Raw genomic sequence first — 109,999 nt, 5'->3', positions numbered from 1 at the left:
AGACCCGCCACTGCCATTTGCCTGATAGAAAGTTTATGATTAATTTGGGGCAGCAGACCCGCCACTGCCATTTGTCTTTTAGAAATTAATGATTAAATTGGGGCAGCAGACCCGCCACTGCCATTTGCCTTATAGAAAGTTTATGATTAAATTGGTGCAGCAGACCCGCCACTGCCATTTGTTTTATAGAAATTTATGATTAAATTGGGGCAGCAGACCCGCCACTGCCATTTGCCTGATAGAAAGTTTATGATTAAATTGGGGCAGCAGACCCGCCACTGCCATTTGCCTGATAGAAAGTTTATGATTAAATTGGGGCAGCAGACCCGCCACTGCCATTTGCCTTAAAGAAAGTTTATGATTAAATTGGGGCAGCAGACCCGCCACTGCCATTTGTCTTAAAGAAAGTTTATGATTAAATTGGGGCAGCAGACCCGCCACTGCCATTTGCCTTATAGAAAGTTTATGATTAAATTGTGGCAGCAGACCCGCCACTGCCATTTGTCTTATAGAAAGTTTATGATTAAATTTGGGCAGCAGACCCGCCACTGCCATTTGTCTTATAGAAATTTATGATTAAATTGGGGCAGCAGACCCGCCACTGCCATTTGCCTTATAGAAATGTATAATTAAATTGGGGCAGCAGACCCGCCACTGCCATTTGCCTTATAGAAAGTTTATGATTAAATTGGGGCAGCAGACCCGCCACTGCCATTTGCCTTAAAGAAAGTTTATGATTAAATTGGGGCAGCAGACCCGCCACTGCCATTTGTCTTAACGAAAGTTATGATAAAATTGGGGCAGCAGACCCGCCACTGCCATTTGTCTTATAGAAAGTTTATGATTAAATTGGGGCAGCAGACCCGCCACTGCCATTTGCCTTATAGAAAGTTATGATTAAATTGGGGCAGCAGACCCGCCACTGCCATTTGCCTTATAGAAAGTTTATGATTAAATTGGGGCAGCAGACCCGCCACTGCCATTTGTCTTATAGAAAGTTTATGATTAAATTGGGGCAGCAGACCCGCCACTGCCATTTGCCTTATAGAAAGTTATGATAAAATTGGGGCAGCAGACCCGCCACTGCCATTTGTCTTAAAGAAAGTTTATGATTAAATTGGGGCAGCAGACCCGCCACTGCCATTTGCCTTATAGAAAGTTTATGATTAAATTGGGGCAGCAGACCCGCCACTGCCATTTGCCTTATAGAAATTTATGATTAAATTGGGGCAGCAGACCCGCCACTGCCATTTGTCTTAAAGAAAGTTTATGATTAAATTGGGGCAGCAGACCCGCCACTGCCATTTGCCTTATAGAAAGTTTATGATTAAATTGGGGCAGCAGACCCGCCACTGCCATTTGTCTTATAGAAAGTTTATGATTAAATTTGGGCAGCAGACCAGCCACTGCCATTTGTCTTATAGAAATTTATGATTAAATTGGGGCAGCAGACCCGCCACTGCCATTTGCCTTATAGAAATTTATAATTAAATTGGGGCAGCAGACCCGCCACTGCCATTTGCCTTATAGAAAGTTTATGATTAAATTGGGGCAGCAGACCCGCCACTGCCATTTGCCTTAAAGAAAGTTTATGATTAAATTGGGGCAGCAGACCCGCCACTGCCATATTGTCTTAACGAAAGTTATGATAAAATTGGGGCAGCAGACCCGCCACTGCCATTTGTCCTATAGAAATTTACGATTAAATTGGGGCAGCAGAGCCGCCACTGCCATTAGTCTTATAAAAAGTTTATGATTAAATTGGGGCAGCAGACCCGCCACTGCCATTTGCCTTATAGAAAGTTATGATTAAATTGGGGCAGCAGACCCGCCACTGCCATTTGCCTCATAGAAAGTTTATGATTAAATAGGGACAGCAGACCCACCACTGCCATTTGCCTGATAGAAAGTTTATGATGAAATTGGGGCAGCAGACCCGCCACTGCCATTTGTCTTATTGAAAGTTTATGATTAAATTGGGGCAGCAGACCCGCCACTGCCATTTGTCTTATAGAAAGTTATGATAAAATTGGGGCAGCAGACCCGCCACTGCCATTTGCCTTATAGAAAGTTTATGATTAAATTGGGGCAGCAGACCCGCCACTGCCATTTGCCTTATAGAAAGTTTATGATTAAATTGGGGCAGCAGACCCGCCACTGCAATTTGACTTATAGAAAGTTTATGATTAAATAGGGGCAGCAGACCCGCCACTGCCATTTGCCTTATAGAAAGTTTATGATTAAATAGGGGCAGCAGACCCGCCACTGCCATTTGCCTTATAGAAAGTTTATGATTAAATAGGGGCAGCAGACCCGCCACTGCCATTTGCCTGATAGAAAGTTTATGATTAAATTGGGGCAGCAGACCCGCCACTGCTGTTTGTCTGATAGAAAGTTTATGATTAAATTGGAGCAGCAGACCCGCCACTGCCATTTGCCTTATAGAAAGTTTATGATTAAATTTGGGCAGCAGACCCGCCACTGCCATTTGTTTTGTAGAAAGTTTATGATGAAATTGGGGCAGCAGACCCGCCACTGCCATTTGTTTTATAGAAAGTTTATGATTAAATTGGGGCAGCAGACCCGCCACTGCCATTTGTCCGATAGAAAGTTTATGATTAAATTGGGGCAGCAGACCCGCCACTGCCATTTGCCTTATAGAAAGTTTATGATTAAATTGGGGCAGCAGACCCGCCACTGCCATTTGCCTTACAGAATGTTTATGATTAAATTGGGGCAGCAGACCCGCCACTGCCATTTGCCTTATAGAAATTTAATGATTAAATTGGGGCAGCAGACCCGCCACTGCCATTTGTCTTATAGATATTTATGATTAAATTGGGGCAGCAGACCCGCCACTGCCATTTGCCTTATAGAAAGTTTATGATTAAATTGGGGCAGCAGACCCGCCACTGCCATTTGCCTTATAGAAAGTTTATGATTAAATAGGGGCAGCAGACCCGCCACTGCCATTTGCCTGATAGAAAGTTTATGATTAAATTGGGGCAGCAGACCCGCCACTGCCATTTGTCTTATAGAAAGTTATGATAAAATTGGGGCAGCAGACCCGCCACTGCCATTTGCCTTATAGAAAGTTTATGATTAAATTGTGGCAGCAGACCCGCCACTGCCATTTGTCTTATAGAAAGTTTATGATTAAATTTGGGCAGCAGACCCGCCACTGCCATTTGTCTTATAGAAATTTATGATTAAATTGGGGCAGCAGACCCGCCACTGCCATTTGCCTTATAGAAATGTATAATTAAACTGGGGCAGCAGGCCCGCCACTGACATTTGCCTTAAAGAAAGTTTATGATTAAATTGGGGCAGCAGACCCGCCACTGCCATTTGCCTTAAAGAAAGTTTATGATTAAATTGGGGCAGCAGACCCGCCACTGCCATTTGTCTTAACGAAAGTTATGATAAAATTGGGGCAGCAGACCCGCCACTGCCATTTGTCTTATAGAAAGTTTATGATTAAATTGGGGCAGCAGACCCGCCACTGCCATTTGCCTTATAGAAAGTTATGATTAAATTGGGGCAGCAGACCCGCCACTGCCATTTGCCTTATAGAAAGTTTATGATTAAATTGGGGCAGCAGACCCGCCACTGCCATTTGTCTTATAGAAAGTTTATGATTAAATTGGGGCAGCAGACCCGCCACTGCCATTTGTCTTATAGATATTTATGATTAAATTGGGGCAGCAGACCCGCCACTGCCATTTGCCTCATAGAACGTTTACGATTAAATTGGGGCAGGAGACCCGCCACTGCCATTTGCCTTATAGAAATTTATAATTAAATTGGGGCAGCAGACCCGCCACTGACATTTGCCTTATAGAAAGTTTATGATTAAATTGGGGCAGCAGACCCGCCACTGCCATTTGCCTTAAAGAAAGTTTATGATTAAATTGGGGCAGTAGACCCGCCACTGCCATTTGTCTTAACGAAAGTTATGATAAAATTGGGGCAGTAGACCCGCCACTGCCATTTGTCCAATAGAAATTTACGATTAAATTGGGGCGTCAGACCCGCCACTGCCATTAGTCTTATAAAAAGTTTATGATTAAATTGGGGCAGCTGACCCGCCACTGCCATTTGCCTTATAGAAATTTATGATTAAATTGGGGCAGCAGACCCGCCACTGCCATTTGCCTTATAGAAATGTATAATTAAACTGGGGCAGCAGGCCCGCCACTGACATTTGCCTTAAAGAAAGTTTATGATTAAATTGGGGCAGCAGACCCGCCACTGCCATTTGCCTTAAAGAAAGTTTATGATTAAATTGGGGCAGCAGACCCGCCACTGCCATTTGTCTTAACGAAAGTTATGATAAAATTGGGGCAGCAGACCCGCCACTGCCATTTGTCTTATAGAAAGTTTATGATTAAATTGGGGCAGCTGACCCGCCACTGCCATTTGCCTTATAGAAAGTTATGATTAAATTGGGGCAGCAGACCCGCCACTGCCATTTGCCTTATAGAAAGTTTATGATTAAATTGGGGCAGCAGACCCGCCACTGCCATTTGTCTTATAGAAAGTTTATGATTAAATTGGGGCAGCAGACCCGCTTGTCTTATAGAAAGTTATGATAAAATTGGGGCAGCAGACCCGCCACTGCCATTTGTCTTAAAGAAAGTTTATGATTAAATTGGGGCAGCAGACCCGCCACTGCCATTTGCCTTATAGAAAGTTTATGATTAAATTGGGGCAGCAGACCCGCCACTGCCATTTGCCTTATAGAAATTTATGATTAAATTGGGGCCGCAGACCCGCCACTGCCATTTGTCTTAGAGAAAGTTTATGATTAAATTGGGGCAGCAGACCCGCCACTGCCATTTGCCTTATAGAAAGTTTATGATTAAATTGGGGCAGCAGACCCGCCACTGCCATTTGTCTTATAGAAAGTTTATGATTAAATTGGGGCAGCAGACCAGCCACTGCCATTTGTCTTATAGAAATTTATGATTAAATTGGGGCAGCAGACCCGCCACTGCCATTTGCCTTATAGAAATTTATAATTAAATTGGGGCAGCAGACCCGCCACTGACATTTGCCTTATAGAAAGTTTATGATTAAATTGGGGCAGCAGGCCCGCCACTGCCATTTGCCTTAAAGAAAGTTTATGATTAAATTGGGGCAGCAGACCCGCCACTGCCATTTGTCTTAACGAAAGTTATGATAAAATTGGGGCAGCAGACCCGCCACTGCCATTTGTCCTATAGAAATTTACGATTAAATTGGAGCGGCAGACCCGCCACTGCCATTAGTCTTATAAAAAAGTTTATGATTAAATTGGGGCAGCTGACCCGCCACTGCCATTTGCCTTATAGAAAGTTATGATTAAATTGGGGCAGCAGACCCGCCACTGCCATTTGCCTCATAGAAAGTTTATGATTAAATAGGGACAGCAGACCCACCACTGCCATTTGCCTGATAGAAAGTTTATGATGAAATTGGGGCAGCAGACCCGCCACTGCCATTTGTCTTATAGAAAGTTTATGATTAAATTGGGGCAGCAGACCCGCCACTGCCATTTGTCTTATAGAAAGTTTATGATAAAATTGGGGCAGCAGACCCGCCACTGCAATTTGACTTATAGAAAGTTTATGATTAAATAGGGGCAGCAGACCCGCCACTGCCATTTGCCTTATAGAAAGTTTATGATTAAATAGGGGCAGCAGACCCGCCACTGCCATTTGCCTAATAGAAAGTTTATGATTAAATAGGGGCAGCAGACCCGCCACTGCCATTTGCCTGATAGAAAGTTTATGATTAAATTGGGGCAGCAGACCCGCCACTGCTGTTTGTCTGATAGAAAGTTTATGATTAAATTGGGGCAGCAGACCCGCCACTGCCATTTGTCTTAAAGAAAGTTTATGATTAAATTGGGGCAGCAGACCCGCCACTGCCATTTGCCTTATAGAAAGATTATAATTAAATTGGAGCAGCAGACCCGCCACTGCCATTTGCCTTATAGAAAGTTTATGATTAAATTTGGGCAGCAGACCCGCCACTGCCATTTGTTTTGTAGAAAGTTTATGCTGAAATTGGGGCAGCAGACCCGCCACTGCCATTTGTTTTATAGAAAGTTTATGATTAAATTGGGGCAGCAGACCCGCCACTGCCATTTGTCCGATAGAAAGTTTATGATTAAATTGGGGCAGCAGACCCGCCACTGCCATTTGTCTTATAGAAAGTTATGATAAAATTGGGGCAGCAGACCCACCACTGCCATTTGTCTTAAAGAAAGTTTATGATTAAATTGGGGCAGCAGACCCGCCACTGCCATTTGCCTTATAGAAAGTTTATGATTAAATTGGGGCAGCAGACCCGCCACTGCCATTTGCCTTATAGAAATTTATGATTAAATTGGGGCCGCAGACCCGCCACTGCCATTTGTCTTAAAGAAAGTTTATGATTAAATTGGGGCAGCAGACCCGCCACTGCCATTTGCCTTATAGAAAGTTTATGATTAAATTGGGGCAGCAGACCCGCCACTGCCATTTGTCTTATAGAAAGTTTATGATTAAATTTGGGCAGCAGACCAGCCACTGCCATTTGTCTTATAGAAATTTATGATTAAATTGGGGCAGCAGACCCGCCACTGCCATTTGCCTTATAGAAATTTATAATTAAATTGGGGCAGCAGACCCGCCACTGACATTTGCCTTATAGAAAGTTTATGATTAAATTGGGGCAGCAGACCCGCCACTGCCATTTGCCTTAAAGAAAGTTTATGATTAAATTGGGGCAGCAGACCCGCCACTGCCATTTGTCTTAACGAAAGTTATGATAAAATTGGGGCAGCAGACCCGCCACTGCCATTTGTCCTATAGAAATTTACGATTAAATTGGGGCGGCAGACCCGCCACTGCCATTAGTCTTATAAAAAGTTTATGATTAAATTGGGGCAGCAGACCCGCCACTGCCATTTGCCTTATAGAAAGTTATGATTAAATTGGGGCAGCAGACCCGCCACTGCCATTTGCCTCATAGAAAGTTTATGATTAAATAGGGACAGCAGACCCACCACTGCCATTTGCCTGATAGAAAGTTTATGATGAAATTGGGGCAGCAGACCCGCCACTGCCATTTGTCTTATTGAAAGTTTATGATTAAATTGGGGCAGCAGACCCGCCACTGCCATTTGTCTTATAGAAAGTTATGATAAAATTGGGGCAGCAGACCCGCCACTGCCATTTGCCTTATAGAAAGTTTATGATTAAATTGGGGCAGCAGACCCGCCACTGCCATTTGCCTTATAGAAAGTTTATGATTAAATTGGGGCAGCAGACCCGCCACTGCAATTTGACTTATAGAAAGTTTATGATTAAATAGGGGCAGCAGACCCGCCACTGCCATTTGCCTTATAGAAAGTTTATGATTAAATAGGGGCAGCAGACCCGCCACTGCCATTTGCCTAATAGAAAGTTTATGATTAAATAGGGGCAGCAGACCCGCCACTGCCATTTGCCTGATAGAAAGTTTATGATTAAATTGGGGCAGCAGACCCGCCACTGCTGTTTGTCTGATAGAAAGTTTATGATTAAATTGGGGCAGCAGACCCGCCACTGCCATTTGTCTTAAAGAAAGTTTATGATTAAATTGGGGCAGCAGACCCGCCACTGCCATTTGCCTTATAGAAAGATTATAATTAAATTGGAGCAGCAGACCCGCCACTGCCATTTGCCTTATAGAAAGTTTATGATTAAATTTGGGCAGCAGACCCGCCACTGCCATTTGTCTTATAGATATTTATGATTAAATTGGGGCAGCAGACCCGCCACTGCCATTTGCCTTATAGAAAGTTTATGATTAAATTGGGGCAGCAGACCCGCCACTGCCATTTGTCTTATAGATATTTATGATTAAATTGGGGCAGCAGACCCGCCACTGCCATTTGCCTCATAGAACGTTTACGATTAAATTGGGGCAGCAGACCCGCCACTGCCATTTGCCTTATAGAAATTTATAATTAAATTGGGGCAGCAGACCCGCCACTGACATTTGCCTTATAGAAAGTTTATGATTAAATTGGGGCAGCAGACCCGCCACTGCCATTTGCCTTAAAGAAAGTTTATGATTAAATTGGGGCAGTAGACCCGCCACTGCCATTTGTCTTAACGAAAGTTATGATAAAATTGGGGCAGTAGACCCGCCACTGCCATTTGTCCAATAGAAATTTACGATTAAATTGGGGCGTCAGACCCGCCACTGCCATTAGTCTTATAAAAAGTTTATGATTAAATTGGGGCAGCTGACCCGCCACTGCCATTTGCCTTATAGAAAGTTATGATTAAATTGGGGCAGCAGACCCGCCACTGCCATTTGCCTTATAGAAAGTTTATGATTAAATTGGGGCAGCAGACCCGCCACTGCCATTTGTCTTATAGAAAGTTTATGATTAAATTGGGGCAGCAGACCCGCCACTGCCATTTGTCTTATAGAAAGTTATGATAAAATTGAGGCAGCAGACCCGCCACTGCCATTTGCCTTATAGAAAGTTTATGATTAAATTGGGGCAGCAGACCCGCCACTGCCATTTGCCTGATAGAAAGTTTATGATTAAATTTGGGCAGCAGACCCGCCACTGCCATTTGTTTTGTAGAAAGTTTATGCTGAAATTGGGGCAGCAGACCCGCCACTGCCATTTGCCTGATAGAAAGTTTATGATTAAATTGGGGCAGCAGACCCGCCACTGCTGTTTGTCTGATAGAAAGTTTATGATTAAATTGGGGCAGCAGACCCGCCACTGCCATTTGTCTTAAAGAAAGTTTATGATTAAATTGGGGCAGCAGACCCGCCACTGCCATTTGCCTTATAGAAAGATTATAATTAAATTGGAGCAGCAGACCCGCCACTGCCATTTGCCTTATAGAAAGTTTATGATTAAATTGGGGCAGCAGACCCGCCACTGCCATTTGTTTTGTAGAAAGTTTATGCTGAAATTGGGGCAGCAGACCCGCCACTGCCATTTGTTTTATAGAAAGTTTATGATTAAATTGGGGCAGCAGACCCGCCACTGCCATTTGTCCGATAGAAAGTTTATGATTAAATTGGGGCAGCAGACCCGCCACTGCCATTTGCCTTATAGAAAGTTTATGATTAAATTGGGGCAGCAGACCCGCCACTGCCATTTGCCTTACAGAATGTTTATGATTAAATTGGGGCAGCAGACCCGCCACTGCCATTTGCCTTATAGAAATTTATGATTAAATTGGGGCAGCAGACCCGCCACTGCCATTTGTCTTATAGATATTTATGATTAAATTGGGGCAGCAGACCCGCCACTGCCATTTGCCTTATAGAAAGTTTATGATTAAATTGGGGCAGCAGACCCGCCACTGCCATTTGTCTTATAGAAAGTTATGATAAAATTGGGGCAGCAGACCCGCCACTGCCATTTGCCTTATAGAAAGTTTATGATTAAATTGGGGCAGCAGACCCGCCACTGCCATTTGTCTTATAGAAAGTTTATGATTAAATTGGGGCAGCAGACCCGCCACTGCCATTTGTCTTATAGATATTTATGATTAAATTGGGGCAGCAGACCCGCCACTGCCATTTGCCTCATAGAACGTTTACGATTAAATTGGGGCAGCAGACCCGCCACTGCCATTTGCCTTATAGAAATTTATAATTAAATTGGGGCAGCAGACCCGCCACTGACATTTGCCTTATAGAAAGTTTATGATTAAATTGGGGCAGCAGACCCGCCACTGCCATTTGCCTTAAAGAAAGTTTATGATTAAATTGGGGCAGTAGACCCGCCACTGCCATTTGTCTTAACGAAAGTTATGATAAAATTGGGGCAGTAGACCCGCCACTGCCATTTGTCCAATAGAAATTTACGATTAAATTGGGGCGTCAGACCCGCCACTGCCATTAGTCTTATAAAAAGTTTATGATTAAATTGGGGCAGCTGACCCGCCACTGCCATTTGCCTTATAGAAAGTTATGATTAAATTGGGGCAGCAGACCCGCCACTGCCATTTGCCTTATAGAAAGTTTATGATTAAATTGGGGCAGCAGACCCGCCACTGCCATTTGTCTTATAGAAAGTTTATGATTAAATTGGGGCAGCAGACCCGCCACTGCCATTTGTCTTATAGAAAGTTATGATAAAATTGAGGCAGCAGACCCGCCACTGCCATTTGCCTTATAGAAAGTTTATGATTAAATTGGGGCAGCAGACCCGCCACTGCCATTTGCCTGATAGAAAGTTTATGATTAAATTTGGGCAGCAGACCCGCCACTGCCATTTGTTTTGTAGAAAGTTTATGCTGAAATTGGGGCAGCAGACCCGCCACTGCCATTTGCCTTATAGAAAGTTTATGATTAAATTGGGGCAGCAGACCCGCCACTGCCATTTGTCTTATAGAAATTTATGATTAAATTGGGGCAGCCGACCCGCCACTGCCATTTGCCTGATAGAAAGTTTATGATTAAATTGGGGCAGCAGACCCGCCACTGCTTTTTGTCTGACAGAAAGTTTATGATTAAATTGGGGCAGCAGACCCGCCACTGCCATTTGCCTGATAGAAAGTTTATGATTAAATTGGGGCAGCAGACCCGCCACTGCCATTTGCCTTATAGAAAGTTTATGATTACATTTGTAAATTGGGGCAGCAGACCCGCCACTGCCATTTGCCTTATAGAAATTGATGATTAAATTGGGGCAGCAGACCCGCCACAGCCGCTTTTCTGATAGAAGCATATGTCATTATTTATTTGGAATAGGAAGCCCCGCCCACTCGTGCAACGTTTGCACCTGGCTGCATTCCACAGCTCCAAATTCTTGAATACTTATTAAGCATCTGTGCGCTGACCAATTAAAAGAATGCAACGCGTGCTGGACCACGCCCGCTCACGCGCTAATGCGGTCCAGGCTTCTTTTCATTGGTCACAACAATTGCGGTCCAGGTGTTTGCTTTAATGAGTTGCTTACTGAATTTGGGTCGCGCAGCTAAAGCGAAAAAGAAGTTTTTCTTCTCACACAAAAGATCATTAGGCCAAAAGCCATGGAGGTAGGACAAAAGCAACAAAAGGGCAAAAGGCGTAGACGGCCCTTTCTTTGAAAAAAAAGCGCATTATGTTCTTATTTACCGACACAAAATTCACGACTCATGGATTTATCTTTCACGATACTTTGAAAAGAAATGCGAAATACTTATAGAAATTTATACGTTGACGCCCGTTTGTATTTTATTTCATACGTTTTATAATTTTCAAAATGTTTTTATTTACCAACAACAAACATACGGGGTAAGGTTTTGAAACAAACATACGGTGTAAGGTTTTATCTTTCAAGGTACTTTAAAAAGAAATGCTAAATACCCTGACAACCGTTTGATAATTATTCACTTGGACAGCAGACTCGCCACTCACTTTTATTATAGAAATGTATACTTTGACACCCGTTTTATATCTAATTTCACACGGTTTTTTGTATTTCAAAATGTTCTTATTTACCGAGAACAAACATACGGCGTACGGTTTTATCTTTCAAGGTACTTTAAAAAGAAATGCTAAATACCCTGACAACCGTTTGATGATTATTCACTTGGACAGCAGACTCGCCACTTTCACTTTTCTTACAGAAATTTATACTTTGACACCCGTTTTATAATTTCACACGGCTTATTTTTTTTCAAAAATTCTTATTTACCGACAACAAACATACGGCGTAAGGTTTTGAAACAAACATACGGAGTAAGGTTTTGAAACAAACATACGGCGTACGGTTTTATCTTTCAAGGTACTTTAAAAAGAAATGCTAAATACCTTGACAACCGTTTGATAATCATTCACTTGGACAGCAGACTCGCCAATGTCACTTTTCTTACAGAAATGTATACTTTGACACCTGTTCTATATTTAATTTCACACGGTTTGTATTTTTTTCAAAATGTTCTTATTTACCGACAACAAACATACGGCGTACGGTTTTGAAACAAACATACGGCGTACGGTTTTATCTTTCAAGGTACTTTAAAAAGAAATGCTAAATACCTTGACAACCGTTTGATAATTATTCACTTGGACAGCAGACTCGCCACTGTCACTTTTCTTATAGAAATTTATACTTTGACGCCCGTTTTGTATTTTATTTCATACGTTTTGTATTTTTCAAAATGTTGTTATTTACCAACAACAAACATACGGCGTACGGTTTTGAAACAAACATACGGTGTACGGTTTTATCTTTCAAGGTACTTAAAATGTAAAATACTTTGACTCCCATTTTTATGTCTTTTTTTTAGATTTGGAATATAATTTAGACCGTACTGCTCCGTACATTTCAATTTCAATACCAATCAATGGAATTTGAATGGAATTCATTTGCTCACCTCGGTTTCTTCTTAGAAAAGATACAACTCACCGAGTCTGTCCATCTCCAAAATCGTCATTCAGATCATTCGACACACAAATCACAAATTCATTCCAATCGCAAGATTCCATTCCACAGTTGGTTTTCAAGAGTCACAAAATATTCAGGCTCAGTGCCAAATGTTTAAAATTAATAGTAGGCCTACTTTTCAGTTCTGTTTGTCAGAAGTTGTTCAAGTGTTCGAGCCTTTCGAAAAGTACTTGTAGAAATGCAACGCCGGCACTCGAAGTTCCGAAGTGTACAGGTAAGTGTCTCACCAACTCCGCCGAGTTCCCACCGTGAGTTACGGCGTTGGACTGGGGCGTGGCCGCTAGTTTTGGAAGCATCCGGCCGAGCATTTCTGTACTCTAAATCCAACACGAGCAAATAAGAAGAGAAACTGCCACTCAAGCCTTGCAAGTGCAAGTTAGTCACTTGCACAGTGAAGGCGAATGGGTAGTGTCTTATTAGCTTCAGTGACGAAAACAATTCAATGCCGAAAAAATGGCAAAAATATACCCAGCGATACGTGGGTTGCGCTGGAGATCCTTCCCGTGTGAACTCCAATGGGGGAAATGAAGGGATCGTGCAGAATGCAGGCCACGTGCGCGCATCTGAAAATAAGCTCTTGATTTTGGCGAGTGCTCCATGTATTGCTACGCACTGCATATTCCGCGATTCTCTCGTTTAGTTTTTGGCGAAAACATTTACATAAATTACTAAAGTGAATAATTTTAAAGAAAATATAAGGAATGCCTAACTTACGCAAAGAATCATATTTGTTTTCAGAAAGGGCTGGTCCCTACTTTGATTTAAGGGAAATTATTCAGAGGGAGTAAATGTATCTGACTGAACTGATGATTAGCCATTGGTCAGATTTTAAGAGGTGACCTCGGCCTGTTACAGCGCAGTATCAGTATCTGGCCAATTTGATTGGATAACCAGGCTATTATTTAAGCAATAGACCTTTCTTTTGTTTGTAAACATTGGTGCCATTTTACATGGGCTGCCGCAAGCGCATAAATTGAAGCTGTGGTTGGCAACATATTTTTCCAGAAAAATCCAAAAAAAGTCCCCATAACGCCCTCAATACAAAGTAAAAAGGCATGTTTTTAAGAATTATGTTGTGGCTTTGTTGACAATGTTGTATTTCCATCAATCAAATAATGTTTTGGTTATCTGTAATAACTCTTCTTCATCTTTGCAGTGTTGGACCTTCCATAGTTTTGCAACCCGCGGTTGGACGTGTATATTTTTGATTTTTACATATATTTTTTTTGGACTCCAATGATTAGCCTAGTGCGGGACTCAAGAATGTTGCAACCTGACGCCATTTCAGCGGTTGTGTACAAAGTCTATGGAGAGGCCAGACCATTTTTTAAGAATTTCCGAACAACATTAGAAATGTTTCTCAGTCCCAGCTTTGTCATTTTTGTACTTTTGTTCATTTGTTGGCCGAATAAATAATACAAATAATAATAATGCCGTCTTTTATGTCGTCATTTTTGCAATTTCTGACCTTTATTAAAAGTGTTGTCAGGTTGCAACCATTTACAAGTAAGTGCGCCCTCTTTCGACTACGTTTTCGTCATGAAACAGTCGTCGAAGATATTCAAGATGGCGACTTCCATACGCAAGCTGGCGAAACTCATGAAACTGCGGAGTGACCACGTGGGAGAGGACGATTCAGACGAATTTGATTCCAGTTCGGCGGAAGAAAGCGAGGATTCCGATGCTGAGGTTTATCTTTATTAATAAATTACCTTTGTTTGAGAAAGAAAGTCGTTTTTGGATCAAAGATTTCGGGGAATATTCGAACTATATTCGGTACCCATAGGAAAGTGTAGGATGGAACGCCGTATTATCGCGGTACTTATCACGTTTCTCGTTCGGAATAGAGATTGCCCACTAACCTTCCAGAATTGTCCTGTCATATGTGTAGTATAACTCTTCCTTTTTAAATTAATATAAAAAAATCTGACGGGTGGTTGTGATTTATTCCGTGTACGATGCCTGTGAAAATAGACATGCGCGGCGTGTGCGAACGGAGGTGGACTCCCTATTATCGCGGTATGCGGGAAGTGGTTTTTATAATGATCCCAACTTTTTTGTTCATAGTTTATCTTTGACCAAAACACCCCCAGAATAAGGTCTGATATTTTCCCTGTAACGTTCAAGTTGATTCCCCGAAAGGAGAACACAAATCCATGAGGCAAGTCTACTGATAGGCGATTGAGGGCGCCATTCACTTAACACGGTGTGCCGTTTTATTTTCGCTAACGCGCGGTGCTTATTTTGATTCCGTAAAAGTTGTTACGATTTCGCGCTGCAATTGCAAATATCGTCATTCGACTTCATTTTAAATTTGCAGCTGAAGAATGGGAACCAGACAATGGAACTTTCATGGACAGAGCACAATTAAAGATTTATGTTAAAATATAAATGGTACCTTTTAGCAGACACGGTGAGGGAAAATTTTTCAAGTTTTGGAAAACGTTAATATTTATTAAAATCGTTAAAAGTCCCGAAAGACACAACATTTTTTAATCGTCCTTTTTACACAACTCGGTAGAAAATCCTTGATGACTGGTGAACTGGATAAAAATCGCCACTTGAAGGAGTTTTGACACTGTAAAAAGAGAAATTTCCCATGCCGCGATAATAGGGATGCCGCGATAATAGGGAGTCCGACTATACATGTAAACAAAGCGTGACGTCATTGTGTCTTAGGTCCATCCAGAATTATATTGTCTAAAAACTCACCGAGTACACCTTATCCCTATTCTATGGCCACGCAATGGAGTAAACTCTATGCTAAGGGCCATACAAATGCGAGCACAAAAGTTGGTAAAATGATAACATTTTTTTCATGGAAATATTTCGGCCTGCTGATACTCGGCATGGGGGGTTCTTTTATACTCAAGCATCCCACTTTTTCACAAAAATGAGGACTTCCCAATGGTTCCTTTGTGTTAAATTTGTCGCTTTATTTGATAATCGAAGTGGAAAGAATGCACACAATTTTACAAAATAATGCAAATTAAGAGTGGCAAATTAAAAGACAAATTTCACCAAAAGGAACCATTGGAAAGTCTTAACTTTGGTTAAAAAACGTTGAATGCTTGGATACAAGAATCCCCATGCCGAGTATCGGGCTGAAATATTGCTATGAAAAAATGCCGTCGTTTTACCAACTTTCTGTGCTCACATTTGTGCGGACCTTAGCACAGAGTTGTAGGGCATGCAAGCACACCCCCGCCCAGCCAGAAAATGGACCTTAGTGTATGGAACTTTCGTGCGAAGTGGTCCCCAGCTTAGTAGGTCACGGCAAACAAAGCCACTTCCAGCGAGATCAGCACTTTTGAAAATAGATCTGACATAACTTCCAGAAGTTGGTATCTCCAAGATTGGTTTATTCAAGCAAAAAAAAATCAATTATGCACATAAACCTGGAAATATATTTGTTTAAGGGTTCCAATTACATTGGGAGGATTAAACAATTAAAGATATATGAGAAGCGATTATAAAACAGAAAGGGAATTCATTTTAAATATTAATCAAAAGCTTCAGAAAAATTACCCTCCACAAAACACACAAAAATGATTGAAATCAGAATAAACAAAATTGGCCCAAATATTAATTAATTAAAGCCCTTTTCACTATAATGATTGTACAAAAACGGTGCAAACATTCTACTAAAATTTGAAAAGATAATTTCTGCAATGTAAATTTAAAGAATATAAATTTCAAGCACATAAAAGGAGCGCAACATTTGGACTTATATTGTATACCCCCTCTTAAAATTGACGATTCTTTGAATAATACAAACGTTTATCCAAACATTTATCTGATTGTACTCTTTGTGAGGTTTCCCTCTCAATTCTGAATCGGTCTGGGCAAGGTCCATCTCCACAGCTGCCATTTTGGTCTTGTTCCCTGAATGTTTGGGAACAATTTTGATTTTGATTGAGACACAGGCACCAGTCTGTCAAGGTTATGTTTGGTTCCCATTGCGCACGGACAGGCTTAACTTAAACCGACGGACAAGCTGCCAGACTAATTTTCCTTAATAAAACAAAGTACATGATTACGACTTTACTACAAATAGCAAAAAAATTGTACAGCACAGTTCTACACAGCACTAATTATGCAAATCATACCTCATGATGCTATTTAAAGGTGACCAGTACTTTGTCCGAGTCACCATTACATCAAAATGCATAAATAAGTCTATTTAACAAAGGCTACTTTTGGTGATACGATATTAAATCTGCATACAATATTAACAGCACAAACAAAAATCTTAAGCAATATAATTACCTATTGCTACAATTGATACGTTTTACAGTCTTCATAAACAAGGTGTTTTCACTTATCATTTTTGTTGTTCTTATCTGAAGAGTAAGTCCTTTATAAACGATCTCCAAAGTATACAAAATAATTGAGAATTTGTAACTTAATACATACATGTATTCCATTCATTGTTCACCTGCATGTCATGCTGAACCTCAAAACTGTTATATAAATAGTATACACTCATATGTAGACAAAATGGGTGTCGTGGTTGCCATGGCGATTGTTTCAAAACTTTTCCTACCCCGTTTGAACCTAGCTGAATTCTGATTTTTTTTATCTCGTTAGTCACATTCTTTTCGCTTTTGATTCTGTTCCAGTGATTGCCTCCAGTTAAAAAGAAAAAGAAAAAAAAAGCAAGGGTCTTGCAATATTTAGGCTCATTGTACGAAACAAAGTTTAATTAATTTTTTTTTCAAGGTTTGAGTAGAATCTGAAACACTGTTTACAATTGTTTTCAATTTCGGTTAGACTGGTATACAATGAATTACCTTTCAATGTGACCTCAAGCATTTGTAATTAAAATTAAAATGCGAAAACCAAAAATGGAAATATCTCAATCGTGTTATGGACCAACTTTTATATTTCTTACCACACAAAATAATATCCTTCATTAAACAAGGCCATGAATAGTACAAAAGTTAGCGAATAACAAATGCTATGTTTCACAAGATTTGCTGTTTTTGGTCAGATATGAAAGCCCATAAAAAAATTTGGGAACTATAAATTTAAATTAGTTTGCAAAAGACTGAATAGGGTGCGCTGGAATTGTGTTGAATGGCATTTTTACATTTCCGCTCGCTACCGATGTTGAAATCAAAACGTGTCCATGGTAAGTTAAAGCGAGTCACATCGAACATGGGTAGGGAAGGCGATACGTTCACACTAAGACTAGCGTTTACGTGGGTTGGCAGTAGATTGTGGATTTTCTACCTCGGTACAGCCTCTCAACCCCGTGTAGAGCGCTGGATACGTGCAGAATGCATGGGCTTTCTTGAAGGTTGTGTAACAACCAGAGGAAGAAACAGTTCTTATGCAGAGAATGTCCTCTTTTTTTGTTTTGTTTTACTTTTCCCGTGTATATTTTCCCAACAATTAGTAATGAAATTGAAGATTACTTTGAAAAAGCAGTTTTCCAAGGAGTTTGCATCCATTCAATACTTTGCTGAATGCACAAAAAGGACCCCAATTATTGAAACCACAGCCCAAGGCAAATGAGAACCACAAATCTCCAAGCTGGCATCCAAAGCTGATGCCGAGTTTTTGGTAACGACATTTGATTTCATCCAACAGCGTTATATTATCAGGTGTGCCAATCCAAACATGTACGTGTGTACATTTAGTTTGCAGTATTCAATTTAGTTTGAAAATTCAATATCAAAACACAAATTTGTGAAACATATTTTATTGTCTCCAGCTTTGGCCAGCGGTGTGTTCCCTCATGCAAACATGTGTTTGCGTTCGTAAGCAAGACCCTTCAAATGAGCTCACCCTTAATAGAATGACAATGCAATCGAAAAAACAAAACTGTTTTCAAAATGGCGACGCCCTGTATGTGATTCCTACAAGCATCAGTGTTCAGAAAGCAGCTTTTAAACTCCTGAAAAAAATGTGGTCTGAACGTGAATGTTGAAAACGGATATGCCAGTCCCGACAGAATCATTCTGTGCATTGCGTGTGCTGGCCATTTTGGAAAACGTAGCTAACAACAATGTGGCCAATGTTGGCAGACGTTAGCACTGTTTGTGCAAGTGGAACGCTCCCCAGGGCCCAATTTCATGGATCTGCTTACCGTTAGGGTTAGGGAAAATTCCTGCTTACTGTAGCAGAAAATTCCGTGCTTATGGTAAGTGTATTTTCACTGGTTAGCAAGGAATTTTGGCTTGTGCGCATGCGTACATGTACATCCCATAACTAACGATTGTGTGTTTACATGGTTACTGCAGAATTATTTTGCCAGCGTTGTTAGCACAGAATGATGACCGTAAGCGCGGAATTCTGTGGTTAGCAGAGCCATGAAATTGGGCCCAGATGATACATAACCCTGTTTGGAGCCAAATTCAAAGGAATTATTCTAAAGCCAGACACGTGACCAAAGCTGGAGACGCAGCCGCATTTTCACAAACTCCCAAAGTCATTTTAATGACACCCATAGCCTATAAACAGTGCCCTCTAGCGACCGATAAAGTAAAGCATGCTACATCTGCTGTCCCTCACTGGTTGTAGTACTTTCGTTTGCACTGCACGGAGCAGAAGATGTTGCGATCCTTGGGGAGGAAGGAACGACCGACGAGCGAGACGGCACAGGAAGAGCACTTGAAGCAGACGGCGTCCGCGTGCCAGAAGTTATTCTCATGGTTCAATCGCTTGCTGTCTGCCTCGATCTTCTCGTTGCAGGTGCCACAGTACTGGAGTTGGAAAAAATACAAATTATGTCATTCCTTTTTCTTTTTTGAACGAAATAGTGTGATTTCAACCTGAGACATCCAGAGTGCTCTTTCAGTGTTCTTTGTAGTCTGGATCCCAGACCAAAAGATTCTGATAAACCATGTGCCCAGTGACGCCAACAGGCAACTGTTGGGCAACTCAAACATTTAAGCATCTTTAGCGTGTGAAATGGCCGCATTAAACTTTACATGCCAACACTTTTAAAGCCATTCATATTTCAAAAATCCTAACATAAGAAAAAGTCCTGACCCCCAAATCCTGACGTCAGGACAAATCCTGATATCGGGACAAATCAATCCTGACATCAGGAAAAATCCTGACATCAGGAAAAATCAGGACATCAGAAAGAAATCCTGACATCAGGAAAAAGCCTGACATCAGGAAAAAACCTGAGATCAGGCAAAAACCTGACATCAAGAAATATCCTGACATCAGGGAAAATCATGACATCAGGAAAAATCCTGACATCTGGAAAAATCCTGACAAACATTACTCGCTATCTTACCTTTGCGAATAGCTTGTCATAGCACGGCAAGCAGTAAGGGTGGCTCTCCCTGGCCACGTAGCGTCTACCCCCAAGGACAGTGTCGCAGTTCCAGCAGCAGAAATGATCAATGTGCCAGCTCAGCTCCTCAGCTAGCGTGTACTTCTCAGAGAAGATCAGCTGCAAAAAATAAAATCACAAAATCACCATACGTCAAGTTTTTTTCCCTGGTACTGCCTCTAGGACAATAGACCTTTATCATGCTGCCACCATTTCAGTCATGTTCCCTGTATCCAATAACAGTAGTGAATGATATTTTTTGTGCAAAAAAGAACCAGACTATTTTTCCTTCCAGCCCCGCCTTTGTAACGGTGATTTGAACGGCAAAAATCAAGATGGCTGCAACATGATCATGGTCTATTCATACTCAACACCAAAGTAAAATCGAAGGGCATTTCGTAAGATCAACAAAAGAAGATTCAGTACAAAATCTGTGAAGCACTGAGCTTCACTGTGGAACTCCATGCCAGAATCATGTTTTCCTTTCGTTTAATTTATCCCACTTCAAGCAAAATGTCAACAATTGTCAACATTTAAAAGGCCTGGTTGGCTAATTACATGGATGCTCCAAGATGTTCATTCAGTGCCACCTGATGTACATATTGTAGCCTGGCTGCGTGAGGTTGCTGTTCGCACTTTGTACAGTGCGTACGTGCACCGCGTGCTCAACGCGCTGATGCTGTGTATGTTATTTACGTTAGTGACCGACCATCATTCAATGGACACTACCGCCGAATGCCTTGACCAAGGCTAATGACTTGATGGAACCTTGACAATGAAACCTTGACATCACGATCCAGATACATGTATGAGCAAATTTTGTCAAGGTACATGTACATGCCGGCAATGATTGAACTTCTTGACTCATGGGCCTGGATAGGTTATACTGCCCTCTGTTGACACAAAGTAACTAAAAGCACTGTTGTGAATCAAGACTCCAAGAATGGTAGGATTACCCCTAATGCCTATGAACGGGCAAATAGTGGCCCACTGTGTAGGCCACATGCAAGAAGAGGCTTCCAGTGAATAGCCATTCTGAATCAATTGAATAGAATTTTGTGCACTCTGGGACCAGCTTTGCAAGGCTATATTGCCTTGCCTTATCTAAAGAAACTGGTAAAGAAAAAAAAATGTTAACTGGCCTCTTATGGTGAAAATTAGAGGCAATTACATGACGGGCTGTTGGAAGTCTTCTGTGCACTTTGTATTTCCCAGTTAATGGCGTGAGGAAAAAAGTAGGAAGTTGGCAATGGGTAAGATAATAATTGCGTGTCCAGCTTAATTGCAAAAGCCCTGGGGGGTTTACATAGGGGATTATGAAGGGAGGGGAAAGACTGGTGGTGAATTCTGGCAAGCAGGCTGGGCAATTAGAATGCTGTTCCTCTCAACAGTACGTCATAAGTGCAAGTTGGAAAGATGTTCTTTTCAAGTTGAATACATGGATGCGGAGGGAACGCTATTGTGTTTATACTACCCCGGTAGTAGCGGTACATATTTACATACATATTTATGAAATATATGCATACTGTACCGTCAATCACAAATGAGTGTGATGTAAGAAAAATATTTAAAACATTTGAAACTGTGGTCCAATGGTTATGGTGTTCGACTCGTGTGCCGTGGTACATGGGTTCGAATCCTGACCGTGGGAACATGGTGCTTGCGCTCCTGAGCAAGGCGCTTTACCATTATTGCTTTGTCCTTAGGATGGGACGTGAAGCCGTAGGTCCCGTGTGTTGTGTAATGCACGTTAAAGAACCCAGTGACACTTATCGCTAAGAGAAGGGGTTTACCCCGGTGTTTCTGGCAGTGGCTGCTTAATGCGCCGCAGCACCTTGTAAACCATTATAAAGGTGCTACATAATGGTTCTCATATTTCCGATGTACTTCATTTACCTGTCTCTAGTAATAGACATAATTTCCAGCGCCTTGAGTACCTAATTGTTGGTAGATACGTGCGCTATATAAGACTTCAGTATTACTATTATTATTATTTCTAAACTACGCTAAGAGGTTGTTTCACAAAATATTATGGTGCGTGTACATGTTTTAAAAGTTACATCACATATATAAGTGTAAATCCAAGAAAACCATTTACATTCTAGAGCATACATTTCTTTAAAACTGCATAAACCATCCGACCACAGCGAGCTTTGCAGTTGAGCCAATGAGATGTCTGCACTAGTAAGTAGGAGGTTGGGAGGTTGTGGGTTTGCATCCAACCGAAGTAATCGTGTACATTTTCCTAGAAGGCTCTTCGCTTGTGTAGGGCAAAATATCTTAATGCAAATTTTCACATAAACTCATTGATAGCATTACAAGCTACTATGTTTGATTTGGATCTGACCACCGAAAATGTGGTGGTTTGAGTAATTGAGACATCTTCACTATACGTACATGTAGAAAGCAAGGGGTCCTGGGTCGAGTTTCACCCAAAAAAGCTTAAAGGATCTCGGACAGCACTGAGTATAAAGTGCTGCTAATATTTAGAGAGCAATTTTGTTGAAAACTTTTACAGAGCAAACTCTATACTTTTGTAAATTTTGTATGGCCAAAACTACTTCTTTAGGTAATGATGAGTATTAAAGAAAAGCCTTATACTATGCAATGCAAAGTGATATTTGCGTAGGCAAAACCCAAAATCAAAATGCACATTTTGGTAGAAAAAGCCTGGTTTACCTCATCACATGCTGCGCAGCGGGGCTTGAGCAGGTCGGCGTAGTGACGTCCACAGAAGATGTCCTCGTCCTTGTAGAAGTAGATCAGATCCACCAGGAGCTCGTTGCAGGTACGGCAGCGGAAACAGCCCGGATGCCAACACTTGTCGTTACCGGCACGCTCAGCGAAGACGGCTACATCACCACCAGTCATGCCCTTGGCGCACCGGCAGCACTTCTGTAAGGGTGACAAGGGGGGGGAGGGGGGGGGGGGAGAGGGGAGGTGAGAGGAAACAACCTGTCAAAACATCTGGAAAATGGATGTTACTTAGAGCTCCCGTATGGGAAGTAAAGTAATTGGGAAATTTCCTGACAGATTTTTTTTTTTTACCAGAATGACTGAGCTGACCTCCATGTATGTACTATGGTTGCAGACCAGTTAAAAGGCCCAAAATTGCCTTTGCCGCCCAAATCAAGATTTGTGTACCAGTACCGTCAGTTTCTCTCAATATGGACTCCACGCGCCAACAAAGAGGGCGCAATTTTACCTCTTTTGAGAGCTCCGCGGACAGAACACACAGTGTGAGCATGCTGTACTGTTCTGGTTTGCGCAAGAAGTACGCACGACATCCTAAATGTGCAAAAGCTATTAGCCACAGTGGCGTCATCAGCGCGCACTGAATACGCTCAAACTTTACAGTCTTTGAACTTGCATTTCTGAGACCTTGTGAGGTGAAATTGGACCAAAGGTTGCTACATTTTGCTGAATATTGTGATGCGACCCAAATCAAGATTTATATACTGTCAAATTCTCTCGAAATATGGAGATTTGTAAGGGGGGGGGGGCGGGGTTTGCAGTTGTAGCAATTGACAATTGTGCAGTGAGGCATGAGGGAAATTAACTAACACTCACAGGGGTTAGGCCAAGGATTAGGAGTACCTGCACAATTCAAAAAATTCAAACTTTACTTCGTGGTTTTGCTGTTATTTCAAAACTAATTAGACGGACACTTTTTTGGGGACATACTTTAGATGCCATAATGGATTCTTTCTCTCAAAATATGGAGAGTTATGGGGGGTTTCCAATCGTAGCAATTGACAATTGTTTAGTGAGGCGTGAGGGTCCAACACAGAGATTTTGGGCAGTGTGAAGGTACCTCTCGACAACCCTTACCCATTTTGTCTCATCTGCACCGGCCTTGGGTGTCTCGGCAGCCTGGAGGGCTTGGGCATCTCCCCCTACCCCCACCGATGCCTTGCCTGGTTGGTGCTCCGTCCCCGGCACCACATCCGGTGCCCCTGGGTGGCCGGGGGCCGGCGCGGCTGACTCCTCCAGGGATAGGTTCTGCATCTGAAGCTGGGGATTAGCGTCCGGTACCACTGGCTGAACCTGTGTGGGTGAGACAATGATCAGGAAAGCTGTTATGAAATACATGGTTAATGTCAAATGATTCCTAGTCAAACTAAATTGATAAGTCATCATGAAACCTCCTAAGCCTGGTCCCTTCCTGCACATTGTGATGTAGGTGGTTCCATAAATTTGAGGTCCAATTTTGTTATGTCCCTGTTACATCTGATATAAGATTTGTAAATTCATGACACATTCTTTAATGCCCTTTTAGAGTGATTACACGTATGTAAAGCAAAGTACAGGCCAAACATTAAACAAAAATTGTTTGAAGTCAATTTTAATGATACTTGCCTGTCAAATTATACAAGTAAGGGGCACAAAAATGTCACACTTTTGGACCCCAAATTTATGGAATGAACCATAATGTACGAGGCTACTGATAACCAGCCATGCAACCCCAAAACACCTGGCTGGTTTGGAATAGTTAAACTAAGTAAAGTCCGAAACACCAGCACTTTTTTGGGGGGGGGGGGGGGGAGGGGGGGTTGGGTTGGAGGTTGAGGTAGGGTGGGGATTTTGACTGTCAGGGAGGGGAGTGGTTGGGGCCATGGTCAACAAACTTTCACCACCCAACAAAACTACAGTTGGTAAGTTACACTACATGTAAATATGATTCCCATAGCAACATAACGAGCCCAATAAAAGTCCAAAGGACATTCCCAAAAATTGGACAAGAGGGAATGTATTTTGGTAATTTGTATCATCTGTCTTCATCCTGACATAGTTTTGCAGACTTGCAGGCTACTCTACAAGTCTACATGTATACTGCATTGGGTAAGTTCCCCCCTCCACCCACTTCCAGAAATAACACAACATAATGCTCTAAGCTGTTAGTAAATCTGGCTGTCAACCTGACAATTCTTTACGCCAGCTCAAGACAGATTAACTGAGATTAAGCTTGTTATGGCAATCAAGTGTGACCATCACTTCCTACTCACAAAGCCTTATTAAGCTGGATTAGCAGGTATTTGCTACTACATGTACTCTGTATTTGGGGTTGTGGTTCCAACCATGTCCCAACAAGGATTTACAGTTACATGTAAAACAGGTGAGTCAAGTTGAGTGTACATGCTGAGTGTACATGTACAGTACATGTACATGTAAACCCAGAAATGTACTAGCACATTTGTTTATGGTGTAAATCGAGGATTTTATTTCGTTCCTCTTCCCTTTTCCTTCATTTGTATTAACTTTTTCACAACAGTTCTCATTGGTTTTGCACACATTTTGCAACCTCTATTAGGTTTCTGTCCTCGATTCACCGATGATGTTGCACGTGTGTGTCCTCGATTTACAGCATAAACAAACACACTACACACAACCCAACACGAGAACAAAGAAATGTCTCCACAGGAATACAAATTCCAGAATACATGTTCTCGTGTAGTAAAGTTTTCGAGTTTGAAATTGAAGTTTCAAAATGCTCTTATTTTAACCAGAATTAATTTCCTGGGCTGAAATTTGGACTAAATATCCCTCTTCTAAAACTCTTCCATTTGCGACAGATCAACCTACCTTGGAAATTCCTAGTTTTTGAGTAAAATCCATGTATCTATTTCGTGAAATTCTTGTGGAGACGTATTCATCTATAGAAATGTTCTTCTGGAAACGTATACAATCTTTTGTTCCCTATTGTGTTCATGTCTCCGTAAGGTAGTAAATTCCAGCACAAAGAAATGTCTCCACAGGAATACAAATTCCAGAATGTGTGTATGTGTATGTGTACACACATATCTGTATGTTGCACAAGGGCGTCGTTGCTTCTCAAAAGTGGGAGGGGGGACATAGGTACATGTACCTGTACCTTGATGAGCACTAATGCGAGCGCGAGCGGGGAGGGATTCGGGGCCCACTCAAGGGCCCCGAAAATTTTTAGATTGTAGACACTTTGTGGTGTGATCTTAGGCAATTTGTGACCGCTAAAACTTTGAGCTAAATTTCATCTTTTTAAACATCATTTTTGAATTTGGTGTCATTGAATCAGCTATTCTGAGCTACAGAATCAATAAAGTACCGGTAGGCTATAATTTGTATTCGGGGTTGAAAAAAGTGGGGGGACGAACGATATGATATCCCCAACTTCAAAACATGGGGGGAATTCCCCCTCCCCCCCCCCTCCCCCCTCCACTGATTGACGCCAGTTTACTAGTTAAAAGCTCATGTACATGTAGGTTTTCTGGTTATGCGAAGTACATGTATCAGTAAAAATTATACAGCAATCTCCGGCTAAGTCGGCACTCTTGGGACCCGAGAATTGTATCTGCATAAACTGTCTGCATAATGCACTGATGAACATGATAATACACAACAATATCGAACTCTTCAGAGAGCACTTTGCCTAATGCATCAAGACCGGTAAGTGCATGTCAAGTATCAAGCACATTCATTTATGAAGTAGCATTCCGATAACATACACCATGATGCTTGCCAAAACGTAAACAGAACAGCAACATGCTTTTGTGCATATTACCAACTAAAATCGCAAACTACCGGTATAATAACCAGAGAAATCATGTAATTTTGTGTCATAATTTTGGTAGAAAATCGGGTATCAAAATGCAGCTAACAAAATTCCCTAACGGAACATAAATGCAGTCATTATAAGACGATGAGATTCAAAATTAGAACCCCTCCAATGAGTGCGGACTTTCTCTTTCTGCAGTGTTTCTATGCAGCTTAGAATAAATTGCTTGTTAAATCACCATATTTCGTGGTTATTTCATCTGGCACACTACTGGCAATGTGCGATTCACATCCAAATGTTGGGATATGTGTACGTATGTAAACATGTAAGAAGTATTACATGTACATGTAAACGTGTACATGGATGTAAGGCCAAAAAATAAAGTATCTGGTTTCTGGTGTGCGCACCCGTCGCCATAGCCATGCGTGTCGGCAAAATGAAAAATTTTTTTTTTCAATGAAAGATGATGTCTCAAAACCGCCAAACTCACTGGTTTGACTGGAATCCTGCTGAGCACTGCACAATTTTAACGTGTTTTTAGATTGCGTTATGGTCGAGAATAAGCTTTATGTGGCCTCTCTGGACTCCCATATATTTGCACTAAGTTTAGTCGGGCACCATTTGCAGTCATCAGCCGACATTTGAAGCAAAAAAGTCAGGTAAAAAAAAAAAAAAAGCCGCGTCGCCGCACCACTTTTTGGGCAAGCTCCATACCAGAAACTGGAGACTTTTTTTTGTGGAATAAACAGCTAATTTTTCCCAGCTGCATATCCTGTGCAGAGCCTCTCAACCCTGGTCCCGACCAGCATTGGATTTTACCCAGGTGTAGAGCCCAGGACCCATGTAGAAACAGAGTCCAACATGGTGATTGTGGACCCTTACCAGGGATGAGAGTGGGGAATACTGAATAGAATTTGAAACTTTGTATGGTGGTGGTGTATACAATACTAGTGAGGTTTGCGGTAACACCATGTGGAAGAATTTCTTTTGGGAAATGTGTATCTGAAAAGAACCGGTTGGTTGTGAAACTCGACGTTCCGATCAGTATGCTCTAATCGTCTTCAGGACAGGCGAGTGTCTCTCTCTTGACATGCCTGAAGTCGATCAGAGCATATGGATCAGAACATTGCGTTTTACAACCAACCAGTTCTCTTCAGAACAACACTTCTCTAACGATTGTGAAACTTGACGCTCCGATCAGTATGCTGTGATCGTCTTCAGGAAAGACTGAGGATTGAAGACTGAAGACGAGTGTCTCTCTCCTGAAGACGATCAGAGTACACTGATCGGAATGTCGAGTTTCACAACCAACCGATTCTTTTCAGAACAACACTTCTCAAAAGATTGGGAAATTCGACGCTCCGATCAGAGACTGAAGACGAGTGTCTCTCTCCTGAAGACGCACAGCATACTGATCGGAACGTCGACTTTCACAACCAACCGGTTCTTTTCAGAACCATACTTCTTCTCGAAAGAGATTCCACATGGTATTACAACAAACCTCACTAGTATGCTGCTGAACCCTCTTTGTCAAACCCACCTGTCCGATGCCCACAGCCTTCTCCTTGTAGTCCTTGACAAAGTCCAACATCCTCTCAGCCTCCTCCGTGTTGAGCTGCTGGCAGAGCTCCGGCTGCTGGTCATGGTCAGGCAGCTGCCTCTGCATCTGCTTGGCCCGGTGCTGGGCTCCCTCCGTGCCTTCCACTGGCTGGTTCTCAATGGGGATCATCTCCATGTAACGCTTGGCCTGATAGACGGGATGAGAGAAGACAGGGGAGGGTGACATGGGATGGGAAGACAAAATGAAGCTAACAAGTGACAACTGATGACGACTATTTTAAATGATCAAGTTAAGAACTGGTTTAGACAATATTTCATATCATGACTTTAATTCTGTAAAGGCCGGTTCATACACGTACTTCACGTGTTTTCAAGCAAAGGCGAAGTGAATTTCATAACGTCAAAAATTGAAGGTCATTGTGACATTCATCGTCACCCTCACTGAAATTGGTGTGAAATATGAACCAGGCTTAAATATAGACAGGTGACCGCATGTTAAGTCCTAAGAACAACCGCTGACACCAATATGTAGCGTGTACATGTTGCTGTCATGAAAATTAATCATGTCACATCAATATGGCGTTGCAAAAAGTACGGTACATGTACCTGTATGAATATGTAGATCTTACAAACTTTTGGAAAGCACTCAGAAGGTTACAATTAAAGGTTGACATGGTTGAGGGGAAGGTGCGCACACAGGAATATCGCACATGAAAAAAAATGTGGCACACGCACAGCAAAGCTTTGCCAAGATAACTAATGTGTCACTCGAGGAAACTTTCGGTGAATTTCATGTACAGGTACATGTATGAGGTAAAACAAATAAACATGTAACATGGTTTATTTCAGGTAGATAGTCAAGATCAGCTACGCCCTAGGAACTGCATTGTTTGTCAACTTCCAATACCGTTGGGAGCTAATATCGACTATCCTCCCTCAAACCATAGGTCTATTATTTTTCCCCAGCAAACTGGTACACACTTTTGGACTTGAAAATTATCTACAAAGCAAAACTTAGAAGACACTTGCATGAAGCATGCCAAATATGCTGTCCACTGCTCGCGACCTCCTGTACTTCAGATGCACACTGTTCCACCGGGAAGTCATCTTGGAAGTCTAAGTCGCTCTCAAAACCAAAGAGAATATAAAAACACTTCAATGCAGTGTCACGGTACTGCAATCGTTGCGTAAGAAACTGCACTGTGCAAGTACATAAATGTACATTCACTCTTGAAGAATATTGGAGTTCCTGTACACGGTGAATCAAGTCTTTTAAGTTTTAAGAAACTGGTTAGGGTGGTTCAAGACCGCAAATCTGACGTCTTGAAGGTCCTTAAGAATTGGGCCACCTCAGACAGGATGTGACTTCATAGGAAATGATGACAGTGATGAATGGACCATTAAGTGAAGACCAGAGCACAGGGTCAGGTTGAAGCCGCTCCGGCCAAACCCAGCGGCCAGTTCTCTAGGATGGTCTACGGATGTGAAAGGCTATACTCTGCAGACACACCCAGGTATGAGTACACCGGTACATGCATAACTTGCATATGGGCAATTCCACAGTTACTCACGTTACATTTTCGTAACGCGAGTGACCGATTTTGTGCGTCTTGTTTATCATACATAACACATTTTTCTGGATGTCATCTTTGGTGCTTAGGTAGGTCTAGGTCTACTCTATCTACCATGGGGATAACAGTTATGAAACCTTTTCAGTAAGGTTATTACAGCCCAAGAAAACTCAAAAGTACATCCAAAATGTAACGTGAGTAACTGTGGAATTGCCCATATGTACATAAAGTCAAGATCGGCTACGCCCATTGGGCCCTCCTAAAAATGTTCTCGTAGGCCTACACGTTTATGTAATTATTATTATTTATACAGTATTAATTTTTACTGGTGATTCCAGCTTGCCAGCAATTTGTAGCTGCATATCATTATTTCTGTATCTTTTTTGCATATTGTCGTTGGTTGTTTGGTCTGGTTTAGGGGGGGGGGGGGGTTTAATTTGTCTTTCTGGTTTCAGTTTTTGGTCTTGGTGTATCTGTATGCAACTGTTTTTTTCTGTTTCTACTGTGATATTTGTGTGCATTCTTATACGACTATTCATCCTAGCTTATAATTTTTTTTTTTAACATTATGATTTTTTTAGTGATTGATTCATATTGTTTTTCTTACTGTCCTTGGTTTTATAGGCTGCTTTTTATACACCACGGATTGCTTATTTCACCATCAGAGGGATTGGATTTGGATGTTGTACATGTATTTTGGTCAGGCAAGGGAGGGGGGGGGGTTCGTTGTTTTCTGTTCTGTCCTGGGGTATCTACATGTGGTTCAGGTTTTTGAATTTGAATTACTATAGTGTTTAGTTTCCCATTTTTTTTAAAGAGTTTTAAATAATCACATTATTAATTTTAATTTAATTAATATTCCTATTTTATTTATATAAATTGTTTGATTTCGTCTAGCTAGCAGGGACGGTGTTGTTTATGTTCAGTACTGGGGTCTGGGGAGTCTACATGTGGTTCAGGCTTTTGAATTTGAATGACTATGGTGTTTGGTTTTCCATTTTTTAGAATTTAAATAATCACATTTTAAATTTTATTTTAATTAATATTCATAAATATATAAATTGTTTGATTTGGTCTAGCGAGCGGGGAGGGGTTGTTGTTTATGTTCAGTACAGGGGTGTCTACCGGTACATGTGGTTTCAGGCTTTTTAATCAATATTGTGTTTAGTAATCATTTTAGAGTTTTAAATAATCACATTTTCAGTTTAATTAAAATTCCTGTTTTATTTATATAACTTGTTTGATTTGGTCAAGCTTGTGGGGAGGGGGTTGTTTTCTGCTCTGTCTGGGGGTGTCTACCGGTAAATGTGGTTCAGGCTTTTTAATTACTAATTGTGTTATGTTAGCCATTTTTGAGTTTTTAATAATCACATTTTCTAATTTAATCTATATTCCTTTTATTTATAGTTTGAAAGCGCCAGGGAGAATTTATAAAAATGGATTCGGCGCTGTAGAAATTTACATTAAAATAATTATTATTACAACAATGCTCCTGAAATGAAACAAGTTTAGGGGAGAGCAGAAGGCACATGATATGATATGATATGATAATTTATTGTCCACAATAAGCATGCGGAAATTTGCTATCCACCAGCATTGCAATTTAAAACAGAGAGACAGTACATACAGATACTTATACATTTGCAATGTTGTCCGGTATAGTGGACGTACAGTGTATGCAGGGCCTGCATCGTGGCATTCAATTGTGTGTTGCATTGTCCATTGAAAATCTCGCTTTTGAGTTTGGGGGTTTGAGGAGTTTCAGGAGCTCTCATTATTTCTTGCGCAGTGTTCCCAAGTGAGACCTGTATCAAATTGAACCGGAAAGTTTCCATGTCCAAACGAGGATGATATAAACTGCTTACATGTACATGTAGTTTCTTTTGTGTTACCCGGTAGTGTATGTACATGTACATGTACATGTAGGATCCATGATTTTGAATGCACAAAATGTATTATCTGGAAGGGTTAGGGATGAAAGCAAACACGCAAACGCCCAAATAGGAAAATGTGCACATACAAATGATACAATGTGCACATACAGTGTACATGTATGTGTACATTTACATGGGTGGGCCGTCACTGTTTTCTCATGGGGAAGTGTTTCATTGCTACCGAGTTGTGGGGACTTTCTGCTGTCCCCACAGCATATTTGGCCCCCATAGTACCGTGGGACAACTCGTGTGTAGTCCCCACAGTTACGGAACAAGTATGTCATGTACATACCGGTACATGTGTCTTCATGACACAACACAAAAGGAAATGTTCCATATTTCAACAACTACAAATTCATTTTGACCTGTGTCGCTGCCACAAATCACAAGAAAAATCCCAGATCTATTCCTTCTGAAGAAATTCAGGAACATGCACAATATGTACCACACACACACTGGTACCTACCTCTGAATGATGCAAAACAAGGCTGTAAAATCCGGCAAATTGGACCAAACACGTGCCAAATGCAGTCCAACCTCAAGCGAGGACCGCAGCAATTTTCCACAGGCTCTCAAATAGTTCTCCAACAGCACTTCATTTTCAGGAATATAAACATGATACTCCAAGACCTGAGAGGATATTTCTGGTAACTACGCGAGGAATGTATCTGTCGTCTTGGTATTTAGGATGTGATAAGATAATGTCATGTTTTCCTCCCACGGTGCAAATAAGATGCGCAGTATGAAGTACTTCAACTGCTGGCCGATAGAGGAGACGGGCGAGGAAAAACCCTAACCCTCCTCAATCCTCCAAAATCAACTAGGCCGTTTTGGAGGATTTTGGAAGATGGGGGCCAGTTCATTTTGGAGGATGCACTGTGTCAAGATCTTAAGCTGTAGGCCTACCTTGTGTTGTTTTTGCTTAGCCACTTGTCCCCCCCCCCCCCCGGCAGATTTTTAATGAGGTTTTTTCAGTAACTATTTTAATAAATGGTTAGAGAGTTCTGATGAACAAAAAAAAAAGAAAACCAGCTCCAAAACCATTGCAATGCAGCATGAAAATCGGCATATATTTTCCAATATGCATGATAATAGTCAGTTTTGAAGAGTGCCCTTATTTGGAAGATGGGCACCAGCCTCCCCCCTCCCCCGCAGGGGAAAAAACCCACAAAAATTAGGGTAATAAAATAACTGTGGGAGAATTTCAAACATTGAGTAATCGGTATTGTGACTGTGTTGTGATTTTAAGTGATCTGCCCGGCTAGTGGAGCAAATACAAACAGCCTTTACAATCACAAATGCATGGGAATTCTAAAAATATTTGGTAGTATTTGCAGTACACAAAACCCACATCCTGACTGCATGATCCACGGAGTAAAATGCTTTCAAAGCCCATTCAGGGAGTTTTATGAAAGGCCTGCATTCAAAACTGTTTTGTTGTGTACAGATTCAGCCAAGGGGGGAAACTTCTCAATGGTTCATATAAGACCAATACTGAGAAATCCCAGGGGAGTACAGTACCATGGAGATACAAAAAAGCTCCATGGGAGTACAATGTGTACATGGGGGGTACATGTAGTTGTACTTTAAGTGAATGAGTAACACGTGAATGTACCGGTACATGCGGGGCCGACCATATTGCAGCTTTTTGGGTTGAAATTGGTAGGCCTAAAACATGTACAGTATGTGGTCTTTTAAATTTGTTTAACACAAATATACATTCTGTACCAAGTTGTCCTTTCAGTCAAGATCAATCAAGTGACTGTTTACAACAGTTAAGAGCTCCCAGCACACATAAAAGCAGGATTGACTGGCTGTGACTCAAATGTAAGACAGCTGTGCCAACCAGTTGCCTGCTTTTGTCTGTTGACCGAATCTGACTAGTCAGAGTGCTTGCCCTAAAATAAGATCTGACTGTTGGTGACTAGCCTATCAGGTGTGAAAGGCATGGTAGGGGAAGTGGATGGAACTTTTTGACTGTCTGTGACTGTTTTAACAGTAGGAGGGTTAGCTAAGTCCGAGGTGTTGGTTGGATTTGACGCACTCCATTCGCTTCCCATCAGGAGGTAGCAAATTCAGTCAATACAAGGGATCATGTCCTGGAATATCTTGCTTGGGGCTTTTCCTCCCATTAAAAATGAGCATTTCTTCACTTCTTTATTGTCTCACTCTCTCTCTAGGTTCTTTCAGCATGTTCAGGCTTCCAAGTCTTGTGTACACTGCATGTGAACTTTAAAGAATTTCTGGTTTCCTTGCCAGATAAAAATAAAATACAAATACTGGTTAATTGGAAAAAAAAAAATGAAAGATGACCTTGCTTTCCATTTCATATTACAAAATGTAATTTGTCATACTCCATGTTGCATGTTTTGTCTTTGCCACATGTTAGCACATTTTATGTGAACGTACCAGTAAAGTCAATTGTTGGAAATCACCCAGGATTGATAAATCATCACAACTGTTGTCCTGAAACTGAAGTAAAAACATGGAGAAACTATCTTGATTCTTTTATTAAATTTCCATTTTCAATCCATTTAAAATTCCCTGGAGATGTCTTACATTTGTAAATCATCCCACATGTGGAAGTGTATAGCCTGGCACAGGCATGAATCATCGATAACGTGGCTTGTTCTAGCACAATTTTATGGCCGATGTTTATATTTTCAATATTTATGAGAGCATCACGTACATGTATGACATGTGCAAGTTGGCTTTTAGTTGTGGAATATTTTATGATGTTTTGTTTGGAGCTCATGAACGACGTGTTTCAGTCAAGAAGATGATAAACCATGCCCATAAGACATGTACCAGCAATTATTCCACGTCAATGTGATAAGTAACCCTAGACAACACTGCAGAAACCAAACCACACAAATGCAGTCATCCCTGCAAAGGAAATATTTGCAATTTGAAATGTTCAATCTGTTTGGAGTATTAACAAGGTGATCCGGGGATTGCACGTTTCGCCTTTCTTCACAGTTGATCCCTATATATTTTATGTTCTTAATTTTTTACCACTTGAGACCAACCTCAAATGACCCTACTGTACATGACCTTTGACCTCCAATTCTGGAAGAGTTGTGATGAACCCCTACCCAAGGTTCACTCCATCTACCTTATATCAAAATCCATCAAATTCTGTAGACAAAGAAACATTTGAAGCATATTTGAACAATGATCACTAACGACCCCTACATGACCTTTGACCTCGGTAATCCGGTGAAGAATTGTGTTTTCCCACCCAAAGGTGACTGCATCCAAGTTTCATCCAAATCAATGAAAGAATGAACGGACGTTCCAGCGGATGGGATCAAGTTCCAGAGTAGGAGCATTGTTATCCTTTTAGGAGTAATTGCAGAATACCCCGCCACTCGGAAATACACCCCTAAATTCTCTGGCTACGAGGTTAGAATCACTGGAAAAGAAACAATACAAGTCCATTGCCAGCTCCGCGGATACTGAGTGGGGGTCTCCTTGAGAACGAAGCAACACAAAATGAATTGGGTTGCTGAAATTTTTTTAAGTCCAAACCGACTACCGGTACCCTGTTGCCGGCTTTGCGGATACGAAGTGGGAGTCCATGCTTGAGAGACGAAGCAACACAAAAGTAAAGGGAGTTGCTGAATAATGTTTAAGTCCAAACCAACTACCCTGTTGCCGGCTACGCGGATACGGAGTGGGAGTGCAGTGGAGCATGACATGTAGTACATACATGTAGCGCTGAGAAGGTTTATCAACCGTTGGAGTGGGAGTGCAGTGGAGCATGACGCATAGTACATACATGTAGCGCTGAGAAGGTTTATTGAGGACAATCAACCGTGACTCCGTAGCCGGCTACGAGGTGCATAGATCGAGTGGCGGGGTATTCTGCAATTGTGCCTCCTTTTATCAGGTATACAACTTGAAAGAAACAAAAAACGAGGAAACTCCAATCTTTACTTTGTACAGTGTTTTTTTTAATATTTAATGGCATAAGTGTGAAGTGAAAAACGAGGAAATCAGCTGAACCGAGGAAAAGTTACATTATCTTTTTTTTCTAAAGATTTCAGTTGTGGGGTACCGTTCCCTTTGATCAAATAGTTCTAGACGGCTTGAATGAATGCTTATTGACACAAAATGTCCCCCGCGTCTAACCTAAACGAGAGGGTTTTTATCTTTCCTCAGGAACGATTAGGCATTAGGTTAGTTTCCTTTCAACCAGGACTTTGAAGTAGGATCGTGAACAATCCAAAAAACGCAATTTTGGGGGCCAAAATGCACCTTTAATACTTGTGACTTGATTCACTTGTGTTTTACTTGTTTTGGACTTCTAAAAGGGGAGTCAGGTTGGTGTAGCGGTACTTTCCTCGCCTTCCACCGCTGTGCCCCGGGTTCGAATCCCGCCTTGGCCAATATGTGGATTGGGTTTTCAGTCCCTACCTGATTCCGTGGGTTTTCCCCAGAATATTCTTCTGGGCTTTTCCTTTCACCTCTAAAACTGTAATTTCTTCTCATTGTCTTCTCTCCACAGGTTTCTTCAGACTTGCGATTTACAGTGCCTACATGTAGGGCGCTTTTGAAGAATCCTTGGTTTCATTCAATACCAGAAATGATTAATAATAATAATAATAATAAAGGCTTCATCGTTCAACAGGGTGGCTTCACACGTACACGTCAGCAAGATGAGCATTTCTTTACACAGCTTAGGACACCGGTGCAGAATGTTAATGAAACCTTCAACTTGAACAAATCTAATAACATTTTTTTTATCGAGTGTGCTACGGTACATATTTGTACAGTGTAGTGAAACAAACAACGCAATGACACATGAATGGCATGTACCGTATGTATGATGCCTTTCTGCAGAGCATGTGGTACACTACAGGTCTATATTTCTCTGTAGACCATGGCCCAATTTCATAGAGCTGCTTAAGCAGAAAATTTGCTTAAGCACGAAAAAACATTGCTTAGTAAAATTAGGTTACCGGCCAAAACTCCATGTGATGTACATTGCTTGTGACTGGTATTTAGCTGTTGTTTACTTAGCATAACAATCGCATGGAGTTTTGGCCGGTAACCTGATTTTATTAAGCAAGATGTTTTTGTGCTTAAGCAAATTTTGTGCTTAAGCAGCTCCATGAAATTGGCCCTTGCAGATGTACATGTACACGTCTACGATCAATCTCTGTAGGTAACATAAGCAGGGCAGATCCAGGTCAGCGCTAAGTATTAAATTGATTGAATTAAGTGTGTTTGCATCCGGCCTGTGGTCAGTTGGACATGTGACCCTGAGATTTGATCCCTTCATCTGTCAAACCAAATTTACTGGCAGGTATTAGATGTCATTTCATTTTCCAAATTCAATTTTCAAGGTTTTGGGAGGCAGAGACTTGTGGTTGAAAAAAAAAAAAAACTGCATTGAACTGAAATCTTTTGCGCAATCAAAGTGAAATCTTTTCAGGGGTGTGAGTGACCACTTACAAAATAGCTGAAAATAACTGGAAAAAAGGTGTAAAGAAGCTGAACTTTGCAAATCTCCTATACTTTTGTACACAGTAAGTGAGGGGAAAAGCTGAAAAAAGCTGAAATCCAAAAAGAAAAGAAAAGCTGTAATCAGCTTTAAAGCTGAGATTTCACACCCCTGTCTTTTGCAATGTGCATGTACCAGTACATACATTGTACATGTACATGTATGGTAGACAAGTATGCACATTCCAGGACAGTTCACACTAGGCCCTATACATGTACTTAAATTTCCAGAATTATTACATACACTGCATTCATGGACATGAACATGTTATGTACAATGTACCGGTACGTACACAGGTACCAGTACTACCAGTTCTTACCGGTACTTGAAAACTAAAACGAGCAGATCACATACCGGGTACATATATCCCTTTTGGTGTTTTTGTTGAGAATTTGCATATTAATTTCAGAGTTGTTGGCATTTTTATTATGAAGCAAAAGTCTTGTTTTTTGTTTGGCAAGTTGGGTTTTTTTTGGGGGGGGGGGTTGTCTCCCCCCCCTTTTTTTTTTAAGGGAGTGGGGGTATACAAAATATTTCTGACTTTTTTATTCTCACTATACACATTCTCCCATAATAGGCCTATTCCCCAAAAATATTTTTGGAGTTCTCAACATGTTTGCCATTGACCATGCCCATTTGTACAGCATAAATTTACATTCAGACCTGTAGGCTACTGTGTACAATTGATTTTCTTCGTAAAACATTTTTTTTCGTGAACCATGGTCACGGTCTGCTGTCATCTATTGTTGATGCAATGCACGTGTGTGCTGTAGGCTGCATAGGTCTACGTGATGTATTGCATGTACGTACATGTACATGTACTTGTATGACAAATCAGATAGGAAGGTAATGTGTACTGACAACCAATTGAACAGCCAACAATTTCCTGCCTGATAGTAGGTGTAAAGATTTGCTGTACGGTATGAAAAAGAGGATACAATGCATCTAGACTTACACGTAGATGCTACCAGTACATGTAAAATGTTCTTCTGTAACTTTGTACTTCAACTTTGAACATTATTAAAAAATTAGCATTTTTCTTGTACATGAATACAAGATACATGAACATGTACTATGCACGGTACATGTATGACTCAGTCATGCATTTTTTATGAAATGTTTCTTAACGTCACTTACATGTACAATGCTTTATATGTGGCACAATTATTGTATAGCATGACCTAATTCCAGATCCATTGCTGAAAAGATAATGTTGTACATGTACATGTACATGTACCTACATGTTCACCATTTTTTTGCACATGGAAATCAGTCATCCACCAAAGAAGTCACTCAGATCAAAATAATGTACCAGTATCAAAATTGAGAAATACTGAATGCACAGTGTGTGTACACGTGTGTATGCAATCAGCCCAGTGCCCTGCAGCATCACTAGGGCTATCACTGAAGTCACACAGGATGCCCACAGTCCTTGCACACATCTTCCACTAAGAAATGCGCAACTAGAAATAATTTCCCCCTAAAGGCGTGAAAATTCCAGCCAGTTGATCAGCGAACTGCACGCCGCGTTACACCGATCCCTCGCGGCGGAGTGATTAGATCGCGCCCGGCTTTTGTGTGCGACTAATCTCATTTTTGCCCGTCGCGCTCAGTCAGGCCGAAGGGCCCATGAACAGTGGCAGTGTGTGCTGTCAATTATGTACGCATAGACACCCAATGCACTGCACTACGCGTAAGATCTAACAAATACAGACCAGTGCACTGTAAGGGTTTTTAAAAAAATGTACAGCAAAAAAGACACAAGATTTAGAACATTATCCAGGGGTGCTGTATGAAACTTAGTAGTCTGTACTTCTCATAACATACACATGAACTTGTATGCATATTCTCGGTGCAGTTGGTGTCGGAGGACGTGATACCGGTACATGTTAGGCCAAAAAGTTAGGTCTCTTAATAAGTGCGCGCGTCGATTTTAATCGTGGACGTCAATCTTTTTTTTTCTCCAAAATGTTCCGTGGTAGCTCCAACAGTGCCCTCTATTGCCGCACCTCCTCAATTTTTTTTAACAAAGAGCACCAAGGAATGGGAAATTGCACCAAGGCAAAGGATCGAGAGCACCAAGGCAAATTATGGAGGACACCAATGTACATGTACATGAAGACACCAAATAGCAAAATAGTACCCCACCTTGTCTGTACAAACCAAGCTTGAAGAAAAAAAAAAAAGCCGCGTCCCCGCGTCAATTCCGGAACTTTGGTCTGACCACAGACCGAATATTTTTTGGGGGGGCCTTACATGCACTGGCTGTTTTTATGTTCACAGGCATGGCTGACGGGTTAAGACATCAAGATTGCCTCGACTTGTCTCCGGGTGACATCTAAACTCTCTCATCCCTCATACCTTTTGTACACACACACAAAGTCCGTAAAGTCTGTGGAGGCGGACTGTGTGTTGATCTTGAATTGGCTGCTGTACACAGCCTATTCTTGTACAATTTATGCTTGGGTGCACACCCCAGAGTATTGAAACAAATGAGGTTTCAGAAAAAAATATCGTACAAATACTGTTGCAATTACCGGTACCCTTGCGAAAAAAATGTGAATCAGTATTTGTGGCGTTTGGCTGTATATCATAAGTTGGCTGGAAAATTTTGCCTTTTGCGAAAATCGAAATTTTTCGAAAAAAAAATAATCCCGGCGCAAAGTGGTTAATACAAGCAGGCCCTCGACCTTGAAAATGAATGAAGTTATTTCCTTTCAAGGTGATTAACCCTTAAACATGATAATAAATTTAAGCAATTCAACCCGTGGCAAAGCAGATCAGTATCAATTGTGTAGGGTAACACAAAAGTTGGCTTAAAAAGAGAGAAGCAAATATGCTTAAACTAAAGAAACTGGGATATGTACATTGTATCTCTATGCAATTGCAAACAAAAAGTTGTTGCTGGTTGCCGTCTATGTTTGCATGCATCTGCCTTGGCCATGGGTGCTTTGATTGGACGCTTGTCCAAATGGCAAACACATAAAACGTACATGTGTAGCCTAGCTTGGATAATCTTCATGCATTCTGTTGCAATCATGCTCATCCTTTATGCCTCGATACATTCTTAACTCCCATTGAAGAAACTCTCAAGATGCCCTATTACTCGGGCAGATGCACTTTGCCGTTGATTCCTTGCTGACAATTCAAGTGCATCACATGTCTGCTCTCTCTCTTTACATGAGAGCTCTCAAGTGAAATTCAAATTAGACTCGTGGATTGTATGTGGATGGGTGCCTCCCTTGAAGCTGGAATGGATTCAGGGTTGATTCTAATGGCCCCCCAGCGGGGTTGATTTCCTAATGGCTGAGAATCTGCAGGAATGCTCCCAGAATGGGATCAGCACTCTAAATTCATTTAAAGGTAAAGGCCTACTGTATGTACCGGTATGTATGTGTACATGTTTGCACATCGCCGAGTCCGTGGAAAAGTTGTTGGTAGACTTTACTGTTTTAGGCTGGGCAAAAAATAAACCAGTTCTCATCCATGTTCGCTTCCTTTTTTTCCCGGCCGCCTCCTTTTTTTCCCTTCTTTTTATTTTCAAACATTTGTAATATATTTTGCATACATGCACACATATGTACCGGTATGCATATTGTCAATTGTAGCTACCGGTATGTAGAAAGACTAATGACTCCTTTTGACACAATTTTGCATCAGCAAAATAGTCAAGAAAATTGAAGAATCCATCTGCCTTCTTGGAAAATCCGCTATCTTGGGGGGGGGGGGGGGGAAGCGCCAGCCTCCTTCATTGTTTTCCAAAAATGCTGGACTATAAACAACTTTCTTTTTTTTTTACTTGAACTCACTGGAACATGTACTGTTTCTCATTTAATTTGGTGCAAAGTTACAAGAACAGAAATAAAATTTACCAAATTTGTAAACTACAGGTCCAGAATCTCATTCCTGTTCAATGCTGCAGCAAGCACCGTACATGTATAGAATGTATGCAGTATGATGCCTCATTTTTCACTTCCAAATCTGCATGTTTACAAGTATGTACATGTATTTATATTTGCGTACTATGGCAAATTTCACGGACCTGCTAAACACACAGATTCACTCAGCATCTATAGAAACATTTTTGCTATGGGGTTACCAACCAAAATACCATGCGATGTACACAGTGACTGGTTCCCAGTTTTTTTTATTTTGCTGAGCAAGTAAATCTGCACCCAAATATTTTCTGCCAAAAGCAGCTCCGTAAATTTGGCACTGCAAAACTATACACAATTTTTGTTTGCTCATCTGTTTTTGAAAAGTTGCACAAATTTTCTAAATTTGCCCAGGTTCTTCAAGACGACTTGAAGCAATTTTTTTCAGTCAAACGCATGCAGCATTCAGACATGCCCCTTACAGATAACAAGTCCCCAATACATCAGGAACATGATCCGTGTAGAAAATAGCGCTGGACACAGCCCTACGGCAATCAGACTTTTTATGTCACACAAGATGTCATCTGGAACTTATTTACTTCAAGCCAACGAAAAGGAAAAAAAAAACAAAAAAAAACCAAGCTTCAATTAACGTCTCACCATGTTCTCGGTGGCTCCCTGCGGTATCCACTCAAATGTGACGTGCTTGCTGGGGGAAGCATTGGCAGTCTGCACTTCCTCGGGCTTGGCCATCATCTCCGTATGCTCAATTGTCATGCGCTCGATGGCGTACTTCTTGTACTTGGTGGAGTCAAAGAGCCGGCCCACCTTGCGCACCGTCTCCTGCTCCTGCACGACGACGGCATGGTCCTCAGGGGAACACTTGCAGATCTTACAGATTCTCCTGGAAAAAGATCAAATAAAGACACACAGATGAATGGGATAATGTCAGGCCCCGCGTCTATGTGCAGCAAGAGACTTTTTGAGATTGATACGCTGAATCAGGCAGCAAACATGCAAGTCCTTAGAGAACCGGAGTACATTAAAGGTAAAGCACACCATTTGCAAACATGACTGTAAAAAGTGTAAGTGAATAATACCGGTAGTCTCAAGCATCCTGTGAAATCATGGCTCTTGGTGTGCTGTCATTTTTGAGAAAAGTGGAATTTTTGTACGAATTTCCAACGATGGTCGGCCGACCATCGTTGAAAAAAAAAACAGACTTTTTTTCAAATACTGCCCCCAATTTACCAAAATTAGTTAGTCCACATTTTGTTTGCAATCAGTTACACACCTGTGAATGGTTGCAAGCCAGCTGAATCTGGTTCCCTGACCTGAACATTCCCTGATGTCTACATGTATACATGTAAATTGCTATGTTTCGTCTGAAGTGGGGTCAGGGAATCAGACTATAAGAACAGCATTTTTTTTCCAAGCGTCTATGAACACAAAACTTTTAACAGTTCAGTGTAACAATAGTTGCTATAAAAAAAATAACCCTTAAATCCATCAATTCTGAAACTTACAATGTACCTGTAACTTTGAAGGTACATGTAACGGACACCATTTACACAAAAAAGAGGGGTTTTTTGCCGATTCAAGGAACAAAAATAATAAATCTGAATCAGGTTATTTAAAACTTCAGCTCAGAAGATGTCAACTTTTTGAAAAATATAGTGTTATATAAAACTGAAAAACGTGGTACAAAGTTTTGTGTGCTTGGCAATTTCCTCCTCTGTTTCAACTACAAAGTTGCATGCTGGAAGCCTGGAAAAGCCATTGAAAACTCCTGAGCTGGGAGACCATTGACCTGAAATATCTGTTTCATTTGAAGCATTAACTTTGTTCTTCAGTGTATACATGTAGGAAATAGTCATTCAACAGTTTGAATCAAAATTTGGGATGGATGGCTACATGTAGATTAAAACAATTTTGAAAAAAGATGGAAACTATTAAACTTTGACTATTCTGAATGGCCCCTAAATATCCCAGTAATTGTCTCAACTCTTTACCTCCAGAAGTGGAGTTCCAGGCCTGTGCAGGCATCCCCACACTTGAGGCACTGTGCGCCTGAGCCTATCTCATGTCCAAGAACCACCTGTAACAGAACAATCAAAAGGAAACAGTTACGCTTAAATGCTCACGTCAAGTTGTGTGCGCAATTTCAGCAGAAAAGTGCAAAGAAGGGAAGTTGCCCCCCATACAAGTGTGTGTTTGCCTGCAATCGGGGACCCCCTATTATCCCTCTGTTGTTTGTACTTAAACTTTTTAGGAAGACCTCCCACACGATGTGGGAGCCTCCCATATTGGGGACGTTTGGGAATGGACCGATCCAGTAAGCACCGCCCCATGGTGTTCTGACCAATCACAGTCGTGATTTATGTCCGACGTGCGTGCACTAAAGTCCGACATGCGTGCACGCGCGTATGATGCGCGCGGCAGGAAAATGCAGTGTGGCATTGGAGAGGAGCACGTGTTAATTTGCCCACGTGCGCACTGGGCGGAGCTTACTGGATCGGTCCATTGGGGACCCTATTGACCTCCACGGTTCAACGTCCCCTACTGAATACAGAAGGTTACATTTACATTACATTGGGGGGGGGGGGGGAAGGCTCAATCCTTTGGTATTGCTATGGAGAAGAACTTTTTTTTGGAAGAGTGAGGTGGTACCGGTACTGTAGTCAAGGTACATTGTACATGTAGCAGTACACATATACATGTAGCAGTACTTGTCATAGATCATGTACAAGTCCATCACAAGTCTGGTCACAAGTACATGTACATGTAACAGGGGATGAGCAGTAACACAGATGCAGCTGTTGCTGCGCATGCAAGGTAGATGGAGCCTGACCCTGATAAAAGGTTGTCAAACCACACCCACTATGCATAGTGTGTCATATGTAAAACAACATGCAAATGTAGTGCAACTGAATCGATAATTGGAACAGCTTGTTAGATCACGAAGGATAAATGTTCATTGTGTACGGGTACATGTATGTTACTGGCACCTGTTGCAAAGACTCTGTTCCTCCATGTAATTTTTTGAAATCATTAATTAAAATGAATTCTACAACCTTAAGCAGTCTTTTCTAATTCTAAATGACCCTATAGACGCCACGTAAATAAATGCACTTTTGTGCATTCACAGTGCATTGCAGTTAATCGCCATCTAAGTTTCCACGTTGCATTTCGCTGTCTTCATCGTTGCTCTCCCCAAAAACTCCCCTCGTAAACTCCAAACCTTGCCCTCTTTCCACGACACTCCTGTTGATTTTCAACATTGCTTAATTAGTTACAGAGCTGTAGGTGAGTCCAATATAAACCTGATGGATTTAAAGGGAAACTACAACATTTGCAAACATCGAAAATAAAACGACCAAGTTTTTAAGAAATACCTTACAGGATGTTGGTAAATGACAGTCTAAAAGCATCCTGTAAAATTGTGGCACCTGGTGTGAAGTCATTTTCAAGAAAATTACATTTTGGTATACATTTCCAACGGTGGTCGGCCGACCACCGTAGGAAAAACCTAACTATTTTTCACTACTGCTCCAAATTTACCATTTTCTTCAGTCCAAATTTTGTTTGCTATTGGTTTCATGTTCATGAATGGGTGCAGGCCAGCTACATGTAGACTGGTTCCCTAATACCGTACACTTTTCCGGCATCTGTAAATTGATCCATTTCATCTTCAGTGGAGTCAGGGAACCAGACTACTTGAACATTCTTGTTTTTCTTGGCTTTTCCAGCATTTTCGAAAACAAAACTTCAAACACGTCAGTGTAACAATAATTTGAGTATTATACTAACCCCTCAAATAGTTCATTTCTGAAAATTAAAGCAAAAGCCAATGATGTACATTCCCTTTAATAGGTTGTACTTTGTTGTACTTTGTATAGGAGCGGGGCCTGTAACTTTAGAATCAACACAAAGACTACTTGCACTTTGAATTTGCTCATTCTCCCATAAGCAACTTTAGTTTGAGCCTAAAATGGAAATTGATACATGAAGAAATGACTCAACTTCCTCCTGACTTACAAATTCAAGATATCATTTCTGGATGCCAATGTATTTGTTTAATCGAAACTTCCCCTTTCAAATTAAAACTGATCGTTTTCACAAGAAACAAACTGTCAACATTTCTAAAATGAAAGTATTTACATACACATGTACATGTATGTCCAATTAAAATAAATTTGAACTTTTTTTAACGACCGAAAATTAAAGCTCTGGTGTTCGGAACCAGGAAAATGCATTATGAGTAATGATAACCGGTATCTATTACACCTTACCCAGTGAACGGTTAACAGCATCAAAGCAACATGTTATTGTTTGATGTTTCCGACTCTCTCAATGAAAACAGCCCACTGGCTAGTACTTAGCAAATAATGTTAATGGTAGGAAAGCTCGGCCATTTGTCAAGTTTCTGAAAGGGTGAATTTACATTTGTTTCATGCAAACTAACGGTACCTCAATTTCATCATGTGTCCAAACGTGTTTAACCCTAACCGCCCTGAATCCTCCAAAATCCTTTTTGCAAATCGGAGGAATTTGCAGGATTGAGGTTACATGGCAAAAGTGGGTTGCTGATTTCGGAGTACGCACTGTGTCAAGGTCTTGGGCCGGACCTTGTGTTGTTTATGCTCAGCCGTGCATAAATTTAGTCCTTGATTATACTTGGCATCCTCCGCACTGCTCCAGGATGTCACTGCCTCTGCCTCAGCCTATTGACAGACATAGCCGGAGGATTTTGCAGGATTCAGGCAGTGGGCACCCCTCCATGGACCATATTCAAGAAATAGCGGAGGAAGTTGCAGGATTGAGGCTATATGCTACTTTTCCATGAGGCCAATTGGAGGATTTTGCAGGATTGAGGCTACATCCTAGCAAAAAGGCCTAGGGAGTTTTTTAAAGGGAAAATACATGTACAACATTTGCAAACATCAAAAAATAAAACTACCAAATCATTTTGAAATACATGTACCCCTACCTTGCTGGACTGTTAATGAATGACAGTGTAAAGCATCTTGTAAAATCATGGCACCTGGTATACTGTCATTTTCAAGAAAAGTCGTATTTTTGTATCAATTTCCAATGCTGGTCGGCCGACCAGCGTTGGAAAAAAACTGGCTTTTTTCAAATACTGGCCCCCATTAGCCATCGCATTTGTTTGCAATCGATTACACACCTATGAATGGGTACAAGCCAGCTAAACTGGTTCCCTGACCTTACAATTCCCAAATGTATGTAAACTGCTCTGTTTCTTCTTAAATGGAGTCAGGGAACCAGACTACAGGAAAATGATTGTTTTTCTTGGTTTTTATAGCATTTTCGAACCCAAAACCTCAAAAAAGTCAGTGTAACTATATTTGCTATATATTTCCAACCCCCCAATTCCATCATTTCTGAAAATTACAGCAAAAGCAAATGATGTATATTCCCTTTAAAAGACAAATGGATATTTTGGCAGCAAAGAACACTTTCACTCTGTACCATTTTATTTGGAAAGTGTTTGAAGAAACAAACATGTTCAATGTGTACATGTACAGTATATGTAATTTATAAGATGCCATTCAATATCGCGTGCCTTACCCGGTACATAAAAGTACCATGGCACATACATTGCACAACGAACACATTCATGACACACACCTACATGTACATGTACATGTACATGTACAAACATGTACAGGTATACAGCATAACTCTCAAAGGTCACACAATATTCCAGGGTCCTGTGTGCAAAAATTTTTTCTGTGTACATTACAGCAGACACTATTGTGCTAGAACTGATAATGATTTTTAAATCTCCACACGATACATAGTGTTCATAAAAAATATGTACTGGAGATGTAAATGTTACCGTACAGTATGTTTGTGGCGTGTGGGTGAGGGGTAATCTTGGTCCAAGTCTGGGTTTTCCTTTTTATTCCCCTAACAAGGCATCCAGTCCAAGTGTCATGCTCTGTAAAGATGGCACTGGGACAGAGGTTGCTAGTAACACAAAGTTTCCCAGGTAGCATTGCCAAAGTTCCTAAGACTGGATTTGATTCATCCTGTTGATAGCACCTTTAACTGCAGGCAGCTTTACGGCACTTGTCAGAGACTGACTGCATATGGGGAAGAATCCAGTATTGGACCCAGACTAAGGGAGGGGGAAGGGTTTACAAAATTTACAAGTTGTATGGGCTCCCTGTGCGAAGTTGTGAACAGCAGAGGGTGTTTTTGGACCACTTTTGAGAGTCCCATGGACGGGACACAACGCATGTGCATACTGGTTCGCCGTGTAAGCATGAAATGTACGCATTTGCGTACGCATTTGCGTACGCATTTGCGTACGCATTTGCATGAAGCAACAGTATCTCCGCGTGAGCCTCAGGCGTCATCTGCAATGCATTCGAATGTTCATCATGTGAACCAGTACCATCGTAAAGGTGTACATTGTACGCCGGGCTTTAGACTTACCCCCATTCTGTTTCCATACACATGTAATAGCCTGGACTCTCAATATCCAATACCGCACACAAAAGACTTGGTGTTTTGAGCAGAAATGGGCCCATAACTGAGACAAACCCAATCTCCAGAAGTCCAAGGAAGCCCTGGTTTTGAGAACCCCTTGTTAATTAATCCTGGCAACATTCACTGGCATGCCAGCATTGTTAAAACAGGGTCTCTGTAATGAGTTCTCATTTGTAGTCAATGGATTACATGTAGTCATTCAAAAGATGCGTGTACACATTACAGTATACATGGAGAAATGATTTTCTGCTTCAATGGAATACATAATGGAATTACCATTGTCTTCTTTAAATGACTTCCAATAATTGATGGCCTTGTTTTATGCACTTCTGTCTTTAATACTACAACAGGTTATATGTACATGTACATGTAACTGGCTGCAGCCTGCAGTATACATGTTGTTTTTTTCCCAACAACACTGAACAAGGCAAAGCCCATTGCAATATTTTACCAGAGAGGGGTGCTTTTAGAACGCACGATGCACCGATTGCCATAACTTGCTGTATCAGTCTGTCAGCGGCCAAACACCTCAGTGTTTTAGTAGCCAATGCACCCCTTGCACTGAGTACTGGTACCACCCGTTGTCCAATGTGAGCGATGTAAATTTAATGTGAATTTGCGCGCCAACCAATCAAAGTCGACTCTACCGTTACATGTGAAAATTGTGAGTGTGTGACGCCATTTCGATCAGAAATGTTGTCTAAAGCTGTTGATTGGTCAACTTGGCTCAGGGCATACAACAACGGGTTACCTGATACAAGGAGTTACCTGATACAAGGCGCCTGCTGTGAATGGTCACAATCTCAAGGTCAGGACGCAGGATTTTGCATAATTAATCACCAAATCTGCATACCACAGACCTTTGCTGTGAAAAGGTCTCCATAGACCACCTTTGCACTCTCTCGTAGAATCTTTTTTTAAATTTTTGTGTTACAGGCTCCATGTGAGGTCCCATTTCAAACATGCTCACATCTTACAAAAATGTTGATCTCATCTGCAATTTACCAGTCAATGAATGAGACTTTTGAGAGCATTGAATGACTTTAAATTAACCACTTTTGTTTCAATTAAATAAGTGGTTTTTTTGCAATTCAATCTGCAAAACTATAGGCCTACTTTTGTACAAAACTAAGATTATTTTTTTTAAGTAAAATGTCTGAGCCCCAAGTACATTTCAACCTGAAATTCAAGCCCTGCAGAAGGTGACTTTAAGGTCAGACATTGCACTCTTTGGACCCTTCATCACTTGCCCGAACTCAAATGGACAGCTCAGCTCATTACGGTAGTCCCGTAAGTTCATTCAAAATGACAAACTTTAACACTGCAACAATTACACCTCAAAATTTGATTGTGATGCATGTTGTATGTCTTCTTTATCAGAATACAAGTACAGTGTCTAAATAGTGTGTATTTTGTGTACCTTATGAATTGTATTGAAATACTGTGAAAGCCCTACATAATGCAGAACTCCTTTGGGGACAGCTGTGTGGACCCAATGAGTTTGACCTTCAACTGACTAGGGAGTATTCAGTCTGCACTGACAACTAGGGAGTACTCAACTGCATGTACATGTATTCCAGCTCCAACAGGACAGCTTACCACGCAGACTGTACTACTGTACTAGCAGCACCAGTAATATGTGAAATCTCGTTATCACACATGATGGGAATTGAACACCTGATGCTACTGGGGTGATGCATGTATTGAACACTGTAGGCCTACTGGTCACTGTACAATTCCTGGTGAAAATAATTAATTATTTGGCCTGTAGTTTTATTTTTATTATGCAAATGTATGTGCAAATACAATGAGCGTCTTGCAAAATTGGAAGTGTTTGTTCATACAAATTATACATTTTGATCCGCGGTATCTGCATTATTTTGAGTGTAGTTTTAAGCGTCGTGCGTATGGTGGGTAGCAAATTGGAAATGTTTGTAAATCTACAGTGAGTTCATAATTATTATTTTATCTACATACACCTGCAATGAATGACTTTATTGTCTTTAAATTGAATATCACTTTCATAAAAGACTGAAAGAAACCAAAATGGCACAGAGGGAATTTTGTAATTATCTGCAGTCTCCAAAATAGAAGATTGTGTACAAAAGGGTAAGTTCAACTAACCAACAGAAAGCTTTAAAAATGGCAGCAGGCTACTCCACTCTCTCCCAAACTCTACATATTTTTTAGCTGTGTCCATCATCATGTGTCATGCCAAGCCAACACACTCATGACAGTGAATGATTTGCTACAAATTTGAATATGGTATAAAAGTCAACATACATAGTGGCTATCATTAACCGCAATAGGTAGGCCTATTATTATAAAATGACATTGCAAAAAACATCGTTGCAAATTATATCACAGTTCTGCCGTTCCATCCAGAGCGCTTCGATAGCTTGATTGGTTAAATGTTGGACTACCATGCCGAAGGTTCCTGGATCGAATCCACACTATGATTTTTTTTCCTTTCTTGGCTTTTTAAATCAAATCCTTTAATTGGAAAGAATGTAGTCCAGATGCCACTTCCGCGTTTGTGTACAAACTCTATGGATAGTCAAGAACATTTTCAAAGTATTTCCTATCAAAATTGGAAATGTTTCTCAGTTTTAGATTCATGTAGATTCAACATTTTGCAATGATTCACCTTTATTGAGATGATATGATAAAAAAATGGCGTCAGGATGCAACATTCTTTTCCCTACATTTTTACTTGAACTTTATAGATTTCATTAATTCTTGCTATCCGTGGTTTTGCAGATTTTTTTTTTAAGGGAAATATTAAAGTCCGAGAACCATTTTGTTGAAAGTCGGGATCCAAGAGCCAAATATCCTGACATTGAATATGATCAGGTCAAGGAACCAGACGGTCGACTGCTGTAAAGATAATGCTGTAAAGAAAAAATGGCAGTGGGATTCTCCATTCTTTCCCCGAATTTCATGACTTGTGCCATGCGTCATGGAACATTAGTCATGCCACTCGAAAAATAATTTGCATGTTTAAAAGAAAGTAGGTTTTGGAAAGATTCCCATTTCTGGCCATCACTAATTTTCCCCTTCAGTGACTAGTATCACTATCAGCCATCAGAAAGTGATCATATATCTTAAAAAGTCAAAATTTGCATGGGGAAAATATTGAAGTAAATTTTCAGACCAGTTACTGTCAGTCTCATACTCATTGGTATGTGCACTGTGCATATAGGGTGACAAGTGATGGGCAGATATGGCCATTATGGGAATCTTTACGGGAATAGTAATTTTGTACTTTTTTTGTAGTAATTTAGCTTGAGAATCATCTAGAAAGAAATGATTGGCAGCGCATCAAACTTCAAATCTAAGCTGATGATCAATGTAACACGATGGACATTTATGGCGCTGGAAATTCTTGCCAAACCTCTTTCTTGCTGGTGTCAATCTTCGCTATGGATTCGTACGGTGAGTCTCCCTGTTCATGTTGTACATCTCCCATCTTTACCGATATCTTCTCCTACTTGTCGCAGATTGCACCAACTTTCTCAAGTCCAGTTACAGGGAGCCCAGTTGTCACTCACCACATACAATCTACACTTCCTGACAGTACTTTCAAGTGGATATTTCCGATATGAATTAACAAATTTGCCCACACGACGAGGACTACAGGTTCCTACTCCTAGGAAGTTGATACGATGTCCATGTCCGTGTTGCATGTGTATGCACGTACATGTGTATACACGCTGCGCCATGATCCAGCGCGCTATCGTTATTACTACGGAAGCCTGAAAAAGTCCTTTAATCAACAATAAGTCGTCTTCCAATATTCTTTGATTCATTTTCTCACAGCAACGTTATTTCTGATTTATATGGTTTCGATAAAGTGCATGCAATGTCCCAAGAAGAAAACAAATTGGAGTGTGAGTCGACTGGAAATTATTGTTGCAATAGTGGTATTATCCTTATAAGCCACCGTACATGCCTTTCGACGCGACGACTTCGCTAGTCCCGCCCTGCATCCTGTTTGGGGGGCCGGGGGGGGGGGGGGGTACGAGCGAACGCGACGACGCTATCATCAGTCAGTGACCTTTTGTAGCATGCATGTTCATTGTTGTGAGAGTAGGCTGGGGGCCAATAACCAGACGAACCCATAATCGAAACATTAATGTTAAAAGCCGAGTTATGTTGAGAAAAACTGGGTGTGCCCAAAATTTCGTCTCCGGCTGGCTGGACGCGCCGACTCTGCCGAGGGAATTTTTCCGACGACTCGTCGACGCGTTGAGTTGCAATCATAATTAAATCGCATATAAATTGAGATACTCGGATAGTAATTTCTGATAAAGCTGAAACTACCTCCATGGATAAAGCATGGAGGAATTCCTCCATGGATAAAGCAACGAATTAGGATGGGTTTAGTTTAGCCCGCCCTTATAACAGCCTGTATGCATAATTATAAACCGCCTACACTGGTACTGGTCCGTAGCATGATGACCATCAGCGTAGGGGGGGGGGGGGGGGGGCTATCCAGCTCGGGGAAGCGCCCCCCATGGGCGTCGCCAGGATTTTTTCGGGGGGGGGGCAAAGCAAAATTTTCCCCAAAATTCCTTAACTTTTGCATTATATTCTCAATTTATCATTTTTCCGAGCGCGAGCAGGGGAGCATTTGCCCTACCCCGCAATCAAATAAACAGCAATATGGCTTCACACCTCTTTTTTCCTTTTTTTTCCGTTTCCGGGGGGTCCCTTGCCCCCCGCGACGCCCATGCCCCCCCCCCCCCCCCCGGAGAAGCATTTGCAAATTCGGAGGTTTTTTTTTACTTCGTCTTCGTCTTCCAATTTTATGAGCGAATAAATAGCGCCACTTTTTCATGAAATACTCATCGCCCTCCCCCCCCCCCCCCACCCCCCGCCAGTCGCTTTTGGGCTCGCCAGTCGCTTTTTCAACGTGCTCTGGTCAGTAGTTGGATAAAAACAAAACACCAATGCGTGTAAACGCGCCAGTGACGTCATGATTATTAGTTGCAGGGGAGGGCCAGGTCAGTGGAGCTTTTAGGTACCTCACTTTCGGAGGGGGGTGGGGGAGTGAATGACTTTGAATAGGCCTGGTCATGAAAAAACTCTTGAATGACCTCTTAAAATTCTGAGAGGGCTAAAAGGAATTGAGGTGGGGGATGGGAAGGAACAAAGGAATGCTGCATTGGGTAAAGATCAAGGAGAGTGAGCAATAGCTGCGACGGCTAGAGGTAGGGGAATGTGCCGCCCCCCCCCCCCCCCCCCCCCCCCCCCCACCACCACCACTCGGCTTCGCGCGCGGCGAGGTGTTCAGTACCTAGCGCGTAACATTTTAATACTAAGCGTATTTCATTAAAATGTCCGTCATGGACTGTATTCAGATTTCGTGTAAAGTCCTGAGAGTGACTCTCAGTGAATTGTAATAAACCGACATCATAAATCAACGGACAAGAGTCCAGGAAAGAAAGTAGGCAAAAGTACAGGCCTAGTCATTGCATCCGTAATTAATTTTATCGGTTCTTCATGAGGGCGCTATTCACAATCCTGCGGACCCGACGGATGATCGACGGCTGGCAAAATGTAGTTTCACGATATTTGGCTCATCAAAACAGCTCCCAGATATTCATTGCGATATATAACGTCAATGTTGATATTCTTGGGCGTGGAACTTCCTTGGTACCGTGTCAATACTCGGGATGTGGGAAACCAAAACGATCGGGGGAAAAATATTGACCTCAAAAAAGTTAGATTTTACAGTCAACAGGAAGGGTGAGTGTGGGGAAACAAACACCATATTATTTTAAGCAAATGGAAGAATAAAACTGATTACTTTAACATGAGGTTTTAAAATCATAAACCGGTTTGAAAATAGTTTAAAAAATAATAGTTCAGGCTTGTCAAAACTAAGTTGTTCTTGATTGGCTGTGCTATAAAATACGTAGAGACTGGGATTGACATCAAACAATAAACGATCCGTAGAAGTAAAAAATAATTTCACATTCTGAATGCATGAAAATTCATGATTCTGTTTCGTATAATATTGCTTTCCATCACAAAATATTAGAAACATTTATTTTATATGGTTCCCTACCGCTTTGGGTTCTGTGTATAGCTGTATGCGAAGAGGCAGCTAATGATTATGTCTCAATATGAGGTGATTTAGCGGGTTTTTGCTTTTGCATGAGGTATTTTCCCCCGTTGTGAGAAATTCTATCGGTTACACCTATCGGTAATTTTCAAGTCCGGGCGATACTCGCAACAAAACTTCCCTTCCCATCATTTTGTTAGTTCTAAAAAACTGTAACTTGTTTTAGGCCTAATAGCAGTGCTTATTGTGTTCCAGCCGCACATAGTTCTGTGGCAAATATTCTTTAAATTCTTTCGACTTCTTCAGTCATTTTTCTGTCTACAGATTTAGGAGGGTTTATCACGCATTTCATGTATCATTCGTTACCTTTAATTTTCCCTGAGATCAGATGACAGAACTCATCGACCGGAAACTTTGATAAGTTTGTATGCGCGTTTTTAAGTTTCAGAGAATTATCATGACGGAAAACTCCGATTTATTTCCCCGAGGTTCTATCCATAAAACGAGGTATTTTACCTCTATGATACATTATTTTCGAAGCGTGTAATAAAGGGAATACTAAATTAATTATCCCACCAGAACCGGGATATTTTGGACCTTCTCAGGATTGACCGGGGCTGGGGACGGGGTTGTGGGGATACATTGTGGGTAACGCTTACTCCCGGTCCGTAAGAAAATAAAGCGGTGCCGGTTCATGTATGCGCGCCGTTTAAAGGAATGGACATTCAAAAAGCAAACTGCCCAAATATTACAAAACATCCCACTTGATTGTAAGTAAATATAATAGGATCAAGTATCCTGTGAATCTATGTTGTCAATTACAATCAGTTCCTTGCGATGGTTCGGACCATTCAGTTCAGACCAAACCATACAGCGATAACATGTCTCTATTTCTTCAAATACTGCCCCCTATTGACCGAGTTTATTTTCACATTTCGATTTATCAGCGGCTGAACAATAATTTTGCGGCCCAACACAGGGGCGGATCTAGCTTTGTGGAAAGGGGGGGGGGGGGGGTTCCGGGGGCATGCCCCCTGGAAAAGTACGATGCTTTCTCCAGCACTCTGTCGCAATTTGAGAATAAATGTAGGAATTTCATAGCATTCAATAATTTCGCCCAATTTTACTAGTATAACATTAGTCAGCGGCTAAACGGTGTGGGGCCGGGGGGGGGGGGGGGAACAATCTGCCACTGTAACAATAATTCAGTTGTCGATATTGTGGTGAGTTCCTGGAATCAGTCTACCCACAGGGCAAATCATTTTTTTTTTGTGCGCAAATGTAATTCCAAAATAAAAATTTGTTTTCAGAAAAAGGTAGTTTTTTTCCCCCGTTAAAACAAACAAATCGTCAGCAACACCACGAAATAACACCCATGTACATACCAGTAAAAACTAGCAATCGGAGAAAACGGCATCTCAAGTTGAACGCCTTCTAAAACGACACTTTGCGTAAAAAAAACAGAGCCTATTTTCAGTTGGGTTTCTCGTTGTGGACACTTGATGAATTGAATTTATAAAATCTGCTGTTTTTCACCAGTTTGTGTATTAAATCAACAAGAAATGAGAGAAAAATGGTGAGTGTTAGTGAAACCGAAAAAGCTGCGAAACTGTACATATTCGTTTTCGCGAAGTTACACTCTTCAATGTATACAACACGAGGAAAGTGCAACTTAGGTCAGCGCGCGCTCGTACAAGGAGAGTGTTACTTCGTGAAAACGTTTTTGCTCACATTTGAACAGAGCACGCGCCATGCATTGCAATGGTAAATGGAACTTGAGTGTTCGTTACTTCGTGAAAACGAAAATTGTCGCTTTTTCGCAAAAGTTGCCATGGATAATTAGCGTGATTTTTAAAGTAAAGCTCCGGAAGCTTTGAAACTTCGTGCAAGGGTAGGCCTTGATGAATAATGTTTAAAAATGTAAAAAACTGAAAATCGAATTTTTTTTATGGTTTTACACGTAGAGTGTTACTTCGTGGTGTCGGTGACGAAACATCCATGCCTCTGAACTTCATGAAAAATGAGACAAGGTTTTTGTTTTGTTTCATTTCATTTGTTTGAAGTGAATGTTCACTTTTAAAATGCTGTATAGTTACTGAAATCTGAGGGCGCTGTTGCTCTTAGGCATGAGATTAAAAGTTTTCAGTTTTAAGAATTTTCTGTCCGGAATGTAGGTCTGATGTCCCTGAAACTGTGCTAGCGCTGAAGATGTTTGCTGATGAACGATTGCCTGTAGGCCTATATCATGTCGTAAAAACAAACTAAAATGAGAGAATTAAACCCGTAAATGAGGCCACAACCCAAAACACACAATGATTGCATTACGTACTCACGCAACTAAAACATTCCATGCATAATGATGATATCAATGTTTGGCTCATGAAAATTGGAATCGAATTTACATAAAAAGCATAAAAACACCACCCCATACCAAAAGTTGAAATGGGACATAAAGGTTGTATTTGAAGGTGTTCATGGGAAAAGTTCTATTGCATTGCACTTTAATATCTACCTGTCCTTCGGAATAATCTTTAGCAATGCTGCAGTAGTAATGGAATCCCGATGCTGTCTCGATGAATAATGCGCATGATTCAATAACCTCTTGGCTTAGTCTAAATGCGGTCCCGCCCGAGGAGGATCAATGGCTGAACGTTGGCCGGAACAGCCCCGGGAATTATCGGGCTGCTGAAAGTGAAACGACACGGAAAATTCCCCAACACGTTCTTACGCATATGAATAATTGATCGTTTCCTACTTTCGAGGAAGGTATTAAATAATGAACGTGAAACAACTGTTGGTCTGTGGATGCCAAAAAAAAAAAATAATGGCGTCATGGAGGCTGCCGTAATTTTTATATTTTTGTGGTTGCATATTTCATCTTGTGTTATTGTTATTGTATAAAATGTAATCTCCCAAAACTCTAGCGCCTAACCTAATTTAACTTCCATATTTGTATTTAGCAGGGCAAGACTAAACCATAGATTAGATAAAAATATAATCTTGGTTAGACATGGCTCTGGTTTGGGATTGATGTTTGGCCGGGTGATTAAATTGGTGGATTTGATGGATAGAAAATTGAAATGTGATATGCTCAGCTCATCCATGCATAACTATAGTGCTTTATATCTCAGTTTCCAGCCCCGTAGAAATCGAATGTTTTATGGCACATCTTTAAATCTTGTTTTGGACGACGAAATATGTTTACGATGTAAATGCATCGTCCTGAAGAAATTCGTTGACAACGTTGATATACGGTGTCCGTCGTGAGTTTCACAAAACGTATTATTCTATATCCCTTTAAGTTTAATTACAATAATATTGCGTGACAGTCAAGTGCACTGCAGTTACTGCGGTGCATCATTTTCTTGTATGATTCATTGGCCAACAATGTTCAAGGCATTTTACCCTTTCTGCTTCTCTTAAACATACATCGTCATGCGTGAAAAAAAGAGTCTGCGTTTGAAGAAACTGTTGACCCTGGTCCAAACATTGGAGCCCGGAGGAAGGTGACAGTTTTTCAGCTTTGATGTCATAATAGAGTCCAAGTTACTGCACTGGTTCCACTTCCACCCACGGTGATAAACAGCTTGATTCTGTATCTCTCGGCAATGTACTCTTCGGATATAGGCCATTCCATTTCATATGTGCCTTGCTGATGTTAAAATCCTTCTCACTGTTGGTACTTATCCAGGCTCCTAAATATTTAAAGTCTTGCACGATTTCTAGGTCACTTCCATGTAGAGTATTAATTGCTGAGATGGGGTTTCATTGAACGCCATGGCCTTGGTTTTCTTGGCATACGTTCCTATAGTCCAGCCTTTAGTGCAGCAGCTTCTATTGCAATGCTGCATTCCTGAAGGTATCAGGCCCCTTCATAAACATACCTTGTTTATATATTTTTTTTCCTGAGTCGCATCACGTGGAATATATTCAACAGACGGCTAGGATATTATATAATATTATACATTATAGCTTGAGCATATTTTTATCATAATCAAATGAAATCGATCTGGCTAAAGCATTTACGCCCATTTTTTTTCTGAAGAAAGAAAAACACCCAGACGTTAGAGATATCATAAGCCTATTCTGCAGACGACCGCGCTTTTGAAGTCATAATTCTTTCGGATTGAATGTATAATTTAACACGTTATTTCAACTCTGTATAAAATTAAACAAACAAGGATGTCCTTTTGTTTAGAATGTGAAAGTCGCTGATCGAATAGAAAAACCGCATGTGAAAAGGATGCATACATTGTTGGGCTCACTTTCATTTTTCTGTGAAAAAAGTGTTTCTGAGGATGTCATTGTTTATACATGTATATTCAGTATATACATGTATATTCAGGCCTACACAGGAGAAATTATTGCCATAAAAATATTATGTTCATGATATATCCGTTCTTCTTGTCCTTATAACCTCAGCCTCCGATCTGAACTCAAAACAGGTCCACTTTTAAAAATGGAGATATCGTACTTATACGGGCATATTTTGTGGTGTGAATATAAAATCAATTCTATATATTACTCATCACATTTTAAAAATGATTCCTATTGCAAAATAAATGGTTTTGCTTTCGGTTTTCATCACGTAAAACTACAAAAAGGTATGAAATACATCCCACTTAATATCGGGTCAAGGCTCACCAACTTTTGCTAATAATAATTTCTCAAAAATATTTAGGCAATTGGTATTTCGATCAACACTGGGCACGAAGTAAGCCTTTTAAAGGCTTTTTTTTTAAGGAAAAATGATTCATCCATCCTCTGACGAGAAAATGTCTTCATTCACGTTTCAGTTTCGTAATTTCCTTTCTGGCTTTAGATCAAGTAATTTTGTTACACTCAATATCTCAGTTAAATCACATTCATGCCAAGCTGGACATTCCAGATACTGCACTATGCATGTAATGCACATGTACGCGTATACCAAGCGCCACTTGGTTTCACCTATTTTTAGATACCACCTCCGGATCCTTATTCTGAATAATATTAAAGGTACATCTAGATTTCGTTTTAAAGCTTTCTCGATTTAAGACACTATACAGTGTGTATCCAAAAAATAATATATATATAACGTAAAATGTGTAACCAACATAGATAATATAGGTATGGTTTGAAAGATACGCCTTTCCACATCAAACGTCCAAATCTGATAATTTTTGACAGAGTTATTAGTAATTTTCCAAGAGAGGTCAGAATGACCATGGGACCAAGCTTTCAGTTTTAGGCATTGGGACAAAGGCCTGATTTCCTCTGTGTGGATGTATGCTCTATCACCTCATGCTAGAAATGTTAAGCATGTAAACATGTTTACAAACTGATAGCAAGAAAGTGTTTAGAATTGTGTTTACTCGCTAAACACATTTTTTTTGCAGGCCAGGCAATTATCCACACAGAGGCAATTAGGCTACCTTCATTTCCCAATGCCTATTTTGAAAACTTGGTCCCATGGTCAATTTGACCTCTCTTGGAAAATTACTCACAACTCTGTCAAAAATTATAAGATTTGGACGTTTGATGTCTCCTTTTAAAGTGGAAACGCGTATCTTTCAAACCATACTTATGTTATCTGTGTTCATTACACATTCTACGGTCTGGCATTCCGTTATTTTTTTTGTTGCATTTTTTTGATGCACACTGTACAGTATGAATCCAACATGCGATTCAGGGATGCCACTTGTCGTGTATCATGCTGCCGACAATTGTTTGAATATAGTTCATTCCATTGAGGATAGGCCTACTGACGTTTTAAATTGAGCTTGACTATTGAAAGTTAGGAGCCCAAGTAGGCGATAAAATATGTTACATGTACTATATACTAAAACAAGAAAGTCCATGATCATTCTACATAATTACATGTAAAACGTCGTAATTTGTGTAGCAAATGGTGTTACACACTAATTGGATGTACCTTTGTGTCGTAATACATTTCACTGTGAAACGGTGTCGGCATCTTATCACAGGCTGATTAAAATAGTAACTTGAAACCTCATCAGTCACAAATACTTGCCTATTACCATAAAGCTCTCACACTCTCACACTTTCTAATCCATCGGAAGTCATAAAGTAATACAGTGACACGTATTATGTCATGATTAAACGATCTTCATGATAACGGAGTGTCACAACAACAAAGATTTGTGACGTTTCTCAACGGCTTACAATTATAATTGCCAAACTTCATCTGAGAATCCAAATAGACGGAACATGACGTAATAGCGCAAACGTTTTCCACGTCAACTTACCGTAGTCCCATCAACTTTCCAAACTGTTTTCATATCTCAAACTCAGAAACAGCAGATTGTCCAAAACATAATATTTTTAAGGCACATTTTTTTTTTAAATTTTCAAATTAAAACTGAAGGTTGGCTTACCTGTCTGTCCTCACTTTCTATCTGCTTATCTGTCGACATCCTTGTCCTCAGAACTCTAACTCCAAGGTTGAAACCGTTCAGATAACTACTTTGTCCGTGTAAAAAAACCTTTCCCTTCCAGCAATTAAATGTGAAGGGTCCGAGCAGGTTCGTATTCACAACCGTCCTGAACTGGAAGCCTTTCTGCCCCGTGTGACAAAACAAAGTGAACCACTACAGAGCACCTTTGCGGCTGATTATCGCAATGAATTATCCATGACTTGATGCACTTGTAATGATGATCATTTTGGTATGGTCCTCTCGAATGGGCGGTCTCTGTTGTGTCCTAATTCGGCCGTACAGCGAAGCTAGAGCATCCAGCCCACGCATCCAAACACTAATGTCCTTACTACTGGCTTGTGGAATGTTTTTCCACAACCAGACACGCACCGCATACTACCCTGACCTTCCCTAGTCCCACGCCCGCCGTGGAATCTCTTCCGCTCGTCTGACAACCACAACCGGGTATTTCATTTTGACGTCAGCGAAACATTTCCCCCAATTAAAGATAAACAGACCGCGATTATTAATGGCGGTTTAATCCTCTCTGGATTAAACAAAAGTCAACCGTGCAGTAAGTATACCTTAGCTTTCAGAGTCGTGCGAGCAAAAGTCCGATAATAATGTTTCTGGGCCTTCAGGAAATCATTGGTCTTTAGGGGGAATTAGCCTTAATATCTTAAGTTGGCGCTGATGTAGTCTTGGTCCAAGTTGGATTTTGGATTCCCCCCCCCCCCCCGAGCTCTTGCAAGCTGAACTGGCTCGGGATTTCTCGGGATATTTTGTTCCCACAAGCAGTCATGTGGTTGCTAAGGCAAAGCTACTCCGACTACGTACTCATACGCTATTATAGAGCAGGGAAATCCATGCGCTCCCAAAAAACATGGTCGTTTGAACGTTGTGTTTCTCAGAAAATATACTCAGTATGATTGAAATGTTAAATTATAACGGAAGACGACATTCTAAACTTCATGTCAGTGAACAAATCGCGGTCATCGATGCCGAAACGTCATTTACCGGTTACTGGTATAGCTGACCTTCAAGTCTGGAAGAAATCGTTCGAAAACTTCCCCAAATGCATGTATTGACCTCAATTTCTAGGAATCTCCAAGTTGTTATTTCACGAGTAGTTCAACACTTAAATCATCTAAGAATATTTCGAATTTCAGCTTAAGGCTGTTGTTGCAAACGCTAGTGTACCAACTAGAACCATCTCCATGGAAAATTTCGACGAGGATTTTCCGCCGACACAACCGACGTGCATTGTTCAGGCGCTATGGTTGACCGAGTATGGTAGATTAGTATATTCATTAGCGTCAGGCTCGGCGTGTTTTGGCGTGGGTCTCGGTGTCGACCAATGGAAGCCGGCAAAAAAGGGTGATATTTATCAATTAATAACTCGTGAAGGAGGCTTTTCTCCAAATTTATACTGCATACCATGATAGGAACCTTATTAATATATATATATATTTTTACATTTGACATTTAAAGGAATACATTGTAAATGGCGCGCTCCAGTTCAGAAATTGCGCACTTTATTCGGAACACGCTCTTAATTCGAAAGATGAAATTGGTTAATTGAATACTTGGCCAAAAAAAAAAATATTCGGTCTCTGGTCAGACCAAAGTTCCGAAATTGACGCGGCCACGCGGCTTTTTTTTTTCTTCTTCAAGCTTGGATTGTACGGACAAGGTGGGGTACTATTTTGCTTTTTTTGTGTCCTCATGTACATTGGTGTCCTCCATAATTTGCCTTGGTGCTTTCGATCATTTGCCTTGGTGCAATTTCCCATTCCTTGGTGCTCTTTGGTAAAAAAAAATTGAGGTGCGGAAATAGAGGGCGCTGTTGGAGTTACCGCGGAACATTTTGGAAAAAAAAAAGATCGACGCGCATGATTAAAATCGACGCGCGCGCTGACCAGAGACCGACTTATTTTTTTTTTGGCCTAATGCTAGAAAATTATCAATTCAATTTGAAAAACTATTTTTTTAAAGGTGCCACACCCAAAAAGGACGTATAAACACCGACTTTAAAAAGAAGTGTTTTTTTTAAATTGAATTTTATTTATAAATATTTTCCATATTCAACAGTTGTATGGAACAACCGCTCACAATTCAGTGTAAAATGGCACCTGTCAATATCTTTCCTACAGAGTCCTCACATCCGATGGCATTGGGTTTCAACAATACCATATTTTTAGGTTAAGGTTGCAGCACAGCCCACGTCTAGAACGGATGCTTAAACAATCGGCTTTCCGGTTGATTTTGGAAAACAGCAACGGGAAATATTGGGTGGCCGCGTTTGCCATCTTCTCACAACCTGTCAATAATAACCACACACCAGACTTGCATACGTTTTGATTTCAGTGGCTTGGTTTAATGGGCGTGATTCACATAAGTAAATGTGCAGCAAAAACTGATTGACAAAAAAACAACAGGTCAACAATAATATAATCCAGATCATAACCTAGAATAAAACATACACTTTGTATACTTTACTACAAACGAACCACAACTAAGGAAACGAACTCTTCACATGCTCTTCTGTCTTTTTTTTTGGCCAGCGGCTTTTGTTCAATGAAACAGTTGGTCAAAAGAAAATATTCCAAAATATATCACAATCACAATTGCCCTACAACTGAGTTTTAATACAATCAAATTTTAAATTTTAGGCGGGTCATCATCATGGGGCTTCATTAAGGGCCAACCCAAAAGTTCATGATTTGGGGGTCACCCTCTTGGAAATTGTTTGAACATTACCCCCTGAACGTCAACAATGGAAAAGTCACTTCTGTAAAAGCTTGCTATATATAGGATCATTTGCATGTATCCCAAAAGTAACCTACCAAATTATTATCAAAAACATTACTTGGATTAAAGATCGTACTGGTACTAAGCACCCCGTGAAATTGTTCCATCTGGCTTGCTGTCGTTTAGAAGAAATCAAGAAATTTTGGTGATTTCCAACAGAGTCAATTGACAGATTTTGGGGAATAACAAGTACTATTGACGATAATCGTATTTCTTTATCAAAAAATTGTGCATGGTTTTTCACTTTTTTTCCGTAAAAAGTGTTATATCCACCGAGCTGAAACTCCTTAACAGTCCTGAATCATCCAATTTCAATACAATTTTGCGCACCCCCTAGGGAGTTAGGATTAACAGGTTAGGTTTTGAACATTCTTCTTTGGATTTCGAGTGGCGTTATTATTGAAAACGAAAAAATGCATGAAAAACAAATGACCCTATACGCCTTTACGTACATAATTACTCTTTCACACAAATTAGTGTTGTATCATCACATCAAGTTTGGAACTTTTAAATCATTAATGCTCAATAATTACAATGTCAACCCTTGCAAAAAAAAGAAGAAAAAACAACAAACAAAAACACTTTCCACATTTAAACACGTCTTCAAAAAAGAACAAATTGATCCTAATTGTTTCATTATTAAAGCTATCTGAAACAAATTGAAGTACATTTTTTTCTTTACTGTTCACAATTGAGCTATGGGTCATCGAACTTCAACTACCACCACTAAACATAATTCTTATCCCAAACCAAAAATGGCATAGAGGAAAGTAAAACGATTTTTTTTTAATCAAAGAAATTTTATGCGACACGTTTTAATGCTACTACCCTGATTTTAGTTTTTCCACTAGATCACGGGATCTATTTGACACTTTCTCTTTAAACAAAACTGAACAAAATGATTTAAATTTGAAAAAGCCTTGTTTTGGTACAACACGATTCAAAACGAATAAGTTATGACCACAAGTTGCACAAGTTGCAAGTCAACAAAAACAAATCACAATACAGCCACACACTTATTTGGTCATTTTACAGTACCATCATACATTAAGTAATGTTAACACTTAAGTAGTGCAAATAAACACTAGGAAGTAGGTGACACAGTTCTACACAAAGATGCAATTCTTCTTGAGAGAGAAGTTAACTAAATCAGACAAAACAGAGGAGTTTGAATTGAGATTTGGCTAGGAACCTTCAAGAACCTTCCCAAATCCGAGATGGTGCAGAAACCAGTTCTTTTCAAACCATCATTCAGCTCTCTTTTAACAATCTTCAGGTTGTCCCACAAAAAACTTAACAGTCGAAAACCCATTACTAAAGGTATACTGCATATGACTTGTGGAATATTTTCAAATTGCCTCTTAAGTCAGATAACCAATCTACCATACAATTTTTCATTCAAATTGATGTATTGGAATAAACGCTATGCTTCATCGAACTCAAGGGTTGAAAATCGTCTTGGACCACTTTCCTTGAAAGTGAGAAAGCGCAGTTAGAGAAACACACAAAGGATTTATTTCCTTTGTTCAAGAGTAACGTGTGACTGGCTTCGATCTGTAAACCTGAGAAATAAAAAAAGTGGCCCAAGTGGTTTTTCAAGTCCGCTATTGTGATTGCAACAAAATATCCTAATGAAACCAACTAAAAAGCATTTGGAAGACCAATTATTCTACTCAGCAGTACATTAGATACAATTTTGAATACTACCCCCACTTTTCTGAAAACATGCCCGATTCGACTGATAGATTTTTTTTGTGGGACAACCTGTAAAACAATAACATGTGAAAACTCACATAGGGCACACTGTGTCTAGAACAATCTCTTTGCATACTGTGTGTGTAGTTACTTGAAACATTCAACTGACCAAATCAAAACGACATCGTTTAATAAAATGTAGTACTTTCTTTAAAACAATAGGTTCCGCTTTAAGTTTCATCAAAAATACTTTTGTGGTAAACCTCGTTTTTTTTGTCCTTTAAACACTGTGAATACTGTTATTAAAGTGAAGTCCGCCAACTAATTGTAACATTTATTGTGAACACATATATTTATCCAAATGACAAACGAAACTAACTCATTTGGGAAGAAAATCCAGATATGAGATATGCCTATAACCTACGCACTTGGGGAATTCTCTCTTACGTAAAAAATGCCTGCTTAATTCACATATCACAGACGAACTTTTGGTTTAAGTTGTGTTTGCCCCATAGAGCTACATGTATATTAAATTACTAGAGCGCTAACTCCTCATTGTTGAAGTCGTCCAGGGCGCAGACATTTTGAATTCATGTGCGTGTTTGCAGAATAATGAAATTAGATGGATTGCATTTTGAAAGTGTACTCTAAATGCAACGCGCAAGTAGAACATAGGCAAACTTCTTAGGCGCGTGTTACGGTTAAAAAAACACAGTTAATCATCTGCAGCGGATACCCACACGCGCTGCGCTGTTTGTGTAGAGCAAAATGACACGCTCATTTGCTGATCATGCGTTTCGATTCTGGGCCAATCGGCTTCGATGATGCACCGGTATGGAATACAAACGAAGATATGCAAATAGCCGTACAAAACACGTACACAATTTCTAGTTCTCCATAGGTTTGTGCACAAACATGGATGCGCCCAGCAGGCATCACTTTGTACATGAGTCAGCGCTATAGTAATTTAATATAGCTCTATGGTTTGACCACATAGTGGACATTCACCTGTGTACGGGTACCCGCATACGGGTGTGCGCCCACAGAGCTGGCCAGGCAGTGAAGCCACCTCATAAAATGCTGAAGTAAGGCAAATTTGTGAGAGTTGAAAGGCGTTCAAGTTTTAGAGAACTCATATTGCAAAAATGTGCCTTGACTTTATAAATGCGTGTTCACTTTTGTGCCGAGTATGTGCTAGCCTTCTACTGAGATTTGTACATGATTACATCAACAGAATCATAAGTAAATACTGACATTTTATGTTACTATCATTCAAGAATGTGCAAAGGATTGTAAACAGCAACCCTCGGCCTAAATTCTTAAATGCAACACAGTTTCCTGATCAATTCCTACAGTCCATAATTTCTGCAGTCCTCTTGTTTGAGGTGAAGTCTCTGCCAGCCACTGCTAAAGCCTGCCCTCTGTTGACAGGATTCAGGGCCAGTAATCCAAACGTTACTGGGAAGTGTTCCGGTTTGCTGATCACGGTTCAGGGTACAAAAATACAATTTAGCTTTACAGGATGATACATACATGTAATACACTGACGCGGAAATAGTACTGTGAACATAACCCTTGTCAAACTCTTTCTAACCCTTTTGTAAAAGTGAGTTTTTTTTCTGAACCTGTGTTTTGTAGTCAGGAAGGTTTTTGGGTTAAATGGACTGAATCTTGGCAGAGTTGCAACCAGTCAATCACAAGTCAATGACAAATCTGCAGTGTTGTAGGGCTTGAGTCCAGGACTCGGACTCAAGTCTGTCTCGAGTCGTAATTTCGGTGACTTAAAGACTTGACTTGAGTTACAATCAGCAAAAGACTCGGACTTGATCAACATGACTCAAACTTGACGCTAATGACTTGTGACTCACAAATTTTTTCAACAAAAGAAAATAACCCTTTTAAAAACATACTTCTTCTGTTTATTTTCAGAAAGTAATGTTAAAGCAAAGCTAAAGAATATTAAAGCACACGAACAGTAGAGCACTACTCTCTAGGTGGTGTTGCAAATAATGAGGTTTCTGCCCCTCCCTGTTTCCCATGACAGCACACCACTTACATATCGCTTACATGTAAGTGTGTCCATGATCATGCACATCCATTTCGTACAATGCATATGCCTACATGTACATGTACACATCGGTAAATGACTCGTGACTGTGACTCGGTCTTGAATCAAATGACACGACACGCAAGTGTGTCCATGTTCATGCACATCCATTTCGTACAATGCATATGCCTACATGTACATGTACACATCGGTGAATGACTTGTGACTGTGACTTGGACTTGAATCAAATGACTCGACACTAAGTGTGTCCATGTTCATGCACATCCATTTTGTACAATGCATATGCCTACATGTACATGTACACATAGGTAAATGACTTGTGACTGTGATTTGGACTTGAATCAAATGACTCAACACGTAAGTGTGTCCATGTACATCCATTTTGTGCAATGCATATGCCTACATGTACATGTACACATAGGTAAATGACTTGTGACTGTGACTTGAATCAAATGACTCGATGTTCATGCACATCCATTTTGTGCAATGCATATGCCTACATTTACATGTACCGTAATTTTCGGAATATAAGCCGCGGCTTATACGTTGATTTTGCCCATGAAAATGTTTACTGCGGCTTATACACAGGGCGGCTTATACGCCGAGCCTTGAAGAATAAAAATGAAATTCACATGTGTATTTAATGTACTGGTATAAGAAGAGATATGTTGCTGAAATGAATTATCAATTAAGAAAGTCATTAACGAACCGAAACCACGTGCCACGTAAAGGTGCCGAGCGGTAAAAAGTACGGTGAAAGCTGTCTTCGATCGACGCTTGCAACAAGCCGTACGTGATTCTAGTGCTGCTAGCTAGCTGCATTCAGCATGCTTTCACCAGCGGACCACACCATTTGAGGTAATATAGGGGTGTACTATCTTGGAAACAACATTTCCGCTGCTTAAAAAAAAGAAAAAAGACGACTAATACTTTTTATGGTGTCCGAAACATTTCTTTATTCGAAAATCAGTTGTTCAACGTCACAATATAATATTTGTACTTGAAATGTATTCAAGAAACGATGTAAACCTCAAAACAGGGACTACATCACCCCTTACAAAATTAATGGATTCGTCCATGAAAATGGCAGCATCGTTTTGACTATTTTCGAAGAAAGTTACGATCAAAACTTGAGTACTGCTCGTTAGTAATCACAAAAATTTGATAAGTTTTGAGATAAAAACGGACCTGTATATTTTTAGGACAAAACAAATCAGCATCTGTTGCCACAAAGCAAGATTTGTAAGTAGCGCTCCGGTCAGACAACACACGCAATGGGGGAAATCAAGTCGGGTTGCATACTCTCTCACGTGCTGCAGGAAAATGTTGTCCTAGGCCGGCGCGGCGCAAGCTGCCGCGCCGAGCGATGTATTAACTTTTACGGCCGGGGACCGAACGGGGCAGCCGGCAGCAATTCCCGGTGATTATTTCTCATCAGTTTCCACATTTGTTTGTGAGAGTATCGATTGTAAATGATTTGATACAACTTTTGTGGCCCTTTTTATAGCTTCTGTAGTGTAAATGGAACTGGTTCAGAGCATTTTGGCTAGAATTTGGAGGCCTTACAAAATTGAAACCGCTGCCGTCGGTGCGGCTTATACGCCGGTGCGGCTTATACGCCGACTTCAAATCTTAATTTGCAGATTTTTGCGTGCTGCGGCTTATACGCCGCGCGGCTTATATTCCGAAAATTACGGTACACATCGGTAAATGACTTGTGACTCGGACTTGAATCAAATGACTTGACACTAAGTGTGTCCATGTTCAAGCACATCCATTTTGTACAATGCATATGCGTATGTACACATCAGTAAATGACTTGTGACTGTGACTCGGGCTTGAATCAAATGACTCGACACTCAGACTTGGACTCCACCCCAGTGACTCGAGACTCGGACTTGACCTGAGTGACCTCGAAACTCTGACTTGGTCTCACCGGTCACTACTCGACTACAACACTGCAATCTAATCACAAGGATAGCCCAAAGTAACAGGATGAACAATGACAAACGAATGCCTTTTTAAATGTTAACCTGAATAGCCTGTCTATCTGACATAAAAGTGAGTGACTTTTGCTTGACTTGTGATTTTACTTGACCACATTTCTGCTGTGTGGACAGGACAGTCAACTGTGGCCTAATTCATGTAACTTGTTTAATCAACAAAGTTCACCCGTATGTTAAGTCTTGATTTTTTTTATCAATGCTTCTACTGGACACAGTCAATGGTTCACATAACATTAGTATCTTCTTTTCACTGGTAACCAGTCATACTTGCCGAGCCAGTATTTGGACCTTGTATTGGCAGACTGTTTCTCTACACCTGGCACTATTGAAACTCAAGAGGGCGCTACGTGCAAAAACTTAACAATGTGACAAGAGAAGACAAACTCTTTGGTGCACCGAACAAACACAAATGGAGTTAAGGTGAGGGGCGACCACGAAGGGTGGGGCTTGCAGATCAGAAAAGTCTTTTCTCAAATCTAAGGAGAAAAAAAAATAATAACAAGACATCAATTTTCAGTAAAGTACAGAGTGCTCTACTGAGGCAGGAGGAACAGTGCAACCAGGCAACTACGATTCCTGAGTGCAACTACAGTTTGCAGTGCAGTTTGGGTCTACATGTATAAGGATTCACCAGGTTTGGCAATAGCTGTTTTGAGATATGGCAGGCGCAATTGGAGGCTAATATTCCACTTATATTCCTCAAATGGCTTTCATTTCTCATTAATATTGGTGATGCCATTCTATAATGTTTTCAAAACCCTTCCCCTTTCTTCACGCAATTCACACTCGACACAACGTTTCAACCACAGCGCCGTGGTCCAGTGTTTAATCCTAACCGCCCTGAATCCTTCAAAATCCTCTTTGCCAAACTGGAGGAATTTGGAAGATTGAGGTAAAAGTGCGTTGCTGGTTTAGTAGGATGCACTTTGTCAAGGTCTTGGGCCGGACCTTGCGATGTTTTTGCTTCGCCATGCATAAATATAGGCCTGGATTATGCTTGAAATCCTCCGTACTGCTCCAGGATGGCACTGGCTAAGCCTCAACATATTGACAGTCAATACAGCAGAAGTTTGCAGGATTCAGGCAGTGGTCATCCCTCCATGGACCATATTCAAGAAATAATGGAGGATTTTGCAGGATTGAGGCCAAATCCTAGTAAAAACGCATAGGGAGTTAGGGTTAAGGTGTGTGACCCATGCGCCATGGTACATGGGTACGAATCCTTAGTGGAAACATGGTGCTCGTGTCCTGGTGTCCGAAAAGTGGTTTGTACAGGTTCCATATAATTTGGGATAACACAACTGGCATGTGATAATACTCACGAATGCAAGCCATGGACGCTGCCTTCAACCTGGGCAGAGGTGGTTCTTCTTTCAAACCGTAGTTCCCCTGAATACATTTTCTCTCTGGCAAAAGAAACAAATTAAAGAAATATTTATTTACAGCCAGTCTTCACCTGGGACAAATTTACAGAGCTTAGGCCCCGTGGATTAATTCCGATTTGCGTGCGCCCCTGTGCGCCTGCGAGCGCACGCGTGCTCATGCGTGCTACCCCGTGCTGCACGGGTCTGCCCGCAATTGCATAGGCTCCTGCGTGCCGTTGCGTGCCGTTGCGGGCAACTGCGTGCCATTGCGTGCTTATGCGGGCTATTGAGCACAGGCAAGGGTTGCTACACTAATCCCTAGATTAACGCTGACAAAAGAAATTGGGTAGCTGGCCAATTCGCAAGGCGGTACAAGAAAAAGAGAATGTGATGAAAGGGCTGGAGTTCCAATGACATAAAAGACGTTGGCGCGTGGCAGTGCCACAATGGTGTCTGGATTACTCTTTTATGATACGTGACATTACATGTACAACACTTCTGTGCCCCGACCTTTAAAAATTCTTTGCGGCAAGGTGCGGCAAGCTTTTAATAATTTCTTTTCATACCACTGTTTTAATAAAAGTCTGCACTTTCTGGGTACGAGTGTACCAGTCCGTACCATTTTATATTTATAAAGTTATGAAAAAGACTTTCAAGTAGATTTTAATTTTACACGGTGTTTTAAATGAAAGTACCGGCTCACGCGGTAATGTTTGGGGCATTTCCTGTCCTTTCCTGGGCACTTTTATCATTAACATTTCGTTAACATTTCCTGTCATTTTGAAATGCGTGTAATTATTGGTACCACCAGAGTAGATGAGTCATGCTTGGCCCTGCCAAGTGTTTACAACTAACTAATGAGCGGATTAAGGGACACAATGGCTAAAGTCCAAGACGATGTCTATTGTGCATTTCTGCGGTTTGTTTGTAATGTTGTACTGCCTGGCACTGAGCCCGTTTGCGTGCCACTGCGAGCAAGTCCGTGCCAATGCGGGCAGATGCGTGCCGATGGGTTCAAAATCTCCTTTATTCGAGCTTGCCTGCATGCGCACGCGTGCGCCCGGGGGCGCACGCAAATCGGAATTAATCCATGGGGCCTTAGTTATAGGCTCACAAATTTCTACAAATGGAGGATAGAATGCTAATATGCTTGAAATAGTGACTACAATGCAAGTCTTCATGTTCAAGAAAGGGGTAGGATGTCTTTGTCGTAACGTCAACTTAAAGGTAGAGTGGATCATTGTTAATTGCATCCGAAATTAGTGTCCGGGACACGTTCTCATTCAGCCAATTGCAACTACATGTACGTGATGTCACACACTGAACTGACGAATAATAGCAACCGCGTGCACTTGTGCGTTGTGTCAACGCTGACGCACACCAATTCACAGAGTGCTTACAACATACAGGGTGTCCCCCCCCCCCAAAAAAAAAACTCAAATCGCCCTCTTTTCACAGCTTTTGCAAAAATACATCGCTGAAGGTCAATAATGGTCATTTCTCCTTTTGGAAGGAATGGTAGTCCTGAAAAGTACTGTTTGGTTAACTTCTTAGATGTTTACTGTGCTGCTCTGCCTCTGCCCTCTACTTAGAAGCCTCTTTCACGGATGCAAGTTTTGGCCCGTGCTGCAGTCAAATATCAGTCGCAGTGGACAAAACGAAAAAGCGGCACTTGATTTCAATTGGCCATAACTCAATAAATGTTTACCTGATTTGAAAGATGTTTTCGTTGTTGGAAAGCTGATGAACTACCGGTACACTCTCTATATAAGTATCGATATTTGCGATATATTTTTTTAAAAGCTGTGAAAAAGAGGGCGCTTGGGAGGTTTTTTTTTTTTTGGGGGGGACCACCCTCTTTAAATGATGTACATTTTGATGATGCATCAGTGTTGTAGTTGAGTCTAGCACAAGTGCAATTACAAAGGAATAATGACCAAAGTCTGCCTTCGTTACAGTCCATTTGAACAGCTTATGACTTGAATTGAGACAGAAGGACTTGTCATGGACTAGTCAACTGACAGGGCGATGGACTCGACTATGAAGCATTCATACGTGAATCCTGGCTCGACCTACCTGAGTTGTGTCAGACTCTTAGCACCAATGTCTTGACAGCCGTGTTGGACCCCAGCTATAAGGTACGGGGCAAATTTATGAATGGAGCCCTTGTCCACAATGTTGCCGGATACGCCCTGCGCCACCTTCAGCTTGTCTCGCTCGCTAGTCAGTGGAGGAAGACAAACAACAATTAGGATTTCTCAAAAATCTCAATAAAATCCAGAAGTTTTAGCATTCGTTTGAATTTCACTTTCAGTTTCGATTTTTGGAAACCAGATATTCGAAAGTGACATTCAAAAAAGATTTAGCCTTCTATTTTTGGTGACACAATCTGAAAAGATGAAGAAAACAACTCTTGAACAATTTGCTCCATGGTCTCTGATTATAACAGCAATCACTCACTAGCGTGCAAGTTACAATTTGTGTGCGGCGATTGATATTATGGACTGGAGTGTTTTGGTGTAAGTATTTTATAACTATTATGGGAACAATGACCGCCATCGACAATAAATGAAGCTTCGACAAAAAAGTGTCATTTAACAATAAAGGGATTTTATTGTTTTCCTGAATATTAAAACCGGAAAAAAGCTATATAGATTCGAATATCTGCTCGATGATCGATACTTATTATTCAGCATATTTGGGACAGCCCCACTTTCAAATTGTTGAGTTTTCTGCTCAGCAATCACAATACCTCTAAATCAGGCGATTCAAGGGCAAGCCTTAGGCCAGCAACTTACCAATGGAATAATCTGGTGTTTTTATTTTGATTTTTGTTTTAAGTTTTCATATTGAAAAAACCCCCAACAAACATCTGCCCACGTTTTAGCAATTGAATATTTTACTTTACAAATCTTGAATTATTAGCAGCCTGACAATACTTCAGGCTTAACTGTTTGTGCGTTAATTGCATAACAGGGAATCATCAGATAGTATACAAATGTTGAGTAGCTCAGAGTCGAATGGGAGGAATATTATCGCAAGGTAAAATTTGGACTTTTCCATTTCACGAGGCAAAGCAGAGTGAACTGGAAAAGTCCAGATTTTACCGAGCGATAATATTCCTCCCATTTCACAATTTAAAGCCACTCAATATTTGTTTTATATAACTGACATACAGATCCTTGTCATTTGATATATTTGAAGTTTTATTTCAACACAAAACTGGAGGAAAATGTATTTCTCTCTTCCAAAGATCCCCTTCACGAAAATGTTTGAACCCAACGCTGTAGCGCTGGCTCTTTGGAACAATACGCGCTACACGCAACGCTGAACGCGCACACCAGCATGCATTTGCACACAAATACCGCGTCATGGAACAAGAATGATCCTAACTGTTCAATAGTATTGCCCATTCCCCATGGGCGGATAGTACTTTTTAAGCCGCGGCGTGAATGGCAGTAATAACAAATGACACGTGATGTGAGTTTCACCAATCAAATGACAAGGATCTGTATGTCGGTTAAATAATTGAACATGTCCCCGTTGGTAGAGCAACTTTAAGTGAATGCATTCTACCTGAAGTATCTCTGTGCGCTGGCTTTGTTAGACTCCATGGCGTCTAGGGAGCCCATGCCCCGGTACTTCTTCAGCCTCACACCATCAGAAAAGAAATACTCCCCTGGTGCTTCACTGGTGCCCGCTAGTAGACTACCCATCATTACTATAGAGAAAAGACGGAACCAGACACAACATCTTTTTAAAATCAAGTTAACTTTAAGAAATGAAATTCAACTTTAAGTACACACACAAATATTAATTTGTCATAATACGTGTATCAAGCTGATTTCTTTTACTGCAAACAAGTTGGACGAATATATTTTTTTGTGGTAGTAACTAAATGATTGTAGTAATTAAATGACATGTTTTGTCAAAATTAAAATCCAATTTACAATTACAATTATAAATTATATAATGGACACTATTGAATTGTTTAAAATGTATGTCCGACACTGTTGAACTGCTCATTTGTCAAAATTTCTTTGTATGCACTACACCAAACAACACAAAAAAGTTATTTAAATCAGTGATTTAAAAAAAAAAAATTATTTGATTTTAATCATGATTTAAATCAGTGATTTAAATCAACCTGATTTAAATCAGCCAACCCTGTCATGTTTGGACCAATTGGCATGAATTTCAGTCTTTGTGTCAACTCTCATAATAGCAATTATGGAAACAAACTTGGATAATCCTATGTGGATTTGGCAGAATGATCTAGAGCAGAGAAAGAAAACAAGTTGTGAGTGCACAATTAGCTCTGGCCATCTGGCATGAAATCTATCAAAATGATCCCTGCCAGAGCTTAAAAACGCGACGCCGATGGCACATATGGAACACCATACTTTAGATTTATACCTAGATTTATAGCGATTTGTGATAAATACCATGTGACTATAACATTGCTGCAGACATTTTGCCTCCATTTACAAACTTTTCATATCTGAATTGTTACAAACATTTTTTTTGAAGTATTTAATTGATTATGTTTGGGTTTTTTTAATATTAAAATTCGGTAGTTATATTTTATGGGAAACTTATTGGGCTTAATTTCGGGGAGCAAGAGTGTTTTTTTATGATGACGCCATTTGGTCAATTAGTCAATTATTTGTGGTCAATTATTTGCGGTCAATTTTCAGGGGACAAACAAACAGACAGACAGACAGACAGACTGACCGACCGACCACCAAGTGACATGTAGAAGCTCCTGCCAGAGCTAAAAAAATTATATGGGGAAACAAAAAAAATTCCGTCCACAATACCATTCCGGCTACATAATCCTGCTTACCTGTTGAAGCCCCCAGTGCCAGAGCCTTTGTTATATGGCCCACTGATGTGATACCGCCATCGGCAACTACTGGAACGCCAAAGTGACGGGCATACTCTGAAACCTTGTATACCGCTGTACCCTGAGGACGTCCTACTGCCATCACTACATAACAAAACAAAAAAAATGCGATTTTGATTAAACAAAGATGAGGCTAAAAAAAATATATCAGTCAGTTATCCTGACCTGGGCCCAATTTCGTGGCTCTGCTAACAACAGAATTCCTGGCTTACGATCACCATTCTGCACTAACGACACTAGCAAAAAAAATCTTTGCTAACCATGTAAACACAGAATCCTAAGTTACGGCATGTACGCATGTGCATTAGCCAAAATTCCTAATTAAGCTATTATATAATCGTAAGCATGGAATTTCCTGCTACCATAAGCAGGGATTTTTCACTAACAGTAAGCGGAGCCGTGAAATTGGGTACTGCTGATTGATGATTTCACCTATATGTACAATCTGGGGCCGTCATGGAGCTGTAAAACATAGACTTCTTGTACATGCAAGCACAGAGTATACACGTATATGCAATTGCTTAGCATTATCAGGTAACCAACTACTACACGTATGCGCCACATGATTTATATCGCAGAGTGACTGATTTCCATCTAATTTGTGCTTAGCAAATAACTTTGTTTAATCCTCCCTCTCTGGCTGTCAAATTCAACACAGCTTTCCCAGCAGTCAAAATCAATCCAGTGACTGTTTTTAACAGTTTAGAGCTCCCATCCAACATGTACATAAAGCAGGATTGACTGGTTGTGATTGTTTATGTCACTTGATACAGCTTTGCCTTGACAGTAGGTGATTGATAAGACAGCTGTAACTACCAGTTACTTGCTTTTGTCTGTTGATGGAATTTGACTAGCCACAGTGCTTGCTGAAATCTGATCCGACTGTTGGTGACTAGCCTGTGTATTTAAAGGCATGGCAGCTGGGGAAGAGGATTGATTATTTTGCCTGTCTGTGAATGATCAGACAGCAGAGGGCTAATTTTAGCAGTATTTTCCACTTAAAACGAAACTGGGCCAAGATGATATGTACCGGTACATGTACAGCGTGTCCCAAAATACCCGCATCATTTTTTTTGCGAGGCTCTAGCGTCGCCGCGGAAACCCGTACCGCCATTATTTTTATATCATTTTAAAGCTTGGAATCTTAACTTTATCCCTGGTAAGTATTGGTTTGATTTTTAAAAGGGTTTTGAAATTATTCGTGTTCAGTTAAAGGCATGTCAAACCAAACTCAACCGATTTCAAGGAAAATCAATCATGCACATTTTTTTCTAATGTGGAAATGCTTCATCATGTTCATGATGTGATGATCTCGTTCTCTTTTACTTTCTATGTTTCCTTTTCTTTTTGATCCACGTAGTCTACACCTCAAATAAATTCACAATATTGTTCTTCATTTCAAGTTCAATGTCTTTTTAATATAAATCAACTGTTTTTTTATAATTTCAACAGCTAGTTGACTCGAGTTTGCATCTGATGTACCGCATCATCAGTCAAGTTTGTTTACGACATGCCTTTATTTGAGCACGAATAATTTAAAAACTCTTTTATCAAACCAATACTCGCCAGGGATAAAGTTAAGATTCCAAGCTTTAAAATGGTATAAACATAATGGCGGTACGTGTTTCCGCGCCGACGTTAGAGCTGCGCAAAGAAAAAGTTGCGGGTATTTTAGGATGCACTGTATTTTAGGTATTTTTTTCATACTGGAACACTGTGTACATGTGTATCTTGGGGGGGGGGGGGCCCTGGTGGGGCCAGGCCCCCCTTGGCAAGCAATTGGCCCCCCTTACAGCAAAAGCTATATGTATGTATTTTTGTATTTGTTTTTTTTATGGTAGTGGGCCCCCCTGATGCTCACTGGCTGGCGACAAGCATGCACTGAGCACACCTTCTTTCTGAGTGTCCCTCCTTACTACATATACATGTAGCTATCGCAGTTTCTGTTCATGTGACAAACCGGATCAATTCAAATAATAAGGATGAAAATTCCCCTTGTTGTGTGGACTTCAATGGTCCCCATTAAATGCAGTTTACACCGGAGAGACGTGAGAAGTCAGGACCTACCCTACACCATGGGATACCCAAACTACGAGTGTAAGAGGGCAAGTCCAACATTATGGAAGAAAAATATAATGTCTGTGACAGCTTTAAGAGCTCAGCCTCTTAAAATCAAAAATGTATATTTCTTATTTATATAACCGACATACAGATCCTTGTCATACGATTGGTGGAGCTCACATCACGTGTCATTCGTTATTACTGCCATTCACGCCGGAGCTCAAGAAGTACTATCCGCCCATGGGGAATGGGAAATACTATTGAACAGTTAGGATCAGTCTTGTTCCATGACGCGGTATTTGTGTGCAAATGCATGCTGGTGGTCGCGTTCAGCGTTGCGCGTAGCGCGTATTGTTCCAAAGAACCAGCGCTACAGCGTTGGGTTCAAACATTTTCGTGAAGGGGTGGTTTGGAAGAGAGAAAAACCTTTTTTTCACCAATGTTGTATTGAAATAAAAATTCAAATATATCAAATGACAAGGATCTATATGTCAGTTATATAAAACAAATATTGAGTGGCTTTAAATTGTGAAATGGGAGGAATATTATCGCTTGGTAAAATCTGGACTTTTCCAGTTCACCCGGCTTCGCCTCGTGAAATGGAAAAGTCCAGATTTTACCTTGCGATAATATTCTTCCCATTCCACGCTGAGCCACTCAATATTTGTACACTGATACATCCATCATCAAGTAATGGTCAATGAGATAACAGAATAGGAGTTTTGGATCTGTTCTTTGAATTATTAACCCTAACTCCTAGGCTTTTTTGCAAGGTTGCAACCTCAATCCTGCAAAATCCTCCAACTGCCTCCATGTAAAAATAGCATACAGCCTCAGTCCTCCAAAATCATCCGTTTTCTCTAAAATGTGGTTCTTGCTGGGGTAACCACTGCCTCAATCCTGCAAAATCCTCCAGCAATCACTGTCAATATGTTGAGGCAGAGCCAGTGACATCATGGAGCAGTACCGATGATTTCAAGAACAAACAATACACGGCTAGGCATAAATAACACAGGGTCCGGCCAAAGACACAGTGCATCCTCCAAAATCAGCAGCACATTTTGGCCACATAGCCTCAATCCTGCAAAATCCTCCATTTTGCAAAGAGGATTTCGGAAGGTTGGGGTACTGTAGATACCATGGTTAATAGGTTGTACCATGGATATTGCCTGTTCTTCCATAATCCTGGAATTCAGTGCCTCCAAACAGTATTGGAACTGATAGAGACCTACATTGTACAAGTACATGTGCAAGTACACGTACGCAGAACATTGCTAGACATGCATGCACACATGTATGGACCAAAAAGCTACCGGTTCATGTAATTTCCATATAAGGAGTTGTTTACCAGAGGGCCTTACCATTGTATAGCTAGAGGGGAGTTTTGTTGATCAAAATCATTGAAAATGTTTTAGTTTTTGACTTGTATTGACTTTTGGACCGAAAAGTTTTGATTTTTTGACCAAAAAGATATTTATGAATGGGAATAAATATGTGCGATGAGATTTGAAGGTTTGCATGGTGGAAAGATACTAAGACAAGATAAGTTTGCAGTAGCACCATGTGAATCAATCTCTTTTGTGAGTATGTGTGGTTCTGAAAAGAACCGGAGGGACTCAACGTTTCGAACAGTATGCTCTGCCCGTCGTCAGGAGAATGCCCGTCGTCATTCATAAATGACAGAAACTTATCTTGTCTTAATAAGTATATGCTTGGTTGGTGTTAAACACTATGTTCCAGACTGGTTGGAGTCTGAATGCCATTGCTTACCCTCGCCTTCGGCTCGGGTAATCATCAGCATCCAGACTCCGGTCTTAAACAGAGTGTTTAGCACCTCCTAAGCACACATGTATTCCCTTATTTTAGACCGGCCACGTGACAGGTTCTCGACCAATAGGAATGGGTAAACTGCCTCAGGTACCGTACATGTACATGTATAGTTTAAAGCCTTAACTGATAAGTGTACACCACATGCTTATCAGGTTAAATAAGTTGATCACTATTAAAATCAATGATAATTGGCCAGGCATGCATACAGATATGTCATTTTCTACAAGAATGTCCATGCAAACACAATCCAGTAGACATGATCTTTTCTTTTAGGTGTCAGAAATATTACAGTTACATGTACCGGTACCATGGTTACAACAAAAATGAACGAAATAATGAATGAGTGTCTGGGAAGATGCCACCACCAAAACAGCAATATATACATGTATGCCTACATCCATGCACATGCAACATAATGTGTAATCATGCAAAAGTAAATTATGAAAATCATACAAGAACTAAACATAAAAAATAACTTCAAACAATGAAACAAATTTAAAAAAATCAAAAATCAAATGCAATTGTAGAGTACATTATGTACAAATACTTAGCTACGGTATCTGTGCTGAAAGTTCCTTAATACCGTACTTGCAAAAGGACAGACACAAGCCTTTAAAACAATTCCTCAAACATTTATTACATTTAACATACATGTACATGTACATGTATAGGCCCCCCCTATGGGTCATTACATGTACAGTAACTGTAAATTTGGGTCCACTTTTACTTTCTGTCTCTGTTACAATGTACATCTGATCTATGATTTTATAAATCTGATGCAACCTTAATGCAGTCGTCCTCCAAGAGCGATTATGTCTAGCAAACTAACTCCCCCCCCCCCCAAATCATTTGAAATAAATCTTAACGACACTTGAATGGCAAACTACAAAGTTCAGAGGTAACAGCGACAGGAGAAATGTCACACTTTGACCCTATATTTGTAGAATAACCTATATATGTGTCAAGTTGCATGTCCAAAGACTCTCATTCACTTATTCGAAGTACATGTACCGGTACATGTACAGTATTGGTGCTTAGGATTCATTCCTCTACAATACACTTGGGGACTTCTGGGAAAGAACTACACTAAGAAGTAAGATACAATGTACCGTACAACACAGCTTTTCATGAATTTATCAGAAAGGCCCTTAAAATGCACATCATGTGTACATGTAGAATGTCATATACATGTACTGGAACGTACATGAACATGTACTGTACTGTAATTTGCAGCCTAACAATCTGACAATAATTCTCAGTTTACTGCAGTCAGCAGGAAACCTACAGTAAGTTGGAGGGTTGGAGACGTCCTAAAAAGAAAGAAAGGTTGGAGACAAGTTTTTACACTTCTACATGTGAAGTCGCTTGCGATTCGACTTGTGATGGACTAAGCACATTGAGAAATCATGCAAAAATTTGCCATTTTGTTGTGACTCTAAGTTTTAAAGAGTACATGTACTTTTCTCAACAAAAATCTGAAATCAACAAAATAAAAAATATTAAAAAAATAATAATAAATTTTAAAAAATCAACAAAACTTACAGGATAATGGATACATGAACAGTACAACGAAAAGCACTGACCTAGTACTGCAACGCAAGTATACAAAGAGTACACATGTAACTATTGTGCAAAAACATTGGTGGCAGCGGTGGGATTGAAGTGACCAACACTGATTAGTTCACAACTTACAGACATTGGCCCGTAGGCCCTCCTGTAGGGTCATAGGGTTTTTGGTGATGCTGGGGACGGCTGTAACTCAAAACCACAAATAATGAACTCTGATCAGTTTGACAAACTCACAAGTTAACGGTTAATTTGGAAAGGCCATTCTTCACGTATTGATTGTCCTGTTTTTAAGTTTACATGTATGTGAGACTGTGTGCATGCACATGTTCAATCTGGTAGTAAAATCAAGTGCACAAGAAGAGCACACCAACAACTGTATGTATGCTGTACTTAAGCAAAATGATGCTATTATAGGGGGTCAGGTTGGCGCATTGGTTCTTTCCTTACCTTCCACCTCTATGGCCTGGGTTCGATTCCTGCCCCGGGCCACATGTAATAATTTGGCTCGGGTAATTATCAGCATCCAGACTCCAACCGGAGTTAAAACAGCCCAAGTACACAGTTGTTCCCTTAATAATAAATACCCACATGGTTGTGTGCTTCCCAAAATAGGCCCTGCAGCAAAAACTGCTGGGCCGAATTGGGAGATCTTGGTGTCATATTTTTTCTAAAAAGATTCTGCATCCATTGGTACAGGTGATTTGAGTCTCAAAGTTGTGGAAGTATGCCGTTCCGGTTTTTTTTTTTGGGGGGGGGGGCAACCTGTACTGTATAGATATGGACTTTTTAGGGTGTCTGCTTTTTTGGGGATTTTTAACCAACAAGTGTAAATAATAGCATAGTACAGTAATATCGCTCCCCGGCATTAGGGCATTAAGATCTTCTGTACCGGTATCTGCTCCTGATTGACATGTACATCCATATCATACAGCACTTCCCATTTTTTACTCTTGTGGATTTGCTTTTCAAAACAATCTTGATGACACTGAAGAATGGACCATTTCAATGTGCTTGACTTTATATGTTATTCACTACCATGAAGAGGAAGTACATTACTGGTGTGCATTTGCGGGTAGTACAGGAACCAGGTACCCTATTGTGATAAAACACAGGTACCCGGGTACCCGTAAAAGAAACCCAACCGTAAACTTCAAATCCAGGCAGTTGTCTAAAGGGCTTTATAGCTTTACGGTAAGCCTGTAACTGGAACTTTCGCAAGCGCCACTCTTCGTGTATTTTAATGCAAGAAAGGTGACGTGTTACACATACATGTATTTATTTCCAGTTCATTAAGTTAGAGAAAGGCTGTGAAAAACTGGAAACATTTACACTGTGAGGTTTTAGCAACACTGAACCTCGAACTTTTTCCAATAAAGGTAACTCTTGACTCGGACTCCAGCTTTGTGACTCGTGATTCGGACTGCGGGACTCAGACTCGGGAGAGGTGACTCGATTCTTTGTTTGGTGACTCGAATAATAATAATAATAATATTACCGGAGTCTTATAGCACATGTAGGCCTATCTACTAACAATTAGGTACTCAAGGCGCTGGAAATTATGTCTTTTATTAAAGACAGGTAAATGAAGATTATGAGAAATATGAGACCCACTTGTGCTGCGGCGCATATTGCAGCCACTGCCAGAAACACCGGGGCAAACCCCTTCTCTTAGCGACAAGTGTTACTGGGCTCTTTAACGTGCATTACACAACACACAGGACCTACATGTTCGGCTTTACGTCCCATCCGAAGGACGAAGCAATAATGGTAAAGTGCCTTGCTCAAGAACACAAGCACCATGTTGCCACGGTCAGTATTCGAACCCATGTACCACGGCACACAAGTCGAAAGCCGTTATCATTGGACCACGGCACTCCACTGTCTGGCTAAACTGTATTAGCAGGTATTACACAGCAGTTAGTTAAAGAGGTTGTGGAATGCTCGAAGACATTTCCGTCATTTTTTGGGTATATGTAGCCTAAGGTGTAATGAAATAAAAACGACTATTGTTTCTGTCATGAAATGAGTACAAAGGTTACTTTTGAGAGCTATTTTTCAGGTCCTGTTTCGACCCGAACGTGCAATTTGTGTAAAAGTCGTCGTTGCGGGCAGCAAACAAAACACAGAAAATTGTGACGTAATAAACAGGACTCGTTTATGCTACTCTGCATCGGGAGTCCTGTTTATTACGTCACGATTTACTGTGTTTTGTTTGCTGCCCGCAACGACGACTTTTACACAAATTGCACGTTCGGGTCGAAACAGGCATGACAGGACTTGAAAAACAGCTCTCAAAAGTACCTTTTGTACTCATTTTATGACAGAAACAATAGTCGTTTTTATTTCATCACACCTTAGGCTACATATACCCGAAAAAAAAAGACGGAAATGTCTTCGAGCATTCCACAACCTCTTTAAACCAAGTATATTATATGTACAATGTACACGTACAGATGCAAAATTAAATAAGGGAATAAATGTGTGCTTCGGAGGTTTTTATCACTCTGTTTAATACCACTTAGAGTCTGGGTGCTGATAATTACCCGAGCCGGAGGCGAGGGTAATTATCAGCACCCAGACTCTAAGTGGTCTTAAACAGAGTGATAAATACCGACGGAGCACATATTTATTCCCATTCATAAATACCTTTTCGGTAAGAAAAAATCATAGAATTCGTTCAAAACATCCCGATTTTGTTCAACAAATTCACTTTATGCTTTTTGAAACATCCCTCTTGCAAAATAATGGAGTGTTCAGCTGGCGAGTAAGATGTAAACAACCCTTTTATGGAGATTGACGCGCGCGTATCATGTTCTGCGCGATGTCGCGCAGAACGCACCTGGCGCGTTGCGTTTTGAATTTAGAACTTTAAATTCTGACTCCCTGGTAGTGTTGCGCATGCCTACGTGAGGATAGTGAACGTTCAACCAATGAAACGATAAGAGGCACTGGATTTTTAGGAGTCCACATTTTATTGTGACACTGGAAAAGTGTTTAAGACCAGCTAGCCATGTCTTTATCATCCGTTTAAGACCGGCCACGTGACGGGCTCTCGACCAATAGGAATGCGTAAAATGTCTTAGGTATTTATGAATGCAAATTAACATTAACCTATGGACCCTGAGTGCACAGGCTGCTTTTGGATTCAGGGCTGATGTCACCGAACTTGCAATAATGAACTTGATAAAAAGATAAGATGCATTGTCTTTCTTGTGTTGTTTAAGAAAGACAATGTACACGAAGTTCATTTTTTTGTGGTTTTGGGATACAATGTACAATTGACATGTACATACAATTAACAAATTGATATACATGTACCTGTTACAACAAAAAGCCATCATAAAGATAAAAAAAAAAAAACTAACCAAGGAAATATAACTTTCCTGGTCCAGCCCTTTCACCAATTGCAGTGTGGCAGAGCTGGGCTATATATGCCACGTTTCTAGTGATCTAGTCCTTTCGTGATTGTTCTGACAAAATCATTTCTGAGCCTTGCCGAACCGAACTCCAACTGGGCTGACTTTCAACACTTCTCCTAACTATGCAACAGAAGTGGTGCCATGGATGCTGAAAACCTTTATGGCAGACAACATTATTATACATGTAGCATTCCAGGGAGGGAGTTCCTATGGAATGTTGTCAACTTTTGATAATAGAGCTAATTAGAGTGGCAAAGCCCCCATGCTCACTGCCGAGGGCACAAGGGGTGGCTGAAGGTAGGGTTGGGGATGGGGATCAAGATTCAGGATGATGTGCCAAGGAGTAGGGGTCAGATTTTTAAATGCAAACATAAAAGTCATCTAATGTCCTTACAGTATAAGCCATTTCGGAGTTACAAAAATGTACTACTGTGCATGCGCACATCCCATGACAATGATTAGGGTCGGGGGATAAACAGTTCGCCACACGTGTGAAAAATCATAGCGGGGTACCAACGAAATTAAAGAAAAGTTCTTATTTTGAAGTAGATGCAAAATGTTGATTGTTTTCAACGGCACCATGGTTTACGTTGTTTCGTGTGCTCCAACTTTTGTGCGAACAAAAATTTCCATCTTCTGTTTTACTAGAACAAAATTGCAAAATGCGGATTCGATTACCACGTCCCCCATAGACTTGTGTGCATTTATCTGCTTTGTTTATCTTCCGACACTAAATCGTTGAATCTGATGTGCGCACGTGCAGTAGTACATTTTTGTAACTCCGAAATGGCTTATTAATGTATCTGTATTACATCACCACCATCACCAGACTTCCCCCCCCAACCCTTACCCCATGAGTGCACTCAAGGTATATTCCTAGAAGCAAAACATCCCCTCGCGTAACTCAACAGGGGGCAGAATGAACTATATTCTATTATATTTTTATTATATCTTTTTAATGGAGCGGGCTTTTCCCTCAGCTTCACCTCGAGACTACCTCAGAAGTCTTGTTATACTACACCACTCAAAGCAGTCATTATCTGGATACCGTCCTTGGGACAACTTTCATAATCCAAGAAAGAGCTCCATGGGGTAAATAATTAGGAAGGTTTGTGAGGAAACAAGCAAGGCATCATTGGCAAGTGGAGTGAAGGATGCGACAGTAAGGGAAGCCTTAGGATGGGCTCTCCCACGGATTACTTTGTTTCTATTTACGGACAATTCTGTATAAATATGAACTGTAGATGATACCCTATGGCCTACTCACGGAAGCCACTGAGTAATGACTTCGGATGCAACAATAGAAATCTCTGTTCAAGCAGCCATTACGAAGTCTACACTATATGATACAATGATACATGTAAGCTTAACCCTAAAAGGGCCGGGTAATTTTTACCATCTCTCAGCCGTGGTGGGGGGGGGGGGGGGGAGAATTCCGCCCCCCTAAAATCTCGGCCATTGAGTGACAAAAAAATTTGAAACTCGGTACATGCATAGAGCAACTCATCGTGAACATACCCAAGAAATTTCAGGACTATAGGTCACAGGGTTTTGGAATTATGGCTAATTAATTATTCATATGTACGAATGGTAATTGTGCTCTGTGTACACAAGGTATATGGGAAAGTTAAGTTTTCACGGCTCGTAAAATTTTTATGTTTTGGGTATAAAAAGATGCGCAAGACTCGAGGCTAAAAAGTCAAAACAGCTCGGGCTGTGAAAAAAAAAATTCCAAAGCTATCGCGGAAAAAGTTGGGGGGGGGGGCAGATTCTGCCCCCCGCCCTTTTAGGGTTAAAGGTACCGGTAGCATAGATCATTTGCAGCTATCCAAAAAATAGCACTGCTTCTGGATATCATCCACACTGCTCCAATGTCTTAAAAACGTAATGGAGGATTTTGATAGAGTTGAGGCAGTGATTACCCCTCCACGGAACAAATTCAAGAAAGAACGGACGGATATGGAAGATTGAGGCTGTATCCAATTTTTACCGGTTGGAAGTTGGAAGATTTTGCAGGATTGAGGATGCATCCTAGCAAAAGGACCTAGGCGATTAGGGATAAATATAGGTATGCTGTATATCAATGAAAATATGTACACTGTAGGAGGCCATTATCCGACCCTAATTATAGATCTTTGCATGGGTCTTACTGGAAAATCCCCCCCCCCCCCCCCCACTGTCATACACTGTAAATGTTCAAGCTTTAAATACACGCATTCCACCCCCTGACAGCTTTATAATAACTTTACATTTTTTCTTAATTGGGAATAGCAGAATGGCTCAGGTTAATTTTTTAGGGGGAAAAGTACCAAAGTAACAGCTACATGAATTGTATAAAAGAAATCTACTGGTGTGGTAGATAGTTAAGTTGAAATATCAGAAATAAACACCCAAAAAATGTGAAAATAAGTTTATAACTTACACAAATGATAGAATTGGCTTTCTGTCACTCGTGCAGAATCATAGAAAATTGAGATCATTTGGAGATATTGATAAACAGCTTCACAACGAAAGTGTACAAGCATTTCATATCCTATAGACACTAAATTGTCAACCAAACATTCCATTGTCCATTTGCAAAGAAAACTAATCATTGATCACTGCTCGCACAGTGCAGTGATCATAGTTTATGTGACAGGCTATTCATCAAAATGAGACCTCATCTTGAGGGTGTGAGATTGGGAGAAAATGAAAATTATTGATCACTGCTCATGCAGTGCAGTGATCATAGTTTATGTGAGAGGCTATGTATCAAAAATTTTTATCTAGATCCACGCGTACACCTGTCGGCAGCTTGAATTAACGGGTGTGAGATTGGGAGAAAATAAAAAAATTATTGATCGCTGCTCACACAGTGCAGTGATTATAGTTATGTGAGAGGCTATTTATCAGAACTCTTCATCTAGACTACATGTACACCTGTGGCCAGCTTGAAGTTAACATGTGTGTGATTGGTAGAAAATGAAAAGTCCACGGAATAATCGACAGAGGGCTTGATGGTCACTGCAGGCCCAGAGCAACATAGGGTCTATGAGTATGATACGGTATCGGTATATGTTTGTGTACAGTGTACATTTGCCTACAAGCACCCCTAAAGTACTAATTTCTTTTGCACCAAAAATGTTTATAGGTAAAAAAAATCCTTATGGTAAAACCTGAGGAATTCAGATTACAAAAGGGATTGTTATGAAATCCTAAATCAGAAAATTGACCAAAAAATCCTGATATCAAGAAAATTCCCAACAAAACAAAAATAACAAAATCTGGAAAAATCCTTACCAATCTCACCCCTAAAGAATATTGTAAGATTTAATCCTACAAACACTAGCCAATTTACAGTGTACGTACATGTAAATTTCTTAATTTGTGAAATCACTTTTGAGTCATGACTTGTAGGTGTATATCGAGAACCAGTACTGGTTGAAGTTATTTCAAGCTTCAAGAACATTCAAGTCCAAGTTTTTATTGCACAAATGTGGTTCTTCATCACGTTTTCCACGATATTCTTACCTTCTTGCGTGATGCAGATAGAACCACTGCCCATGCCTACTCTCAAGGCATCTACCCCACTATCGATGAGGCTCTTTGCTTGGGATGCTGTCACAACTGCGAAAAAAGGACAACTCTCAAATATTGAAAAGAAACATCTTGATCAAAAAAGTTTAATAGGAGTTACATTTTGTAACATGGAAAACACCCAACACATCACAGATGCAAGTAAAAACCGAAGAAGCAACATCATGAATTCCTAGGCTTCAAGGATATTGTTTTTTAAATTAGGAACACATAGTGTTGCATCTTTTACTTCACATTGGTCTGGTTGACCTAAAAAAAGTTTAAGCTTACAGTTCACACATGTTTACATGTACCGGGCACATATACATGTGGGTTCCTACAGTAATGGATTTTTTGCAGTATTCAGGAAGGTTCTCAGAACAAGGAAAAAATGCCAAAGGAGTTGTAGTTATGTTTTCAAATTTAATTTTGAGATAAAAATATTTTTTCATGTTTGAAAACTGTCTGTTTAACAGACGAGGGGAAGAATTCCATCACTAATTTTTCCCTGCAGAGACCTATCAGCCATAAGAAAGCGATAACATGTCCTAAAAAGTCAAATTACATGTAAGCAGGGAAAATGTTAAAGCATTTACTGAGAAAACAGTTTGAATTCTTCAAACCAGTCTCATAGGGTTTGTAAACATGGTGACAGGTGATGTCCAGGTATGGAACTCTTTCCCAGACAAGTTTTGGACAATTTTCCACAAAAAGTACTAATATACACCCAAACATTGTCTCTACAATTACTTGGATGCTGGCAACTTACTCTCCTCCTCCTCAAGAGAATACAATACATACCATTGCCTCCTACAACTTGGACGTCTGGGTGGTTCTGCTTGATGTATTTGACCATGTTGACCTGAAAGGACGAATTACCCTGTGAAGAATCCTAAAAGTAAAATGCAAAAAGAAAAGTTTGAAGAAAACTTAAGATGTGAGCATGTTTAAACCAAACAGTGAAACATATACATGTACACACAAGCTTGGGACCATTCAGTCAACATAACTACAACGATGCCAAATGTTCTGTGAGCGATGATAAAATGAACCAACACCAAATGTGTGATTCTGTCAAATCAGAAATTTCTGGAAAACTAGTCAATTAAACTTACGAATACTGTGTACGGGCACAGATCTTGCTAATCGCGTCTACATTACAAATTGGTGTCGCCCTTTTATGAAAATGACCCTTAGGAGAAGGGATTTTACCATTGCAAACTGTCTAGATCGATTCCTCGTGGTCCAAATGTACCATAAATATACCGAAATTGGTGGAGGCAGGATAGTGGCATTTTAGGTTTGTGCACAAGTCTATGGGAAAGTCGCCCTATTATAGCATTCAGTGAGATTATTCCACTAAATGTACCATTAAGGAGACGTGTTCTTGTAATTTCTTTGAACGGTGGGAGACACCGGTCATTAGGGAGACATTTTCATGTCTCCCTAATGTCATAGCCCCCTTTAGAGGCAAAAGTTTACTGTTGCAATTAGGTTATATTTGTTGCTTGTGGTCTAAGTAGTAAACATACCGAAATTTGTTGAAAAAGGGCAAGGGAATATTGGTCTAGAATACAAGTCTATGGGAATGTCTCCCAAATGTCCAATCCAAGGTAATTATTATCATTTATTATCATTTTGGAGTATTATTACCAATACAATGACATCCACGCCAGCCTGCGCCAGTAACTCTAGTCTAACTTTGTCGTCTTCTCTGGTCCCGATGGCCGCTCCTACTAGAAGCTGTTTGTGAGAGTCTTTGGAGGCCAGGGGAAACTCCCGATGCTTCTTGAGATCGGTTCGCGAGATCAGCGACACCAACTCATCTTTCTCATTGACGATTGGCAGCTTACCTGGTGAATCAAGTAAGGCCAAGAACAATGAAGAAAACAAGTTGTGTTTTACTATTTCATTGAATGCATGTGAAAAAGTAAAGGGTGGGTGAGTGGGTAAAATCTCTTTTGTTTGTTTTTAAAATAATTTTTGACTTGTTTCGACTTTTTGACTAAAAAGATATTATGAATAGGAATAAATACATGTATGAGCTTTGCCGGTATTAAAAGGAATATACAACATTTGCTTTTGCTGTAATTTTCAGAGTTGGGGATTAGTATTTCATAGAGGGGATTAGTATTCCATAGCAAATATTGTTACACTGACTTGTTTGATGTTTGGTGTTTGTAGATGCTGGAAAAACCAAGAAAAGTCTGGTTCCCTGACCCCACTTAAATTGAAATGGAGCAATTTACAGACGTCAGGAAATTGTAAGCTTGTACCTGTTTATAGATGTGTAATTGATTGCAAACAAAATTCAGACTAACTAAATATGGTAAATTGGGGGCAGTATTTGAAAAAAGCTAGTTTTTTCCTACTCTCGTCGGCAGTTGGAAATTGATACAAAAATACCACTTTTCTTGAAAATGTTAGCATACCAGGCGCCATGATTTTACAGGATGCTTTAGACTGTCATTCACTAACAGTCCAGTAAGGTATTTCATAATAATTTGGTAGTTTTGTTTTTTTAATGGTTGCAGATGTTGTATATTCCTTTTAAAGATATAGTCCATCATTTGTAATTTGTGCATTTTGTTCGTTTGAAGCAACAAAAGTGTTCAAAATCTAATGAAGGATACTGAACAACTAACCTGATGAAGTTTCAGCTTAGCCTCAGCTGTATATTCCGAGAAAAACAGCATTCTAGGATCTCAATTTCAAATCAAAAGTTTCTGAATCATGTTTTGAATTGTTTTGAATTGCAGCTATACGCGATGTCGCGCACTGATCCGACGAATTATAGCAACTGCCGCACGCCTGTGCGTCGTGCCAATGCTTGCGCGCGCTGTGCCGAATAACAAAACGAACTACCAATTCAAATTTTCCTACGGTGCGTCTTAAGACGCACCGTTGGAAAGACCTTCTTTCGTTGATTACTTCAAAATGATAGCTTGCTAGAAAGATTAATTTCACAGGGAGCTTAGTCCACTTACTATCTTTCAACCAAGTATGTTTTACAACAATAATACGCCAGTTACTTTTTCGGATAGCTGCAAATGATGGGACTATAGCTTTAAACAAGTCTGTTTAAGAACGGCTCGGGCCATTCCATTCCCCACGTCGGTCTTAAACAGACTTGTTTAAAAATGGCCAAGCACATATTTATTTCCTTAGTAAGAACATCACACAAGAAGAGTTTGCAGGCAAGTTTTCTCATAAGCTGGGTGATGTACAGTGTACCGTTCAACTACCAGAAAATACAAACAGCTGTGCATGTATTATTTGTGGTCTTATGAATAATGTATCAAGAACCACTCTCTTGTTGTGAATCTTGTGAAAAGTTGAGCAGGTGCACACGTGCGTCTAATTTCTTTTTTGAATGTGGATCGTGTGTTACATCTGATATGAAAGCACCTGTCTCTGGAGGCCAAGGTGAGTGCAGAATTGAACACATAATAAGTGATTGAAAAGAAACAGCAAGGGTAGAATATATTCTTGCGTTTTGTTTGTTCTCAAGTACTTCCAAGGGCTTACAATGTACATGTAAACATTTGTACATGTGTGTCCTAACATGAATTCATTTTCAGAAAAGAACAATTTACACCTGTAATACAGCGCCCCCATTCACGGATTCGCCCAATTACAAACCAACTACTAACAGAAATTTCCAAAAAATGTATGCAACAATTGACGCATCTTTGGCCTTCGTTGATTGTTTTCTTAAAAATGACAGCATGCCAGATGGAGTAATTTCACAAGGAGTTTAGCACCATTACTAGCAGTATCTTTAACCCTAACATCCCAGCAATTGACCTTTCGCCGTTTGCGAGTTAGCCACGCCCTCTGACAACCCTATGTAATGTTTGTACAGTAATTTTTTTTCCTTCAGATTTTGCACATTCTGCGTCCATTTGTATATCATGTAATTGGACAATATTTCACAAGCTTCGTTGACCACGGTGATTCTAACATGATTCTAACGAGATTCTAACGCGATTCTACGGCAATAGGTCAATTACTCTGGGATAAAAAACTGAGTACTGCAGAATACCATGAGTGTTGTGCACACTTAAATATACTGAAGTGTTTCATACTACAGTTTACTAGTAGTATTTTGTAGCTTTAGGTGGGGTTAAGGTTTTAAAACCAAGTAAGTTTTTTATAAACAATAATTAGGTCAGTTACTTTTTGGATTGCTGCAAATGATCTACTCTACCTTTAACACCCCCCTCCCCGCCCCCGACCAGCTGTAAGATGACTGGAAATAGTGGGATATTTAGTGTCAAGAGCAAAACTATCACCTGAGTCACCAGTGGATAGCTGCACGCCCCCGTCTTACCCTTTTTGGATTTCTGCAGGAGCACGTTGGCTTCCTTGAGTGTGACATTGGCCAAGGCAACCACCAGCTCCTCCCGTCTGGTCATCACCTCCTTCAAGGGAGTGTTGTAGGAGTCGGCCTTCAGGAAATCAATATCACGGGCCGTGACAATGCCAAGGAGCTTGCCTCCTAGGGATCCGGTCTCCGTGATGGGGATACCTGGATGTGAAGCACAGTGGGTGGAGAAGACGTCAAGGACAACGCAGTGTGGATAACACTTCCAGGACAGATGCGACATATGCAAGACATGTTTGACGTCCATGTATGTACAATTAATGAACACAGGTGCGCCAATGAAAATTGCTTTGTAAGTGTTTTTACAAGTGCTGGCTAACCTTCTGAGAAAAATTGTTTAAAAAAGAAAAGCGCTTCTTACCCTGAATGGCATGAATTGAGACATCAGCTCTTAAAGTAAATTTTTACTGTTAAATATTATTGAACTTACCGGTACCTGTATAAAAAAAATCAAAATTACATATTTTTCGATGGCTGTGCATGTACTACTTGTCCAAAAAAAAAATGTCCTTTTTTTATCCTAAATAACTCTATTGTTTACCAATGGAATTAAACCAAAATTTCGGATCAGTTTTGTACAAGAGGGTGAGATTTAAAAAAAAAACCACCTCACTTCAGAATGTCGATACAGTGCTGGAGACGGTGGCGGAAGGTGCGTGCTGCGGCCGAAAGCTTCTGAAGGAATGCAGGATCACCCCTGATGTCATTGCACACCTCGATTGCGTGTTGCACCAAACAATTGAGTTGTACAATAACATCAGGGGGATCCTCCATTCCTTGAGAAGTTTTCGGCCGCAGCACGCACCGCCACCGTCCCTAGCGCTGTACCGACATTCTGAAAGTGAGTTTTTTTGTTCATATTTCATTTGTCACAAGTCTTACATGTCTTAACTCACATGGAGACAGCATAAATTCAACCTTTCTATAATCTAAACGGTTTTTTTAATGCATATATACATGTATAATGACTGCATATCAGTTGAAAAAATGCCACACAGTGTTTGGTATTAAGTACATGTACCACACATGAAGTTAACATTTGATAAGTCTGAAGTTAATATTTGATACATGTAAGTCTATTTTAAAAAAATTGATTTAGTTTTGCAATTTTTGTATAATGGGCTTTAACGACGTGCTAGAAGAGAACAAATTGATAAGGCAAAATGCCAGGAATTGCTATACTCCCCAAAGAAAATTAAAAACAGGCTCAAAAGTCAGTTTTCAAGATGCTGCATTTGCCACTTCCAAGGTTCATGTGAGGTTATTCCAACTAAGTGTACAGTACCGTACATTTTACAGTATTTCATCTTTGAGAGGAGGCTGCTGATGTACATATTAAAAAAAAGCAGAGCTAGAACTCACAAACACTCTTACATATAAGTACGTGCACTGTACTTTGTGCAATGTCTCCAGTGGTCTTGTGTTCAAGTCACACTTCTGTAATCACTTGATTTACAAATGAACATGCAAGTGAAAGTGAAGTCTTTCAAGAGCCAATGTGGCCCATCAGGCCAGTGTTTATCTCCGGTTTCAGTGGCATGAAACGACTGAGAATATTTCTATCCCCCTGGATGGGATGCCGGTCCATCACAGATTTACTCCCCAGCTAATGTGGGTACCCATTTACATGTATATTCCTGGGTGGAGAGAGGCAAGTGGAGATAAAGTGGCTCGCTCAAGGACACAACATACGGCCAGCAGCTGGATTCAAACCCCTGACCTTCTGATCATGAGTCACAAACCCTAACCACTAGGCCACACTGCCCCACTGATTTATGTACATGTACATGTACCCCTAAGAAAACATTTCATGTCTTAGTCTCCACAAAAGCCCATTTGCCGTCAAGTTAATAAGAGAACGTAACTGAAAGCCAAAATAGTCCCAAGATAGGTGTACAGTATAGATGAAAGGATCGAGATTTGGGGGAAAAAAACCCAAATTATTGAAGGGTGCAGAACTGTGATGTCTTACACTGCAAACGAGCAACTTGTCAAGGGTGCAGGCACACATGATGATTATATTTCAAACAACCTCATCTTATCTCTCAAATTGAAAAAATGATTAAAGCACTCTATGACCAGATGGGGTTAGTCCAATGAAAGTCACTGTTTTGATAAATTCAATGAATTAAACGACCACAGACGTTCGTGTTGTGAACATGTACATGTATTACAGACTGTACAGTACATGTAAGTATCGTTATGTAATGCACATTAAGCAAAATTACGTACAAAATTACGTACATGTACGCAGAACAAATGTTAAAGTGACAATTCAAATGCAGTGTATGGCTATAAAAAGAAAAGCTCCTTTTTCATATTTACTTCCACCATTTGGATTTTTTTCTTTAAGTGTTCCTGTGTAAACATCGAACAGTGAATCTCAATCTCAAATCATTCATGTAAACAAAAACAAAAGCAGTTTACACAGATTAGCTGATTAACACTCACAAAGATGTGATGAAAAATTGTCCAAAAAAAAGGAAAGTCACTCCAAAGTTCTGTGAAACAATCATTTCCATATGTTGCAAAAAGTAAAAAAACACTCAATTGCTTTTTCCCCTTTTGACTTTGAAAAGGAATTAAATTTTTTTTCTTCATCAACTGCTTCAAATCTTAAAAAAGTGTATGATATTAGCCAAAACTAAGATGACTATTTTTAATGAAGGCTGTTGGATGAAAAAGTTCAACACAGTCATCTAAGAAGCCAGAAAGAGTTGTTAAAAGGACAACACGCCAAAAGAGAACAATCCCGAGAAAAGTCAAGGTTTAGCACTGCTGTTTATAACCCACCAAATATGGATTTGGATTTCTTTTGTGATTGTTCTTCATCTGCAAACAGAGCATAAAATCAATGTGCGTTAAATAAAATTGGAAATTATGGTACTACTGCAGACACAATAAGTGTATCACTCAGCGTTGTGACACCATCGAATCTGGACCCTTTTACAAATTACAATGTACATGTACATTTGTACATGTACATCACTACTAACTCTTTAAGAATTATTTGAAAGATCTAGTCCGTTTGGTTTACAGCATTTGGGCCAATCAGGTGCATGCAAACATAGCAGCTTTCTAAAAAATGCATGCATGCACTAATTTTCAGAAAGCCTGTTACCATTGTATGTTACTGATGAAGCAACAATATAGGAATCCTCCTAAAATGAAAATCGTTATTACTGATGCAATCCTGATGATTTGAAAATTACAGGTGTGTGGAAAAAGGCACACCTAGATTTCTCTAGGCGTGTGATTTTTCTAGGCGTGTGATTTTTCTAGGCGTGTGATTTTTCTAGGCGTGTGATTTTTTTAGGCGTGTGATTGTGTGGTGGTCCAAACTGGGACTGAACAATCTGGTATTTTTTTATTTTTTTTTAAAAATAAATTCACCTTGGCATACAGTGAAGCCATTTCAAGAACTCACAGATGTATAATCATGTCGTAAATGTATGCCAAGGAGTGCGGTTCAGAGGGATTCAGGCGTGCGATTATTCGCACTGCTCGCGAAGCTTTTAGGCCTGCGATGGTATGTGGGTGCGATCGCACACCTCAAATCATCACGACTGCTGTAGAAACATGAAGATGTACCATACAATCTGAAGCTATTTGACATCAAAACAAAGGGCTCTTTATAGATTCGGAGCATGGACCTTATTCATGAGGAAGCCATTTTGGTCGTGTTCCCTGAATGTATTTTATAAATTGTAAACTGTTCAATGGGATGGTGCCAGACTATTTATTCATTCTAGCCTCACTTTCATTTTGTTTTTAAATGTGGCTTAAAACATAAGGGCATGGTTAATCACAAATTTTAAATTATTCATCAGAGCAGACTGGTATTAATTTGTAATTAACTTTATGTCATTGCTTTCATTTCTCTTCGCAAGTTCCAAAAATGAAGATTTCACCTCGATTTCAATTTAATATGGCGGACTCGCGAATAAGGCCCATGTAACGCTCAATGGCATAACAGAGAATAATGGAAACTATTAATTGTACATGTACTGTGCGTCACCAGCTTAGATTAGGCATGTCAGGAATTTGAAATAATAATAATAATAATAATAATAATTTTCATTCTGCATTTGAAACCTCATGGACACATAATTAACAATGCTGAACTACCATATAAAAACACATTCGTCGTATACAAATACGACGAATGTGTCTTTGGTGTATTTGCGCTTCGTTGCAATAGCGGTGACGTATACAAGTAATTAGCAAACATTGTGTTTTCCCAAATGCATATTGTGAGCAAGGTGATGATGTCAAATTGTTTCGTCCACCACTTCATATACTTTGGTTCCGAAAAATGTCTGAAGCTTTCAGATCATAGTCAGTTTAGAGGACAATTGAAAAGCTAAATGGTAAATGAGATTTCCTATCAATGTTTGACATGTGAACATGCATTATGATCAAAGACAAACGAAACGATGTCCCAACATGGTTCCAAGCAGCACTAAAATAAACTCAATGTAACTACTAACCACTAGTTGCATTTGTGTCTCCTGTAATACTTAAAAAAAAAAAAAAAAAAACCCAAAGAAACAAAGAATGTCTTACCAGAGAAGCCGTGCGCTACCTTGGCAGAGAAGACACAGCCGACCGTGTCATCAGGACCCATACAGACGGGATCCAGGATGAAACCCTGTTCATATTTCTAAAAAGAAATTGTTTAAGAATAGCACAAAACACTGATTATCATCAATATTTACTACACGGTTAAAAACAATGAAATATCGCCAAAGTAAACTGAAATCATCCACACCCTGAACAAGACACACTGCTACCTTACGTATACAGTCGAATCTCGTTAGTACAAACTCTGTTAATACACAATTCTGGTTATAACAAACAAATAGCCTCAGTCCCGACTGTGCATTTAAATGCACAATGAATGGGACTGATGTTCCTCTTAATACAAAATTCTGATATAACAAACAATTTGGGTAGGTCCGAACGAGTTTGTATTAACGAGACTCGACTGTACACGTAATTTACGTGTAGACGTACATGTAAATACATGTACACATAATGTACATGTACCTTATTAGGTACGACCGTACATGAAAATGAATTGTCCATTATCCATGAAAAAATGTGTATGGATAAACCTACATACGACAGGGGTGTGAGTGACCACTGATAAAAAATAGCTGAAAAAAGCTGAAAAAGGTGTAAAAATGCTGAACTTTGGAAATCTCCTACACTTTTGTACACAACAAATGAGGGAAAATAGCTGAAATCCAAAACAAAAATGCTGAAATCAGCTTTAAAGCTGAGATTTCACACCCCTGATACATGAACAATGCCAAAAGGGTGTCACGGCATCTTTTGCACACATTCAGACCTTCGTTACTACGTATTTTGGATACTCCATTTTTACTGCTGCAACCGAACTGCCAAACCGAACCAAAATTCACCAAACATACAATGTAGCCCTTCTGAACCGAACCAACCAAACCGGAATATTCAGATCGTATGTATGGAAACACAATTTTTTGTGCCCTGTATTTTGTACTTGCACAATCAAATAATCAAATTTTTCCTCTAACTAAAAGACAACAATATTCTAGGCTGAAAGTACAAATTGGAACTCATGACATGTACAAGGTGAAAATCACTGCAGTTGAAATTTGTGACATCCAAAATTTATGCTTGAATTGGCTATTACTCTGAGCCAACCTAACAGCCCTGTTTACTTGTGTAATACGTACACGCACTCAAATGCATTGTGCTGAAACTCATAATCATCAAAAAGTTTGCCTACAAGACGTACTGAATAATCATCATTCCGCCCACTTACCTTTACTCTGCGTACTTCATTAGCTTGAAATTCCGGAGTGCAATTATGATGTATTATACCTATGCCGCCACACAACTATGGTTTCCATGGAGAAAAAAAAAATTGAACAATGTAATTTTACAATTAAACAAAAAAGTCAAAAATTTAACTTACAATTGTAAAATTCAAACACATTACACTTTACATGTACCGGTACTTGATAAAACTAGTCAAATTTGATGGACCAACGTACAATATAAAAGCAATAAATATATTATTTGTGCTGCTGTTGCAGTTAACACATAAACAGCATTTAAAATGTCACAGTGACAAATCATCACTGTTAAAACTTGTATGCAATTGAAAAGTGCTTTTCCTTAAAAATGACAAGTACTTAGAATGTTCCCAAGCTACGGTATAGCAAAGCACAATGTGTATATGAATGACTGATCATGACACAAACTTGTATAGGAGTTGTTTGAAACGGTACATGTGTACACATTCACGGACATTATTAATATGGGTGTTTTCATGTGGAATATCGTACACATTCTTAAATTTCAGAACTTTGTCCAATTTAAAGGAAATATAAAAGGGCATAAAAGGGGCATGGACATGATGGAGTACGAGGAAATAAACATGCTAAAATAACACACTGTGCTGAAAATGTCACAGTCCATGTATGTACATGTACTTACATGTACATGTACAATATTATTTACTATTGGCTATTAGGATCCATCCTCAACTTCCTTCAAAATTCTCCAATTGCCACAGGTAAAAATTTGATTCAGCCTCAATCCTCCAAAATGTTCTGTTATTTATTGCATTTGTTCACTGCCTCAATCACTTCAAAATTTGCCAACAATCATTAACACACAATGAAGAATGGCTGATGATATCCAAAAGCAATGTGGATAGTACCGGTAGTATAATCTCGGCATAATTTATGCATGATTTAAGCATAAACAACAACCTTGACACAGTGCATCCTCCATAATCAACTGGCACAAAAATGGAATACAGCCTCAATCCTACTAAAATCCTCCAAAACTGCCTGGTTGACTTTGGAGGATTCATGAGAATTATACAAGTGGGGTTAAGCATACTGTGGACGAGTCTGTGATGACAGCCATGAGTAAAAAAAAAAATTGAATTAGTAACTAATTCGTACTACATTAATTAACCTCATCTCATAAGTTTTTAGCTAGGCACCTCACTGAATCCACCAATACATCCACTGTGCAGGTAGCCAATGGCACATTCTTTAATTGTTATGAGTACTTTTCAAAGTGGGATAAAACCCAAAGTCAAGAAACAGTAACACTTTGTTGGATTTTGAAGGATCTGGGAGAACTTACCGCCATGGCGATGGCCATGGATGACTCTGTCACTGTATCCATGGGGGAGGACACGAGCGGGGCTTTCAAGATGATCTTTTTGGTTAATGCCGAGGTCAAATCCTACAACAAATCACGCAATAGGTACAGTCATTTGTCTTTAATGATGCAGAATATGAAAAGTAACAATTGAGATGGTTGGCTGCAAATTTTAACCCATGTTGGCTAGACATGGAATACTTTGGAGGTTGCAGAGGAATGTACATGTGTACATGTAAATCCCTTTAAAACCCTAATTCCAAAGGCAGTTTTTGCTGGGATGCAACCTCAATCCTGCAAAATCCTCCAACTGCCTCCATGTAAAAATTGCATACAGCCTCAATCCTGCAAAATCCTCCATTACATGGAGGGGGGGGGGGGGCGTGCTACATCTAAGCAAACTGCCATTCAGTGATTTTCACTAATATAAAAACATAATGAGTACTTGGCTATGTTGCAAGCAAGCACTTTAAATTGTAACTAAATTTTAAAAAAAAATTCAGAAAGAGAAAAAAGAAGACAAGTTTCAGGAGTATTAGTTTGTTTGAGGGGGGGGGGGACGTACAACGCGGCATGCAACGCTTTTATCATGTCCTTTTGAAGAATTGCTTTTTTTATGGTGAATGGACACAATTGTCCTCAGACATGTCAGATGTGTTTAATGAATGATGATAAACGGTCCCTGCCACGTTATACAATACTAAATTTTGCATTGTGTGTTGTACACAATGTACCAGCACATGCATAATTAAATGAAATACATTAAGCTATACATTTGATGTCTATGTATGCTAAATGTATGCAAAATAATCTACCACACCAGGGTCCAGCTTGAAATCTCGGCAGACAAAATATTGGATCTTGAGTACATTGTACACATGTACATGTACATAAATTGTTCATTGCTGGGCGATTTTCAGAAATTTAACCTAAATTATTTGGGGGATACAAAGTTTTGTATGTGATGTAATACAAAGGATTATTGTTCACTAAAGTGTTGCTAGTAAGTAAGAATTTTAAAATAACTTTTAATAGTTGACCAGTCTTTCTGTGCATAAATTAGCATAATTTTAATTACAAAATGTCAGGCACGTGACGGATCAAAATGTCACATACGTGACCACAGAACGATTCCCACTTAGTAAAAATACAGCAGAGGGTGTACATTGATGCATTCTGTAAATCACAAAAGACTAGCCTTACTCAAAAATGAGTATGCGTGTGTGTCCTGAGAACTTTAGAGAAAAGTGTGAATTTCCGATATGGGTTGGATAACATTTTTTTCATCTGATGTCACACATCTGATGTGACAAGTGACCCCTCCTAATATTTTGACACAATTTGTGAAAGTAGAAACTATAGTTTGACATAGGGAGTAAAAAGTACTAACCTGATGAATCAGTGAAAGTAATGTCAGATGTACATAACTTTAAAAAGGGGTAAAGCTTCAAAAATCAGACGAGCCCAATTTTATGTCACACAGTGACCACAGAATGGCCCTGCTATTGATGGGCAAAGTAACATTGTGAAACTAGAGTGTTAGACATGGGCACATTTAGAGTAATCAGTAATTGTGATTACTGTACATGTACATGTATACAATGTAAATTTATGTAAACCATTGAAAGCAGTTATTAGGACTACATGTAGAAAAGGACGTTTTGTATTAAAAGAAATGTCCCTTCCTGCTGTATGAACAGTCACAGACAGTCAAAAACAATCAATCCTCTCCTCTGTCATGCCTTTTACACAGGCTAGTCACGAACAGACAGATCATATCAGTCAACACACAAACATGACAAAAAGCAGGCAATTGGTAGGCACAGCTGGCTTATCAATTGCCTATAGTCAAAGCATGGCTGTATCAAGTTACATAAACAGTCACAGCCAGTCAATCCTGCTTATGGACATGTACCACAGGCTGGGAGCTCTTAACTGTTAAAAACAGTCGCTTGATTGATTTTGATTGAAAGGACAACTTTGCACAAAATGGTGTTTGCATAGGAGGGTTCTGGTTTGCTAAAAACACTATGATTTTGCTTTAAAAAAAGCGGGATTGTGTGTATTCCAATGGAAAATCTGAAAGTATTTGAACCAACCCATCCATAAAAATAAACCATGTTTTTTTAGTATTCCAGTTGACCCAGACAAGGTCGGTGGTCATGGGTTCGAATCCTACCCAACTGAACTTGTGCCTTTTTTCAAGCCCTAAGACAACACCGTAAAATAAAATTAAAAATAGCCAGAATAAATTCTTACATCATACCTTTTTTTTGCCTTGGTCTTGTAAAAAAAAAGTTATTTGCCTTTTTGGTTTAGTGACATGTTTGACCATGTAGTCTTGTGGATTTTACCCAGAAAATTTCAAAAGGCGCGGGGGGGGGGGGGGGGGGGGGGGGGGGGGGGGGTAAATGGTTAGCTTAAGGTTGGATGAATACAGTCCTTCGAACTAGTGTTTTGTTAGCACTTACCACTTCATCTGATGTGAAGTCAATGTACCCTGGCAAGATCAGAAAGTCACTGGAAAAGAGCAAACACAGTCAAATGTCAAAAGGAATTGTCCATGTAGTAGTGGCGGGTCCAGGGGGGTACCGACTACAGAGTCCCCCCCCCCCCCCCCCAGCAGTGACTGGCATTTTCTCAAATATGGCAATTGTTCACTTGAGAATTGGCTCAGGACCATATAAAACGCTGGGCACAACCACAATGTGCTATTCGAATGAGTCGGAAGTTTAACATGTCCATCACAAACTTGAGGGGAGCTCTCGGAATTGAACAGGAAATTTCACTTTTAATCTGGATCATAAGTAAACCGCAGTACCTCAATCTTAATTGTCAATCTCTACTTGTATCAGGTGGATTATAATGGAGATCAATGGTTATGGCTGTATCATATGCGGGGGAAAAACCCCATTCTGGGATACCGGGAACAGAAGAGCAAATTACAGGGTGCCTCGATTATTTATGCTGAGAACATGTTGGACATCCAACAGCCATCTGTTCAATGGGCTGTACTGTGTTTGCAGAATATACTACTGACCCCGACAGCTGTAGGATGACAGGCTACCAGTTTTGTAGCTGTAGAAGCTCCTAATCATTGGTGAGCTCCTAATCATTGGTGAGTAAAATCTCTGATTTCTCCAAAAAATTGTCAGTCTGAGGTCCTAAAAATCATTGCTTACAAATTTTTAAGAGTTGCTTAGGAAGTTATGGATAAACCAGGGAGGCTTTTGGGGAAAATTTCGGAGAGAAGGTTTTAACCTGACGCTAATTATCATCTTTTTCTCAATAAGGCTGTTGGATGTCATACTCAGCATAAATAATCGAGGCGCCCTGTAATTTGACCTCTAGTCAAGATCCCTAGACATGCTAGATGTACCTAGAGGATGTTTCAGGAAACTAAGTACCAAGTACATGAAGTAAGGGTCAGTCATTCCAACAATTGATGTTGAAAAGACATGAATGGGGGGGGGGGGGAACACATTTGATTGGCGCATAATCTAATTGCAAAAATTTGATGATAAGACAAATTAAGAGTAGACATAAATCTGGGACTGACATGATTGACTGACGTGACATGACTGACAAACATTTCCAATTTTGTTAGGAATAGAAAATAAAAATTGTACACAATCGCGGAAGTGGCGTCAGGTTGCAACATTTTTTTCCAAATTAAAAGTGGATTTTGTTCTCTAATTTACTAATACTAGTAGGGAACAGGGCCCTACATAGACCCGTGAACGTGGCGTTGTATACAACGCCACGCGCTTCCCTCGGGTAAATACAAGCGAAAGCATTCTATCTTTTGATCCGCTACATATAACCATGTATAAGTTTGCACATGGGTGAATCACTTACTTGTTGGGCTTCCTGTGAATATACGCGAGTGTTGGAGTTGTCATTGCCAAGAAATTTGATGTAAAATACGGCACAACTTTGTCACAACGAATGTTTCAAAATGATCAGAAATCTGAGCCAGGCATGAAACTCTGGTACCCTGAGTTCCGCATGCGCAAAACGGTTGGAGTATCACCAGTGGGTACCCGACTAACCGTCTTACATGGCAGGCTGACCGTAATACCATATAAAATTCTGCTAAATCCACTTCGAAAGTCTGTCAAATCACCCAGCATGTGCCCAGTATAATTGATGGTCCATTGTGCAAGGGTTTGTTTCAGGGATCTTTCAATAAATGAAGGTTTTTCAAACCAAATGTGCCATATTTCTCTAATCTTTTTCATTTTTCATTCATCTTCATAATTCTGCCGAAAAAAATATTCTGCTGATTTTCTGTACAACTCATTTTTGTATGCAATTATTCTGTCAAATGTAGCCGAAATTCGGCTAAACCGGTCACTCCATCTTAGTAACCGCGGATCACAATAGAGTGTTTTTACTATAGACTGAAGCGTGGCTATGTATATAGCCACGTTCACGGGTCTAGGCCCTACACTACACACGATGGCCCAACAAGGTGTCGACAATAGGCGACTAGCCGATGCCAGGCTGTAAAGCACACAAGGCAAGGCCAAACGAAACAACCAACCCCAATAGGTCTCACTCTCATCTCGATCTCAGCATGGAGGAAGATTCCTTCCTCCATGATCTCAGCAACCAGAATCAAAGTAAAACTTGTCCATTCTTACTTGTACGTCAGTCCATCCCCCGATGTAAACAGCGTTGATCCCGTTAGGCCATCATCGATGGCGGGATGTGGTGTTTTGCCTTCGGAGCTCACGACGTAGTCAGCCATTTTTCTATTTCACGAAAGACAGAATACCGTTTACGTTTTCAAGCTTGGCCCGACATTGTTGTGTGATGACACGTGCCATGCATTTATGCATGCCAGCCGCTACAAGCTACATATGGTAGCCCTTAAGGGACATTTAAGCCGTAAATAATTTATTTTTCGACATCGATTTTTTTTCAAGACATCCAGAAATTTATTGAAATAATCGCTGAAAAAAAATTGTCAAAAAAATCCGGATATCAGTGTTGAAGCAAAGGCTTTCCAACCTCGTCCCCAGTGCTTACTTTATTTCCAACCGCGTAAACCCTGGATAGGAAACTTTCTTCCTGAATCCTGATTGGGTACCGCAATTGGCTAGTAATGGATTTTTATCGCGTACTTGGTGCTATTATTCAAAACGTGCAGTACGTGTTTTCACGATCATTCGTCCACGCCTTCTCGAAAATACTAATTTCCTTTCCAATTTGCTCATATTAATATGAAATATGATACTGCATGTTGTCTGGATAAGATAGTAACAGTTTGATTTCAAAAATCGTGTTTTCGTAACTCACGCCGTGCTCGCGCTGCAACGAATTGACTCTGTTTTTACCCCAGACACCGCATACAAAAACAAACGCTAATGTGTAACGCATATCCAGGCACCAGACTGTTTCTCATTTGCATACGTGTGCAAAAATCTTGCACATGCAAATGATCCAATACCAGGGTGAGAGAGCAGGTAGTGGTGGGCGCGTGCTGCTCGACACCCTGGGGACGAGGTTGAAGGCTTTCATCCTCAAGGCCAAGGCTTTGACCCTTAAGGCCAAGGCTTTGACCCTCAAGCCTTAAGGCTAAGGCCAAGGCTGAACCCTCAAGGCCAAGGCCAAGGCCAAGGCCCTGTTTTATAAAATGACAACTAATATAGAACTAATTATAGTCACATGACACATCATTACGAATCGCTCATTAAGAAGAACAACTTGTCTTTAATTGCAATCAAAATGCTCACATACAATGTTTTATGACTGCATTGTACATGTATCTATTAAAGTATAAGTTCAGGTCTTCATGAATATGGTTTAACTAAAACAAAATAATGATTTACTTCTATATTGAATTCTATATTGAATTCTCCAATTCTCCCGAGTGTAACAAAGGGGGATCCAAGAAACTGATTTGGGGAATTGTTATTTGCTGGGGCAACATGGTCAGAAATATTAGCATTACCTAAAACAGATACATGCAAATCTTTAGCACTTATCAGGGAGACATAATAACAACCAATCAGATTGATCATCAGTTAGAAAAAAAAGCAGCTCACTAAAACTGTGTGTGGATTTACTTATAATTCTCCATCATTCACTTACAAAAAGTAAAATGACTGAACAACACACAAATCTATAGGGTGTTTCCCTCCTCCATGGTAACACGATTAAAATGGTAACAGCAAAGTTTCAAACAGATTTTTCTCGGAAAATGCAAAAATCTATGGGCCTTAATTGAAGAGCCTTGACTCAAAATTGCAAGGCACTGATCCCTCAAGGCCAAGGCCAAGGCCAAGGCTTTTGCCCTCAAGCCTCGAGACCAAGGCCAAGGCCCTAAAGACCAGCCTTAAGGCAGCCTTAAGGCCAAGGCCCAGCATCAAGGCACTACATTACTGCCAGATATGCCAATGACTGAAGACATCGCATTTGTTTTCACGACATCGTAAAGTTTTCCATGACATCGCAACATTTTTCAATGCATCACATTGTTTTTGAGCCAACAAAAATTCACGACTTCAATGCAATGAATGCATGTTGTGAATTTTATGCCGCGAAATATTTTCGAATGCGATGTCGTGAATTCGCTTGTAAACCCCCCCCCCCCCCGGCCCTCCTGGTTGCAGGGCGGGGGTATACGAGCGAATGTCGTGAAAACACTTATTTAGGGCTTTGATGTCCATACAGAACCACCGTAGCTACAGCCAACATGCACAAGCACGCGCATGTACACACAAGATCGAAAAGAGCGGGAATCGAACAATCATGATCGATACTGAGTTGAGGGATATTTTTTAATCTTTCATTTGGAAATGTACAAACCGAATACAAATTCGTACTGGAATCAAGTAGTCGATACCCGAACTGAAAACTAAGATTCGATTTAATGCAAGGAAGTCCGATTTATTAGTGCGAAATTAAAAGAAATCAGCGTTCTATTAAAATTACGTTTCAGCATGCCGCTTCGATTAAAAAAAATGCAGTAGTCCGATTAAAATGCAGTTTTGTTTAACAAGTCTTGTTATCCTTGAAAAAAAAAACCGACTGTGAAAAATTACACTTACAATTACTAACATCTGCATCGAGATAAAGTTGTTTATGAAACATGCACTAAATTTGCTTTAGGTTTAGCCCCCCCCCCCCCCCCCCCATCAACGTCCCCCACTTCGCTTTAGCATCAGATAAGTGCGAATCTCGGTCAACCTTGGTGGTTTTTAGCGATGTGTTCATGCAGGTTTTTTGTGTGTTTATTCCATGACGTTAAGTGTAAAATATAAAGGCCTACCTCTTTCTTTCCGCGTTATTAGTCGTCTGGTTTGTGACGGTGTCCGTTAATGGTAGGCCTAACCCATCACATAGCCCATCATCCCGTGCACCCGTAGATGGGGGCGTGAATGGGCCATTCTCTCCCCCTTCTGCTGCACGGGCCACATCGCCGGTAACGCACACGCTGTTCATACCAAGATGATGCAGTCACTAACCGGCGGAGGATGAGATGCGAGCCCGCAAGACTATGCACACTCTGAGCCAGAGGTTGCAATGCGGGCATTTTATACACGCAATCTCATCATCATCTCATTTATGGACGTGCGTATTCGGATGATGCGCTGTTGTCCGCCTTCTCTTATTTCATAGACATTTTATTTCTGAATGAATGTCTATTAATAGCGGATTCATTTTTAGCGGCAACCCAGTATAAGGGAATGATAGCTGTACTGCATGCTCAGGGCTTCATCTGGATTGCTCAATGGGGGGGGGGGGGGGGGGGGGGGGGGTTCTGGGGGGAGGGGGAGGAGGGGGCGGGCACTCTCCTTGGCGGCCGGGGGGGGGGTGTTTAACGTATCTGGAAAAAAAAATGCGTTTACGCATTTATGTTTTCGCTGTTTCATTTTTCTGTGCAGCATTTCCCCTTTGACTGCTTATATCAGCAGGGCCTCGGCCAGCCATGACAAGACTTGATAACGTGTCTCGAAATTTAGGCCATTTGTCTTGAGAAATTTCAAGATAATTTGCATGGATACAAACATCTACAACCAATTTGAATTCCGCAGACATGTCTGTCATCAGTCGGGGCTTGAAATCAAGGGCGCGCTCTCCTGGCTCCCTACAGATACAACATCTGCAAACATCCAAAAAACGAAATGATCACATTATCACGAAATATCTTACTGGATTGTTAGGGAAAACAATTCAAAGCATCCTGTAAAATCGTGGCTCCTGCTGTGCTGACATTTGCATGAAAACTTGTATTTTACCAACGCTGGTCGGCCGACCAGCGTTGGAGAAAAGTGACTTTTTTTTCAAAAAACTCTCCTAATTTGTTATAATTATTCCACATTTTCTTTGCAATTGATAACACAACTGTGAAGGGTACAGGCCAGCTATGCTGATCCTCTACCTAAGAATTCCCCGACATCTTTGAATTGCTCTGTTTCATCTTACGTGGGGTCAGGGAACCAGACTACAAGAACACGGTTGGTTTTCTTGGATTTTCCAGCATCTCCGAACCCAAAATGTCAGTGAAGCAAGGCAGTATACATTACCTAACATACTAATCCTCCAAATCCATTTGTTTCTGAAAATTGCAGCAAACGTGACCCGATTGGTCCGAAATGATACAGATACAAGGGTGACCTGAAATTATTTTATAAAACTATTACCAATAATAATTATAAGTGAGTTGCAAGTTGTGACACTTACATATTTTTACATACTTGTTTGTATCTTAATTTGTTTGTATCTTAATGCAACCTATGAAATTGAAACAGGTTTAATGTTCTAATAGTTACTACATATAAGATTAAGAATTTACCTGTAGTAATCCCTTAAGATAAAGGAACATACAATGTTCACTGAAGGTACACTGACAAGACATAATGAAACTTTCAGAAAGGTCTTTAAATAGAACTGGCATGCAGTACAATATTATATTACATAACTCCAAGTCAGCTCAAAATTATGTGAAGGATAACATTTCAATACAACCTGTCTGGACAATTTTACATTTCAAGATCTCCACACAGTTTATAGAAAAAAAGCACAAAAGTCTTCTTCCCAATCTCGATGCCAAAATTGATTCATGAGGTCAAACAAGGTTGAACACAATGATACATGGTGGGAAATCAACCGTCTAGCATCATTACCATACACTTTACATGTACAATAAAAATGTGGATTCTGATCATGTCAAAAACTCTGAATGAGGTTACTTACACACAACATTTCAGTGTAAACTCAATACATCTACATAAAAACAAGTCATGAAATCCAAATCACACTATCATTGATCTTATTAAAGATATATTTGTTGCTACATTTTGAATAATTGGATCTAACTTGGCAGGCACGGCAGGAGGTTCATACTCAAGGTTAAGAATAGGTACAAAAACAAGAGGCTGACAATACACTCTTCTTGCTTGGAAAGCAAAAAGGCAAAATATTTTCTCAATCACTAAAAATATTAAGTGCATCCCAAGATGACTACATGGTAGAATAATAAAAAGTCTCATCCACAATGTGAAAACAAAACGTTGGACAACTCAAGCAACTATACACAATTCTTTCCTTAACCCATACCAGGCGTTATGTTTAGCGTAGATAAATACAAGTAAAATATGTAATGGCATTTGGCTTGGCCCCAAATGTGAGGTACTGGGATCCTGTTAACAGTCACCACTATTGCCAATATTTAAAAATAATTGCAATCCCCAAATACAAGGAACACTTCCTTTTTATTTGGCTTTACCATCTGGCAAACCATCTGAGGAGCGCTTGAACGTATTGAAGCCACATGGTGGCTTTCGTTAAAAACACTCACAGTCGGAGAAACAACTCCTGCTGCCACCTCTTTATTACAAAAATCAGCAGCTTCAATTGAAACTGACTCAACAACAAGCGGCTCAGTCTCTTCCAAAATGGTATATACCACCTCAACTATATGAGACCACGTAACAAGGTCATATGAATACAATTTAATAACCATGTCTTTACTAGGCTTTTTCGAAAAATTTCAAAATTGCAGTGAATCTATCACAATGCAGCTTCAATGCTATATACTTACTGCATTTCTATCAATAGGACGTGCATCTTCATCATCTTCACGTAAAATATTTGTGAAGGCACTAACTATGGTCTAAGCTCTCCCATATAGTGTTCATCTTTTTTTTTAGCGTCATTTGAAGACCTACCTTTTTAGGCAATATTATTTTAATTAATTGAATATAATTACCTTTTAAAGGGAATATACAACATTTGCAAACATCGAAAAATAAAACTACCAAGACTTTACGAAATATCTTAATAGGATGTTGGTAAATGACAGTCTAAAGCATCCTGTAAAATTATGGCACCTGGTGTGAAGTCATTTTTAAGAAAATTGTATATTTGTATACATTTCCAACGGTGGTCGGCCGACCACCGTTGGAAAAACCTAACTATTTTTCAACTATTGCTCCAAATTTACCCTTTTTTAAGTCCAAATTTTGTTTGTTATTGGTGACATGTTCATTAACGGGTGCAGGCCAGCTAGACTGGTTTCCTTACCTAATAATTTTCTGGCATCTATAAATTGATCCATTTCATCTTAAGTGGAGTCAGGGAACCAGACTACTGGAACATTTTTGTTTTTCTTGGTTTTGCCAGCATTTTCGAACACAAAATTTCCAATAGTTCAGTGTAACATTATTTGATCTATTATACTAACCCCTCAAATAGTTCATTTATGAAAATTACAGCAAAAGCCAATCATGTACATTCCCTTTAGCTGTTAACGTAGAATTGAATCGAATTTTCACTGGCTGGTCCAGATTTTTTTAAAACTGCCTTAAACATATTTTTATATAATTGTTTTTTTTTTCTACGGAAACCTTCTGTACTGTAATTGTTGTATTTCGGTAATTGTTCTTTTTTTATCTTTGTATTTAGCGCTTTGAGGCCATTATGGCAATTTGGCACCTTATAAGTATCCTTTTATTATTATTATCATTTTTATCTCCAAATTCCATTTACAAAAGCCCTCCCATGGCGACACCTCAATGGTGCTTTCATGGTGGTTTTTGAGACTGACGGTGTTGCCATGGCGTTGTTGCAATAGCTGTTTCTTTAGCTGTCCATGTGTTGCCATGGGAACCCATGGTGTTTAAAGATACGCCATGGTGTTTGAAGAGACCGCCGTGAGAATCCTTATAATTCCCATGTGTTTCCCATGGGGTCCCATGGGGATCCCATGGTATCGCCATGGGACATTTTTGTAATGGATATTTCCATCCAAACGGGCCTGCATTCCCGGCTGCTGGGGAACTGATCCTAAGCTAGAAGGTTGTCCGGGTAAAGCTTTATAAAGGGAACTACGGATCGGGTAACATTCCCGCCACAACATCAACAACAAAATGCAGTTAGCTGAAAAAACAAAGCTACATTATTTAAGTGCAACAAGCAATACAATTGACTCAAAACACTCTATGCAAA

General features: G+C 40.2%; 2 protein-coding genes and 1 long non-coding RNA gene across 6 annotated transcripts; all 3 read right to left on the bottom strand.

Annotated features, from left to right (window-relative positions):
• Positions 1 to 10,846: 10,846 nt before the first annotated feature.
• On the bottom strand, positions 10,847 to 12,935 carry LOC119726608. Its single transcript, XR_005270841.1, has 2 exons — positions 12,893 to 12,935; positions 10,847 to 12,734 (listed from the first exon to the last, which is right to left on the bottom strand). It is a non-coding gene; the product is annotated as an uncharacterized LOC119726608 (long non-coding RNA).
• A 2,830-nt stretch (positions 12,936 to 15,765) lies between these two features.
• LOC119726607 (testin-like) lies at positions 15,766 to 59,857 on the bottom strand. 2 transcript variants are annotated; one of them, XM_038198351.1, is made up of 8 exons: positions 59,663 to 59,857; positions 42,712 to 42,797; positions 41,360 to 41,603; positions 27,791 to 27,997; positions 23,550 to 23,765; positions 22,398 to 22,613; positions 19,680 to 19,838; positions 15,766 to 19,134 (listed from the first exon to the last, which is right to left on the bottom strand). In XM_038198351.1, exons 1-8 carry the CDS (start codon positions 59,699 to 59,701, stop codon positions 18,940 to 18,942), a joined length of 1,362 nt encoding a protein of 453 aa, XP_038054279.1. In that variant the 5' UTR covers positions 59,702 to 59,857; the 3' UTR covers positions 15,766 to 18,939. The 2 variants fall into 2 exon arrangements, with proteins under 2 accessions (XP_038054279.1, XP_038054278.1); XM_038198350.1 differs by lacking the exon at positions 59,663 to 59,857 and adding an exon at positions 50,613 to 50,932.
• Positions 59,858 to 62,052: 2,195 nt separating this feature from the next.
• LOC119726605 (inosine-5'-monophosphate dehydrogenase 1b-like) lies at positions 62,053 to 103,390 on the bottom strand. Of its 3 annotated transcripts, XM_038198347.1 has the most exons (17): positions 103,186 to 103,390; positions 101,011 to 101,059; positions 98,522 to 98,623; positions 97,182 to 97,256; positions 95,939 to 96,035; positions 94,166 to 94,204; positions 91,319 to 91,516; positions 88,639 to 88,838; positions 87,787 to 87,877; positions 86,941 to 87,036; positions 80,135 to 80,194; positions 74,492 to 74,635; positions 73,222 to 73,366; positions 71,722 to 71,865; positions 69,604 to 69,687; positions 67,991 to 68,757; positions 62,053 to 66,711 (listed from the first exon to the last, which is right to left on the bottom strand). In XM_038198347.1, the coding sequence occupies exons 1-16, from the start codon at positions 103,290 to 103,292 to the stop codon at positions 68,736 to 68,738; spliced, it is 1,653 nt and encodes a 550-aa protein (XP_038054275.1). In that variant the 5' UTR covers positions 103,293 to 103,390; the 3' UTR covers positions 62,053 to 66,711; positions 67,991 to 68,735. The 3 variants fall into 3 exon arrangements, with proteins under 3 accessions (XP_038054275.1, XP_038054277.1, XP_038054276.1); XM_038198349.1 differs by lacking the exon at positions 80,135 to 80,194; XM_038198348.1 differs by lacking the exon at positions 94,166 to 94,204.
• Positions 103,391 to 109,999: the final 6,609 nt, after the last annotated feature.

This window comes from Patiria miniata, unplaced genomic scaffold (genome assembly GCF_015706575.1).
Source record: "Patiria miniata isolate m_02_andy unplaced genomic scaffold, ASM1570657v1 HiC_scaffold_2, whole genome shotgun sequence".
In the NCBI taxonomy this organism is placed as follows: Eukaryota; Metazoa; Echinodermata; class Asteroidea; order Valvatida; family Asterinidae; genus Patiria; species Patiria miniata.
The sequence above is the reverse complement of the archived record's forward strand: the minus strand, read 5'-3'. Positions and strand labels throughout refer to the sequence as shown.

Excerpts from the sequence above, each read along its gene's own strand:
- LOC119726605 (XM_038198347.1), bottom strand. The coding sequence starts at position 103,292 with ATGGCTGACTACGTCGTGAGCTCCGAAGGCAAAACACCACATCCCGCC. Across the intron at positions 101,060-103,185 it reads GGGGATGGACTGACGTACAA|TGACTTTCTGATCTTGCCAG; the intron begins GTAAGAATGGAC and ends GCTCTTTTCCAG. Across the intron at positions 71,866-73,221 it reads AGCGCACAGAGATACTTCAG|CGAGCGAGACAAGCTGAAGG; the intron begins GTAGAATGCATT and ends TCCACTGACTAG.
- LOC119726607 (XM_038198350.1), bottom strand. The coding sequence starts at position 50,687 with ATGGGAGATGTACAACATGAACAGGGAGACTCACCGTACGAATCCATA. Across the intron at positions 27,998-41,359 it reads AGGGAGCCACCGAGAACATG|GCCAAGCGTTACATGGAGAT; the intron begins GTGAGACGTTAA and ends CCCGTCTATCAG. Across the intron at positions 23,766-27,790 it reads AGGCTGTGGGCATCGGACAG|GTTCAGCCAGTGGTACCGGA; the intron begins GTGGGTTTGACA and ends TCACCCACACAG.